Source organism: Bombina bombina, chromosome 12 (genome assembly GCF_027579735.1).
Source record: "Bombina bombina isolate aBomBom1 chromosome 12, aBomBom1.pri, whole genome shotgun sequence".
In the NCBI taxonomy this organism is placed as follows: domain Eukaryota; kingdom Metazoa; phylum Chordata; class Amphibia; order Anura; family Bombinatoridae; genus Bombina; species Bombina bombina.
In genome coordinates this window covers 103,232,618-103,376,796 of record NC_069510.1, presented here as the reverse complement: position 1 = coordinate 103,376,796, position 144,179 = coordinate 103,232,618, and the positions used below count along the sequence as shown (strand labels likewise).

The window sequence follows — 144,179 nt, the reverse complement described above, 5'->3', positions numbered from 1 at the left end:
GCGGCTATGCAGAAATGTAAACTAAACTGATAGCAGATACTGAGAGCCAATGCTGCTGTTTGAATGATTGTGCCAGTATGTAAACAAAATGGGTTCTGGGCTACAGCTGAATCCTGGCCCAGGCATGACCAAATAGGACAAGCTAATAAAACTTTGTATGCTGAAAACAATTTGCATTTCTGACTTCCAACATCTCAAATTACGTAGTTAACCCATCAGAGGGACACGGCTTGTAATATAATTAGAAGAAGCTATTACATGAAATAACTGTGCTCTCTAGTGGGGAAAAAGTGAAGTGAATACTAGGGAACTATATCAAACTGTTCTTTTCCCATGTACTATTATTTCTGTGCCAGCAGTTGCAGGGTTTGTATCTCAGTAGTACAGTGTCAATTATAGGACATTGTCAAATGCCAAAGTCACTGTACATAATAGAAAAAATAATTACATAATAATTAAAAAAAAAAAAAAAAAAAACTAATTTACGAAAGGATTAGGGACAGAAACATAAATATCCAAAACAAAGCTTCAATATATAAACCTCCTCAAAAAAACTGAAAGAGCTCTGTTTAAGTGAATGTATATATGAATAGACAAACCTATGGAAGAATTAAAACTAAATGTCATATCCATACTATTCATGAAAATGGGGATAAGCATATCTGACCTACATATACTAAATTAATATTCTGAACAAAATTGTGTCTGATAGAATAGTTGATCTTCCATAAACCGTTCTATTCTCTTTATTCCTACTGTAGAATATGTATCTCTAGATGAAATTTTTTTCCCCACACTTGAGAAATTACAAATATATAACGTACTCTGTTTATTCATCATAGGGATATCTAAACCACAAAGTATAGGACTTATGAGCGCACATATGGATGAATAAAGAATCTTGTGTAACACATGCCCCCATTGGATCTTTATACAAACCTAATAGATCCTAATACTTCGCTCCGCGCTAACTATTCCACAAATGTAAACAAAGTGTCATGATCATTTCTATACTAATGGAACACTTTCCCTCTCTACATGATTGCAACCATCCGATTATGAATGTTAAAATCTATGAATTGTATGCCACATAGATAAATAAATAACAGTGGACTAATGTTAAGACTCTCACACCCACATTGGGTTCCGTTATGAGATATTTACATTTGCCATTTTCTGACAGGGAGGCGTGTGCGCATACATAATCTGGCACACACGCCTCAAGCTGCAACACACCCTCTGCTATTAGCCTATCGCGAGTAGGCATAACGTGATTGGATGACGGAACAAAAGGCGTCACATGCCTTGTGAGAACCTGATTGGCCGTTTGGCCTTTAAAAGGAAGCCACCTGGAAGGCGCGAGCTGCCTTTGATAAAGCAGATGCGAAACGCGCGTCAGGCGTATGCACTGCTTGTCCTCCGTTTTATTGTAAAATAATAGTTAATAATATAAATAGAATTTAGCGGTCTAATTGTTGGCCTATTTGGCAATAAGGTTTTATAACTTTAAACTCACCCTTCTGTTTAAAAATAAGTAATCATTGTGGGGCTTACTATCTCCCCTATGGGAGATCGCTTTGAATAGATTGATTTAAAATACAGTGGGTTAATTGAGTGTCTATCTGACCGCTATACACCAAATGCTACATACTACTCTCTAAGTAATTTATTTCTAACTACTTCATAACTGTAACGCATGTCGCTACGGACTTAATAGGGAACATAAGATGAGTATTAACTTATGAGCGCACTGTTTTGCTACAAACTTATATGCTGTGGACAAACGATATTACTAAGATTATATAGATAGCAATTCACAGGTGTGCCTATACCTATATACCCTTATTTTTTAAGCTTATTACTATTGCGTTACAGTCCTTACCATAGATATATAGCACTGATCCTTACTGATCGTGAGGGCAAGAATATATCTTACTTAGGGGTATTATATACTGTATGTACACATTTTCCTTCAATTTACTATTTGACAAACAATACTTTGTTTTGCCTTTGGAGGATTAGCAGTGCTCATCATTGATAACGTTTTTAACTTACACTAACACGCATTCTACATACACAGGTTTTATTGGTGGCATGGTCCACAATATCTCTTTTTTAACGTATATTGAATAAAAGCTATATTTTAATTACATTTTTTGGTCTATTTTGGTAATAATAAATAATAAAAATATATCAACCTTCCATTTACATTCACTAGGTATTATAACCTTCAAGTGTGCCACTATAATGCTTCTTTCCCCTATCTACAATATAAACAAAGTCACTGTACAGTAGCAGAACATCAGTTCTGTTCCTCATGGAGATGTTTGGAGAACTAAACTGAGCAAAGTGTCTTTGAGGCCGACGGTGTAGAGTGGAAAACCCATAAAGCTGCCAAACAAAATAGAAGAGAACTCTCTGATAAAGGGCTAGATAACCAGTGGCGCACTAACTGTTGCGTGTGGGCAAATAGGGGGTTTATCGCCACTCTTTGGGTGCGTTGGAAGTAGGACACATACTACAAGTTAAAAGTAAATGCGTTTGCTTGAGCACAATTGAATTTAAAGGGACATTCAACACTGCCCACAACATTAATCTATGTTTCAAAACTAAATAAAAGGATAAAGCTGCAAGGTGCCCCCTTTCTCTTACTTACCACCTTCACTGTTGAATCGTCTTTCGCATCTTCCAAATTGTTGTCCTAATATGTCTTCCTAACTCCCCCCACCGTGACGTCTTCGCCTTCTTTCTCAAACTAGCAGCCAATGAGACCCCATTCCCCGGACTGAAATCCAAGCGCGTTCACGGCCGTTAGCGCATGCGCAATATACTAGGAACTCTAAAAGCGGAACCAAAATAATAGAAGTTGTTTCCGTTACGCTGATATTACTTGCAGTACTCTATTACGTTATTGGGTTATTATGGTTCTGCTTTTAAGATTCCTATTGTATCGCGCATGCGCTAACGCCCGTGAACGCGCTGGGATTGAAGTAGGAGAAATGGGACAGAACTGCCGGCTAGTTTGAAGAAGACGAGCTGTACGTCACAGTGGGGGGAGTTAAGCAGCCATATTAGGAGACAAATTTTGACGATATCGATGAGGATTGAACAGTGAAGGCAGTAAGTAAGAGAAAGGGGGAACGTTGAAGCTTGCTCTTTAGACTTAGTTTAGAAACATAGATTAATGTTGTGGGCAGTGTTGAATGTCCCTTTAACGCGTGTCGGGATATCACAACTTCAGAGCTCCGGTTAACTGCTACGCTCAACAAAAAAGTTGCACAAAAGACATTAAAAAATACATATCAAATTACAGTTATACTCATAATAACACTGTCTAAAAAAAAATATTTAAAAAAATTGCCTAAAAAAGTTATAAGGGTTCAAAGATATAAGGTCTCAGGTGATAGAAAAAGGCAGGCAAGGATGTATATGTATGTATGTATATATATTTTTATATTAGGGCAGTACGATTAACAGCATATGCGGTTTTAAACCACGATTAACCGCCGCAATTTAAAAACCGTGAGTATGCGATTTTAAAGCCCCGCCCAGAAGTGATATCACTCACCCCATGTGAACAGGGTTTGGATTGCAACACATGCAGCGGCGACTGAAGAGAAGCAGATTTCTACATCACAGCTGGGAGCCTGAGCCGCCTCCATTGAGATCCGACACAGAGGGAGCGGTAGAGAATCTGGCGATATGGGAGTGCGACATGTATTAGGTGTTGGGGCCGGTCGCGTACACATCTGGTAGTTAGTTTACCCACCAGCTAGCACGTTTGCCTATAAGGTTTAGCAGCCCTACTTCAGGCTAGAAGAGGCCACAGGCTGGGGCGGCATAGGGATTATTACTATCGTAGAGGACTGTGAATGTTAAACGTTGGATCAGATAGAGTCATGTCTATCTGTGATATAACTGTTACTTGCCCAGTTAGGTGCAAGGCCTACTTAGAGTGATTTCTCCTTCTGAAGTCATTTGCTAAACTCTTGTATCTTCATTTAGGCTTAATATATTTTTATTTTGAATCACCATAGAACTGGGTTGCTTTCAAATTAACACTCATTTTTCTTTTTGTGGCAGTTCCATTATTTTTAATATTGTTATTGCTTATTTACTTTTCTGATCCCTCACATATAGGCTGTCATAAGTATATTAAATTATTGATCTATATACACTTTTATTTAGGTAATTTGAATATATATATATAATTTCTTGCACTTATATTTTATTTAAACTAGTTTTGTTGTGTGTATTGTAATGCTCTTAGCCTGTATTGGTCAATGAAAAACATGTACATTAAGATTCTGTAGTGTTAAATAAATGTTTTAATGAAAAATTAAGGTGTTATAGTAATTTATAAGAAAATCGCGATAAAATCGCGTTTTTTTTTTTAAATTGTGACTTCCCCCCCATATCGCCCAGCCTTATTTTATATATGTATATGTATTTACAGCCATATATACATAAATACATATGTATGCATATATATATATATATATACACTGTATGTGTGTGTGTGTATTGGAGCTGCTCTGCTCCCCCCCTATATCTCAGAACTTGTCTCCAGATACTCTCCTTCCCGTCCCCTTCGCTCTGCTCATGACCTCCTACTCTCCTCCTCTCTGGTTAGCTCATCGCACTCCCGTTTACAGGACTTCTCCAGACTGGCTCCAATCTTGTGGAACTCTCTGCCTCGCTCCACAAGACTCTCCCCTAGTTTTTAAAGCTTCAAGCGCTCCCTAAAGACTCTACTGTTCAGGGATGCTTACAAGCTACACTAACCTTTCTTTATACCAGTTCTTCTCCTCCATTGCTATCCCCTGAACCCCCTTAGCATGTAAGCCTAAGAGTCCAGCTGTTTGTAGATCACCTTCTTAAGAGCTGACTACAACAGTGCAACTCTTGGCAGGGCCCTCTACCCATTTGATCCCTATATTTGTTTTGTTGTACTCCGCCTTTGTTAATAGCGCTGCGGAATCTGTTGGCGCTCTACAAATAACCGATAATAATAATAATAATTGGAGCCCTTTGCAGTTGAGTAGATGTGAACATGAAAAAATCATATTTATGCAATAATAAAGTGTTTAACTGTGTTTGTACTGTATATATTTCACATAGGGGAATATGTTCTATGTATTTAGAAATAGATATTCCTGTATAAATCTATACCTATACACAATTATATATATATGATATACAATTATATATATATATATATATATATATATATATATATATATATATATATATATATATATATATATATATAAAATATATATAGGTATAACTATATATTTTACCAAACAAAAACATATATATATATATATATAGAAATATATATTTATGAATAAATAGAACATATTCTTCTATGTGAAGAACATTGGAATGTATAATATTCATATTTCATTTCAGGTTAGCGCACTTGAGTAAACGTGATAAGGTTTGCATGCAAGTAAGGGTGTTTTTTCCACACTTTTCGCACTTCATTGAAGTCTATGGGGGAATACGTTAATGATTTAGCGATATTCAAAGTTCGGATTTTTGGGTGCGTTGGTTAAGCATATGAACAAAAAAATTATTTACTTCCAACTTGTAATACCCACACTACTTGAGGTGTGTAAAAAGCCTTTTTGTCTAGCGAAGTTAAAGCTCGAGCGGGAACTCAAACTACCGCTCCACTCGTAATCTTGCCCATAAAAGGATCATCCTGTCTGCTGGAAGGTGCAGAAAATAAGTGTTAAAATTATTCACCTATTAGTTTCAAACTTAATCGAACAATAAACAGAATTTCCTGGGAAACATGTCACAAAACCCTCTGCATATCTTCTGGATAAGAATGACTGAAAAATGAGTATAGAGCTAGGAAAGGGATGGGGAACCTTATCCCTCCAGATGTTTTAGAATTACATTTCCCATGATGCTCAACTGGACTTCAGAGTCCTTAAGCATCATGGGTAATGTTGTTCTGAAACATCAGGAGTGCAAAGGTTCCCCATCCCTGAGCTAGAATTAGCTCAGTAAAATAAAGATACCAAAATAACCCTACATTTATTATAGATGAAGAAAATACTATCATATTTTAAAGAAAGCTCTTGATAAATTAGGTAGGTTTGGATGAAGTTGGTTCTCAGCTGTAAGTAATGCAAATTCTTCAAATACTTGTAGAACTATTGATACATGCCAAGGGACAATTAAAGGGATATGAAACACAATTTCTTGTATGATTCACATAGAGCATGCAATTTTAAAGTGATGGCAAATTCAGCCCAACTGCTCCACTTATTTTGAAAGCTCTTATCCTAACTAGCATATCAATATGCTTTTTTATTAATAAAAACATCAGTACACTGAATAACTTCAGTTTTAGTCCTGCTACGTTATTCTTTTCAATTCAGCCTCTCTCCTACTATTAAGCAACAATATTTTTCTAATCTCATCTCTACTCTTTCCTCTAACCCTAAACGTCTGTTCAACACGTTCAACACTCTTCTCCGCCCACCCCCACCTCCTAACACCTCTCTCTCAGCTCAAGATTTTGCAAGCCACTTCAACAACAAAATTGACTCCATCAGAAGTGAAATCAGCTCTCAACATACTTCCAATCTCCCACCCCCTCAAAAACTCACAATCACCCAAAACCCAAATATCCAAAAATGCAGCTCTTTTGCCCCTGTTAATGAGGATGAAGTTTCTGCCCTTATACTGTCCTCCCACCTCACTACCTGTCCCCTCGACCCCATCCCCTCACAGCTACTCCCCTCCCTCTCTTCTACCCTCACCCCCATACTCACACACATTTTCAACCTCTCCCTCAGCACTGGTATATTTCCCTCATCTCTAAAACATGCACTGGTCACACCTATCCTCAAAAAACCTTCCCTTGATCCAACCTCCCCTTCCAATTACCGCCCTATTTCCCTACTCCCTCTTGCCTCAAAGCTCCTCGAAAAGCTAGTTTACGCACGTCTATCCCATTTCCTTACACTAAACTCTCTTCTTGACCCACTGCAATCTGGATTTCATCCCATCACTCTACAGAGACAGCAATTGTCAAGGTTACCAATGACCTACTTACAGCAAAATCCAAAGGCCACTTCTCTCTGCTTATCCTCCTTGACCTGTCTGCAGCCTTTGACACTGTTGACCACCCTCTTCTGCTCCAAACCCTCCAATCCTTCGGCATCTGTGACACAGCTCTCTCGTGGTTCTCTTCCTATCTGACTAACCGTACATTTAGTGTAGCCTTCTCCGGAGCATCCTCTGCCCCGTTACCACTTTCTGTTGGGGTACCTCAAGGCTCTGTCCTTGGTCCCCTTCTCTATCTACACGTTGTCACTAGGTTCCTTAATAAAGTCCCATGGGTTTCAATACCATTTGTATGCCGATGACACCCAAATCTACCTCTCTGCACCAGACCTACCTCCTTCCTTACTAACCCGTGTCACTAACTGTCTTTCTCACATCTCATCTTGGATGTCCTCTCACTACCTTAAGCTAAATCTCTCCAAAACTGAACTCCTTATTTTTCCCCCTTCTTCCAATGTCTCCACCCCCAAAATTTCTATAACTGTTGATAATTCCATCATTACTCCTACCCCGCTCGCCCGATGTCTTGGGGTCACACTTGACTCAGATCTTTCCTTCACTCCTCACATCCAGTCCTTGGCTAAAGCCTGCCGCTTCCACCTTAAAAACATTGCTAAAATTAGACATTTCCTTACACAAGATACAACCAAGATTTTAATCCACTCTCTCATCCTTTCCCGCCTCGACTACTGCAATTCCGTCCTCTCTGGTCTACCTAGCTGCCGCATAGCTCCTTTACAATCCATTATGAATGCCTCTGCCAGGCTCATCTTCCTTACTCGTCGCTCTTAATCTGCTGCACCTCTCTGCCAATTCCTTCACTGGCTTCCTCTTGCCTCTAGGATTAAACATAAAATGCAGCAAATGAAACTGCCAAATGCACATCCCTAATCATTATGAACGGCCCAAAAAGTGTCCACTGATCTGATAGAATGAGCAGTAATCCTTTTAGGGGGAGACTTTCCCACAACAATATAAGCCTTTCTAATTGTATTATGAAGGTTTTGACTTTACTGTCTCTTTGACATCAAGTATATTGCACACTTGCAAGGCAAATTTAAAGGGATACTGAACTAAATTATTTTGCAATTTTAAGCAACTTTCTAATTTACTGCTATTATCATTTTTTCTTCGTTCTCTTGGTACCTTTATTTGAAAAAGCAGGAATATAAGCTTAGGAGCCAGCCCATTTTTGGTTGGGGCCGGCTCATGAGCTTACATTCCTGCTTTTTAAAATAAAGGTACCAAGAGAACAAAGAAAATTTGATAATAGATTAGTAGAAAGTTGTTTAAAATCGATGCCCTATCTGAATCATAAAAGACAAAAAACAAAATTTATGCTTACATGATAAATGTATTTATTTCTTGACACAGTGAGTCCACAGATCATCAATTACTGTTGGGAATATCACTCCTGGTCAGCAGGAGGAGGCAAAGAGCACCACAGCAAAGCTGTTAAGTATCACTTCCCTTCCCACAAACCCCAGTCATTCTCTTTGCCTTAAGTGCAAGGAGGAGGTGAAGTTTAGGTGTCTGTACAAGATTGTTCTATCAAGCTTTTATTATTTTGAAAGCCTGAGCAGGTTTGCTCTGACCTTCCCTATCAAGCTGAGTGTTTAAAATCGATGCCCTATCTGAATCATAAAAGACAAAAAACAAAATTTATGCTTACATGATAAATGTATTTATTTCTTGACACAGTGAGTCCACAGATCATCAATTACTGTTGGGAATATCACTCCTGGTCAGCAGGAGGAGGCAAAGAGCACCACAGCAAAGCTGTTAAGTATCACTTCCCTTCCCACAAACCCCAGTCATTCTCTTTGACTTAAGTGCAAGGAGGAGGTGAAGTTTAGGTGTCTGTACAAGATTCTTCTATCAAGCTTTTATTATTTTGAAAGCCTGAGCAGGTTTGCTCTGACCTTCCCTATCAAGCTGAGTGTAGCTGTATTCCACGTTAGTCTCTTTAGTAGGGCTGTGGTAGCTTTAAAGCAGTTAGGAACTTGTGGGGTGGGCCTCACTGCGTTTTCCTGACAATTTTTGCTTCCCTTCTACAGTATGCCAGAGTAGGCTTACTCTGTTCATCCTTTCATTCACAGGACTCTGTGAGGAGCGGCTTCCTCATTCCTGGTGCTGTCTCCCTGTCGGACAAGCAAGCCATTTTATTTCTTATACAGAAAACCCTGACACTTAAGAATTTATTTCTGCACCTCATACTCGGACAAGAATCTTCCTGAGATCAGGATTATTTAGACAGGCTGGCACTGTGTGGGATAGGACTTTAAGTCCTAGAGAGAGAGAGTGTTTGTTAGTGTAAAGCTTACATTTCAAACATATTTGGTGTCAAACTTTATTGGTGGCTCAGTCAGAAACACGCAGTTTTAGGGGTCTTCTGCTTATGTTACAGTCTAGATACCGGGCTCTATTCCGTTTTTCTCTAAAGACTTGAGATCGGCCCGTATTCACTGTGGTGACGTCATAGGGGGAGGGTTCCTTCTCCCCAGACGAAGCGCGCTTTGTCTTGGCGCTTTTTTCTCCAGAGAGTTACTACAACTGAGTCCTCTTCCTCGTTTGGCCTCTGCTTGTTCCGGAGTGGAATTCGCAGCTTAAGTGAGGTCAGGTAGGCACCGCAGCATAGCACTGTGGTGTAGGGGTTCCTAAGAGGTATAGTAAAATTATTATTTATAAATATTATCTTGCTTATTAAGGGGTTTGTTTTTTCATTGTTCATAATTGTCGGGCACTGTTTTTCTTATTAAACAGTTCCGTTTTTAACTGTTCTGTTTTTTAAAATTAAAAAAAAATTGATTTTTTTTGTGTGTATTTCATTCATTGCAAAATGGACTTAGCGCCTATATCTGTTGAGGAATTCAAACTTTGTTTGAATGCACAAGTTGAACCACTCTTGCCTTTTTGTAGTTCTTGTGTCAAAATAACTTTATTGTACAACCCACCTGTCGGAGTACCGCAAGGCTCTGTCCTCGGTCCCCTTCTCTTCTCAATCTACATGTCATCACTAGGTTCCCTAATAAAGTCCCATGGTTTACAATATCATTTGTATGCCGATGACACCCAAATCTACTTCTCTGCACCAGACCTTTCTCCTTCCTTGCTAACCCGTGTCACTGTCTTTCTCACATCTCCAACTGGATGTCCTCTCACTACCTCAAGCTAAATCTCTCCAAAACTGAGCTCCTTATTTTCCCCCTACTTCAAAACTCTCCACCCACAATCTCTCTATAACTGTCGACAACTCCATCATTACCCCTACCCTGCATGCCCGATGTCTCAGGGTCACATTTGACTCAGATCTTTCTTTCACTTCTCACATTCAGTCTTTGGCTAAAGCCTGCCGCTTCCACCTTAAAAACATCTCTAAAATTAGAAACTTCCTTACACAAGACACAACTAAGATTTTAATCCACTCTCTCATCCTCTCCCACCTTGATTACTGCAACTCTGTCCTCTCTGGTCTCCCCACCTACCGCCTAGCTCCTTTACAATCCTTAATGAATGCCTCTGCCAGACTCATCTTCCTTACAAGTCGCTCTTCATCTGCTGCACCTCTCTGCCAATCTCTTCACTGGCTTCCTCTTGCCTCTAGGATCAAACACAAAATTCTCACTCTGACATACAAAGCCCTCAACTGCACTGCTCCCCCCTATATCTCAGACCTTGTCTCCAGATACTCGCCCTCCGGTCCCCTTCGCTCTGCTCACAACCTCCTACTCTCCTCCTCTCTTGTCACCTTATCACACTCCCGTTTACAGGACTTCTCCAGACTGGCTCCCATCTTGTGGAACTCTCTGCCTCGCTCCACAAGACTCTCTTCTAGTTTTAAAAGCTTCAAGTGCTCCCTAAAGACTCTACTGTTCAGGGATGCATACAACCTACGCTAACCTTTCTTTATACCAGTTCCTCTCCTCCATTGCTATCCCCTGAACCCCCCTAGCATGTAAGCTTAAGAGTCCAGCTGTTTGTTGATCACCTTCTCAAGAGCTGACTACAACAGTGCAACTCTTGGCAGGGCCCTCTACCCATTTGATCCCTATAACTGTTTTTTTGTTGGCGCTCTACAAATAACCGATAATAATAATAAATACAAAGATAGATTGTTTTATCCTGAAACACCATTCTCTCAAGTGGATGATGTTCAGGCTATGCCACAGTTTTCTCCACAAGTGTCCCAAACTGTGCCATTGTCTCACGCAGTGCCCTGCGCTTCCTCACAAACTCCTGATGGAGTGTTTTTGAAAGCTGAAATTGCGGCCCAGGTTTCCTCAGTGGTATCTGAAGCGTTAGCGGCCATCCCTATGCTGCAAGGGAGGTGTAAGAGGAAGATTTTTGAATCAGACAGTGAGGTATCTGACCCGACTCAGGCTAACCAGGTTGCTCTTTCCCATAAGTCGAAAGAGGAGGATAGTTTGGTAGCCTCTGAGGGTGAAATCTCAGATTCGGATAGTGTAATTCCTTCTTCTGATGCTGAAGTTGTTTCCTACATTTTGGCAAACTTTATTTTAATGATTAATGCCTATATTTAGTATAATAGAAATTCTACAATTTAAACACTCTCTAGAATGTTACATTGTATTCGTTAAACTCTTTAATCATTTAAAAACATTTTTTGATGAAATGATAAATTTAATATGGAGAGATTAATCTAAATTTAGATGGGATATTTATTTTGTAATTACATATAACAAGTTATGCGCATGCGCAATATGACAACACAAACGAGAACACGCACAAAGGTACACGTAAGAGCGGGTGGGATCGATCTTACGTGTAATGTACAGAGATACGGAAATTGTTGGGTGGGAGGAATAACAACGGAATCAGGTATGCGATTTATGATATAAATAACTTTGAAATCAGCATTTTTATTTTTTATTTTAAACGTAGCGACTATTAATATCTCGTATAAGGCAATCCTTCACATTAATGCAGAGGCTGAAAATTTAATTTTCCTTTAAGTTAGGGGCCAAAATATTCGGCTTTGCAATCTTAGGGCGTAGAGCGTTATGGTTTAAATCTTGGTCTGCTGATGTTTCTTCTAAATCTAAACTTTGGCAATCCCTTACAAGGGAAAGACCTTGTTCGGACCGGCATTGGCAGAAATTATTTCCGATATCACGGGTGGTAAAGGATCCTTTCTGCCTCAAGTCAAGAACAAAATGAAGGGACGTAAGACTAATTTTCGTTCCTTTCATAACTTCAGAGGTAAGTCTTCCCCTGCCTCTTCCAAACAGGAACAATCCAAGCCCTCTTGGAAGCCTGGTCAGTCTTGGAACAAGGGGAAGCAATCCAAGATGCCCGCAGCTGAATCCAAGTCAGCAGGAAGGATTTGCCCCCGATCCGGGATTGGATCAAGTGGGGGGGCAGACTCTCTCAGTTTGCGCAGGCTTGGGAACGGGATGCTCCAGACCCATGGGCAGTGGACATAGTTTCCCAAAGGTACAAGTTAGAGTTGAAAACTCTTCCTCCCAGGGGCAGGTTCTACCTCTCAAGATTATCAGTAGACCAGATAAAAAGAGAGGCGTTCTTGAAATGTGTACAGGACCTTTCCCTCTTGGGAGGTATAGTTCCTTTTCCAAGTCTGGAACAGGGTCTCGGATATTACTTAAACCTGTTTGTGGTTCCCAAAAAAGAGGGAACTTTCAGGCCCATTCTAGATCGGCGATGTCGGGGGCGGCAGATTAGGGGTTAATAAGTGTAAGATTAGAGGTGTTGAGACTCGGGGTTCATGTTAGGTGTAAACATAAATTTTTGTTTCCCCATAGGAATCAATGGGGCTGCGTTACGGAGCTTTACGCTGCTTTTTGGCAGGTGTTAGACTTTTTATCAGCCGGCTCTCCCCATTGATGTCTATGGGGAAATCGTGCATGAGCACGCACAACCAGCTCACGCTGACTTAAGCAGCGCTGGTATTGGAGTGCGGTATGGAGCACAATTTTGCTCTACGCTCACTTCTTGCCTTTTAACGCAGGGTTTCTGAAAACCTGTAATACCAGCGCTGTAGGTGAGCGGTGACAATAACGTGCAAGTTAGTACCGCACCCCTCATAACGCAGAACTCGTAATCTAGGCGCATATTTGGTATCAAACTAATCACCATGATGTAAGAAAGAGATTGCCTTTGTATACATACCAGGGGATTGGCTATCTGTTTTTACATATTTTATATACATAACAAAAGTTACATGTTTTTCTATAATCCCAGCCAAGGATTCATATTTTTTATGACATACCATAAAAAGGGGGTAGTGGTTACTTTCCTGTTCACTCTGAAAAAGGTCTTTTAGAAATCTGACCTCAGAGAGAAATGTATTTAAAGGGATATTCCGGCCAAAATTGATATCCACATGGATACATTTCAGTTTTTAATAGAAGCATTTTTGTAATATACATGTATCAGCAAAAATACTTCTAATAAAAGCTATAGCTGTTTCAAAAGTGAATTTAAGTATGCACAGTGCACCAGTATTTTAAGCATAGCACTTGCTCAGAGAGCCTAAGGTGCTTCTACCATCTGGTAATGACTCAATTTAACCCCAAATGAGTTAAAACAAATGTTAAAAACAGTTGCAACGCATTTCTCAGCCAGACTGGCTGTTTCATCAGGTAGTTAAAACAAATGTTAAAAACAGTTGCAATGCGTTTCGCAGCCAGACTGGATGTTTCATCAGGTATTTGATGAAACAGCCAGTCTGGCTGATAAACGCGTTGCAACTGTTTTTAACATTTGTTTTAACTCATTTGGGGTGAAATTGTATACATCCCATGATTTTAACAAACAACTATTTTAATAAATTGTTGTACTATATGGAAGCCTGAGCCTTTATTGGTTTGGACATTCCGGACCCATCATTCCGGACCTGTTGCAGGATCAGTGTGGCTGGTATTTAAAGGGACAGTCAACACCCGGCAGAACTTAGATACTCAGAATAAGATGCGCCTGCACCACCTCCCATGTTAAATACCTCTAACGATATGGAGTAATCGTCCACAGCACATATGTTTTTCAGCTGTAGACATGCCTGCCAAACTCCACCCAACGTAACGTAATACGTTTCTTTTTAAAATAAGCAGCCAATCAGAATAGAATCCTCGGTCGGATTCTTTACCTGCAGTCACGGCGATTCCCAGCAGCCATTTAAATTTCTGCTTGCGAGCGGACAGGAATTTCTAATGCGCATTAGCAAGAACACCATAGGCCAGTGAGGTAGCTCAGTTGGTAAATACCCTGACTACAAAAAAGCCTGTTTGAAAGATTTACGGTCACATGTTCAAATCCCGGCAGGGCCGACTCAGCCCTTCATCCTTCCTAGGTCGATAAAATGAGTACCATTAAATTGGGTAATAATAACAACTATTACTATTCAGCTGCCGATTTGGTTAATTCTGAGAGCGAGCGCTGAAAAAGCGCTTTGAGTCCCACTGGGAGAAAGGCGCTATATAAATACTAGTTATTATTATATAACACGAACGAGCATTGAGTTCTATAGAGAAGGGGGATGAAGGAAGAGGGGGAGGAGTTTGGCAGCCATGTCTACAGCTGAAAAAGTATGTGCTGTGGACGATTACTCCATATCGTTAGAGGTATTTAACATGGGAGGTGGTCCAGGCGCATCTTATTCTGAGTATCTAAATGATGGTATTAAGTTTTGCCGGGTGTTGACTGTCCCTTTAAAATGCCGGTGCAATGAGAATATCTATCTAAGCTTCACATGCACGTGCAGAGAAAAATGTTAACACTAAAAAAGTAAACTTTTACTAGAAGCATTTTTGCCAATACATGTATATTGCAAATATGTTTATATTAAAAAATGTAATTAATCTATGTGCATTTAAATTCTGACCGGAATGTCCCTTTAACTGTGATTTCAACACAATAATTTTGTCATTCTACATGGGAAGTTGCTCATCTGGCCATTTTCCAATTCCGTTTTCCCTGGTTGCAGAAAACTATACTCTTCTGGTTATAGATTCTGTAAAATGTTCTCACTTTTATAAAACAGTTTGCCTTGTGTCATTTTATTTGTTAACTTTTTTATATATATATATATAAATATATATGCACTGTGACTATTTTGCTCATAATAAATGTGCTTTTATTAATTTTTGCCATTGTCTAATATTTGAACCATGTTACCGAAAGAGACTGGTGATAATAGTATTGCGTTTTTAAGATTCATTTTTGCTAAATTGTGTTTTGGATCTATAATCTGTTAGTCTGGGTCTTTTTTAAGATTCCCCATGTAATAATCTTAGGAGATGGCAACATAGAGATAATTTAGTGTGGGTGGCATTAAATTGAAGTTGTGGGCATTTTTCCAGGTCTAGAACAGACTAGAGAGTATTTGTTAACCCTTGCACCCACTAAAGTCACAGGTTGCCTAGAGTGCTAGACAAGCCTACCTAATTAACCCCTTCACTGCTGGGCATAATACAAGTGTGGTGCGCAGCAGCATTTAGCGGCCTTCTAATTACCAAAAAGCAATGCCAAAGCCATATATGTCTGCTATTTCTGAACAAAGGGAATCCCAGAGAAGCATTTACAACCATTTGCGCCATAATTGCACTAACTGTAAATAATTTTAGTGAGAAACCTAGAACAGACTAGAGAGTATTTGTTAACCCTTGCACCCACTAAAGTCACAGGTTGCCTGGAGTGCTAGACTGTGACAAATTGGTTAAGGTGTAGAGGGTCTGTTAACCCTTTCTGTGCAAAATAGGTGACTGGTGCACGGTTGGTTAACCCTGTACCTCACACTACTACATAAAGAAGTTTGGTATAGTCACTTCCCCAACTTTCAGTTCATCAGAATTTATGGCTCTTCAGAATCAAACCCATTCCAGTCCATTGAAAAACTCCTCAATAACCTACTTGTTACAATGTTGTATTGCATGGACACTTTACCCTGCATGGAGATAATCTAACTATCTAATTCCACTCCACCACATCCACTTGTCCAGACAAAAGAGGGAAGTTCAGAAAATGACCCCTCTCAGAAAGTCTATCCAAAGTTACCTGGCATGTTTTTCATAAACGTCCAGGCTAGTACAATTCCTATTGACCCGAATAAGTTGGCTTTTTGGGTATGAAATGTAAAGTTGAATGAATGAGTGCCCGGTTTTTAAAAATACTATTAAAAACAGGTGCAATTTCATTCATTAAACTTTACATTGCAGTTTTTTTTTTAAATACTTACCTTTTTCTTTAGGAAACCCGGACCGGCCATCCTCCGCCCGCAGGTCCGTTGTACTTAGCACTGCAATGACGAAACTGGCTTCCTCCAATCATGGCGTGCACCACAAAGGCGTCCAGCTCGTGAGACCATGCAACGATTGCAGGAAGACGGTTTTGTCATCAATATGCCAAGTACAGCATGAGAAGTGGGCGGAGGATCACCGGTCTGGGTTTTCTAAAGAAAAAGGATAGAATTTTTTTTTATATATCTATCTAGGTATAAAAAGAAAGTTACAAGTCCACTGAATGTTAAAGATAGGAAAAAAGTCAGATTTCTAAATCATGCGGGACCACTGGAAATTTCAAGAGAGACAGACATACATACATACATCTATATTAATATCAATGCTCTCCATAGGATCTAGTTAACGGCTACACTTCCGGCAAAATGTATGATATTATACTATACTAAAATCAGCTAACGATCGAAGGAAGCCAGTTTTGTCATCAATATGCTAAGTACATCAAGAGAAGCGGGGGGGGGGAATCAGGGAGGTTGGGGGCTAAGGGGGGGGACCCTACACTGCAGAATATACATAAAAATAATATATATATATATATATATATATATATATATATAAAAAACTTTTTGACTTTCTGCCAGTACTTAAGATGGCGGTGACAATTGTGAGGTGCAGGAGGGAAGAGAGCTGTTTGAGGGGGGTCAGGGAGTGGGATGTGTCAGGTGGGAGGCTGATCTCTACACTAAAGCTAAAATTAACCCTACAAGCTACCTAATTAACCCCTTCACTGCTGGGCATAATACAAGTGTGGTGCATAGCAGCATTTAGCGGCCTTCTAATTACCAAAAAGCAATGCCAAAGCCATATATGTCTGCTATTTCTGAACAAAGGGGATCCCAGAGAAGCATTTACAACCATTTGCACAATAATTGCACTAACTGTAAATAATTTTAGTGAGAAACCTAAAATAGTGAAAACGTTAACGATTTTTTTTTTTTTTGATCGCATTTGGCAGTGAAATGGTGGCATAAGAAATATACCAAAATGGGCCTAGATCAATACTTTGGGTTGTCTACTACACTAAAGCTAAAATTAACCCTACAAGCTACCTAATTAACCCCTTCACTGCTGGGCATAATACACGTGTTGTGCGCAGCGGAATTTAGCGGCCTTCTAATTACCAAAAAGCAATGCCAAAGCCATATATGTCTGCTATTTCTGAACATAGGGGATCCCAGAAAAGCATTTACAACCATTTGTGCCATAATTGCACAAGCTGTTTGTAAATAATTTCAGTGAGAAACCTAAAGTTTGTGAAAAAGTTTGTGAAAAAGTGAAAGTTTTTTTTTATTTGATCGCATTTGGCGGGGAAAAGGTGGTGCTACTTGTATTGTTTGCCCTATAACTTGCAAAAAAACCCCAATGAACATGTAAACATTGGGTATTTCTAAACTCAAGACAAAATTTAGAAACTATTTAGCATGGGTGTTTATTGGTGGTTGTAGATGTGTAACAGATTTTGGGGGTCAAAGTTAGAAAAGGTGTTTTTTTTTCCATTTTTTCATCATATTTTATAAATTTTTTATAGTAAATTATAAGATATGATGAAAATAATGGTATCTTTAGAAATTCCATCTAATGGCAAGAAAAACCGTATATAATATGTGTGGGTACAGTAAATGAGTAAGTGGAAAATTACAGCTAAACACAAACACTGCAGAAATGTAAAGATAGCCCTGGTCCTTAAAAGGTTTCATGTCCTTAAAGCATGCAATACTAAGTAACTTTCTAATTTACTGATATTAGCAAAAGAATGAAGAAAAATGTATATCTTTATTTGAAAATGCAGTGATGTAAGGTTATAAACTTGCCCATTTTTGGTTCAGCACCTGAAAAAGAAAATTTATGCTTACCTGATAAATGTATTTCTTTTTTGACACAATGAGTACACAGATCATCTTAATTACTAATGGGATATTCACCTCCTGGTCAGCAGGAGGCGGCAAAGAGCAGCACAGCAAAGCTGTTAAATAGCTCCTCCCTTCCCTCCCACTCCAGTCAATCGACCGAAGTTAAGGTGAGAAATGAAGAAACAAGGTGCAGAGGTGTCTGAAGTTTATAATAACCAACAACCTGTCTTACAAAAACAGCGCGGCCTGTGGACTTGTGTCAAAAAAGAAATACATTTATCAGGTAAGCATAAATTTTCTTTTCTTTTTTTTATGACCCGATGAGTCCACGGATCATCTTAATTATTAATGGGATTCAATACCCAAGCTAGAGTACACAGATAATACGGGAGGGACAAGACAGGGAACCTAAACGGAAGGCACCACTGCTTGAAGAACCTTTCTCCCAAAAGCAGCCTCAGCCAAGACAAAAGTGTCAAATTTGTAGAACTTTGAAAAAGTGTGAAGAGTGGACCAAGTTGCAGCCTTGCAAATCTGTTCTACAGAAGCCTCATTTTTGAATGCCCATGAAGAAGAAACAGCCCTCGAGGAATGAGCCGTAACTCTCTGGCGGCTGCTGTCCAGCAGTCTCATATGCCGAATGTATGAAACTCTTCAGCCAAATAGAAAGAGAAGTAGCCGAAGCTTTGTGTCCCTTATGTTTTCCCGAGAAAACTACAAACAAACCAGAAGTCTGACGAAAATCCTTAGTCGCCTACAGGTAAAACCTTAAAGCACATACCACATTCAAATTGTGCAGAAGCCGTTTCTTCTGAGAAGTAGGATTAGGACACAAGGAAGGAACAACAATCTCCTGATTAAAGTTTCGATCAGAAACAACCTTAGAAAGAAAACCTAATTTAATACGCAAAACCACCTTATCTGAATAAAAATTAAGGTAAGGAGACTCAAACCACAGAACTCTGATACTCTGCGTGCAGACGCAATAGCAACAAGAAATAAAACTTTCCAAGATAACTCAATATCCAAGGAATTCATAAGATCAAACGGAACCCCTTGAAGAGCCCTAAAAACCAAATTAAGACTCCATAGCAGAGTAACTGGTTTGAACACAGGTCTGATCCTGATCAAGGCCTGACAAAAGAATTGCACATCTGGAAAATCTGCCAGACGGTCGTGTAACCAAATAGATAAGGCAGAAATTTGACCCTTTAGGGAGCCTGTTGATAATACTTTCTCCAAACTTTCTCGGAGAAAAAACAAAATTCTATTAATCCTAACTCTACTCCATGAGTAGCCCTTGGATTCACCCCAATAGAGATATTTATGCCATATCTTATGGAAAACCTTCTAGTTACAGGATTACAAGTCTGAGTCAATGTCTCTATGAACGATTTTGAAAAGCCCCGCTTGGAAAAATTAAGCAATCAATCCCCAAGGAGTCAGCTCCAGAAAAACTAAATTTAGGAAAAAGGAAGGGTCCTTAATTAGAAGGTCCTTCCTCAACGGAAGTCTCCCAGGTGGCAGAGATGACATGTCCACCAGATCTGCATACCAAATCCTGCGAAGCCAAGCCGGTGCAATGAGGATCACCGAGGCCCTCTCCAGCTTGATTCGAGCAATAACCCGAGGAAGAAGAACAAACGGAGGAAATAGGTATGCTAGACTGAACGTCCAAGGTACCGCCAGGGCGTCTATCAGTACCGCCTGAGGGTCCCTATACCTCGACCCGTATCCACCTCTGGGATGTAGATCACTGGCAGACAACAAGAGTGGGTTTCCGTCCACTGGATTATCTTGGATATGTTGTCCAACTGGAACCTGATAAAGTGGACCGAGGCTAACTGGGGCTAGACCAGAAGAGCATTAAATATCGCTCTCAGCTCCAGAAAGTTTGTAGGAAGAGAAGTCTCAGACTGAGTCCAAACTCCCTGAGCCCCAGACTGCTCCCCAACCTAGAAGGCTGGCGACTGTTGTCACAATCACCCAAGATGATCTGTGAGAGCAGGTCCCCTGAGAGAGATGATCCCGAGACAACCCCCATTGAAGGGAATCCCTTGTCTCCTACTCCAGAATTATTCGAGGAGACACATCTGCATACTCTTTGCCAGAGCATGGTTAACTGCAGAATACTGAGATGGAACCGAGCAAACGGGATGATATCCATTGCCCGAATACCTCCATGCACTGAGTCATAGATGACCAATGAGAAGACTGAAGGGCTAGACAAATAACAAAATCTTTGATTTCCTGACTTCTGTCAGAAAAATCTTCATAGATAGGAAATCTATTATGGTTCCCAAAAAAGATACCCTGTATTTGGGACTAAGGGACTCTTTTTACAAATGTACCTTCCACCGGTGAGATCGCAGGAAGGATAACAACATTTCCGTATGTGGGATCTTGCTAGTTGTAAGGATGGCGCCTGGATCAGGATGTCATCCAGATAGGGCGCCACTGCAAAGCCCAGTAACCAAAGCACCGCCAATAGCAATCCCAGAACCTTAGAGAAAATTCTGGGAGCTGTGGCAAGACCTTAGGAACTTGTAATGGTCCCTGTAAAATCACGAACAGATTGGAATAAAATCTCAGACCCTGTTCTTGAATCCGAACAGGAACTATCACTCCCAGGTCAGAGAGAGAGGTCTCTTACACAATGTAAGAACGCCTCTCCTTATATCTGGTCTATAGATAATCTTGAAAGCAGAAACCTGCCTCTGGGAGGAAAACCTGTTTTCCCTTACTCCAAGACTGATTGGGTCTACACGAAGGTTTAGACAAATCCTGCTTGGAGGCGGAAGAGAAAGAATTTCCCTCGAAATTTCGAAAGGAATGAAAATTACTCTGTCGTCCCTCTGGTTTGTTTCTCTTGTCCTGAGGGAGAAGATGACCCTTACCTCCCATAATATCAGAGATTATTTCCGTCAAGCCAGGTCCAAACAAGGTCTTCTCCTTGTAAGGAATCGCTGAAAGCTTAGACTTAGAGGATACATCCGCAGACCAAGGTTTTAACCGTAAGTCTCTGTGAGCTAGAACAGAGAAACCTGAAATCTTTGCTCCCAATGTTATAACTTGAAGGGAAGCATCCGTAATAAAGGAATTAGCCAATATAAGAGCTTTTATCCTATCCTGGATTTCATCCAGTGGAATTTCTTTTCCAATTGTATCAGACAACGCATCAAACTAATATGCCTAGTGACGGTAGCAAGGCACACAGCTGGCTGTCATTGTAAGCCCTATTGCACAGACCTCTTCTTGAGTAATCTCTTTTGTACATAGGAACTCGGAAAGTACAACTATCCTCTATGGGTATAGTAGTTCTCTTAGCTAAGGTGGAAACGGCTCCTTCCACCTTGGGGACTGTTTGGCAAGTCTCCTTAACCGAGTCGACTATGGGAAACATCCTTTTAAACACAGGAGGTGTAGAAAAAGGTATACCCGGTCTCTTCTACCGAAGAAGGAACCTCAAATATTTGTTCAGCTTACTGGACTTCTTAGGAACAACAACGACCGTGGAGTCGCTGCCGTCTAATGTAGCTAAAACCTCCTTAAATAACAGACGGAGGTGAACTAACTTAAACTGAAGGATATAACTTCAGAATCAGCAAGAGGAATTACACTGTCAGAATCTGAGAACCTTCAGATGCTACTACGTTACCCTCTTCCTCGGGCTCTGTGAGAGGACATTTGAATAGCAATAACTAATGTCTGAATTTCCATTTACGCTTTCTCTGTCATATTGGGACAACAGACAACGCATCTGAAACTGCAGAAGACATGAGAGAAGTGATGTCTTTGAAAGTAATTCCAGCAAGAGCTAGAGAGGAACCGCAGGGCACTGTATGTGAGGGCGGAAAATTTTTGGGACGCCTGAGGACAAAGCTGCGGTATATATTGAACAGCATTCTCATCAGAAAATATTGGCTCAGAAAAAAGTCTATTCCTGTAGCCTAACGTTCTCTCCATACATGAGGAACAGAAAGGGATTGGTGGTTCCACATTGGTATTAAAGCATAGTGATCAAGAGACCCTTTATAAAACTTCCTCGTTCATTCTAACATCCAACTAAACAGTTTGATTATCAAAGGGTTAATTTTTTTAATTAAAAATGCAAAAGCCTAAAAAAACATTACTGTCTCTTTAAATAATAAACAGTACATTTTTATTTTATTTTATGAATGTCTGAGCGATTTCAGAATCTATAGGAGTGTGATTACGGCGTTTTGTGCCGAAACATGTCAGTCTGCTTAACTTCAGGGGTGTTATATCCCCTCTCTCACTATTTTTTAATTTGACTCAATAAAGTTTTCTATTTTTAACTATACAAGGTGCCTGGTAATATTTCTTTTTCTGTTTGGATTAAACATTTGCCCACCTCAGCAACTTTCTGCTGAGGTGCTGAGCAGGAGTCGTGAGATAAGACTTTTGCACTGTAGATCAAGACTTTTGCATTGCCAGATATATACAGCTACGATATATTTGTAAAATATCTCTCCACCTCAGCAACCCTCTGCTGAGGTGCTGAGCAGGAGTCGCGAGATAAGACTTTTGCACTGTAGATTAAGACTTTTGCATTGCCAGATATATACAGCTACGATATATTTGTAAAATATCTCTCCACCTCAGCAACCCTCTGCTGAGGTACTGAGCAGGAGTCGTTGAAATTACGACGTTTGCACTGTAGAATAAAACTCTTGCATCGTCAGATATATGCAGCTACGATAAATTTGTAAAAACATCTCTCCACCTCAGCAACCCTCTGCTGAGGTGCTGAGCATGAGTCGTTGAAATTACAACGTTTGCACTGTAGAATAAAACTCTTGCATTGAAAGATATATGCAGCTACACTATATTTATAAAAACATCTCTCCACCTCAGCAACCCTCTGCTGAGGTGCTGAGCAGGAGTCGCTAGATAAGACTTTTGCACTGTAGATTAAGACTTTTGCATTGCCAGATATATACAGCTACGATATATTTGTAAAATATCTCTCCACCTCAGCAACCCTCTGCTGAGGTGCTGAGCAGGAGTCGCTAGATAAGACTTTTGCACTGTAGATTAAGACTTTTGCATTGCCAGATATATACAGCTACGATATATTTGTAAAATATCTCTCCCACCTCCGCAACCCTCTGCTGAGGTACTGAGCAGGAGTCGCGAGATAAGACTTTTGCACTGTAGATTAAGAATTTTGCATTGCCAGATATATACAGCTATGATATATTTGTAAAATATATCTCCCACCTCCGCAACCCTCTGCTGAGGTACTGAGCAGGAGTCGCGAGATAAGACTTTTGCACTGTAGATTAAGAATTTTGCATTGCCAAATATATACAGCTACGATATATTTGTAAAATATCTCTCCACCTCAGCAACCCTCTGCTGAGGTGCTGAGCAGGAGTCGCGAGATAAGACTTTTGCACTGTAGATTAAGAATTTTGCATTGCCAAATATATACAGCTACGATAAACTTGTAAAAACATCTCTCCACCTCAGCAACCATCTGCTGAGGTGCTCAGCAGGAGTCGCTAGATAAGACTTTTGCACTGTAGATTAAGACTTTTGCATTGCCAGATATATACAGCTACGATATATTTTTAAAATATCTCTCCACCTCAGCAACCCTCTGCTGAGGTGCTGAGCAGGAGTCGCTAGATAAGACTTTTGCACTGTAGATTAAGACTTTTGCATTGCCAGATATATACAGCTACGATATATTTGTAAAATATCTCTCCCACCTCCGCAACCCTCTGCTGAGGTACTGAGCAGGAGTCGCGAGATAAGACTTTTGCACTGTAGATTAAGAATTTTGCATTGCCAGATATATACAGCTACGATATATTTGTAAAATATCTCTCCCACCTCCGCAACCCTCTGCTGAGGTACTGAGCAGTGAGCAGGAGTCGCAAGATAAGACTTTTGCACTGTAGATTAAGAATTTTGCATTGCCAAATATATACAGCTACGATATATTTGTAAAATATCTCTCCACCTCAGCAACCCTCTGCTGAGGTGCTGAGCAGGAGTCGCGAGATAAGACTTTTGCACTGTAGATTAAGAATTTTGCATTGCCAAATATATACAGCTACGATATATTTGTAAAATATCTCTCCCACCTCCGCAACCCTCTGCTGAGGTACTGAGCAGGAGTCGCGAGATAAGACTTTTGCACTGTAGATTAAGAATTTTGCATTGCCAAATATATACAGCTACGATATATTTGTAAAATATCTCTACACCTCAGCAACCCTCTGCTGAGCTGCTGAGCAGGAGTCGTGATTAAGACTTTTTCCCTGTCAGTTTTACTGTCGGTCATACGCAGCTATGATATATTCAAGCGTAGCGCTCTCTACGCAGCTATGATAATGTTATGATGGAGCGGAGTAAACGTAAAAAATGGCGCGCAATTAGTCTACGCTACCAACGGTACCTCCCATCGTGGCCGTGACCAAACAACTCTCCCGGTCGGTTATTAGTTCATAAACCCGCCGTGAGATGTGGAACCACCATAAAGTAAAATCAGCCCCAGTGTCTGCTTCAATGCTGCCTAAATGTCCCCTATGCTGTAGGGGAGACTATGTAGAGTAATAATGAGGAATGCAATAAATAAATAAAGTGCCCTCCTTTATTTCTGAGATTAACCTTCCCCCAGAAAAAAAGTTAGCACTTACCTCATATGCTGCCCGACAGCAAGGCTGTTCTCAGGTTTGAGAGGTCCTCTCCCTCCCATGGACCTGTTGAATGAAAAGAAAATCCTGAGTAAGAATCCCTCAGGTTTTCATGGTTAGGGCAGCATCAATATATGGGAGGCGCAGTGAGAATTATGTCCCACAAGTTCTCATTGCTCTAAAGCCACCAATGCTCTACTGAAGAGACTGATATGGACTACGGCTACACCCTAGAACAAAGCAGCACAATCTTGCACTACTTTAAAAATAATAAACTCTTGATTGAAAAATATTTTCTAACACCTAACTTTACCACATCCTAGGACTAACGTAGGCAAAGAGAATGACAGGAGTGGGAGGGAATGGAGGAGCTATTTAACAGCTTTGCTGTGGTGCTCTTTGCCGCCTTCTGCTGACCAGGAGGTGAATATCCCATTAGTAATTAAGATGATCCGTGGACTCATTGTGTCATAAAAAAGAAAAGAGCTTGCTGATTGGTTTGCTACATTTAGCCACCAATCAGCAAGTGCTACCCAGGTTCTGGACCAAAAATGGGCCGTCTCTTAAACTTACAGTCCTGCTTTTTCAAATCAGGATAGAATGAGAACAGAAGAATTGATCATAGGAGTAAATTAGAAAGTTGCTTAAAATTGCATCCTCTATATGAATCATGAAAGAAAAAAATGTGGGTTTAGTATCCCTTTAAGGGTAAGACAATTGAAAAATGGTCTGGTCCTTAAGGGGTTGAGTGAAATGTAAAAAATAGTGGCAGCTATTATTTTCATTCATTATTTTGTGATTTTACCTATTATTTAATTTAATATAAATGTTTTGAAATGCTACTACCAAAGGCTAGTCTAATAACCCATCCATTAGTTTTGAGTGTGTTTTGTGAGGTAATTAAAGTGCCCCCTTTCCCCTTAGATATGACCCTAATAATATTTATTTATAAAATATTTTAGCAAAACATGTCAAAACCAGCTTACATGTGACCTATGCTAAAAAAATTTTTTCATTATTTTATATTTAGTATATTTTACATTTTAACAAGAATAGATGGAGTTACATACACATCTGATTTATAAACTAACATTTTGGCGGGGAAATTAAACACACAATTGTCAGAAGTAAATACATTGAAAATATAATCAGCTGGGTATTCATTATTAGTATATTCATTGGTATTTACTGCGCATTATTTATCAATAAACTATCACACACAGTGACAAACCGCCAGCCTACGCCTCAGACATAACCCAGAATTTCAAGCGCGCAGCTGGTATCAGATAATCAGAGCGAAGCAGAACTACAAGCCCCAGCATGCTTGAACATTTCCCAGAGGATGTGCTAACCCCTTCACCAGAAGTACGCGCTGAACTACAAGTCTCAACATGCTTGGCAAAGAACTCCATCTCCCGGCAGGCAGTGCGCGGGGGTTTGGGAGTTATGGCTGCTGCTGGCTCCTCACAGGGCCCTATCTCCTTCAGTTTCACCCGCAGTTCCCGGCAGAAGCTCACTGCGTCCGTTGTAGACAATGAAGCTCGGCAGGGCGAAGACCGGGAATACCTGGTGGGAGCGGAGGGCAAGGAGCTGCTCAGGTGAGACATAAACACCCGTTGTGTGTACACTAACCAGACGTATTATATGTATATCTATACGTGTGTCATACATATGTATGTGTTACAGTGTGCATTGTATATGTAACAAAGTACCTATGTATTTCTCCTAAATTAGTCATTATTGTACTATAGCTTGCATGTTACTCTGGCAAATGTTTTAAACACATAGTTAAAGTTAGCTCCATGGGAAACAGTGCACTACAAAAGCACATCTGGTTGGCCAATGATGGGGCATATACGTGCAGCTACTAATTAGTAGCTAGTTTCCTGTTGCTTGTAATCCTACTTAGGTTTGCTTTCCAACAAAGGATACTATAAGAGACTGAAGTAAACCAAAAGTCTTAAAGCTGCATTCACAATCTGATCAATGAAAGTTTTTAATTTTTACTTTCCTGTATGTTGTCAGCTGTGTGGCTTTTTGAAATAGCCCGGTGAAGGCAGTGTGAAACTTTACAATATATTTTATACGTTATACTTATGCTACACAAAGCACAGATTCACTGCATAAATAACATTGATTTAAAGGGCCATGATACCCACATTTTTTCTTTCATGATTTAGAAAGAGAATGCATTTTTAAACATCTTTCTAATTTACTTCTATTATCTAATTTGTTTTATTCTCTTGATATTATTTGCTGAAAAGCATATCTAGATATGCTCAGTAGCTGCTGATTGGTTGCTGCACATAGAAGTCTCCTGTGATTGGCTCACCCATGTGCATTGCTTTTTCTTCAAATAAGGATATCTCAAAAATGAAGCAAAATAAATAATAGAAGTAAATTGTAATGTTGTTTAAATTTGTATGTTCTATCTGAATCATGAAAGAAAGATTTTGGGTTTAGTGGCCCTTTAAAGATCTTTTGTGCAACAAACATTTAAAAAAAAAATAAAATGTAATATTAGCTAATTTTAGTATAGTATAATATTGGCATACATTTTGCCGGAAGTGTAGCCGTTAACTAGATCCTATGGAGAGCACTGATATTGAGATAGATGTATGTCTGTCTCTCTTGAAATTTCCAGTGGTCCCACATGATTTAGAAATCTGACTTTTTTCCTATCTTTAACATTCAGTGGACTTGTAACTTTCTTTTTATACCTAGATAGATATATAATTTTTTTTTTCTATCCTTTTTCTTTAGAAAACCCAGACCGGTGATCCTCCGCCCACTTCTCATGCTGTACTTGGCATATTGATGACAAAACCGTCTTCCTGCAATCGTTGCATGGACTCACGAGCTGGACGCCTTTGTGGTGCACGCCATGATTGGAGGAAGCCGGTTTCTTCATTGCAGTGCTAAGTACAAAGGAACGGTGGGCAGAGGATGGCCAGTCCGGGTTTCCTAAAGAAAAAGGTAAGTATTTAAAAAAAAAAAAATCTGCAATGTAAAGTTTAATGAATTAAATTGCTCCTGTTTTTAATAGTATTTTTAAAATTCATTCAACTTTACATTCGATACTAAAAAAGCCAACTTATTCGGGTCAATAGGAATTGTACTAGCCCGTACATTTATGAAAAACATGCCAGGTTAATTTGGATAGACTTTCTGAGAGGGGTTATGATACATTTTTGTTAGAGAAAACCAAGAGGGAGGTAGACCAAATTCCAATATATGTAAAGGCACTTTTCAGTTTTTTTTTTTTTTTGTTACAATTTATTTATTTTCACAAAGGGTCCTCACACCTTATTTTGGGGCCAATTGTGGGACTTTTTTTTAAAATTACCAGAGGTCTGACCTCTGGTTAATTTTCGGAGCGCTAATTTCTACTGCAAGATTGTGTTTGCATTAACCAGCCACTTGTAATAGCTGGTTATCGTGCGCCCATAAACGGGCAAATTTGCCTGTTTATGGGCATGCAATAAATTTGCGCTCCACTTGTAATCTAGCCCTTTATATGAAACATCATTTTTCTTCCATTTTTATCGTCTGTTGAAGAGTAAACTAGGTAGGCTCATAGCACCTCAGGCACTGCTGCTGTCGAGTGCTATAGATAAGTGCACACTCCTTAGCTCCTATGAGACTACCCAGTTTACTCTTTAACAAAGGATACAACTTGAACAAAGCAAATTTGATATTAATTGGGTGTTCTTTAAAAGTTGTATGTTCTATCTAACGCATGAAAGTTTTACACCTACAGTAAAGAAGAATAGAGTACAGATTTGTTGACTGTGTTGTCATCTGCTCAGCCTAATGGGTCGTAATTTGCTTTATTCCTCATTTTTAGGTATAGTGCTGTACAGTTAAAAGGACACTGAACCCAAATTTTTTTTCTTTCGTGATTCAGATAGAGCCTGCAATTTTAAGCAACTATTCTAATTTACTCCTATTATCAATTTTTCTTCGTTCTGTTGCTATCTTTATATGAAAAAGGCATCTAAGCTTTTTTTTTTGGTTCATGACTCTGGACAGCACTTTTTTATTGGTGGATGATCCACCAATCAGCAAAGACAACCCAGGTTGTTCACCAAATATGGGCCGGCATCTAAACTTACATTCTTGCATTTCAAAAAATGGGTTCAGTGTCCCTTTAAAGGAAGAGGGGGAAAAAAAAAGTAATGTACCTGGTAATCCATTTTTGTCTCGCATCTAAATATGCAACTTTACATTTTCCGTAAAGAAACATGAAGTCTAATATTGTTACATGTTATCTTGCCAAACATGCAAATTGTGACATCTTCATCAGGTCTTGCTTTCTCCTTTTTTGTTTGGGACGGTGATGGCTTCTGCTCCTTATTGAATGAAATATTTGCATTGTTTTGCAGTCCCTGTGCATAACCCTAGAAGAGCCTTTTAAATACTTTTATCTCCTCTGAGGCCAATGTAGGCTCAGATATAAATTAGCTTCTCTAGTGTTTATAACAGACATCATCAAACTTGGCCCTCCAGAGGTTTTGGAACTACATTTCCCATGATGCTCAGCCAGCTGATATGCCAAGTTTGAGGATGTCTGGTTTATAATTCACTTCCTGTTCTTGCAGGAGTTGGAAACTCCACAATTTATGGAGTTAAATTACAGTACAGATGAGGGTTATTGATGGGCCAGAACAGCAGCCTCCTCTGGCATCAGTTTTTTTTTTTTTTAGCATTTGCCCTCTCACCCACCCAAAGCAATGCCCCCTACAACTTTAATGAGGTCACAATATGGCTAAGGCAACAGGAAATTAAAGTTAATCGTATGTGGCTCTAAGGATTCAGATACAATGTTACCTTCTGAGTTTTAGTGATTATATACATGCATATCATTTTTTTTTTTTTTTTTTTTTTTTTCTTTTTCTTTTATGTTTTTTCAGTGTCAACCCAGCCCCAGTCTCCAAGCCACTGGTGATTCCGCTAATACGCACAAACAAATGGTCACGACCCGACAAGCCTCAGGAAACTGGCGGAAGCGTTGTCCCTCAGACTGAAGAGGACTCTGTGCTGTCTCAAGCTGTGAAGGAGCTGATTGAAGGTAGGTACACACTGAAGAAACAGAGCGAGACGCCCATGTTTTTATAAACTGGATCCTTTATTGGGTATTGTTTTGTTCTGTAGAGTCCCGGAGGTCACAGGAAGATGACTCCACGGTGGACCAAACTCTCAGCATCCCGCTGCTTATGCAGAACAAGGTCCCTGACGGCTTAGAAGATGGCGACAAAGTGGATGTCTCTTTGCGGCCTGAATCCGTAAGTACTGTCCCTCTAACCTCTTTCCTCTAAGTTAAAGGGGTAAAAAAAAAAAACACTTTTTTCTTTTTCTTTAATGATTCAGATAGAGCATGCAACTTTCTAATTTACTCCTATTATCATTTTTTTGTTTTCTTTGTTCTTGTGCTATTTTTATTTTAAAAAAGCAGAAATGTAAGGTTAGGAGCCGGCCCATTTTTGGTTCAGCACATGGGTAGCGCTTGCTGATTGGTGGAAACATTAAAGGGATAGGAAAGTCAAAATTAAACTTGTATGATTCAGATAGAGCATGCAATTTTAAGGCAGTTTAAAATGAACTTCTATTTGATAATGTGCTTTGTTCTCTTGTTATCCCTTGTTGAAAAAGAATATGCACATATCCTACAGTAGTGGGAGCTAGCTGCTGATTGGTGCTTGCACGCATTTGTCTCGTGATTGGCTAACTAGATGTGTTCAGCTAGCTGCCAGTAGTGCAATGCTGTTCATTCAGCAAATGATAACAAGAGAACAAAGCAAATTTTGATAATAGAAATAAAGTGGAAAGTTGTTTAAAATTTGTTCTATCCAAATCATGAAATAAAATGTTGGGCTTTCCTGTCCCTTTTTTAAGGCAACCAATCAGCAGGCGCTATCCAGGTGCTGAACTAAAAATGGGCCGGCTCTTAAAGGGACAGTCTAGTCAAAATTAAACTTTCATGATTCAGATAGGGCATGCAATTGTAAGCAACTTTCCTATTGACTTTAATCATTATATTTGCTTTGTTCCCTTGGTGGTATTTTTGAAAAGCTAAACCTAGGTAGGCTCAAACGGATTTCCTTTAACTGTTGAAAAACGCCTCTTAGCTCAGAGCATTTTGAAAGTTTTTCACAGTTAGACAGTACTAGTTCATGTGTTTCATATAGATAACATTGTGTTCACTCCCATGGAGTTATTTAGGAGTCTGCACTGATTGGCTAAACTGCATGTCTGTCAAAAGCACTGAGATAAGGGGCAGTCTGCAGAGGCTTAGATACAAGGTAATCACAGAGGTAATATATGTATTAATATAACTGTGTTGTTTATGCAAAACTGGAGAATGGGTAATAAAGGGATTATCTATCTTTTTAAACAATACACATTCTGGTGTAGACTGTCTCTTTAAGCTTAGATGCCTTCTTTTTCAAATAAAGATAGCAAGAGAAGGAAGAAAAATTGATAATAGGAGTAAATTAGAAAGTTGCCTAAAATTGTGTGTTCTATCTGAATCACGAAAGAAAGAGGGGAAAAAAAATTGGGTTTAATGTCCCTTTAAGACATGTCTGTATAAAAATAATACATTATACTGAACATGTAAAGCAGCCATAAAGTGTGACATTCTTTCAGCTCCCAAATTCTTAATCATTTTTCTTGTCTCACTAGACCAGGGGTCAGCAACCTTCGGCTCCCAGATGTTTTGGAACTACATTTCCCACGATGCTGAGACACTCTTTAGGCTATCTGAGCATCATGGGAAATGTAGTTACAAAACATCTGGGAGCCGAAGGTTGCTGACCCCTGCACTAGACTATGGCTGAACCATCATGTCTGACATTCAACTCAAAATGTAATTCCCCATATAGTGGTTAATTATACATAGAGATGGAAACTAATATGCTTTCATTATTTTACCTATGTAACTCTGAAAATTGTAGTTTTTCAATGTCCCAGAGAAGATGTAGGGAATCCATCAGGATGCAGAACCTGCAACATTATTGATCGGTGCAGGAGCTCATGTATCTAAAGAAAGTACAGTAAGCCGCCCAAGTCTTTTCAAGGGATATGTCTCTGGACTGCAAAACCATACACATTTTGATAACAAAATACAGTTTAAATATTTGTAAATAATTTTATTATGTATGTAGACCCTTGCAGCTCTCAATAGCTGCTATATAGTCTGCCTATACAAAACATTTATTATAATAATATTCATGTTGTTATTGGCGTTATTTAAGAGTACGTAAAGTCGGGGGGGGCGGAGCGAGATGGCCGCACTTTCATGACTCTCTGTATAAAGTCTTACAAATATCAGGACACAACGTTAGAATGAGGCTTCTATATTGCTCAAAGTGAGACTATACATTAAGGGGAGCAGCCAGGATATACATATCCATGTAGGCGATTTATGGGAAAGTGGTGAAACACAGTTCTAGGGAGTGACGCACTAAGATGGCCCGCCATGACATCGTGGAGTCTTTCTTAACTGAGGTCCCATTTGACACTGCAGAAGAGTCTTAAATGATTCATGCCAGCGGAATACAAACCTACAGAGGAAATACAGAGCCGATCAGCGCTGAAGTGCTTCTGGAGTGTCTGGTTCATTTGATTACCTAATAAGGTTGCCGAAACTACAGAGCTCTAAGCCAAGCTCCAGAATTTCAAAATGGCCACAGCTGATACAGCAATGGAAGCAGCGCTTGATGCCTCCGACCGCTCCTTTGCGGATCTCAAGCACAGCCTATCGCAATTATACAGACTAGTCTGTAAGGAGCCTCTGATTTTTGAGGGAGCGGATGGAGGTCGAACAGACCGGCACATTAAGTTAGTGGATACCCAGAGGCACATTGTACCGACGCAGCTGATAACTACAGGAGGACCGCTGTCATTACAGATAACACGATCCACGCACAAGCCTAAGGTAGGCAAGGTCTTGATAAGAGGCCCCCTCTTGCATGACGCCCATCCTTATCGGATGCTGACCAAACTGAGGAGGGTGTTCGCCACGGCCCGGGGAAGGCGCCCTCCGGATGCGGAGCGGACATTCTTTAAAATCAAAAAACCACCTCGCAAGGCAGTGAGCTCTTTGGAACTGTGTGACAGAGCTAGGAGCCCTTATCTTTTTTTCTGTCTGATCCCCTCACGAGAGGTGCTCAATCTCAGTGACTGTAATTTACCTAATCAGGCAGCCGATATTGACAGTTACAGCACAGAATGGATTTTATCGGAGCCTGTCAGAAGTGCACTTCGCAAGGCATTATTTGACATGGAAGGAGTCCGATGGGATGCAGGACTTGAATATATATTTAAAGCCTTGGCTTGTGGCATAGGGTAAACGAGCAATATAACCGCTCACAATTGTGATGATTCAATCTCACAGCACTGTTGTTCCTTTAATGGTTTATTTTAATATGTTATGCAAAGACCTTTAGGTTTTTTTTTTTTTTCGTTTTTTTTTATCTTAACGCTTTATCTTAGCAAGTTGGGATCTTTACAATTTAGTAGTGCTTAGAATTTGTTATTGCAGGATTTAAAGATTAAGACACCTTAATGAGAATGGTTCTGTTTGCTAATGGTGTCCATTCTACTATACTTGCTATTTCTGTGTCACACATTTGTTTAATTTAGCGTATGTTGCACTCTCTGATGTTAGCTACCCCTAATACAGCTCACCCACTTTCAGCCTGTGTATTTTGGACGATATGTCTACTTACATACATGTTGCCTAGGCTGGTCTTATTTTCAACTTACCACACATGAGGTTGAGAAGATAGTGAAAGTGTAGGCAACCTCCCTACCCTATTATCCTTGTGATAGAACTGGAATGCTAGAACCAAACATATGCCCATGGGTTCTGTGTACTCCTAGGTACAGTATTAATTGATATACACATTATGTTGTTCAGCTCTTGTCCACATTTACAGCCATGGTGGGGTATGTATAATATATACAGTTTAATTTGCTAATAGAAGTTGGACTGGCAATATAGCTTACTGTTTTACATTTAAAAGTTCGATTATAATGCACTTCGTATAGCCTATGTGGTCACAAATCAGATATTCTTGCATACTCTTCCCTTTCCGGTAAAATCGGAGGCATTCCTAGTCACAAGAGTTAGTCATTGCTAACCCAAAAACTACCTCATATGAAAACACACATTGTCTTCCCATTTTAGTTTCATTTCTAAGCTATCTCTAATCATGACTCATCTTATAAGTGTTACTAGGCCCCTTGGAACGGGGAGTGTATTGAGACACTGCTGATAGTCATGATGATCGCTGCCCAATGACTTTTCCTAAGTCATATTCCTATAGATCTTAGGCACATCAGAATCAGTTAGCTAAGTTACCTGGAGAGAATCCTTTGCAACCCGTATGATAATTATAAATTTACTTAATTACACTCCCTGAGAGGAAATTATTATTTGGACAAAATACTAGTCCTCATTGAGTCCCTCTCCTCCCTTTCCCGCCGGTACTTGTTGCCTGCGGGTCATACCCATATACCTTTTACCTACATCGCCTAGAGGTGGCACTTCCCCAGGAGAGGGGCTCATATAGTAGTCCCTTACATTCTATATATATTAATCCTCTCCCTTGTACATGATCTTATTTGGGATTATCCTTATTTATCACATCCCTTATAATATCCCTTACATATATGGAAATTTACAGTAGTTTACTCATTTAGATGCAGTTCATGATATCTCTTTATTGCACCAGCCTGATATCCAGGGTTCTTGAGTAATTGCACCCCTTAATTGGTACATACTTTGTCATCTCACCGCTCCCTCCATCGTACATTCGTAGGATATATGCCAGTTTTCCCTCAGCCCCCATATGGCCCTCCGCTATGAACTATACAAAGTATCAGCTAATTCAACTCACAATTTAGTAATACAGACATTACCTTTGCGCATGTGTACTCAGTATACTATTGAGAAGATACCCTAAACCATATACATCACCATTTTAAACCCTAATATTTTCAGTAACTTGTACATACTATATAGCTATCTTAGAAGGCAACCCATTGCTCCCTACTCAGGCCTCCCGGCAGCAGGAGTTGGATAAAGAACTCCACCGTTTATTCAGGCCTCCATTATGATACATACAGTAGAGGCCATGCAGGCTAATTTAAAAGTTCATAGTGGTTTATAGGTTGAATTAATCTCATACCCTGTTTGATTGTTCAGAGTTGTATTGTTTGTAATGTCGATAGGGTGCTACATCATAGGCAATCTGCATATGACTAAATATTCTAAGTTTTGCATGTTTTCTGCGTTTAAAGTGGCTATATACTTTGCGAACTAGGCTATTATCTTCTATCCAATATAGTGGGGACATTACTAACTGTTGCTTCATACTACTGTTAAACCGCAGTGTTGTTGTGGGCCAAGGCTTTAATATGTACAGGGGATAGTATAGATGTTTAGACATTGTTGAAAGCCTTTCTATAATTTGCACCCCCCCCTCATTATACAGGTTAGCTATAAAAACTAATGGGTACTAGGCCATGTCTATAAACTATACTAACATTTCCATGTATATTTGATTGACAGCAACTAGCCTCTCATGCTACTATTGTAATGGGCGCGTTCAGTACTTCTCCCCCCTCTCACCTATATGTTAATTTAGATTCTATAAAATAACTTAGTATTGTGGTGTACTGGTCTTCCATACTGCTTACACATCCACATAAGAAAGTGTGAACTACTTCCAGCACATTTTTATGCTTTAAGCGCGAGATAATATTTTACAGTATGTGGCCTCATAATGTTTTATAACTATGTGTGCCTAGTACCTGCAGATTATAGCTCAGCAGCCAAGGTCACTATAAAAAACCTTCGAACTTAAATAATGTCTATGCTTTATCTGTGACCGCGATAGGTATATAGGCCCCATCTAACACACAACCCGCCCGTATCTCTCACCCTGACCACATACTACTGCCTTGACAAGGCAAGACAGATGCTCCCATTTATAATTTGCTTGTCAGTTATTGGGAAATTGACTTATGTCACCTACTTGCTGTTTATTATGGCATATCTATAATATTGTTATATCTCATGATTCACTTGTAAGCTCTACTTAAGCTACTAATGTGTTGTTTTTTTATATATTGCACTGTATTTAGAATACCTAACTGATGTTTATATGTCTTGTACTGTTTCTCATTGTAGCAGAGGGTAGATATAGAGTCTAGAGTGATTAAATATATTCTCATATTACACCATTTAAGTATGAAGTCAGCCCAACACACATAGATTACATCCTTTCACTCAGTATCCAGTCAAGGTTCAAGCTTATGCCATAAGTGACTATACCTTTTATTATCTAAGGTTAAACCTGTAATGGTTTTGCACTCCCAAGTTTAGAAGCCTAGGAGCGTTCATTGGTCTGGTATGCTGACTGGCTCCGCCCCCTCCTCCTCCCCCTACCCCTCATTTAGAGCGGCTCTTGCCCGCTGCATTTCCCTTCCCCAAATATTATGAAGCTCACCCCCCCTTTTGCCCAAATTCTTTATTTTACTGTGTCAAACAGATAAACTAATATATATCTTCTGCATTGAGGGGCTCAATGTTACTCCTTATTTAATACAAAATAGAGGTTATTTTGAGTTTGTTGTTTTTCTCTTACACAGGAATCCTACAGGCATTCTAGTTTACTTTATTCAAGATCATTCTTACCACTGGCTAGTCCTATGTTATCAGGGGCTTTCATAATGGAAACGCAGAGTTTATATCAATTTATGTCTTCAGTATGTTTAAAAATTCAGAATGTCTGTCTTATCGCTATGCTATTTATGTCTATTGGTGATTCTTGTCTGTAACTTGTTTTGCTCTTTATGACCTCAATAAAAAAATAATTAAAAAAAAAAAAAAAAAAAAAAAAAAAAGAGTACGTAAAGTCACTTCTTATGGGATACTTTTCATTTCCAGGCAGAAGCTGCAGACTATGAATCGGTGCCTGTGGAGCAGTACGGCATGGCAATGCTTAGAGGAATGGGGTGGAAGGAAGGCGAGGGCATCGGCCGAACATTCAAACAGTGAGCGTATAAATATTTAATATTGTATTGCACAGTCTATAGTAAGCTGCAAATCAATAACTGGCACATGAGTGTTACTGTTGCATAATTTGTTTCCTTAGGTTAAGCAAAACTTCTAAGCTCTAAATAACTGGGGCACCACACACACACAAAATATGTGTGTGTGTGTATATATATATATATATTGAGTGTATGTGTTGTGCACAATTATTTCTTTACTGGTACACTGTTGCCATGGGAACCACATTGGAAGTTCTTCTCGATTGGGGGGGGGGGGGCGCAACTTAATCTGCATTGGTTGTCACTATATGTTTGGTCTGAGGAAGGGGACTGCGTTTCCGAAATCTTACCATTGTGTATAAATATATCATCACTTGAAACCCAGCGAATGCGGTTACTTTGCATATTTTTGAAACGCACACCCCACAATAGGGTCAACAACCAGAGTGTCTAGGTTTCAAAGTAACAAAGTGTCCGCACTCACTGGGTTTTAAGTAATGATGAATTTAATCACAATGGTAACGTTTCAGGAACGCAGTCCCCTTCTTCAGACCAAATTGTGACAACCAAGGGGAATTAAAATGCACCAAACTCTACCCCCCCCAACAACTGCCAATGTGGTTCCCATGGCAACAGTGTTAGAGAAAACAAATAATCATGCACCACATATGTGCATTTGTGTTTTTTCATTCTCAAACGAATACAGGAGTAAGCTGTCAAAAGCCACAATTGGCTCTTTTTGCAATTATTCTTGTGAAAGTGCAACACACTGAGGTCTGTGCGACTCCAGATCTCGTTATGTTGCACTTTCACAAGAATAATTGTGGCTTCGAAAAGAGACGATTGCGTCTTTCAGCAGCTTACTAACTCATTCGTTAGAGATAGGAAAAAAACAAAACAACAAATGAACATATCTGATGTGCAATAGTCCTATAATCCCAAATGTTAACATGGAATACAGCAGGAACATAAGCAAAAACGTACCTATAAGAATGTATTTACAATGTTCCGTATCTTCATACCTCACTGAAGATTACATATCAAGCAATATAGCCCAGAATAAGGCGTGTAAGTAAGCAGTACAACATTTTTGCCATCAGCCAATAGGGCAAAGTGGCGGGGCCAAACAATGGTGTTGTGTAGAACATTGGTTACCGATTACTTGGGGGCAGTGTATCGAGCGACATATAACCAATCAATACATGTAAACAATGTTATTAGTGTGTATACAATCCACACAGCATCTGGCCAAAATAGCACAAATTGTTATACAAAGTAATTCATATGTATGAGTGCTGTCATGTTTCAAAGTAGCACAGAAGTAACAAATCAGCATCACTTATGGGGTAAAGATTAGTGAAGACATAGGGGCCGATTTATCAAGGGCCGAATAGTCCCGGAAACGGCAGTTAAGAAGCAGCTGTCTTTAAGACCGCTGCTACTTAACTTGTCTGCTGCCTCTGAAGCTGCCCGATTGAATACGATCGGGTTGATTGACACCCCCTGCTAGCAGCCTTTTGGCGGTGAATCTGCAGGGCGCTGCATTGCACAAGCAGTTCACCAGAACTGCTTGTGCAATGTTAAATTCAGCAATGTCTGTCGGACATGATCCGCCGATCGGATTATGTTGGACAGACGCTTAGTAAATCGTCCCTATAGTGTCCTTGTGTAAATGGTAACGGTATTATTAGCTAACAAGGGTAATGACCTTGTAAAGCTAAGTAAACATATGGTCACAATGAAGTACATAACAGATGGCAAAAAAGGAAATGGAGTATGACCCCTGAATATTGGAGACAATGTGCAAATAGTTATGATTATAGATGCAATAGGAACCAGCAGTGGATACAATATGTTTACATGGACTAAGGCAACTGCCTCTGATGACCAGAATCCATAAAGCTCCCGTGCCCAAATGATTTAACAATTGCGATGTATTTGCTGCATCACAAATGTATACTGGCCCATTAGTAAGGGAAGTCATAGTTCTGACCCTCACATCCCAAGCAGCCAGGTATTGCTGATAGAGCCATAGGAGAAGCCAAACAGTGTGCTGTAAATCTTTAAAGAAAGCAGTGCCAGTCCAGATTTGTGTTGAGTCCATTAGTATGGAGCGTATTCAGCCTAAGTCCATCTGGTTTCACACTGCAACTTGTTGTTTTTTTGCCCAATTACCCCCTCTTTGTAGAGGTGGAAGTTGATCAATTTAAATTAAACATATTTCTAAAAAAAATGAAACATGTCTGTTACATTGTGGGGCATCTCCATAAAATGTCTAGCCAACAGTTGCTTTTGCCAATTTTTTTTTTTTTTTTTTTTTTTTTATTGCCTGGCTGATCTGTGACTAGCCATCCTAGTCCTGGCATCATCACAGGTCTTACCAACATAAGAAAGACCACAAGGACAGTTATATAAATATACAACATTTTGTGATACAAGTCAGTTGGTGTCTAATTGTGTATTTTCGGTTAGTGTGAGGATGTCTGAAGACTTTTATCATACCATTGCAAGACGTACAAGATAGGCACCTATAGCATCTCAATCTCTTAGAGCTGAGCCAAGTTGTACTTTAATAACTTTGTGATAGATCAGTGCTCATTAAGAGGTCTCTAAGGTTGCTCCCCCTCCTTAAGGTTATTACTGGAGTGTCATTAATGTTAGAGCAGAATCAGTGGCCACAATGTTCCAATATTTATGCACAAACACTGTAAGTTTAGCTTTTCAGGAGATGATCCATTTATTTAGCCTATACAGTTTTTTTTTTTTTGTTTTTTTTTAATTTATAGGTTTTGCTTATTTTTAAATAACATTGTGCCGATTTTCATACTAACAAAGCCCCAAATATTTACTGATGTATGCCTACTCCAGCTTGCTCCTGTTTGTGTAAAGAGTCTTTTCATATGCAGGGGGAGGGAGTGTCTGCTTTTTTTTGCTATTGAACTACTTGCAGTGGGTGTTCCAGCTAACCTTTTTTTAACAGTGCTAAACTGGGAGCTTCTAAGTAAGTTTTTAAACTGTCTTATACAGGAATTTTAGATCAGTATCTGTGCATAGTCTTTATAGTAGTGTCTATTACATGCAGCAAAATAAAAATTGGTGTATACTGTCCCTTTAAGAGACATTGTACACTAGATTTTTCTTTGCATAAATGTTTTGTAGATGATTCATTTATATCGCCCATCTGGGTGTTTTTGTAAAAATGTATAGTTCAGTACATTGTGCTGATTTTCAGACTCCTAACCAAGCCCCAAAGTTTTAGCTGTATACTGATGTATACAGACTTCAGACTGCTTCTGTTTGTATAATGTGTCTTTTCATATGCAGCGGAGGGGAAGGATCTGCTATCAGCCCCTTTTAGTGAGTGTCCCAGGCTAACCTCATCAACAGTGCTAAATTGGGAGCTTCTAAGTAAGTTTTTTTTAAAAGGTTTTATACTGGATTTTTATATCCGTATGTGTGCATGTTATTCTTTATAGTAGTGCCTACTGTCCCTTTTAATGGTGTTTATCCAGATATTATCCAAAGACAACAGAGCTGTTCTTGATGCCTTTTTATACAATAGACACACAAAAGCAGGGAAATTAGAATGGCTACATGAAGTATCAAGGTATATGCAAGAGGTAATTACAGCTGCCAATAAACAAGCTGGAAGACTTTACTAATGAAAAGTGTATGAGAAAAAATGTGTGTGTATGTATATATGTGTATATATGTGTATATATATATATATATATATATATATATATATATATATATATATATATATATATATATATATATATATATATAGTGCAGAATTATTAGGCAAATGAGTATTTTGACCACATCATCCTCTTTATGCATGTTGTCTTACTCCAAGCTGTATAGGCTCGAAAGCCTACTACCAATTAAGCATATTAGGTGATGTGCATCTCTGTAATGAGAAGGGGTGTGGTCTAATGACATCAACACCCTATATCAGGTGTGCATAATTATTAGGCAACTTCCTTTCCTTTGGCAAAATGGGTCAAAAGAAGGACTTGACAGGCTCAGAAAAGTCAAAAATAGTGAGATATCTTGCAGAGGGATGCAGCACTCTTAAAATTGCAAAGCTTCTGAAGCGTGATCATCGAACAATCAAGCGTTTCATTCAAAATAGTCAACAGGGTCGCAAGAAGCGTGTGGAAAAACCAAGGCGCAAAATAACTGCCCATGAACTGAGAAAAGTCAAGCGTGCAGCTGCCAAGATGCCACTTGCCACCAGTTTGGCCATATTTCAGAGCTGCAACATCACTGGAGTGCCCAAAAGCACAAGGTGTGCAATACTCAGAGACATGGCCAAGGTAAGAAAGGCTGAAAGACGACCACCACTGAACAAGACACACAAGCTGAAACGTCAAGACTGGGCCAAGAAATATCTCAAGACTGATTTTTCTAAGGTTTTATAGACTGATGAAATGAGAGTGAGTCTTGATGGGCCAGATGGATGGGCCCGTGGCTGGATTGGTAAAGGGCAGAGAGCTCCAGTCCGACTCAGACGCCAGCAAGGTGGAGGTGGAGTACTGGTTTGGGCTGGTATCATCAAAGATGAGCTTGTGGGGCCTTTTCGGGTTGAGGATGGAGTCAAGCTCAACTCCCAGTCCTACTGCCAGTTTCTGGAAGACCCCTTCTTCAAGCAGTGGTACAGGAAGAAGTCTGCATCCTTCAAGAAAAACATGATTTTCATGCAGGACAATGCTCCATCACACGCGTCCAAGTACTCCACAGAGTGGCTGGCAAGAAAGGGTATAAAAGAAGAAAATCTAATGACATGGCCTCCTTGTTCACCTGATCTGAACCCCATTGAGAACCTGTGGTCCATCATCAAATGTGAGATTTACAAGGAGGGAAAACAGTACACCTCTCTGAACAGTGTCTGGGAGGCTGTGGTTGCTGCTGCACGCAATGTTGATGGTGAACAGATCAAAACACTGACAGAATCCATGGATGGCAGGCTTTTGAGTGTCCTTGCAAAGAAAGGTGGCTATATTGGTCACTGATTTGTTTTTGTTTTGTTTTTGAATGTCAGAAATGTATATTTGTGAATGTTGAGATGTTATATTGGTTTCACTGGTAAAAATAAATAATTGAAATGGGTATATATTTGTTTTTTGTTAAGTTGCCTAATAATTATGCACAGTAATAGTCACCTGCACACACAGATATCCCCCTAAAATAGCTATAACTAAAAACAAACTAAAAACTACTTCCAAAACTATTCAGCTTTGATATTAATGAGTTTTTTGGGTTCATTGAGAACATGGTTGTTGTTAAATAATAAAATTAATCCTCAAAAATACAACTTGCCTAATAATTCTGCACTCCCTGTATGTGTATGTGTGTATATATATGTATGTGTATATATATGTATGTGTGTATGTATGTGTGTGTGTATATATATATATATATATATATATATATATATATATATATATATATATATATATATATATATATATATATACATTTTATAATAATAATCTCTGCAGTGTTTACAGATGGTAATGTTTTGTGGAATGCAGTTGCCTTCTTCAAGCCAGACAGTGACAACCAGGGTGCATTAAATTGCCCCAAACTCTTACCCCCCCACCGAGCAGAACCTCCAATGTGGTTCCCATGGAAAAAGTGTAAACAATCTCACACAATTTATATATGTTTTAATAGTCCCATAAACCCAAATTAAATCCAGCAGGCACATAAGCAAAAACGTACCTATAGGGATGTATTTATATAATGTATTTACAATTTTCCGTATCTCCATACCTCACTGAAGATTACATATCAAGCAATGTCGCCCCAAAATAAGGTGTGTAAGTAAGCGGTACAAAGTTTGTCATCAGCCAATACTAAAAGCATTCGAACATTTACGAGAATGTTGGACTTGGAAATCACAAACCACCTTAGTGATTTTCCAGCCAAAAATGGAATGCACATGAATGCATTTCAGTTTTGAATAGAAGCATTTTCTGCAATGTACATGTATTAGCAAAAAATGCTTCTAGTAAAAGCTATAGCTGTTTCAAGAGTATTTTGGTATGCATCGTGCACCAGCATTTTAAACAGCACTTACTCAGAGAGCCTAAAGGTGCCTGTACCATCTGGTAATGACTCAATTTGTTATTTTCTCACATCATACAAACCCTACATTAACAGAGGATACAATCCTAATGATTTAGAAGAATGTAGACAGCATGTTAAAATTAACAACTGGGGACTCTGTGGTATTCTCTACTGAGTATTCACCACAATACACAAGTATAGTTAACATCCTTAAAAAACATCTTCATTTATTAAAGGGTGACCCTATTTTAAAACCTCTGATTGATAACTGCAGATTTGTATCAAGAAAGCCAAAAACTCTAGCTAGGTCTCTATCCCCCAGTATGGTCACAACAAAAGATCATCAGAATCCCACGTGTTGGCTTTCAAAGAAAGGCAATTTCAAATGCGGTGGCAGACAATGTACCACTTGCACAAATCTAATAGTTGGAAACCGCTTTGTTTCATCTTATGATAATAAAACTTACCACATTGATTTTTATGCTAATTGTAGAACCACTTACGTGGTCTACTTATTAACCTGCAACCTTTGTAATAGCCAATACGTGGGAAAAACGTCATGTGAGGGAAAAACAAGATATAGTGAGCACACTAGAGATGTAAAAAGTTACTTTGTAGATTCTGCTGTAGCAAACCATTTCAATTATCAACATTTCAGCCATATTGCAGATATGTCAATACAAGTTGATAGTCATACTGTACTTCCCCCTAGAGGTGGGAACAAAAATAAAATCCTAGATAGAAAAGAACTTTACTGGATTTTAAAATTTCACACCAGAATACCACATGGCATGAATAAGGAATGCGATATTAACTTTTTTTTTATTGACACTTGGATATTTTTCACTTACAGGTGCATACTGTCTGATATTCACTATTTTGGTTCAGCATTACTTTGACTAATACTAAAATAAGATTAATATATATATATATATATATATATACTCCCTTTTTTTTCTTTCTTTTTCATTATCCTACCTTTTGCCCATAACTTAATTGGCGATTTGTCTGGAATTTTTTAGATATTACTAAGTGAGGTAATTTTTTCAAAACTGGCCATGATTAACACTTAATTTATATATTAGTCCAGATTTTTTGATTACATTATGAGGTGGTTTTATATGTTTCCTTTTGTTTATTTCATGTCACAGTTTCAAATGCATTAGAATCTATATAAGTTTTTTATTATTTTGTTATGTTGGTGAGGATGGGGTTAATCCCCTTGTGTGTGTATATAAGGGTTGTCTTGTCTTCTCCAAATCAGCCTATGATTAAGCGCCACTAGGGGGCGCGAAACGCGTCAGGCTGTCTGTCCCTCTGTGTCATTCCATCTGCTGTATTGCTGTTGGTATTTCTGAACCTATTTTTCTTTTGTTTGGCTTATGTTTATCAATAAATCTTTTTGTTTTTTTTAACCCCCGAGTAGTGCCTGCCTTTTCTACTGTTCATATTCAATTTGGGCTTGATCCCCCTGGCTACGGCACTCCGGAGTATCTGTTCTATCATTGGATAACCCCGTGGTGTATCTGCAGTTCCGGGTCAGTGCAGCCGCACGTCGTACCTCTCTTCCTAAACCCTACTGGCACTCTAAGCAGCTGCAGTATTTAAAATGCTGGTGCTATAAGAATATCTAGCTATGCTTCACATGCATGTGGAGAGAAAAAACATAATTTATGTAAGAACTTACCTGATAAATTCATTTCTTTCATATTAACAAGAGTCCATGAGCTAGTGACGTATGGGATATACATTCCTACCAGGAGGGGCAAAGTTTCCCAAACCTTAAAATGCCTATAAATACACCCCTCACCACACCCACAAATCAGTTTAACGAATAGCCAAGAAGTGGGGTGATAAGAAAAAAAGTGCGAAGCATATAAAATAAGGAATTGGAATAATTGTGCTTTATACAAAAAAATCATAACCACCACAAAAAAGGGTGGGCCTCATGGACTCTTGTTAATATGAAAGAAATGAATTTATCAGGTAAGTTCTTACATAAATTATGTTTTCTTTCATGTAATTAACAAGAGTCCATGAGCTAGTGACGTATGGGATAATGACTACCCAAGATGTGGATCTTTCCACACAAGAGTCACTAGAGAGGGAGGGATAAAATAAAGACAGCCAATTCCTGCTGAAAATAATCCACACCCAAAATAAAGTTTAACAAAAAACATAAGCAGAAGATTCAAACTGAAACCGCTGCCTGAAGAACTTTTCTACCAAAAACTGCTTCAGAAGAAGAAAATACATCAAAATGGTAGAATTTAGTAAAAGTATGCAAAGAGGACCAAGTTGCTGCTTTGCAGATCTGGTCAACCGAAGCTTCATTCCTAAACGCCCAGGAAGTAGAAACTGACCTAGTAGAATGAGCTGTAATTCTTTGAGGCGGAATTTTACCCGACTCAACATAGGCAAGATGAATTAAAGATTTCAACCAAGATGCCAAAGAAATGGCAGAAGCTTTCTGGCCTTTCCTAGAACCGGAAAAGATAACAAATAGACTAGAAGTCTTACGGAAAGATTTCGTAGCTTCAACATAATATTTCAAAGCTCTAACAACATCCAAAGAATGCAATGATTTCTCCTTAGAATTCTTAGGATTAGGACATAATGAAGGAACCACAATTTCTCTACTAATGTTGTTGGAATTCACAACTTTAGGTAAAAATTCAAAAGAAGTTCGCAACACCGCCTTATCCTGATGAAAAATCAGAAAAGGAGACTCACACGAAAGAGCAGATAATTCAGAAACTCTTCTAGCAGAAGAGATGGCCAAAAGGAACAAAACTTTCCAAGAAAGTAATTTAATGTCCAATGAATGCATAGGTTCAAACGGAGGAGCTTGAAGAGCTCCCAAAACCAAATTCAAACTCCATGGAGGAGAAATTGACTTAATGACAGGTTTTATACGAACCAAAGCTTGTACAAAACAATGAATATCAGGAAGAATAGCAATCTTTCTGTGAAAAAGAACAGAAAGAGCGGAGATTTGTCCTTTCAAAGAACTCGCGGACAAACCCTTATCTAAACCATCCTGAAGAAACTGTAAAATTCTCGGTATTCTAAAAGAATGCCAAGAAAAATGATGAGAAAGACACCAAGAAATATAAGTCTTCCAGACTCTATAATATATCTCTCGAGATACAGATTTACGAGCCTGTAACATAGTATTAATCACGGAGTCAGAGAAACCTCTATGACCAAGAATCAAGCGTTCAATCTCCATACCTTTAAATTTAAGGATTTCAGATCCGGATGGAAAAAAGGACCTTGAGACAGAAGGTCTGGTCTTAACGGAAGAGTCCATGGTTGGCAAGATGCCATCCGGACAAGATCCGCATACCAAAACCTGTGAGGCCATGCCGGAGCTATTAGCAGAACAAACGAGCATTCCCTCAGAATCTTGGAGATTACTCTTGGAAGAAGAACTAGAGGCGGAAAGATATAGGCAGGATGATACTTCCAAGGAAGTGATAATGCATCCACTGCCTCCGCCTGAGGATCCCGGGATCTGGACAGATACCTGGGAAGTTTCTTGTTTAGATGAGAGGCCATCAGATCTATCTCTGGGAGCCCCCACATTTGAACAATCTGAAGAAATACCTCTGGGTGAAGAGACCATTCGCCCGGATGCAACGTTTGGCGACTGAGATAATCCGCTTCCCAATTGTCTACACCTGGGATATGAACCGCAGAGATTAGACAGGAGCTGGATTCCGCCCAAACCAAAATTCGAGATACTTCTTTCATAGCCAGAGGACTGTGAGTCCCTCCTTGATGATTGATGTATGCCACAGTTGTGACATTGTCTGTCTGAAAACAAATGAACGATTCTCTCTTCAGAAGAGGCCAAAACTGAAGAGCTCTGAAAACTGCACGGAGTTCCAAGATATTGATCGGTAATCTCACCTCCTGAGATTCCCAAACTCCTTGTGCCGTCAGAGATCCCCACACAGCTCCCCAACCTGTGAGACTTGCATCTGTTGAAATTACAGTCCAGGTCGGAAGAACAAAAGAAGCCCCCTGAATTAAACGATGGTGATCTGTCCACCACGTCAGAGAGTGCCGAACAATCGGTTTTAAAGATATTAATTGATATATCTTCGTGTAATCCCTGCACCATTGGTTCAGCATACAGAGCTGAAGAGGTCGCATGTGAAAACGAGCAAAGGGGATCGCGTCCGATGCAGCAGTCATAAGACCTAGAATTTCCATGCATAAGGCTACCGAAGGGAATGATTGAGACTGAAGGTTTCGACAGGCTGTAATCAATTTTAGACGTCTCTTGTCTGTTAAAGACAAAGTCATGGACACTGAATCTATCTGGAAACCCAGAAAGGTTACCCTTGTTTGAGGAATCAAAGAACTTTTTGGTAAATTGATCCTCCAACCATGATCTTGAAGAAACAACACAAGTCGATTCGTATGAGACTCTGCTAAATGTAAAGACGGAGCAAGTACCAAGATATCGTCCAAATAAGGAAATACCACAATACCCTGTTCTCTGATTACAGACAGAAGGGCACCGAGAATCTTTGTGAAAATTCTTGGAGCTGTAGCAAGGCCAAACGGTAGAGCCACAAATTGGTAATGCTTGTCTAGAAAAGAGAATCTCAGGAACTGATAATGATCTGGATGAATCGGAATATGCAGATATGCATCCTGTAAATCTATTGTGTACATATAATTCCCTTGCTGAACAAAAGGCAATATAGTCCTTACAGTTACCATCTTGAACGTTGGTATCCTTACATAACGATTCAATAATTTTAGATCCAGAACTGGTCTGAAGGAATTCTCCTTCTTTGGTACAATGAAGAGATTTGAATAAAACCCCATCCCCTGTTCCGGAACTGGAACTGGCATAATTACTCCAGCCAACTCTAGATCTGAAACACAATTCAGAAATGCTTGAGCTTTCACTGGATTTACTGGGACATGGGAAAGAAAAAATCTCTTTGCAGGAGGTCTCATCTTGAAACCAATTCTGTACCCTTCTGAAACAATGTTCTGAATCCAAAGATTGTGAACAGAACTGATCCAAATTTCTTTGAAAAAACGTAACCTGCCCCCTACCAGCTGAACTGGAATGAGGGCCGTACCTTCATGTGAACTTAGAAGCAGGCTTTGCCTTTCTAGCAGGCTTGGATTTATTCCAGACTGGGGATGGTTTCCAAACTGAAACTGCTCCTGAGGACGAAGGATCAGGCTTTTGTTCTTTGTTGAAACGAAAGGAACGAAAACGATTGTTAGCCCTGTTTTTACCTTTAGACTTTTTATCCTGTGGTAAAAAAGTTCCTTTCCCACCAGTAACAGTTGAAATAATAGAATCCAACTGAGAACCAAATAATTTGTTTCCCTGGAAAGAAATGGAAAGTAGAGTTGATTTAGAAGCCATATCAGCATTCCAAGTCTTAAGCCATAAAGCTCTTCTGGCTAAGATAGCCAGAGACATAAATCTAACATCAACTCTAATAATATCAAAAATGGCATCACAGATGAAATTATTAGCATGCTGGAGAAGAATAATAATATCATGAGAATCACGATTTGTTACTTGTTGCGCTAGAGTTTCCAACCAAAAAGTTGAAGCTGCAGCAACATCAGCCAATGATATAGCAGGTCTAAGAAGATTACCTGAACATAGATAAGCTTTTCTTAGAAAATATTCAATTTTTCTATCTAAAGGATCCTTAAACGAGGTACCATCCGATGTAGGAATGGTAGTACGTTTAGCAAGGGTAGAAATAGCCCCATCAACTTTAGGGATTTTGTCCCAAAATTCTAATCTGTCAGGCGGAACAGGATATAATTGCTTAAAACGTTTAGAAGGAGTAAATGAATTACCCAATCTATCCCATTCCTTAGCAATTACTGCAGAAATAGCATTAGGAACAGGAAAGACTTCTGGAATAACCGCAGGAGCTTTAAAAACCTTATCCAAACGAATAGAATTAGTATCAAGAGGACTAGAATCCTCTATTTCTAAAGCAATTAGTACTTCTTTAAGTAAAGAGCGAATAAATTCCATCTTAAATAAATATGAAGATTTATCAGCATCAATCTCTGAGACAGAATCCTCTGAACCAGAAGAGTCCAAAGAATCAGAATGATGGTGTTCATTTAAAAATTCATCTGTAGAGAGAGAAGATTTAAAAGACTTTTTACGTTTACTAGAAGGAGAAATAACAGACAAAGCCTTCTTTATGGATTCAGAAACAAAATCTCTTATGTTATCAGGAACATTCTGCACCTTAGATGTTGAGGGAACTGCAACAGGCAATGGTACATCACTAAAGGAAATATTATCTGCATTAACAAGTTTGTCATGACATTTAATACAAACAACAGCTGGAGGAATAGCTACCAAAAGTTTACAGCAGATACACTTAGCTTTGGTAGATCCAGCAGGCAGAGGTTTTCCTGTAGTATCTTCTGGCTCAGATGCAACGTGAGACATCTTGCAATATGTAAGAGAAAAAACAACATATAAAGCAAAATAGATCAAATTCCTTATAAGACAGTTTCAGGAATGGGAAAAAAATGCCAAACATCAAGCTTCTAGCAACCAGAAGCAAATGAAAAATGAGACTGAAATAATGTGGAGACAAAAGCGACGCCCATATTTTTTTGGCGCCAAATAAGACGCCCACATTATTTGGCGCCTAAATGCTTTTGGCGCCAAAAATGACGCCACATCCGGAACGCCGACATTTTTGGCGCAAAATAACGTCAAAAAAATGACGCAACTTCCGGCGACACGTATGACGCCGGAAACGGAAATGAATTTTTGCGCCAAAAAAGTCCGCGCCAAGAATGACGCAATAAAATGAAGCATTTTCAGCCCCCGCGAGCCTAACAGCCCACAGGGAAAAAAGTCAAATTTTTTGAGGTAAGAAAAATATGATAATTAAAGCATAATCCCAAATATGAAACTGACTGTCTGGAAATAAGGAAAGTTGAACATTCTGAGTCAAGGCAAATAAATGTTTGAATACATATATTTAGAACTTTATAAACAAAGTGCCCAACCATAGCTTAGAGTGTCACAGAAAATAAGATTTACTTACCCCAGGACACTCATCTACATGTTTGTAGAAAGCCAAACCAGTACTGAAACGAGAATCAGTAGAGGAAATGGTAAATATAAGAGTATATCGTCGATCTGAAAAGGGAGGTAAGAGATGAATCTCTACGACCGATAACAGAGAACCTATGAAATAGACCCCTTAGAAGGAGATCACTGCATTCAATAGGCAATACTCTCCTCACATCCCTCTGACATTCACTGCACGCTGAGAGGAAAACCGGGCTCCAACTTGCTGCGGAGCGCATATCAACGTAGAATCTAGCACAAACTTACTTCACCACCTCCATCGGAGGCAAAGTTTGTAAAACTGATTTGTGGGTGTGGTGAGGGGTGTATTTATAGGCATTTTAAGGTTTGGGAAACTTTGCCCCTCCTGGTAGGAATGTATATCCCATACGTCACTAGCTCATGGACTCTTGTTAATTACATGAAAGAAATGCCAACAATAAAACAGTGATAACTAAATAGAAGCAAATTTGCTTGTATATGTGTATTGTAAATATGTTTCTATTCAACAATGTGAATCATCTGTGTAAAGTTCACTTTTGACAGGAATGTCTCTTTAAAAAAGGTACCAGTTAGACACAACCTAACACCTGGGGAACGTGAAGCCATCAGGACACTTGCTGACTATACCACAATTGGTTGGACCAGAACACTATTTGACTACACCTAACCTTATTAGTCCTATACTTTACACACGCCAAGATACTTAAGGGGTTGACTAATCCACCTGCCAGGCCAGTTGTGTTGGTGCGTGGTTCACTGCTACAACCCCTTGCCATATATGTTGACAGCCAACCACAACCTCGCAATGAACATGCAGTTGTACCCAAGAGACTCCAGTGATATTAACGTTTTAAACACACTGGATACAATTGAGAAATCTGATTGGCTGGTTACTCTTGATGTATCTATCCTTTACACAATTATCCCAAATGATGAGGGGATACTAGCAATTGAACAGATCCTTTGGTTATATCCGTATGTGGGCCCCCAGTTGAATTTGTGTTGAGGTTACTTGAGCTTTGTCTTAAACTCAATTACTTTTGCATTGAACAGACATTTTACCTACAAACATCTGGGACAGCCATGGATTTGAACATGGCACCCTTGTATGTCAATCTTTATATGGACACAGATAAAAAACATCTGGCACTGTGCATTTATTCTAAACCTAACATTCTATATAAACGTTACCTAGACGACCTACTGATTATTTGGCGAGGGTCCTTGACATTTGCACAACTGACACAGTGACTTGTTATTGGCAGCTGTAATTACCTCTTGCATATACCTTGATACTTCATGTAGCCATTCTAATTTCCCTGCTTTTGTGTGTCTATTGTATAGAAGGCATCAAGAACAGCTCTGTTGTCTTTGGATAATATCTGGATAAACACCATTAAAAGGGACAGTAGGCACTACTATAAAGAATAATATGCACACATACGGATATAAAAATCCAGTATAAAACCTTTAAAAAAAAACTTACTTAGAAGCTCCCAATTTAGCACTGTTGATGAGGTTAACCTGGTACACTCACTATAAGGGGCTGATAGCAGATCCTTCCCCTCCGCTGCATATGAAAAGACACATTATACAAACAGAAGCAGTCTGAAGTCTGTATACAGCTAAAACTTTGGGGCTTGGTTAGGAGTCTGAAAATCAACACAATGTACTGAACTATACATTTTTACAAAAACACCCAGATGGGCGATATAAATGAATCATCTACAAAACATTTATGCAAAGAAAAATCTAGTGTACAATGTCTCTTAAAGGGACAGTATACACCAATTTTTATTTTGCTGCATGTAATAGACACTACTATAAAGACTATGCACAGATACTGATCTAAAATTCCTGTATAAGACAGTTTAAAAACTTACTTAGAAGCTCCCAGTTTAGCACTGTTAAAAAGGTTAGCTGGAACACCCACTGCAAGTAGTTCTATAGCAAAAAAAGCAGACACTCCCTCCCCCTGCATATGAAAAGACTCTTTACACAAACAGGAGCAAGCTGGAGTAGGCATACATCAGTAAATATTTGGGGCTTTGTTAGTCTGAAAATCGGCGCAATGTTATTTAAAAATAAGCAAAACCTATAAATTAAAAAACAAAAAAAACTGTATAGGCTAAATAAATGGATCATCTACAAAACATTTATATAAAGAAAAATCTAGTGTATAATGTCTCTTTAAACTTTAACCAACTTGGGGAATTTTTTTTATTAAAGGGACAGTATACTCCAATTTTCATATTACTGCATGTAATAGACACTACTATAAAGAATAAGATGCACAGATACTGATCTAAAAATCCAGCATTAAACCTTTTAAAAACGACTTTTGATGAGGTTAGGCTGGGACACCCAGTGAAAGGGGCTGGGCAAACGAGAAGAGCAGACACTTTCTTCCCCCCCCCCCCCCTTCCATGCATATGAAAAGACAGATAACATAAACGAGTCTGCAGGAGTCTGTAAACGCGTGTATACATCTGACACTATGGGGCTTGGTTAGGACTCGGAAAATCAGCACAATGTTATTAAAAAAATAATCAATACTATACATTGTTACAAAATCACCCAGAGATGGTCATCAGCTACAAAACATTTATGCAAAGAAAAAAATCTAGTGTACAATGTCCCTTTTTTAAACTCTAGTAAATATTTAATGAGCCTTTACCAGAACTCAGTATTTTATATAAATCTGCTCTTTAGTGGCATTATAGTAATGGGGGGGGGGGGGGGGACATTTCTCCCAACTAAAATATTTTGGTATCTTGTTGTAAATAAAAGTAATGTTTGTACCCTACTTCCAAGTTTCAATTTCACACCTGCACTGGTGAGCTTACCTTACTCCAATTTCTTTGTTCATCTTGATCACTTTCTGAAGTTTTTAGTTGTGTAGTGGGGATATTGGACCCTGTCACTTTGTTTAAATCTTCCTTTCATTGGGTTCCTGTAGGGATGTGAAACCACTAGAGCAGAAGCTGCGTCCTAAGGGTCTGGGGTTGGGTGCTGACCGCACAGCGCTGAAGAATCTGGAGGATCAGAAACCTCGTAAACCGCCGAAACCAGGGGAGGTCCCAGAAGAAGAGTCAAAAGGCCTGGGCAAGGGCAGTGCGGTGGAAATACAAAGTGGTGCTCACAAAGACCTTTATGGAAAGGTGCGTGTAAACAAACTCGAACTTTTAATAATCTGTCCGAAGCATGAAAACATTCATTTTATTGTTTGTTCGTGCACACACACAACTTGTTATGATTGTCAGCCATCTAGAATAATCCCTAACAAATGAATTTAGGTGCGAAGCCTAGCAAATTTTGAATTTGTCAGCATGTTGTACCTTTCCCAAAGGTACATTTATAAAGTGAGTGTTCCTATTTCTTTAAATGATGTCATTCTTTAGGAAAAGTGTCCATGTGTTTGTTTTTTATATTTCAAAATCTGTATTCTACTCTGCATTTTTAGTTTAATCCTCACTCCATTCTTGTTGCAGGTAGAGGGTCTCGACCCAGACAATTCTCGTGCTATGGTCAAGCTTGCCATTAGTGGAAAGGTGGTCACTGTGTCACAGTTCGCTCTCCGCTTGGTCAGCAGTTCAGAATATAAAAAGAATGCAAAGGATTTAAGTGAGTACACACAGCAGGTCAACAAAAATACATAACATTAACTGAGAGATTACTAGGTGCGTACACACCAGTCAGTTATTTTACTGTATAATGACAACACATCATTGTCTGTGTGAAGGAATATTTGCCTTTTTTTTTTTTTTACCATTATATAGTAAATTTCCAAGAATGAGGGCACTCACAGGACTTGAATATGAAAGAACAAACTTTTATTTCTTGATTTCAACATGTATTTTGTCAGTCGATGTTTCAGCTATAGACTTGAGCCTGTATAACCGAAACGTCAACTGACAAAATACATGTTGAAATAAAAGTTTGTTCTTTCATATTCAAGTCCCTTGATTACTGATTCCCCGGTTTTGCATAACCAACAGGGTTATATTAATACACTTTTTACCTCTGTTATTACCTTGTATTTAAGCCTCTGCAGACTGCCCCCTTATTTCAGTTCTTTTCAGACTTGCATTTTAGCCAATCAGTGCTCACTCCTAGGTCACTTCACATGCATGAGCTCAATGTTATGTATATGAAGTACATGAACTAATGCCCTCTAGTGGTCAAAATGCATTTAGATTAGAGGCAGTCTTCAAGGTCTAAGAAATTAGCATATAAACCTCCTAGGTTTAGCTTTCAACTAAGAATACTAAGAGAACAAAGCAAAATTGGTGATAAAAGTAAATTGGAAAGTTGTTTAAAATTACATGCCCTATTTGAATCATGAAAGGTGTGTGTGTTTTTTTTTTTTTTTTTTTTTTTTTTTTTTTTTTTTTTTTACTTGACTGTCCCTTTTAATCCAGTTATCAGACCAACCCACCAGATGCCAGCTCCCTGGGTGCAAAAATATGGCTCAATATAGTAACAAACAATTGCACTCACAGTTCTTTCACAAACGAAAATAAGAATTTATTGGAACGTTTTGTTTCAGCTGATGAAGGGAATTATATTCTCAAATGTTCCAATAAATTCTTATTTTGTTTTGTGAAAGACCTGTGAGCGCAATTGTTTGTAAATCTCTCTCTTTTTCTCTTTCTCTCTCACACCAGCAGCAAGTTATTCACTCAGTGAAGGATAAAATTGTTTTTTTTATTTTTTTATTAAGGTATGTACATATAACATTTATATGCACTGGGAAATGAAATAGTGTCACTCACTTTATTGCTATATTCATTTTATTGCGTTGGTCTTGAATCGAACCTGCAATATCTCCGATGTACCTCACCCAGCATGGCAGATAGATATGTTCTAAATATATTGCTTGCTGTACTTTTTTAAGAAATGTATTGTACCTTAGCTTTGATTTCTGTCTCCTTTGGCAGCCAATAGGTTAATTCCAAGAAAAAACAGAAGGGGGAGGTAGGGCTTAATCTATTGCAGCCCTTCTTAAACTTTTTCCACTTGCGACCCCATTTCACACAATTTTTTTACGTAACCCCGGGTATATAAAATAGGTATACAAAGTGGATCATGCTGAGTGTTTCAAGAAAGAAATACGCGTTTCAGCTACTGCCTTACTCATAGACCGTGCTGTTACTGGCTACACAGCCTCCTTAAATCATGCTGATTAGACCTGACGTAACCTTTAGCATTCAAGATTAACTCTATCGATGCTAGTGCACTTGTAGGTAGCATAATAGGTAAGTATCCAGTAAATATTTAATTTACATAGCTTTTAGCTTAATCGTGGGTAAACACTAATAAAAGTGTCTCCCTATATCCTACACAACAGTTGCACTACTACATAATATCTGAGAGAGTTTTACAAACCTGAACTATAAGAATATAAGTGATCATAGACATGAGAATATCGTGTTACATACAAGGTAAAGCATATACTTCCAAACACTTATATATTTATATTCATAGCATCCTCAATAAATCTACTCAGATTGAAACTACGTGCCAACAGTCTAAATGGCCAATCCCTTGTAGCATACTTATGCCCGAGAAATACCAAGATTATATGTAAAATGACAAATATATCACTAATGTGCAGAAGTCCTGCGTAGGTTTAATGTTTTACCAATACATACAAGTCAACTATACATAATTGTGGGGACAATATCATGTTATACAATGAGAAAGTTAGCGCTTTCCTATGTCGTTATACATAACTGTCAGAAACATTACTAGTTGGATAATCCCAGTAAGTTACCCTTTAATAGTACATAGTATAGTGTGAATCCTATAGCTATACATTAAAACCAGTAGTTTATGTCTCTGTGGATTTATATGTACTTCCATTGTATCGGTAACATCCCAAATACATATCCTCAGATTGGAGCTGTGCGCCAATAGTGTCATACTAATGCTCGTGCTTAACTTATTCTTTCAAATATATCTATCAAAATGGCTAGTATAACCCTAATGTACAAAAGTCCCATGTTCTGAGTTTCACAAACACATTGAAAATATACACTTATCCCACACATAAATGTATGTACATGTCTGTCTTCTGAGAAAGTGTGTATGAGACATTTTAACAATACAGAACAATTGTTATTTGTTGACATATCTCCCAGTGGTAGCTAAGGGTTAAAATAAGGCCATAAAGTTTCACCTAAGAAGTTACAGGCAGAATTTATGGTCTGCAAAGCTCTGTGACCCTAATCGGCAGGATGGGGTCTTATCTAGTCGGGGAAAGAAGCAAGGAAGGCAGATAGTGTAAATTTACCAACATTAATTCACTGTCCTCACCTCTGTTACCTCTCTTCCTGTGACGGTTGCTGACAGGCTGTAAATAACGCACAGGAGAGAGATGCTATCCGGACCGGGATCAGGCAATCTATGAACCTCTGACTGCACTCTGTCAGCACAGTCAGTCACACTGACAGAGTGTGTACAGGCGTGGGAAAAAGGAAATGGCTTCCTCCCGCGCGAACTGCTTGTCTGCCTCCCAATTCAGTTAGAGCGCTTGCTTGCTCTGCGGGCACTAGTCACAGAAGTCAAGTGACTATTTCCTCCTCGTCTCGACCTCAGGCTCCGAGTCTGGCACTGCCTATAATTTTAGCGCTCTTGCAGCGCTACACTTATAATTTAAAAAAAAAAAATTAAATAAAGAATTTTTTTTTAAAAAAAAGCTTCCCACTGCTACCACGACCCCTACATTAGGTTTAAGAAGGGTTGATCTATTGAGTGTTACTTGCCCTGCAAAGACAGCAATATGTGCTAAGCCATTCCTGCAGGGCAAGGAACTGCATTACAGGAACTCTTAAAAGAAGTTACCTGACGGACTGCAGCATAAGTTTCTAGTAACTGCTTCTCCCACACACATCACCCCAGTAACATGATGTAGACTTCTGTTGTAGAAGAGTCCAGGTGCTGTCGCTGGCTCCACCAGCTGCAGATGAATTAGAGCCGTAGGGTTGCCATATTGGCGCTTTAAGGGAGGACACTTATGAAAAATACATGTGAGGGGCTGTTTAAAGAAATGTTTTGTATAATGTTCCATTATAAGAACCCTGACAGATGTATTTTTTTATATTTGTCCCCCTTTAAAGCGGCAATAATGGCAACCCTACTTGGAGGGTGCGCATTTGCTACTGCTTTCCCTCCCCCCATCCTCACTCCTCATGTACAGTGTGTGCTGCGTGCAGACTCATTTACCGCAGAGCGCCTGGGCCTTCTCTGAGTGATTGAGCAGCTGTAGAATAACTGACTTCACAACACATTTCCCCGGTGTCCTGGTAGGCCAGTCCGGACCTGGATGGATTGCAGGACCCAAAAGGGGTGTGAAACCTAAAGTAGTGTTAAAGTCAAGTTGTACACATCTCTGGCAGCTGGAGGATTAACGTGAATACTTGTAAATAATCAGGGTTTTGTTAAAGGGACATTAAACCCACATTTTTTTCTTTCATGATTCAGATTGAACAAGCAATTTTTTATTTTTTTATTTTGTACCAACAATGCCACAAATGTAATCATGGAACAGTCAAAACAGTTTTGTATAACAGCTACAAGAAATAAAGAAATTAATGTTGCAGTAAATGTGTCCAATCATCCTTATTTGTAAATACAAGCTTCATAAGAATGGGACTATCCACCATATACCGTTTATCATTTCAATTTACTTCCATTTTTTATGAAACACTGTTGGAGTTTTTAACTTAATATTTGAGAAAAAAAAACAAAAAAAAAAACGTTTCTCTCCCCCCTCCCCCACCCCCACCCGCGCCCGCCCCCCACTACCAGGCGCCCAATTGTACTATTTCAGAGCTTTGAAATGGAGTTATCATATATTCCACTTCTGCTAGAGAAAAACTTTTAATGAATTTAGACCATTTGCTAAAAAAAAACTGTAATTTCTTGCTCTGAGTTCAGATCTGTGGCCAGTTGTTCGATCCGATATTGTTTTTTAAGGTAGTTCTTTACTTCATTCGTCGTGGGTGTAAATCTAGTTTTCCATTTTTTAAAAATCAAGTTCCTTGCAGCTAAGATTACTAGGTTCACTAATTTGGCATCTCTGAAGTCTTCCTTATTTCTTGACAGAAAGATTATGGTTAGTAGGTTAAATTTAAACAAATCGGTTTTCACCCTTTTTAATAGCCAGAATTCTAATCTGTACCAAAATTGTTTGATTTTAGGGCATGACCATACCATATGTATTAAGTCTGCGGCTAACATACTACATTTTGGACATATATTGAATTCCTTATTGTTCCATCTATGAGCCTTGTCTGGTGTATAATATGTTTGATATAGAACCTTTATGTGGGACTCTCTCCAGGTTTCAGAAATAGTGGAATTATGGAGGAGTGTCAGGGATCTCATAATGTGTACTTCCTTATCTATGCTCGTAGGTAGTTGATCTGACCATTTCTGAGCTAGTTTCTCTACATTGCTACCACCTTCTTTCGAGTTAAGATAGGTATACCATGGGGAAATCGAACATTGACCTGCCTTAATCAGGGTTGGCCATGATTCCAGTTTCCCCCAGGTCCATTTCCAGTTGAATTGGGCTCGTAGCTGGCTAGTATAATGTCTGACTTGCAAGTAAGCAAAGAAGTCTTGGTTGTCAAGATTAAATTCCAGTTTCAGCTCATGGAAAGTTTTGATGATTCCTGAGTCTAAGTGGTAAAGCTGTGTGGTGCATTTAAGCCCTTGTTCCTGCCATCTCTTCAAATGGGGAGCTTGAGAGCCCTCTTGAAATTCTGGGTTCCCTAGAAAGGTTTGGTATCTGGGGATATTCGTGTTTATACCCATTAGTGCTCCAATCTTTTTCCATGCCTGTATTATTATGTATATAGTTTTATGGGTCTTCACCTGTTTGGGAATTAGATGAGCCGGTGTATGAAGTAATGATATTGGCTTCAGGGGGTAGATTATGCTGTTCTCTAATCTATTGTCCGTAAAATAGTCGGCTTCTGCTATCCAGTCTGCCGCAATTCGGCCTAGGAAAACTAGATTGTAAAGATATAAGTTAGGAAGGGCTAGTCCCGCGAATTGTTTTGCTAGATATAATCTCTGCAGCGAGATTCTAGGTTTCCTTGTCTGCCATATGAATTTGCGAAGCGCCTGATTGAATTTCTTGATATCTTGTGCTTTTATGAACAATGGGAGATTCTGCAGAATGTATGTTATCTTTGGTAGGATTACCATTTTATATAGAGCAGTACGACCCGAAAGGGAAAGAGGCAATTTCTGCCAGTCTCTCATTAATGTGATTGCATTTGTAATCATTGGGGTTATATTTAAAGAGTACCACTCTCGGGGATTGGATGAGACTATAATCCCTAGGTATCTAAATGAGTCTATGACTGTTTTAAATGGATTGTTTATTTGAGAGGTGTCAGTCTTTCTTAACCAGAGCAGTTCTGTCTTTTGTTTATTCATTCTATACCCTGCAAAATATCCGAAGTGTTCAATTATATTAAGTACTATTGGAATATTCTTAGCGGTGTTAGAGACATATACTAGCAGATCGTCCGCATATAGAGCCACTTTCAGTTCTTTATTGTGAATTTTGATTCCTTCAACATGTTTTCTGATTTTTATAGCTAGAGGTTCAATCGCCAAATCAAACAGAAGTGGCGAAAGCGGGCATCCCTGTCTCGTGCCTTGCCCTAGTCGAATGCTCTTAGATTCCTGCCCATGAATTACTAGTGTAGATGATGCCTGGGAGCAAAGATTATTTACTAAATTTAAGAATTTCTCTTGAAATCCATATTGTTTCAAGGTGTTTAAGATATGGTCATGGCTAACTCGGTCAAATGCCTTCTCAGCATCGATTGCTATTACCGCTGCGTCCTGATTCTGATCAGGCTTGCCTTCACTATTTTTAAAATAATCAATGGATAAGAGCAGTTGTCTAATTTTAGATGAGGAACTTCTTTTAAGAAGAAAACCTACTTGATCGCTATGAATCACCTCAGGTAAGCCTTTTTGCATTCTTTTGGCCAAAATTGAAGCAAAAATCTTATAGTCCGTGTTCAACAGTGCGATGGGTCTATAAGATTCTCTGCGTTGTGGATCTTTTCCTGCTTTGGGTATGAGGATCGTGTGTGATGCTAGGAAACTGGGGGGTATTTGGTTATTCTGTTGAAAGAGGTGGTTGTAAAGGATAGTTAAATGAGGAACAATTACTTTGTCCAAGCTTTTGTAGAATTCGTTTGGCAAAGCGTCAGGACCTGGCGCTTTTTCACCTTTCAGAGCTTGAATTGCCTGCATTACCTCTAGTTCTGTTATTGGGGCGTTTAGTGTCAAATTAAAATCAGGAGAGATTTTTGTAATATTAATGTCTTCCCAGAAACTGTCCCTTTTATTTATATTGACTGAGTCAGCCGTGTATATTGAATTATAATATTGAAAAAATGATTCAGTTATTTCCTCTGGTGAGGTAAGTAGTTTGCCGTTAATTTGTATTGCTTCAATTAATTTCGAAGATTTCGAGTTTTTTACTAATTTCGCCAACATTTTACCTGACTTATTACCAAATTTGTAAAGATTTGATTGGTATCTTAAGTTTGCTTGTGTAGCATTCAGGACTAAGAAAGTATCTCTATCCTCTTTGGCCTTAATGTACCTCTTCCAGTTCTCATCTGAGGGGAGGTTCAAGTATCTATTGTAGGCGTTAGTTACCGTAGCAATTATTTGTGTCTCTCTCAGGCGGGTTTCCCTTCTAATATTCGCTGTGTATGCAATTATGTCCCCCCTTAGTACCGCTTTTGCTGCTTCCCACAGAGTTACTGGGCTAGAGACTGAATTTTTGTTGTTTTGAAAATAGTCTTCCCATTTTCTTTTAAGCCAATCTCTAAACTTTGCAATTTTAATAAAGTGCTTGGGAAAAAAGAAGCTTTGTTTTTTAACAGAAATGTTTTTATCTGGAATATATAATGTGATTGGTGCGTGATCGGAGATCAGAATATCTGCGATTTGTGATTTAACCCCTCTTTGATATAAACTATCATTGATTAACATAAGGTCAATTCTAGATAGCGATTTAGTTGTTTTGGAGTAACGTGTACTTTTTGCTGTCAGGGTTTTGTGCCCTCCAGACATCTCTGACTGCTAGGTTCCGCATAAATGATTTAAATATTTTGCTTTCTAGCTTGTCTTTCTTATTTATTCTCTGTGCTACTCCAAATCTTAATCTGTCTAGGGGGGCTCGCGGGGACATATTAAAGTCCCCTGCGATGATTATATGCCCTTCCGCCATTTCCAAGATTTTTGATTGGAGAGAGTCCCAAAACCCATATTCAATTATGTTAGGTGCATACAGATTGCATAAAGTGTATGTTGAGTTTGATATCTTTAGTTTTAATATTATAAATCTACTAAGCGGGTCGATCCATGTGTCTAGTTTTTCATAATTTAATTTCTTCCCTAAGAGAATAGCCACTCCCTTTTTCCTTTTGATTGAGGGAGCAAAAATACATTCAGCCACCCAAGAAGATTTTAGCTTGGACGATTCTTCAGTGTTAAGATGTGTTTCTTGGATTAGAGCTATGTGGGTGTTTTATTTTCTGTAAATGTGCCAGTATTGTTTTTCGCTTAATTGGTGAGACAATCCCACCTATGTTCCAAGAGGTAATTTTAATATCTTTATTCATAGCTTGATTTTTATTCTATTTGTGGGAGAGTTAATTTTGTGCAATGGAGGGCAGACGCCGGAGGGGGGGGGGGGAGGGAAGAGAGAGAGAGAAAGAAAGAGAAAAAAAAAAAAAAAACACACATAAAGCATAAAGATTTGTCTCTAACAAAAATATGATAAGCATTCATAGGATCTCAATAGTAAACTAACTTCTATGGGGTAGACCTTTGACCCCATGTTCAGATATCTTTTTCTCGGCTTCCTCTGCTGAGTCAAAAAGAAACGTTTGACCTTCTAATGTAAGTTTGAGTGTGGCTGGGAAAATGACAGTTGCCTGCCAGCCCATTTTTAGCATTCTGCCACAGACCAGGGAGAGCTCCCTCCTCTTTAAGGAGGTCTCTATAGAGAAGTCCTGAAATAGCAGAATTTTATTTTCATTATGAAAGATAGGTTGTTTTTTGCGATAAGATTGAAGAAACCTAATCTTATCCTGAAAGTTCAAGAACTTTGTGATAATGGGTCTTGTCAGGAGCTCTCCCCAATCTGTGAACCCTCTCAATCAGTATGGGTGTTTGTGTTGGGGGAATTTTTAACAGTTGGGGCAAAAGATGTGTCATAAGCTCATCTTGTTTGAATGACTCTGGGAGGCCTATAATCCTCAAGTTATTCCTCCTTGATCTATTTTCTAAATCTTCAATTTTAGCTTGAAGTTTCAAGATTGTGAGCTGGTTATCTTCCGTTTTTGCCACATATGTATTTGTTGTATCCTCCAGATCTGAGATTCTCTGCTCTGCCTCTTGAATTCTTTGTGAGAATTGTCTGACCTCTAAGGTCAGTAGCGATATATCCTGTCTAATTTCATTTTTCAGTGAGTCAAATTTTGGGGCGATAGCCTCTAAAATACTAGCTACCAGGTTTTGTGTTTCGTGTGAGATTGATATATTTTGAAGTTTTGAGGGCGTTGTTTCTATAAGAGGCTCTACCAGTGTTCCTGTAAGGTTCTTGTTCCTGCGGTCCTTGTTTTTAGCTGCCGCTGCCATGCCTGGAATCGGTTTGCCAGTGAGTGATGGTGAAGTGATAAATTTATCCATAAACGTGAAAAAGAAAAAAAGAAGAAAAACCACCCTGTGTCAAGAATAAACGTTAACGTGCTATGTGAGAAAAAAAAAAAAAAAAAAGGGGGGGGAGACCCCGAAGGGAGGGAAGGGGGGGGTGGAGTGCGAGGAAAGTAAGGGAGAGAAGCGAGACAAGTGAAGTCGTCGCAGACCTCTCGTTCAGTGGTGCCTGATCTGTGCCAGAAATAAAAAAAACTGATTTAGGAGAAAACCCTCCATGCTTTGAGCCCCAATTCTACCCGCGTGCTTAGTGTGCTCAAGTGATAAAAATCAAGGACGCAGGTTTTTTGCGGACTATACAGCCTTTAAAATTATTTTTGTTACCTGTATTTCTCTCTGTTTGAGTTTTCAATCAAGGTATATTATCTTAGTGTGTCTATTCCTCTTTTAATATGTTCCCTAGGTGATCTTTTAATCCCTTCGGATCAGTATTTAGTGCGACCCGTAAACAAATGTGATTTATTTATCTCTAACAGATATATGTATGCTCACAAATTCTATATTCGTGAAAATTTTTTTATTTCCTTCTTTTACCCCTAACTCAGCATTGAAGCGTTGCAATAGGCCTGCCTTTATCTTTAAAACCCTTAATGTACCTTTTTAGGGCCCTTTCTACCCTTGCTCTACCTACTTCTTGTACTATGCACAAGGGCTGTTTTAAATTATCTGGTGTGTCAAGCTAGATGGTCCCCCATCAATTCTGACTTACCCACTCTTTTTCCTGTTCCCACCTTTCTCTCTTTATGTATATAGCTTTTTCAGCCTGCTAATCTCAAGTTGCTTACTCTCTTTTAATACATCACCAGTTGCTTTTCATGTGGGGGATAAAGTGCAATACTTATGGGGTAAGAGTAGCCCTTTCCAGTGTCAGCTATTTTGAGCCCATACAAAATTAGATTTTTCGCTCAGATTAATATACTATATATCCCCTTGAGTTTTAAGCTAACCATTTTCCTGGAACCATTAGCTCGAAAAAATTTCAATACATTTCAAACATTATATGCAGATACAGATATCAATAGAAACAATCAGATGATCTTTTCATTTATAATCAGCTTAAAACCAGGTTCAGCCAGCTGGGCTTAGAGCTTTCCTTCTTTAAAACCCCTAGGTATTCTTTACAGTGTTTAAGCATAAGCTCTTCAAAGTTTAACTCAGATAGCACTTTTTCCAGGCGTTACCAAAGTTTGTGATTATTTGCCCCAAGCAAAAAATAATTAGCATGTGTTAATGTTATAGGGCATGTAATTTTCACTTTTATGTCCTCTCCCTCTTTGTCTTTTTTCCTCCTTTATCTTCTCTGATATTGAGGGCTACCAATGATAGTGAAAGTACCCAGGTGTCTGAGGTGTGTTTTGGGTGCCCTCTAGTGAGGGTATTCGTTCTAAGCAGCCATAGGTTTAGTTCCCTTAGTCTCTGTTCTCTTGCTAAGTTTTCCACAACCTAATACCTCTTGATAAGATCAATCACAAACCCCCGGTGTATGGAGCTTTTTGATAAGCCTTGCTGATAAATTTTATTACAGAGAAAGCTTGTATAGTCACTTACCCCCTCTCATGCCGCCTGTTTGAGATATACGTGCTGGCTCTCAGTTCCATCGAGATTTGGGCCACAGCACCACAACACTCTCTCCACACTGCCGTCCTGTGGGTCTCCCCGTCCTAGCGCTGCAGATTCCGGCAGTCTCACCTCCTCTCACGCAGCAACGGTGGGAGAGGAGGGAGAACAATTCGGTGAGACCTCTTCAACAGGTGTAATCCACTCTGTAATTCCGCTACTGCCAGCTCACTCTCACCACCTCCCGCGCAGCACCTGTGGGGGAGGGGGAGGCAACCGGAGCAGTCTGATGACGCGTCGAGTGTTGCGCTGAGTGTTGCTGTGGTCCCTGCCGGTGCGTTGGGAGATTCTCGGCAAGGCAAAACCAGTTGGTACGGCGGCGGTGAGAGGGGGGCAGGGGTGGGCCCCAAGCAAAAAGGCTATTTGCGGTTCTGCCCGGAGTGCAGGTAAAGAGGGCAATCGCCTTTGGGGTTGTGTGAGCAGGTCCTTATAGTTCCCTCGATCCTTACTGAGAGGTGTAAGGTGTTCTCCACTGCTGTATTTAGCCTTGAGTAGTCTCTTTAGTCAGCGAAAAAGATACTTATTTGGATGACCAAGTGCTGGAACAGTGGGATGAAGTTCCACTGTCCTTGGTTCCAGAGATGCTGTTTTTCTGCCCACTGTGTAGCCTCTTCTGTGGGTTAGGGCGCAGGATTTCCCCCGCCAAGAGCTAAAGGGCTGGAGAGCAGAGCTCAGGTGCGTGCACTTAGCTCCTCCTCCACCGGAACCTCACCTTCAGAGCATGCAATTTTCAGGGCATGTGAACAAGCAATTTTAAACAACTTTCTAATTGACTTCTATTATCTAATTTGCTTCATTCTCTTGATATCCTTTGCTGAAAAGCATATCTAGATAGGCTAAGTAGCTGCTGATTGGTAGCTGCACATAGATGCTTTGTGTGATTGGCTCACCTTTGTGCATTAATATTTCTTCAACAAAGGATATCTAAAGAATGAAGCAAATTAGATAATAGATGTAAATTGGAATGTTTAAAACTGCATTCTCTACTTGAATCATGAAAGACATTTTTGGGGTTTATTGTCCCTTTAAGTACAAGGTGCTGTTAGTGTGTAACATTGCTGCTTTTTATAATTAATGCTTTGGAACAAAGTCTGTCTGTTAACAAGACAATGGGAAAGTTTTGCTGATATCTCTCCAGGTCCACAATCCGTGAAGACTGGAGAGGTGATTGAGATTCAGTGAATTGGCTGCACAAACTAACATAAAGACTGAGACCCTTTTAATGAATTTAGCACACTGCATATACCTACAGTTCAGCCACTTGCAGACATTTGTAGGGATTTTGTTTTTAGGCTTTTTTTGTACTTTACAAGATAAGACTGGTGGCGAGGGGGTCACTAAGGCCCCGATTCTAAAAAGATCTCTGGGCTGGAAAGATTCTATAAGAATATACACCAGCCCTTCTATTTCCCTGGTGGAATGATCTACTTTTCTCTTGTTAAGTGTATCCAGTCCACGGATCATCCATTACTTATGGGATATTAACTCCTCCCCAACAGGAAGTGCAAGAGGATTCACCCAGCAGAGCTGCTATATAGCTCCTCCCCTAACTGCCATTACCAGTCATTCTCTTGCACCCAACGAATAGATAGGATGTGTGAGAGGACTGTGGTGATTATACTTAGTTTCATACCTTCAATCAAAAGTTTGTTATTTTATAATAGCACCGGAGTGTGTTATTCCTTCTCTGGTAGAATTTGAAGAAGAATCTACCTGAGTTTTTCTATGATTTTAGCCGGAGTAGTTAAGATCATATTGCTGTTTCTCGGCCATCTGAGGAGAGGTAAACTTCAGATCAGGGGACAGCGGGCAGATTAATCTGCAAAGAGGTATGTAGCAGCTTATTATTTTCTGACAATGGAATTGATGAGAAAATTCTGCCATACCGATATAATGTAAACTCAGCCTTAAATGCAGTAGCAGCAACTGGTATCAGGCTGTCATGTATGTATATTTTACACTTCAGTATTCTGGGGAATGGCACTTCACTGGAATTATACTGTATGCATAAAACTTTAGCCTAATTTGCAGGGACTAGCAACAGGCTTTTTAATAACACTCAATTTATTAATGTTAAACGTTTTTTGCTGGCATGTAAAATCGTTTAATTTTCTGAGGTACTGGGTGAAAAAATGTTTTGGGCACTATTTTTTTCCACTTGGCAGTTGTTTTATTTAATTTATGACAGTTTACTGATCTCTCTCACTGTTATGTGTGAGGGGGAGGGACCTTTTTTGGTGCTTTTGCTACGCATCAAAAAATTCAGTCAGAAGTTTATTGTCTTCCCTGTATGATCCGGTTCATCTCTACAGAACTCAGGGGTCTTCAAAACTTGTTTTGAGGGAGGTAATCACTCACAGCAGAGCTGTGAGATTGTAGTTGACTGTGATAAAAAAACGTTTATTTCTGGGAGCAATCCTTTGCTAAAATTGTGTTTTTTACAAAGATTTGATGCTATAACTTTTCAGTTTATTAATTTTCAACTGTCATAACTTTTTCTGTGCTTCTTATAGGCACAGTACGTTTTCATATTATAGTAAATTACTTGAAAAGTATTTCCAAGTTGCTAGTTTATTTGCTAGTGTGTTAAACATGTCTGATTCAGAGGAAGATATCTGTGCTATATGTGCTAAAGCCAAAGTGGAGCCCAATAGAAATTTATGTACTAACTGTATTGATGCTACTTTAAATAAAAGTCAATCTGTACAAATTGAACATATTTCACCAAACAACGAGGGGAGAGTTATGCCGACTAACTCGCCTCACGTGTCAGTACCTGCATCTCCCGCTCGGGAGGTGCGTGATATTGTAGCGCCGAGTAAATCTGGGCGGCCATTACAAATCACATTACAGGATATGGCTACTGTTATGACTGAAGTTTTGGCTAAATTACCAGAACTAAGAGGTAAGCGTGATCACTCTGGGGTGAGAACAGAGTGCGCTGATAATATTAGGGCCATGTCAGACACTGCGTCACAATTTGCAGAACATGAGGACGGAGAGCTTCATTCTGCGGGTGACGGTTCTGATCCAAACAAACTGGATTCAGATATTTCAAATTTTAAATTTAAGCTGGAAAACCTCCGTGTATTACTAGGGGAGGTGTTAGCGGCTCTGAATGATTGTAACACAGTTGCAATACCAGAGAAAATGTGTAGGTTGGATAAATATTTTGCGGTACCGGCGAGTACTGACGTTTTTCCTATACCTAAGAGACTTACTGAAATTGTTACTAAGGAGTGGGATAGACCCGGTGTGCCGTTCTCACCCCCTCCGATATTTAGAAAGATGTTTCCAATAGACGCCACCACACGGGACTTATGGCAAACGGTCCCTAAGGTGGAGGGAGCAGTTTCTACTTTAGCTAAGCGTACCACTATCCCGGTGGAGGATAGCTGTGCCTTTTCAGATCCAATGGATAAAAAGTTAGAGGGTTACCTTAAGAAAATGTTTGTTCAACAAGGTTTTATATTGCAACCTCTTGCATGCATTGCGCCTGTCACGGCTGCAGCAGCATTTTGGTTTGAGTCTCTGGAAGAGACACTTGAATCAGCTCCATTAGATGAGATTACACACAAGCTTAAAGCCCTTAAGTTAGCTAACTCATTTATTTCAGATGCTGTAGTACATTTAACTAAACTTACGGCTAAGAATTCCGGATTCGCCATTCAGGCACGCAGAGCACTGTGGCTAAAATCCTGGTCAGCTGACGTTACTTCTAAATCTAAATTGCTTAATATACCTTTCAAAGGGCAGACCTTATTCGGGCCCGGGTTGAAAGAAATTATCGCTGACATTACAGGAGGTAAAGGCCATGCCCTGCCTCAAGACAGAGCCAAACCTAAGGCTAGACAGTCTAATTTTCGTTCCTTTCGTAATTTCAAAGCAGGAGCAGCATCAACTTCCTCTGCACCAAAACAGGAAGGAGCTGTTGCTCGCTACAGACAAGGCTGGAGACCTAACCAGTCCTGGAACAAGGGCAAGCAGGCCAGGAAACCTGCTGCTGCCCCTAAGACAGCATGAATCGAGGGCCCCCGATCCGGGAACGGATCTAGTGGGGGGCAGACTTTCTCTCTTCGCCCAGGCTTGGGCAAGAGATGTCCAGGATCCCTGGGCGTTAGAGATCATATCTCAGGGATACCTTCTAGACTTCAAATTCTCTCCCCCAAGAGGGAGATTTCATCTGTCAAGGTTGTCAACAAACCAAATAAAGAAAGAGGCGTTTCTACGCTGCGTACAAGATCTTTTATTAATGGGAGTGATCCATCCGGTTCCGCGGTCGGAACAAGGACAAGGGTTTTACTCAAATCTGTTTGTGGTTCCCAAAAAAGAGGGAACTTTCAGGCCAATCTTGGATTTAAAGATCCTAAACAAATTCCTAAGAGTTCCATCGTTCAAAATGGAAACTATTCGGACAATTTTACCCATGATCCAAAAGGGTCAGTACATGACCACAGTGGATTTAAAGGATGCTTACCTTCACATACCGATTCACAAAGATCATTACCGGTATCTAAGGTTTGCCTTTCTAGACAGGCATTACCAGTTTGTAGCTCTTCCATTCGGATTGGCTACGGCTCCGAGAATCTTCACAAAGGTTCTGGGTGCTCTTCTGGCGGTACTAAGACCGCGAGGAATTGCGGTAGCTCCGTACCTAGACGACATTCTGATACAAGCTTCAAGCTTTCAAACTGCCAAGTCTCATACAGAGTTAGTACTGGCATTTCTAAGGTCGCATGGATGGAAGGTGAACGAAAAGAAGAGTTCTCTCTTTCCACTCACAAGAGTTCCCTTCTTGGGGACTCTTATAGATTCTGTAGAAATGAAGATTTACCTGACAGAAGACAGGTTAACAAAGCTTCAAAATGCATGCCGTGTCCTTCATTCCATTCAACACCCGTCAGTAGCTCAATGCATGGAGGTGATCGGCTTAATGGTAGCAGCAATGGACATAGTACCCTTTGCACGTCTACATCTCAGACCGCTGCAATTGTGCATGCTAAGTCAGTGGAATGGGGATTACTCAGACTTGTCCCCTACTCTGAATCTGGATCAAGAGACCAGAAATTCTCTTCTATGGTGGCTTTCTCGGCCACATCTGTCCAGGGGGATGCCATTCAGCAGGCCGGACTGGACAATTGTAACAACAGACGCCAGCCTACTAGGTTGGGGCGCTGTCTGGAATTCTCTGAAGGCTCAGGGACAATGGAATCAGGAGGAGAGTCTCCTACCAATAAACATTCTGGAATTGAGAGCAGTTCTCAATGCCCTTCTGGCTTGGCCCCAGTTAACAACTCGGGGGTTCATCAGGTTTCAGTCGGACAACATCACGACTGTAGCTTACATCAACCATCAGGGAGGGACAAGAAGCTCCCTAGCAATGATGGAAGTATCAAAGATAATTCGCTGGGCAGAGTCTCACTCTTGCCACCTGTCAGCAATCCACATCCCGGGAGTGGAGAACTGGGAGGCGGATTTCTTAAGTCGTCAGACTTTTCATCCGGGGGAGTGGGAACTTCATCCGGAGGTCTTTGCCCAAATACTTCGACGTTGGGGCAAACCAGAGATAGATCTCATGGCGTCTCGACAGAACGCCAAGCTTCCTCGTTACGGGTCCAGATCCAGGGATCCGGGAGCGGTTCTGATAGATGCTTTGACAGCACCTTGGACCTTCGGGATGGCTTATGTGTTTCCACCCTTCCCGATGCTTCCTCGATTGATTGCCAGAATCAAACAGGAGAGAGCATCAGTGATTCTAATAACGCCTGCATGGCCACGCAGGACTTGGTATGCAGATCTAGTGGACATGTCATCCTGTCCACCTTGGTCGCTACCTCTGAAACAGGACCTTCTGATCCAGGGTCCCTTCAAACATCAAAATCTAATTTCTCTGAAGCTGACTGCTTGGAAATTGAACGCTTGATTTTATCAAAACGTGGTTTTTCTGAGTCAGTTATTGATACCTTAATACAGGCTAGGAAGCCTGTTACCAGAAAGATTTACCATAAGATATGGCGCAAATACTTATATTGGTGCGAATACAAGAGTTACTCATGGAGTAAGGTTAGGATTCCAAGGATATTGTCTTTTCTACAAGAAGGTTTAGAAAAGGGTTTATCCGCTAGTTCCTTAAAGGGACAGATTTCAGCTCTGTCCATTCTTTTACACAAACGTCTGTCAGAAGTTCCGGACGTTCAAGCTTTTTGTCAAGCTTTAGCTAGGATCAAGCCTGTGTTTAAAACTGTTGCTCCACCATGGAGTTTGAACTTAGTTCTTAATGTTTTACAGGGGGTTCCGTTTGAACCCCTTCATTCCATTGATATCAAGTTGTTATCTTGGAAAGTTCTGTTTTTAATGGCGATTTCCTCGGCTCGAAGAGTCTCTGAGTTATCTGCCTTACATTGTGATTCTCCTTATCTGATTTTTCATTCAGACAAGGTAGTTCTGCGTACTAAACCTGGGTTCCTACCTAAGGTGGTCACTAACAGGAATATCAATCAAGAGATTGTGGTTACATCTTTGTGTCCTAATCCTTCTTCGAAAAAGGAACGTCTGCTACACAATCTAGATGTAGTCCGTGCCCTGAAATTTTATCTACAGGCAACTAAGGATTTTCGACAAACGTCTTCCCTGTTTGTCGTTTATTCTGGTCAGAGGAGAGGTCAAAAAGCTTCGGCTACCTCTCTCTCCTTTTGGCTTCGTAGCATAATACGGTTAGCCTATGAGACTGCTGGACAGCAGCCTCCTGAAAGAATTACAGCACATTCTACTAGAGCTGTGGCTTCCACTTGGGCCTTTAAGAATGAGGCTTCTGTTGAACAGATTTGCAAGGCTGCAACTTGGTCTTCTCTTCATACTTTTTCCAAATTTTACAAATTTGACACTTTTGCTTTTTCGGAGGCTGTTTTTGGGAGAAAGGTTCTTCAGGCAGTGGTTCCTTCCATATAAAGAGCCTGCCTGTCCCTCCCGTCATCCGTGTACTTTAGCTTTGGTATTGGTATCCCATAAGTAATGGATGATCCGTGGACTGGATACACTTAACAAGAGAAAACATAATTTATGCTTACCTGATAAATTTATTTCTCTTGTAGTGTATCCAGTCCACGGCCCGCCCTGTCACTTTAAGGCAGGTAATTTTTCCATTAAACTACAGTCACCACTGTACCCTATGGTTTTCCTTTCTCTGCATGTTTTCGGTCGAATGACTGGTAATGGCAGTTAGGGGAGGAGCTATATAGCAGCTCTGCTGGGTGAATCCTCTTGCACTTCCTGTTGGGGAGGAGTTAATATCCCATAAGTAATGGATGATCCGTGGACTGGATACACTACAAGAGAAATAAATTTATCAGGTAAGCATAAATTATGTTTTTGCTAAGGGGCGTATACTGCATTTTCGTATGGGAAGGAGATGAGTACATTACAAATGTGCACAATAAAATTTATAATCTTACAAAATGAATTGAATGATTCACACACACGGAGGAAAAAAAAATATATATATAATTTTTTTTAACGTGCATCAAAATTAGTAACAAAATTGTTTATCAAAAATCATATTTTAAACAAACCTTAAAATTTGCTTTGTTCTCTTGGTATTCTTTGTTCAAAACTAAACCTAGGTTGGCTTCTATGTTAATTTCTTAGCCCATAAAGGCTGCCTCTTAGTGCATTTGGACAGTTTCTCACAGCTAGACAGTTAGTTCATGTGTGCCTTATAGATACCATTGTGCTCACTCCCGTGTAGTTACCTAGGAGTCGGCACTGATTGGCTAAAATGCAAGTCTGTCAAAAGAACTGAAATAAGGGGACAGTTTGCAGAGGCTTAGATACAAGGTAGTCACAGAGGTAAAAGGTGTATTAATATAACCGTGTTGATTATGCAAAACTGGGGAATTGATAATAAAGGGATTATCCATCTTTTTAAACAATAAAAATGCTGCAGTAGACTGTCACCTTTTTAAAAGTACAAAATACAAAGCCTAATTGTTGTTTTTTTGTAAAATGGTATGAACATGGGCATTCTATTGGCGTATATGAAATTTTCTCTCAAATCCCAGCGTAATACTAAAAACATATTTCGCACTTATTTTTTTTTTTTATTGGCCAGTTTTCACCAAAATACTCAAAACACTAATTATTCTAAAAGTAAGCGTAATTTTGATTTATATTAAGCTTAATGTTCATTTTTTAAAAAAAAAAAAACCCACTCCAGTTCCTCCCTCTGTACTTCACAAACTTCTACCTAGCAGAGAGCTCTTTTTTTTTTTTTTTTTTTTTTTTTTTTTTTTTGGTATGGTAGACATCTCGCCACTCGCAGGGACAGCTCCCCCTTTTTTTTTTTTTTTTTTTTTTTTGGTATGGTAGACATCTCGCCACTCGCAGGGACAGCTCCCCCTTTTTTTTTTTTTTTTTTAAATCAAATTCCATGAGGGCTGTAACTGTTGGTGTGGAAAACCCATGTCTTGACCAGTGATTTTTTTTTTTTTTAATCGGGCCTAAGGCAACAGATTAAGACCTAGGCTAGAGCAGCAGGTGTAGGGGCAGTTATATGATTGCCAGGCAGCAGCCCATGGGGGAGGGGGTAATGCCTGCAGGGCTTATTTTGCTGTAATTATGGATGTAATGTCAGACCACTGCTAGCTGCACTAGTATTACAAACTGGGCAGTGGTTACCTTTACCAATAGTACAGTTATCTAACACTATATCTAGAATGTGTGTCGCTATCACAAATCACTAGACTGCAGCAGCATGTTGAGATGTCTATCACTACAGCCACACATGCTAGCTTACAATCAAACTGAGATACAAGCAAGGGTGACACAGGCTTGTGTACATTTTTTTTAGACCGATACAAAACACAGAAATTGACTGCACTCACTTGCCACTAGCACAACTCACAGCCCTGGGTGCTCACATGCACTCAGACAGCTGCATTTGCTTTCAGTGACTCAGGCAAGTAATGTGCAAAGCCCATAGGAAAAATGCGAACTAAACTCAGCACAACACATACAAAGTCTAGCACTCACTTGCAGACGCACAGCTTTATTAAACACATAATTGTAGAGCTACAGCATTTGGCTAGATGGTTATAGGCCCAAGGTTAGGAACCCAGGGAAGAAGAGACCTTGGCACAGTGCTGATTCATTATTAAATAGCTATCTCTCATTGCAGTTTATTCCATTACGCTCTTCACACTGGTGCCGCTTATCTGTTGACTGTTTACTCTTTGTAACATAAGCAATTTTATTTAAATAATTCTCCCTATTGTATCCTGAATTGTGGTTGCGTAGGGTTTATAGAAAATGTGTAATGCAGCAGTAACCAAATGATAATCGTGGACAAAAAACGAATAAAGATTTTCATTCATGATTACTCCCTGATGAAAGCTAAATCTGTAATCAATTCAAATAGCCCAAACCAGCTATTTATTTTTTCTTTGCATAAATGTTTTGTAGATCTATTTATATAGCCCATAAAGTTTTTTTTTTTCTTTTCTTTTAAAAATGTACAGTTTTGCTTATTTTTTAAATAACATTGCTCTGATTTTCAGACTCCTAACCAAGCCCGAAAGTTTTATGAGAATACTGTCAAATACCTACTCCAGCTTGCTCCTGTTTGTTTAAAGGGTCTTTTCATATGCAAAAGGGGGGAGTGGCTTATTTCCCACTTGCAGTGGGCTTTCCAGCAACCTTTTCAACAGAGCTAAACTGAGAGCTTCTAATTAAGTTTTTAAACAGTTTTATACTGGATTTTTATTAGTATCTGTGCATCTTATTCTTTATAGTAGTGTCTATTACATGCAGTTATATGAAAATGAGTGTATACTGTCCCTTTTAATATTGGGTATATTTTTTTTTTTATTTTTTTTTTTTAAAGCAGTTTCCATTTACTTTGCTCATTATGCACAATCCAAAGAACGTCCACAGCACTCCAAAGTCTCTTAGCACTTTATTGTGACAAGTAAAATAGGGACGTTTCGGGGTCACAGCCCCTTAGTCATGCTTGATGCATTATACACTTTTACAATACTTTTAAATCTTTTTTTTTTTTTTTTGGCCCCAAAGAGCCTCTGTCTATACACATACTCCATCTAGTGGTTATGTGAAATTACCTTGTTACTTACATATTACATTTGTATTCTCAAAATGATACATTTAAAGGGACATAATACTTATATGCTAAATCACTTGAAACTGATGCAGTATAACTGTAAAAAGCTGACCGGAAAATATCACCTAAACATCTTTATGTAAAAAAGGAAGATATTTTGCCTCACAATTTCCTCAGCTCAGCAGAGTAAGTTCTGTGTAAAAAGTTATACTTCAGCTGCAGGTAAAAAATAAATAAATGAAGAAATGAACAGCAGCCAATCAGCATCAACAGTGCTAAAGTCATGAACTTTTACTGTGATCTCATGAAACTTCATAGTAAAATTCCTTAAACTGAATAGGGAAATAAGATTAGTGCACAAAGCTCACTCCTTTGCCTGTCCCAGGACAGACATACTGATTTGCTGCTTAGAAGTCCTTTATAATGGGATGTGGCTACTGACGAATTTTTGAGGTAAAATATCTTTCTTTATTACATAGAGATGTTCAGGTGATATTTTCTAGTTGGCTTTTTACAGCTATGCTGCATCACTTTCAAGTGCTTCAACATTTCGGTATCATGGCCCTTTAATTACATATATCAGGGCTCGACAAACCCAGGAGCCTGGTAGCCACTGGCTCCTAGAATTTTACCCCTGGCTCCTAACTTTTTGGGTTATTCTCCACATGTCTATATACAAATTCAACGGTCTGGCTCCTAATTTTTAAACACATTTGTCAAGCACTGATATATGATACATTTATTATAGATGCCACATCTTATTCTAATATCATTGTAGTTTAACCACTGCATAAAACTGATAAGGATGTTAAAGGGACATTATACACTTTTTTTTCTTTGCATAAATGTTTTGTAGATGATCTATTTATATAGCCTATAAAGTTTTTTTGTTGTTTATTTTTAAAATAACATTGCTCTGATTTTCAGACTCCTAATCAAGCCCCAAAGTTTTATGAGAATTCCGTCAGCTACCTACTCCAGCTTGCTCTTGTTTGTGTATATACAAAAGAAGGGGGAGGGTCTTATTTCCCACTTGCAATGGGCTTTCCAGCTACCTTTTCAACAGAGCTAAACTGAGAGGTTCTAAGTAATTTTTTTAAACCGTTTTATACTGGATTTTTATATCCGTATCTGTGCATCTTATTCTTTATAGTAGTGTCTATTACATGCAATTCTATGAAAATCAGTGTATACTGTCCCTTTAAATATGGGAGTTGAATAAATACTTATTTACAAAATAACTGGACATACATATTAAAAGAAACAGGTGATATCATATTCTTTATTGGGGCCAGGGTCTAAAGTTTGTGTATCCACCACATTTCCTTTTGTTTCAGCAGTTTTTCCCTGTCCATACCATTCCTGGGAGGCTTTATGTGGTCAATGACCTGCCATCTTAATTGGCTTATACCATTTCCTTTTTCCAAGAAGTGTTTGGACAGGGGAGCCTCCAGGTTTTTGCATCTAACATTGGAGCGATGTTGGCTCATTGTATCTCTCACTTTGCGAGTAGTTTCCCCTAAATATACCATAGAGCATTTTATTAAGTAGACCACAAAGGAGGATTCACATGTATAGTGCCCATTGATGGTGTGTTTCTTCCCACTGTGTGGGTGATAAAAGTTCGGCCCTCTGATAATAGAGCTACAGCTCATACAATTTAGACATGGGAAACTGCCTGATCTATTGTTTCCTATAGTGGTCTGGATGTGCTCTTTTTTTGGGACCCACATCTGTTTTGATCAAATTGCCCCTTAAGCTTTTCACCCTCCTATGGGCCATAAGGGGGGGGTCTTGAAATGGGGCTATATCTTGATTATATTCCTTAAGAATATGCCAATTCTGTCTGATCAATCTTGATATCTTCTCACTCAAGCGGCTGTATTGGGATACAAAAACCATCCTATTATCATTAGATTTTCTTTAAATTTTTTGGGGCCTTTTCAATTCTACCACTGTATTCTGCACAAGGTTAGAGGGATATCCCCTATCTAGGGATTGTCTTGACATTTCCTGTATCATAACCTCGGTTTTTGTCTTCACTGACTATTCTGTTGACCCTAAGGAGCTGGCTCTTGGGTAGACTGTTAACCAACTGTCTGGGGTGAAAGCTATTGTATTGCAGTACAGTAAAGTGTTCTTGTCTGTGTCCTTCACATATAGGTCAAATTCTAAGTGGTTACCTGTCCTATAGACCCTTGTATCTAAAAACGACAGACTCCTCACTGTATGTCACAGCGAATTCTAGACCTCTCACCATAGTATTCAGTTTAATCACAAACTTCAACAGGGATTAAATGTTGCCCCACCACACGACAAACACATCATCAATGTACCGCCACCATATGGCTCCATATTTCTTAGTTATTGTTATCATAGATGATGCTCTCCTCAAATTATACAGAGGGACAACTTGCTTTTAGGCATCATAAAACTTGTTGAAAGGCTTTATTGGTTTACAGCACTTGTGGTTAGTTTGCTCAGTTTTATATGGTCTGAGAAACTCATTGGTAGAGTAACACTTGCATTTAATTGATCTGATAGATTTACACTAATGAGCAAATTTATGAAAAACCCTGGCAGCCCTTTGTTCTTGGACTATAGTGTTCTAGGGCAGAGTAGCTGGGTGCGGCCAGTGTAATACTTTGCAATTTTATAACTCTCTGTAATTTATATATGTTGTTTAAGATATTCAAAGCACAAATGTAATTGTATAATTTAACATAAACCTGATTTTAATTATATTTTTAATGTTTGTAGCTCAAATTATTAGATTATCTTGTCTTAATATTGACTTAAATTTTAGCTTGCCAGTAAAATTGGCTGGATGGTATACTCGCTAAAAAGGCCCTTGGGAGAATACTGAAATATTTTGTATAGATGTTTTTCTTTATGCTAAGGGATATGGTAACCTAAATACGTACTATGTTATATGGGAACATAAATACATACCCCTGTTACTGAGGAAGAAGTTTCGGCACTTATACTGCACTCTCAACTCACTACCTGTCCCCTTGACCCTATCCCCTCACAGCTACTCCCCTCCCTCTCTGCTACCATTACCCCTATACTCGCACACATTTTCAACCTCTCCCTCAGCACCAGTATATTTCCCTCATCTCTGAAACATGCACTAGTCACACCTATCCTCAAAAAACCTTCGGAGTAGAGGAGACAAGGCCGCTGCAGAGCGTGACGTGGAGGGGAGAGTCCTATTGCCGCCCAGCTGTAGGGTAAGTTTTACACAGCCCCGTGAGGTGCAAGTCAGGTGCGGCCGAGTGCGAGCCGCAGTAATTCAAAATAGAAGGAAAAAGCAGCACTCGTGGGACACCAACTATGATAAATCCAAACTTTATTCCATAAGTTTAAAAAGTGAGGTAGGATCAGGGAATTACGCGTTTCGTACTCCAACTGAGTACTTAGTCATAGGGATCCCTATGACTAAGTACTCAGTTGGAGTACGAAACGCGTAAGGGGTTAATTCCCTGATCCTACCTCACTTTTTAAACTTATGGAATAAAGTTTGGATTTTTTATCATAGTTGGTGTCCCACGAGTGCTGCTTTTTCCTTCTACTCAAAAAACCTTCCCTTGATCCTACCTCCCCATCCAACTACCACCCTATTTCCCTCTTGCCTCAAAGCTTCTTGAAAAACTAGTATATGCACGCCTATCCCATTTCCTTACATCAAACTCCCTCCTTGACCCACTGCAATCTGGATTTCGTCCCCATCACTCCACAGAGACAGCAATCGTTAAGGTTACCAACTACCTACTTACAGCAAAATCAAAAGGCCACTTTTCTCTGCTTATCCTCCTTGATCTGTCTGCAGCCTTTGACACTGTTGACCACGCTCTTTTGCTCCAAACTCTCCAATTCTTCGGCATCTGTGACACAGCCCTCTTGTGGCTCTCTTCCTACCTTTCAAACCGTACCTTTTTAGTGTAGCCTTCTCTGGGGCCTCCTCTGCTCCGTCACCACTTTCTATTGGAGTACTGCAAGACTCTGTCCTCGGTCCCCTTCTCTTCTCAATCTACACGTCATCACTAGGTTTCCAATATCATTTGTGTGCCGACAACACCCAAATCTACTTCTCTGCACCAGACCTTTCTCCTTCCTTGCTAACCTGTGTCACCAACTGTCTTTCTCAAATCTCTTCCTGGTTGTCCTCTCACTACCTCAAGCTAAATCTCTCCAAAACTGAGCTCCTTATTTTCCCCCCTTCCAAAATCTCCACCCCAATCTCTCTAACTATTGACAACTGCATCATTACCCCCTACCCCGCATGCCCGATGTCTCTGGGTCACATTTGACTTAGATCTTTCTTTAACTCCTCACATTCAGTCCTTGGCTAAAGCCTGCCGCTTCCACCTTAAAAACATCTCTAAAATTAGACATTTCCTTACACAAGACACAACTAAGATTTTAATCCACTCTCTCATCCTTTCCCGTCTCGATTACTGCAATTCTGTCCTCTCTGGTCTCCCCACCTGCCGCCTAGCTCCTTTACAATCCATAATGAATGCCTCTGCCAGGCTCATCTTCCTTACACGTCGCTCTTTATCTGCTGCACCTCTCTGCCAATCCCTTCACTGGCTTCCTCTTGCCTCTAGGATCAAACACAAAATTCTCACTCTGACATACAAAGCCCTCAACTGCACTGCTCCCCCCTATATCTCAGACCTTGTCTCCAGATACTCTCCCTCCCGTCCCCTTCGCTCTGCTCGTGACCTCCTACTCTCCTCCTCTCTTGTTACCTCATCACACTCCCGTTTACAGGACTTCTCCAGACTGGCTCCAATCTTGTGGAACTCTCTGCCACGCTCCACAAGACTCTCCCCTAGTTTTTAAAGCTTCAAGCGCTCCCTACAGACTCTACTGTTCATGGATGCATACAACCTACACTAACCTTTCTTTATACCAGTTCTTCTCCTCCATTGCTATCCCCTGAACCCCCTTAGCATGTAAGCCTAAGAGTCCAGCTGTTTGTAGATCACCTTTTTAAGAGCTGACTACAACAGTGCAACTCTTGGCAGGGCCCTTTTACCCATTTGATCCATATAATTGTTTTGTTGTACTCTGCATTTGTTTATAGTGCTGCGGAATCTGTTGACGCTCTACAAATAACCGATATTACTATGTTATATGGGAACATAAATGCATACTATCTTATAATTCCTTCAGAAAAAAAGTGTTCTTAATCCAACAAATGTCAAAAATTAAAAGCAGAGTTGGATCCTCTTTTAACTTTCAGTACTGCATTGGAAGTTCCAAAGCAAATATAATCATGCGTTTGTTCTTTAATTAAATGCATGTTCATGGTTACTATGGTTTAAGTCGCGTTACAATAAATGTTTTCAGGGCCTTACCCTATTTGAAAGTTAATTTAAAGGGGTCGGTAGGGGAGCTTCCTGTGGGAGGAGCGTGAAGGTGGAGGTGCACGCTCAAGCTCACCTGTATGGACTGGTGTGAGCAACAACAGCTTTCTTTCTCCCAAGCCAGTGAGCCTTATTGCGAGGGTGTTTTGCAACAAGCCTCGCCGGAGGCAGAAACAGGGCTTTAGGAAACTCTCTGAGTCCCATAAGGCTGGTTGGGAATTTACATTGTTATAAGTCGCCATTCGTACTTTACCTCTTAAGACTGTTAAGACTGTGAAAAAATACTCTAAGTGTCATGGCTGGAAATATTGGACAGTCCCGTGAGGTCTACCTCACAGCCCTGCTCTGAGAGACGTGATACAGACAGGGGCAGCGAGACATTCAAGTTAGCCGGGCGATATAATCCCCTGACATTACAAGCAGGACCGGGAGCTCAAGAGCAGGAGTCGGTGCGAAGATAAACATACACCTACCATTCATCTTACTGCAGGCTGGAAGCGGCCGGTGGACACCGAGGATCAACTTTTCGAACACCGCTCTCCCCCCCTCCAGTAAGTCGGCGAGTTGCTCTGACGTCAGAGCGCGACGCCAGAAGCTGGTGTTGCCGGTGTGTTCGGCTAGTGCTGCAGGGTTGACAAACGCCTGGAGCTCGAGGAGAGAGCTCCCTGTGAAACCTAGCCACCAAGGTGCTGACACGACGTGCCGTGAAGCCGAGGGGGGGGTAAGTACATTAAAGGCTAAGTTATTATTCACCCTGGGATATTTCACAGTGGGTCTAAGCCAAAGGGTAAAAGTGGTCCTGGATGAGTTAACACGGACAGGGATGTGGGATGCTGGACTTATTGTTCACTCTGTCGATATCCTCTGAAGTGGGAACTGTTACAGCCTCTAGATAGAGTTAATCTGCACGGCTGGAGGAAGTTTGTTCCTGTTTTTTGTTGTATCAGTCTGCAGCATATCGCAAGGGGGATATTTGGAAATTACAGTCACTTATAACTGTGTCCGTGGAAACATAGAGGATAGAATACTACCAAGGTTACAGGTGTTATCCCCTGCTTGCTTGTATCAGCCAGAAAAACCCGCTATATTTTATATTTTAAGAGAAGCGCACCTGGAGTCCAGAGACAGCAGGCTGTACAAAGTAAACTAAATGGGTCAAACACTATACTGGGCCAGTTTGGTAAAGCCTATCTGCATAGCGTAAAATCTCTCTTTGTAGATCTGGTTAAAGGAGATATGAGAGGGTTAAATGCTTATATATCGATGCAGTGAAATTGTGTTATTCCTGAGAGATAGGAGCTGTTTTGCATATAAACTGAGCCATACAGTTTTTGACATCAGTAATTCTTCACAACTCAAGGGAGATATTTGGAAACTGGAATGGACTGCCATTTATAACTGTGCCCGTGAAAAAGAGAGGACAGAACACTACCAATCTCATTGGTGCCACCCTCTGCTTGCTAGTATCAGCCAGAGAATCACGTTATATTTAATGGTGTGGGCTCTTGCCCTTACGAGTCCATAGAACTTGCTGCTAAATAGAAACGTACCTGGATGCTAGAGATAGCAGGCTGTACAAAGTAAACTATATGGGCCATGTATTATATTGGCATAGTCTAGCAATTTTAATCTGCACAGTGTAAAATCTCTCTATGAATATGTGGGTAAGGGAGACTTAAGAGGGTCAAATGTTTATATTTTGATATCGTGAAATTGTGCTACGTATGAAAGAGAGGAGCTGTTTTGCATTTATATTTGTTGCATATAGGTTCTGATATCAGCAATCTAGGACAGTTAAATGTCATATTGTATCTGAAAAGTCGATAGGCTAAACTGAAAGGCTAATCTAGGCCCTGTTTTTGTCCCCTACAAAACTAATTTCGACTGTGTAACCTTACATATAAAAAATCTGTTTGGATTAAGTTGTATATAAGGGGTAGGCTGCAGACTAGGGAGGGTCCATTGCTGTATCTCAACAGGGGTCTAGTGGATCACCACAGTATAGGCCTTTTTCTGTCTTAGATTAGGGACCACTGAACCAGTTAAACTTCTCCTTACATCCATATAGGGGCTAATTAGGGAAGCTTGTTTTTGTATAAATGGAGAAATACATTACAAATCCCAAAAACAAATCCCCAGCCATGCCTCCGAGGAGGGATAAAAAACAAAAAAATCTACAGGAAACTTCACAAGAAGTTTCTTTTAGAAGCCCAGATTTGAATATAGAAAAACAACTCACCACGAACCAGTTGGCAGATTTAATACTGCCTCAATTTGAGATAATAAAGGGCGAGATCTCAGAGATCTCGAGCGAAATAAAACAATTTTCAAGTAGACTGGTAGAAGTAGAAAATCGAATTTCGAGTATTGAGGACAGACATTTCAAGCAGGAATCTGCTATTGACACACACTCAGATGAGATAAACACATTAAAAGCTAAGATTGAGGATCTAGAAGATAGGTCCAGGAGGAGTAATGTGCGTGTCATAGGATTACCAGAGTCCAGAGAATTTGAAGACCTCCTACTGTTCAGTTCCCAGACTTTACCTAAATTATTAGGTTTACAAGGCGCAGAAGGCGAACTCCAGGTAGAGAGAGCACACAGGGTAGGAGCGTCAAGACCGTTAAAAGATGGAAGTATGCGACCAAGAATGGTCATGATAAAATACTTAAATTTCCAAGACAAAGTTAAAATTATGCAGAAATACAGACAGACCCAGACGTTCACTATAGACAACAAACAGATTTTGTTATTCCAGGACTACTCAATAGAAACCTCGACAAAAAGACGCGCAATGGCACCATTCTGCTCAGGCCTAATAAAGGCAGGGTTGAAGGCAACTATGAAGTACCCAGCAAAAATCACGGTACTGGGCATGGATGGTGTCATTGCTTTAAACACAATTGAGGAGGCTAAGGAGTTCTGCAGAGACAATAACATAGAGGTATAAGCAGTTATCAAAGAACAGGGTAATTTATGGCCCTGGAGACCATATTGGTGACTTTGTTAGGATTTAAGGGTAGGGGGGGGAAGGATTGGGTTCTTTTTTTTTTTTTTTTTTTTTTTTTTTTTTTTTGCTTTCTCTTTTTTTTTTTTGCTTTGCTCCTTTTTTTTTTTTTTTTTTTCCTCTCTCTCTGAATTGATTCATACTAGGGTTTTTTTTATCTAGAATAAATGAGTAATTCATTAAACATAATCTCCTGGAATGTAGGGGGAATAACATCTCCAAGTAAACGTAAGAATGTTCTCAAGCTAGCAAAGAAACAACACCCAGATATTATTTTACTCCAAGAGTTACATCTTAAGAAAGTAGAAATAGGAAAATTGAAAACTAACTGGATTGCTGAAATAATTGCTACACCATGTGAAAAACGCAAAAAAGGCGTAGCAATTATGTTGGGCAGGGATTTAGCATATACGATAATGAAGCAGGAATTAGACCCAGGGGGGAGATACATAGTATTACAACTGAAGATAGACCAAAAGATTTGGACATTATGTAACATATATGCTCCGAACAGCTGGGACTTTCAGTTCTGGGAGAAATTGACAAAGGCTATAGTTCCATATATTGGGCAGAATTTGATAGTAGCAGGAGATTTTAACAATACCATGAGCCCTGAGCTAGATAGGCTTAGAATTAAGAGCAGAGCGGCCAATAACAGGGAAGCCAAATACCTGCAGAGTTTTGCACGCAGGCTAAAACTTCACGATGCCTGGCGAATCCAACATCCAGAAACTCGGGAATTCACCTGTGAATTAGGTGCCCATAAAAATTTCTCCCGAATTGATATGTTTCTGGTAGATGAGTATATTATGAGAAATAATATTGAGTCGCAGATTTCAGAAATTATTTTGTCAGATCATGCGATAATTGGCCTAAGAATTGTGTGGAGTACTCTCTCCAAAAAAACTGCGAATACCTTTCGTTTCCCTCAATATATGTATAGTAATGTTAAGTTTGTAAACTGGCTTCAGCAAAAATGGGGAGAATACTCCACACAAAATAGGGATTACATAAATAAAGTTGAGGTGTTCTGGGAAGCAGGGAAAGCGGTCATGCGGGGGGAAGTAAGAGCCTACATGATTAAAAGAAATAAAGAAAACAAAGCTAGAGAGCTACAATTATCAAACCAACTTAAAAATAAATACACAAAGTATCTCAGAACGCCCAATAAAGAGAATTGGGATTCATATAAAGCAGCAAGAACGGAAAGAGAATACTATCTAATAAAGATTGGGGCACATGAAGAACTGAGGAACAGGGCGACATTTCAGGGTAGTCAGGGAATTTCGGCTAAACATCTGGCCAGGCTGGTTAAATTTAGGAGAAAATCAAATCAGATATTCTCAATTAGGTCTGAAGGGAAACTCTTTAGTAATAAAGAGGAAATCAGCAAGATTTTTCTTGAGTACTATCGTAATCTCTATGCAAGGGTAGAAGTGAATGAGAAGCAAAAAGAGCAATTCTGGAATGGTTTAGAAGTCCCCCAAATATCACAAGAAGCCCTACAGTTAATTAATGCTCCTTTAACTGAAATAGAAATATTAGAAATAATAAAAAAGTCCAAACTCGGTAAAGCAGCAGGGCCGGACGGTCTTACTGCAGAGTTTTACAAAATCACGGCGGCTGAAATAGCGGGTACCCTTACTAAATTGTTCAATCAGTATTATCTGCAGAAAGACATGAAATCAATCTATTTCTCTGACTCCGTAGTTACCTTGATTCACAAGAAAGCGAAGGACCCAACTAATGTAGCGTCATATCGCCCGATTTCGCTACTGAACCAGGACTACAAAATATTAATGTCTCTTATCGCAGAAAGGTTAAAGAAATTTATTACAGAAATTATCCATCCTGACCAGGCAGGGTTTATCGCAGGAAGAAATGCAGTTAGGAACATGCGTAAAGTTCTTACTACAGTGGACTTTCTCCATCGGGTCGACCAGGACGCCGGGGAGAGAACTCAGGGAGAAGACGTAGCCTTACTCACCGTAGACGCCGAGAAGGCCTTTGATTCAATCATCTGGGACCATTTAACCAATTCACTGGAGAAGTTTGGTTTCTCCGGCGCCCTGGTTGATCTGATCGGGTTAGTATATAAAAAACCAAGGTCTCAACTCCTCATTAACGGTGAATTACTACAAAGCATCACTCTAGGCAAGGGGACACGTCAGGGATGCCCACTCTCGCCATTACTATTCGATATCGCACTAGAACCCCTTGCCATACATCTTAGGAAGACCCTCCCACCAATTCTGGTAGGTAATCAGAAGGTGTCGGTGACACTTTACGCAGATGATCTTTTGGTTTTTTTACAACATACAAAGCAATCCATACCTTGTTTTATGCAGATATTAAACACCTTCAGTTCCTTCTCGGGATATAAAATAAATATCGATAAATCAGAAATCCTCTGGATCAGGAAAAACAGAGATAGCTACTCTGACAATTTTAAAGAAGTTCAGAGTATTAATTATCTTGGCATTAAGATTAGTAAGAACCCAGCATCCTGGTATCAGCTTAATTTCAAAGAACCATTCCAGAATCTGCAACACGACCTTGCAAAATGGAATTTATACTATCTATCCATTTCTGCCCGCATTAATGTCATTAAGACTATCATCTTTCCTAAATTCCTATTCCTGCTACAAAATTTACCCCTTTTATTACACAAAAAAGACATTGATAATTATAATAAGGCCTGTGCTTTTTTTATTTGGGGGAAAAAGACCTCACGTATCGCTTTTAATAAATTGTCCCAGGAAAAACGGTTTGGAGGCTTTTCATGCCCGAATATAAAATATTACAACATGGTCTCTGTGGCTAAATTTGGGGTAGACTGGCTCAGCAAATCAGACCATGTTACTTATTCTGAACATGAAACAGAATTAATTAAACCCTTTAACTTACCGGCAATACTTCACTGCCCATACAGAAAACTCCCAAGTAATATAACTAGACTAGTAACAATTACAAATGTAGTGATTGCTTGGCAGAAATACTGTAAAACATTGGGGATAGAATTTCAGACGTCTAGACTTCTACCGATTATTGGTAACCCAGTTTTCCCACCAGGACATAGCAATAGTATATTTCAAATCTGGGAAACCAAAGCCCTGACATATCTATCTCAGCTGAAAGATCCACTCACTGGGCATATCAGAACATTTGAGAATCTGGCTCATGAATACAGTTTACCATCCCAGCACTTTTATGCATATCTTCAGGTACGTCACTTCATAAATGAATATGATAGAAGGTTCAGTATGCACTGGGCGCAACTAAAGATGGAGGCAGGGATATCCCTATACAAAGCTGGTTTCAGAGCCTTATCGATTTGGTACCAATATATAATGAATAAAGAAGGAGAGCTGCATATTAATCAATGTAAACAGAGATATGTACCTTTCTTTCCCGAACTTCAAGATGAGGATATAATGGATAGTCTCGAGAGAGCAAGAGAAGCTACAGGCAGAATTAATTTAAGAGAATCACAAGCCAAGGTAATAAATAATTTCTACCTAACCCCAGCCAGAATTGCCAAATGGTCTCAATCACAGGTTGTGTGCCCTAAATGCCAGAAAGTAAACGCGGACTTGTTGCACTATTTCTGGTTTTGCCCGAAAACTTCGCAATATTGGAGTAGAATCCAATATTGGATTAACAGGAAAGTCAGAGTCAAGCTAGAACTCGAGGCACAACATATATTCTTTTTGTATCCATCACAGAATATAGGAGACAGACTTCTCATAAACTTAGCAATTTTGATTGTAAGGAACCAGCTATGCAAAAGGTGGAAGCAAAAAGATGCTCCCTCAATTACTGAATTCATAAACGCCATGAGAAGTCAGATTTTGATAGAGATAATAGGATTAGACAAAGGAGCAGCCAAGCAGGTTCAGTTATTCTTTAAGAAATGGAAAAAAGTATATTCAGGGAGAACCTATAATAGTCCAACAGTATATTCTCTCTTCATTCCAAGGCACTACACCTTTCTTAGAATTAATCCTAGACGGATCATTACCGTCAAGCTGGGCACACCGTCGTTAAGGTGGGGTCAGTAGACTGGTAAAATCAAACTGGAACTTACCGGCAGGTTTTTTTTTTTTTATTTTATTTTTTTTTCTTCTTTTCTTTTTTTGTTTCTTTTCCTCCCTCTCCCCCCCCCCCCTTTTTTCCCCTGAGTGGTAAGAGTATTTTATTTTTTATAATTTGCGAAAGAAAATCTTGAGGACAGGGCAGAGTAGATAGGAAAGGATCTGCACAGTAGGCAAAAAAGGCCACGACAGATTTAAGAATCAGACAAGTTAGATGAACTCAGGATTCAGGTTAAGGAACAGATCAAATTGGGACAAGGACTAGAGAGACCTTATATATCTGTTCCGGCATATTTAATAAGTGGTTTGACAATAAAGATTGGAGGGTACAGTTAAGCCATCCTGTTAAAAAGGAATGTTAATTGTTTATAATAGGTTGTTTGTAGACACACAGAAAGTTCAAGTGATCCAGAAATGTACCCTGTTAGTTAGGTATAAATGGTTAAGTTTTTGATGTGTCAAATATTTCACGGTCAATGTTTATTGTATTATTGAATTCTTGTTTATAATTTCTCCTCCAATAAAAAAAGAAAAGAGAAAAAAAAAAAAAGAAAAGAAAAAAAAAAAAAAAGGGGGGGGAAAAAAAGAAAGTTAATTTAAAGGGACACTCAAGTCAAAGTTAAACGTTCATGATTCAGATAGAGCAGCAATTTTAAACAACTTTCCAATTTACTTCCATTAACAAAATGTGCACAGTCTTTTTATATTTACACTTTTTGAGTCACCAGCTCCTACTGAGCATGTGCAAGAATGAACAGAATATATGCATTTGTGATTGGCTGATAGCTGTCACATGATACAGGAGGAGTGGAAATAGACATAACTTTGAAATTTGTCAGAAAAAAAAACTATTTCCAGCTCAGACTTAGTGCTATTACATTCTCTTTTTATCACGCACTTGTTGATTATGCAAATCTACTGTACTTACTGGTCTTTTAACTAGAGGGGCTTTGCATTAATGTCTGTATCTCCTTGTGATTTTCTAGGCCGGTTAAGTAAAGTAAACCAAGCAAAGAAAGAGAGAGAAGCCAAAGAGGCGCTCATGAACAACTCGCCAGAGAACAAACCACACAGGGAGAGTTCCCCAGAGAGCAGAAAACCCAAGGAGCGATCACCACAGCGGGAAAAGAGCAGGGCACATTCGCCGAAGAAAGAAAAGCGCAGGGAACGCACTCCAGAGAGAGAGCAGCACCGTGAGACGAGCAGCAATGGGCGCAGCAGGGAAAAACGACCCAGGAGCCCTGAACGTGAGAAAGAGAAGAAAAAAAATAGAGCTGAGCCCCAAGGGTGAGTTACAGAAAATCACCCAGGATTCTTTGTCGTAATTCTTAGCCATATTACTTTGTAGCGCCATTAAGCGATAAAATGAAATGCTCTACTTTATTACAGAATTTTCTATTTATTTTGAGCAGACGGTTTTAGCCCAATTTATGTTTTTGAGCAGAGTTCATAGAAAAAGGTCAAAATTAGTTGCTGGAGCACTTGTTCCTGGTTGGTCATAAGTCTACAGTATCTGGTTATACCTATGGCTCCCACCGTTCCAGAGGAATTAATTAATATGATTATCTTCTCCCACCTGGCATGATTCTTTTTAGTTACTTTTAAACATATATTTTTTTTTAACAGTTTACAAAAGCTCTTTGTGAGAGGTATAGATTGCTGAGACCTACGTATCACAAAGGGAACTAGGGAGCTAGTTTTGTTTAAGTAACCGATGATAGGTGCCATTTTGTGTTTTGGGTCGCACTTTCCCGGTAATAAACCTTTCTAAAACATCTGCCTATTGTTTCTTTCTCAGCTGGTTACATCGGGATTTGCGAGTTCGGTTTATTGACAAGCATTACAAAGGAGGCAAATACTACAACTCTAAGGTAACTCTGCGTGTTGTACTTAACCATGGTACTTGCGCAACACATCAACTCACATTAGAGAAAAATAACATTACCCAAGCTTACAGGCAGGAGATTCAAAAACTTAAAGATTTGTGATACACTTTTGGTTTTTACACAGGCATGCTGTGAAAGTGCATAATTAGAAAATTAGTTAGCCACCAATCAGCAAGCACTACTCAGGATGCTAGGTCCGGCTCCTAAGTTTTTTTATATTTCTGCTTTATCAAATAAAGATAGCAAGGGAACGAAGACAAATTTGATAATAGGAGTAAATAAGAAAGTTGCTTAAAATTGCATGCTCTATATGAATCATGAAAGATAACATTTGTTTTTCATATTCCTTAAAACTTAAAGGGACGGTCTACACCAGAATTGTTATTGTTTTAAAAGATAGATAATCCCTTTATTACCCATTCCCCAGTTTTGCATAACCAACACAGTTATATTAATATACTTTTAACCTATGTGATTATCTTGTATCTAAGCCTCTGCAAACTGCCCCTTTTTTCTGTTCTTTTGACAGACTTGCAGTCTAGCCAATCAGCGCCTGCTCCCAGATTACTTCACGTGCACGAGCACAGTAATATCTATATGAAATATGTGAACTAACACCCTCTAGTGGTGAAAAACTGTTAAAATGCATTCTGAAAAGAGGTGGCCTTCAAGGTCTAAGAAATTAGCATATGAACCTCCTAGGTTAAGCTTTCAACTAAGAATACCAAGAGAACAAAGCAAAATTGGTGATAAAAGTAAATTGGAAAATTGTTTAAAATGACATGCTCTATCTGAATCATGAAAGTTTATTTTGGCCTAGACTGTCCCTTTTTAATGTAAAATATGTGTAATACTAAAATGATTGGCACATAGTTGGTGATGTCAGAATAAATGAATGTATCTAAGAGATGACTTCTTGACAAATCCGGAGAACTACGGCACTTAGCATTCTGGTTAGTTCCTAAATTCCAGATACATTTGCCATCCCCTGCGGTGCACAGTCAGTAAAGCTGCCTGCAACATAGAGTGGGTGTTTTAGTATTCTATAATAACAAATGGCAACTGTTTAGCTTCCAGTTCAGAGTGCAGTGGGGGCTTCCTTTGTTTTCCCCATTTATTTTCACGATGCTGTGATAAATAAATAGTCCCCAGACTGAATGAATGGTACATTGTGTATAAACTCCAAATTAACTCGCAGGTTTCATTCTGAAGTCACAAAATCAAAACATGTTGCAGAGTGTTTAGCTTTTGTGCTGAAAGGAAAGTACTCATCAGGACACCGCTGAATTTGTCTGCACAAACTTACGATTTTGGTCTGTCAATAAAATAACCATAATGAATGTTCATTTATTCATATAAACGGCTTTAAAGTTAAAATACCCTTTTCTTTCCTATGACATGGAGAGTTTACAATGTCATTCCAATTACTAGTGGGATATTCAACTCCTGGCCAGCAGGAGGAGGCAAAGAGCACCCCAGCAAAGCTGTTAGGTGTAACTGCCTTACCCATAACCCCCAGTCATTCTCTTTGCCTCTGTTAATGGAGGTTGTGCAAAATTAGTGTCTGAAGAATTTAATCCTTTTATGGGTACTTTTCCCTGCAAGCAAGGATTGGGGTCTAGCTGTGTCCACGTCAATCTATTAAGTAAGAGTAGTGTTGGCTTTTAGCAGTTAAAAGGCGACGAGGAAGTCCTTTGCTTTACTTTTAACATTTTGCTACCCCTTTGCAGAAAGCCAGAGTTGGTTACTCTGTTCTTTCTTTTCCTACAGGTCTATGACAGCGACTAAGACGCCTGCCACACCTAAGGATCGGCATTCATCATGACTGGGGGGTTATGGGTAAGGCAGTTACACTTAACTTTGCTGGGGTGCTCTTTGCCGCCGCCTCCTGCTGGCCAGGAGTTGAATATCCCACTAGTAATTGAAGAGTCCATGACGCCATTCCATGTCCAGAAATAAATACATTTATCAGGTAAGCATAAATTTTGTTTTTAACCGTTTCACCGTCTTTCAAGAGCAGTAAAATTGTAAAAGCTGCTTGAATTTTTATTTCATTGATGGCTGATTGGTGCCTTACATGATTCAGAAAGAGCATTCAATTTTAAGAGACTTCTCAGTGTACTTTTCTCTTTGTATTCTTTGTTGACAGACATGGTTAGGTAGGCTCAGGAATAGAAAATGCACTACTGGGAGCTAGCTGGTGATTGGCGGATGTCTGAATACCCTTTATTTTTTTTTCAATTCTGTCCTACGCAGCTGACTTCACCTTTTATCTTTTCTGACTCTCAGATGTTAGTGGAAGATGTTTTGAGCCCCAGAAGTTGTGTGTGTCGAACGGAGAGCGGGCGTTTAATAGATGGTAAGAAGCTTTCTTTATAATTAAAGGGACATAAAACCCAAACTTCTTTTTTCATAATTCAGATAGAGCAATTACTTATTTACTTTATCTCATTTGGCTTCATTCTCTTGGTATCTTTTGTTGAAAAACATACCCTAGATAGGCTAAGGAGCAGCAATGCGTTACTGGGAGCTAGCTGCTAATTGGTGGGTGCACATGTGTGCCTCCTTTTCATTGGCTCACCTGATATGTTCAGTTAACTCTCAGTAGTGCATTGCTGATCCTTGAATGAAGCAACTTTTATAATAGAAGTAAATTGTATTCTCTATCTGAATTAAGAAAAAAATGTTTGTGGGTTTCTCTTTAATAATTCCACACAGTATCTGTGCGCTTGTTGTGCAGCAGCCTTGCCCTTTAAATAAGATACCACTGTTTCTCATTCAACAGACATAAAACAGGACATGCTGGAAACGGTGATACCCAAGGAGGAGGGGGACCATGTTATGGTGGTGATGGGACAGCATCGGGGGCAGGTGAGTGTAAAACAACTATTGTATGCAAAACTGAGCACTCAGTCCAAGTTTAAAACCCGAACTTACAACTGTGTGGTTTTTACTTTCTAAAATGCACTTTTGATAACTGTTCTCACTCCTGCAGAGTTATTTATGAGTCAGCACTGATTGGCTAAAATGCAAGTCTGTACATAGCACTAAGATTAGGGGGGCAATTTGCTAAAGCTTAGATACAAGATAATCACAGAGGTAAAAAGTCTATCAATATAACAGTGTTTATGAAAAACTGGTAAATAGGGAATAAAGGGATTTTACTTTTTTTTTAAAGAATAAAAATTGTGGAGTAGACTGTCCCCTTTAAGGACATTAAGCCTCAGGAGCAGGACGTGCATTTTTGGAAAGAACTGATGAATGACTTGTGACCGTCTACCTTTTACTGTGATCATATAAATGTGTCCTGTTTGCATATCATTTCTTCCACTGATTTCAGTTCTACATATGATTTTTGTCCTAGAATTGCTGCAGTTATCTGCAGAACTATAACAGCACTGTTAGGTTTCCTTTTGTCATAATCTTTGTTTAAAGGGATATCACTGTGTATGACACGGGCTGGAGTATAAATTGTTTGCTTTTAATATCACCCACATCTGTAAAGCAAATGATTTTCCTCACAGAAAAAATGTTCTGGGTTTCTTTGTAACCAACATAAACTACTGGGGTATACAGCAAGAATGTTTTTATAGTGTGAGGGGGGAGACGCATGGGGGGGGGGTACATTTAGAAGCTTTTTTTACTAAAAGGATTGTCTTTCTGGGGAGATAATAGACCTGCAGGGGAAGGTATCATGTCTCCCTCAAACTCCAGTTATATACCAATGTCCAGGTCCAGAAAAATTATAGAACACCGTTATATACCAACCGGGTCTATAGGAACTTATTTGTTTTTATGTTACCAGTTTTATAGTAGTTTTATGTTCAATAGACACCATCTGCTTTCTGTATTGTAGTGATGTGTTAACACACTGATTAGCCAATATGCTGTATAATTGTCAGCTGTAATAGCTGGTAGTGAACTTTTTGACAAAATGGTTAATCCTTTATCGATTCCTCTTTCTCGCAGGTGGGGCGGATCCTTCATCGCGATAAGCATAAGAGTAGTGCCCTGGTGCAGCTGCAGGGCGATCAGGATACAGCACTGAACTTCAGCTATGATGTCATCTGTCACTACACCGGCGCCTGCGACGATTAACCAAGCTGCATTTTATTGTCAGAATATGCACTATATGCATTTTTTTTTATTTAATTGCTTTTGTAAATAAAAACTGCATTTTTTTTACAAACTTTCTGCAGTGAGATTCTTTTAAGTAAATGGAAAAAAATAAAAAATACACAAATTTAGTTTGCATTCTGTACTGTAACCTTTATACAGTGGCCCAGATCAGCTGGTGTATAACTAGACAGTGATTGTGCTCATTATATAAGGGCTAGCACTGTGTATACGCTGGGCCATGTAGTTTGCATTCTGTACTGTAACCTTTATACAGTGGCCCAGATCAGCTGGTGTATAACTAGACGGTGATTGTGCTCATTATATAAGGGCTAGCACTGTGTATACGCTGGGCCATGTAGTTTGCATTCTGTATTGTAACCTTTATACAGTGGCCCAGATCAGCTGGTGTATAACTAGACAGTGATTGTGCTCATTATATAAGGGCTAGCACTGTGTATACGCTGGGCCATGTAGTTTGCATTCTGTACTGTAACCTTTATACAGTGGCCCAGATCAGCTGGTGTATAACTAGAGGTGATTGTGCTCATTATATAAGGGCTAGCACTGTGTATACGCTGGGCCATGTAGTTTGCATTCTGTATTGTAACCTTTATACAGTGGCCCAGATCAGCTGGTGTATAACTAGACGGTGATTGTGCTCATTATATAAGGGCTAGCACTGTGTGTACGCTGGGCCATGTAGTTTGCATTCTGTACTGTAACCTTTATACAGTGGCCCAGATCAGCTGGTGTATAACTAGAGGTGATTGTGCTCATTATATAAGGGCTAGCACTGTGTGTACGCTGGGCCATGTAGTTTGCATTCTGTACTGTAACCTTTATACAGTGGCCCAGATCAGCTGGTGTATAACTAGACGGTGATTGTGCTCATTATATAAGGGCTAGCACGGTGTGTACGCTGGGCCATGTAGTTTGCATTCTGTACTGTAACCTTTATACAGTGGCCCAGATCAGCTGGTGTATAACTAGACGGTGATTGTGCTCATTATATAAGGGCTAGCACTGTGTGTACGCTGGGCCATGTAGTTTGCATTCTGTACTGTAACCTTTATACAGTGGCCCAGATCAGCTGGTGTATAACTAGACGGTGATTGTGCTCATTATATAAGGGCTAGCACTGTGTGTACGCTGGGCCATGTAGTTTGCATTCTGTACTGTAACCTTTATACAGTGGCCCAGATCAGCTGGTGTATAACTAGACGGTGATTGTGCTCATTATATAAGGGCTAGCACTGTGTATACGCTGGGCCATGTAGTTTGCATTCTGTACTGTAACCTTTATACAGTGGCCCAGATCAGCTGGTGTATAACTAGAGGTGATTGTGCTCATTATATAAGGGCTAGCACTGTGTATACGCTGGGCCATGTAGTTTGCATTCTGTACTGTAACCTTTATACAGTGGCCCAGATCAGCTGGTGTATAACTAGAGGTGATTGTGCTCATTATATAAGGGCTAGCACTGTGTGTACGCTGGGCCATGTAGTTTGCATTCTGTACTGTAACCTTTATACAGTGGCCCAGATCAGCTGGTGTATAACTAGACGGTGATTGTGCTCATTATATAAGGGCTAGCACTGTGTGTACGCTGGGCCATGTAGTTTGCATTCTTTACTGTAACCTTTATACAGTGGCCCAGATCAGCTGGTGTATAACTAGAGGTGATTGTGCTCATTATATAAGGGCTAGCACTGTGTGTACGCTGGGCCATGTAGTTTGCATTCTGTACTGTAACCTTTATACAGTGGCCCAGATCAGCTGGTGTATAACTAGAGGTGATTGTGCTCATTATATAAGGGCTAGCACTGTGTATACGCTGGGCCATGTAGTTTGCATTCTGTACTGTAACCTTTATACAGTGGCCCAGATCAGCTGGTGTATAACTAGACAGTGATTGTGCTCATTATATAAGGGCTAGCACTGTGTGTACGCTGGGCCATGTAGTTTGCATTCTGTACTGTAACCTTTATACAGTGGCCCAGATCAGCTGGTGTATAACTAGACGGTGATTGTGCTCATTATATAAGGGCTAGCACTGTGTATACGCTGGGCCATGTAGTTTGCATTCTGTACTGTAACCTTTATACAGTGGCCCAGATCAGCTGGTGTATAACTAGACGGTGATTGTGCTCATTATATAAGGGCTAGCACTGTGTGTACGCTGGGCCATGTAGTTTGCATTCTGTACTGTAACCTTTATACAGTGGCCCAGATCAGCTGGTGTATAACTAGACGGTGATTGTGCTCATTATATAAGGGCTAGCACTGTGTATACGCTGGGCCATGTAGTTTGCATTCTGTACTGTAACCTTTATACAGTGGCCCAGATCAGCTGGTGTATAACTAGACGGTGATTGTGCTCATTATATAAGGGCTAGCACTGTGTATACGCTGGGCCATGTAGTTTGCATTCTGTACTGTAACCTTTATACAGTGGCCCAGATCAGCTGGTGTATAACTAGAGGTGATTGTGCTCATTATATAAGGGCTAGCACTGTGTATACGCTGGGCCATGTAGTTTGCATTCTGTATTGTAACCTTTATACAGTGGCCCAGATCAGCTGGTGTATAACTAGACGGTGATTGTGCTCATTATATAAGGGCTAGCACTGTGTGTACGCTGGGCCATGTAGTTTGCATTCTGTATTGTAACCTTTATACAGTGGCCCAGATCAGCTGGTGTATAACTAGAGGTGATTGTGCTCATTATATAAGGGCTAGCACTGTGTGTACGCTGGGCCATGTAGTTTGCATTCTGTACTGTAACCTTTATACAGTGGCCCAGATCAGCTGGTGTATAACTAGACAGTGATTGTGCTCATTATATAAGGGCTAGCACTGTGTGTACGCTGGGCCATGTAGTTTGCATTCTGTACTGTAACCTTTATACAGTGGCCCAGATCAGCTGGTGTATAACTAGACAGTGATTGTGCTCATTATATAAGGGCTAGCACTGTGTATACGCTGGGCCATGTAGTTTGCATTCTGTACTGTAACCTTTATACAGTGGCCCAGATCAGCTGGTGTATAACTAGAGGTGATTGTGCTCATTATATAAGGGCTAGCACTGTGTGTACGCTGGGCCATGTAGTTTGCATTCTGTACTGTAACCTTTATACAGTGGCCCAGATCAGCTGGTGTATAACTAGACGGTGATTGTGCTCATTATATAAGGGCTAGCACTGTGTGTACGCTGGGCCATGTAGTTTGCATTCTGTACTGTAACCTTTATACAGTGGCCCAGATCAGCTGGTGTATAACTAGACGGTGATTGTGCTCATTATATAAGGGCTAGCACTGTGTGTACGCTGGGCCATGTAGTTTGCATTCTGTACTGTAACCTTTATACAGTGGCCCAGATCAGCTGGTGTATAACTAGACGGTGATTGTGCTCATTATATAAGGGCTAGCACTGTGTATACGCTGGGCCATGTAGTTTGCATTCTGTACTGTAACCTTTATACAGTGGCCCAGATCAGCTGGTGTATAACTAGACAGTGATTGTGCTCATTATATAAGGGCTAGCACTGTGTGTACGCTGGGCCATGTAGTTTGCATTCTGTACTGTAACCTTTATACAGTGGCCCAGATCAGCTGGTGTATAACTAGACGGTGATTGTGCTCATTATATAAGGGCTAGCACTGTGTGTACGCTGGGCCATGTAGTTTGCATTCTGTACTGTAACCTTTATACAGTGGCCCAGATCAGCTGGTGTATAACTAGAGGTGATTGTGCTCATTATATAAGGGCTAGCACTGTGTGTACGCTGGGCCATGTAGTTTGCATTCTGTACTGTAACCTTTATACAGTGGCCCAGATCAGCTGGTGTATAACTAGACGGTGATTGTGCTCATTATATAAGGGCTAGCACTGTGTATACGCTGGGCCATGTAGTTTGCATTCTGTACTGTAACCTTTATACAGTGGCCCAGATCAGCTGGTGTATAACTAGACGGTGATTGTGCTCATTATATAAGGGCTAGCACTGTGTATACGCTGGGCCATGTAGGAATCAATGTCAGAGCTTCAGGACTGGAGCAGATCACCAGCGTGTGTATTTCATGTGTGAAAATGCATATTTTGTCACCATTGACACTGTCCTCTTAACTGTCACCCTAATGGCTGCAGCAGTGGCATCTGCAGAAATATCATAGTTGATGTCACAGACAGGGTTATGTTAATGCTCTGTGGTATTACATGGATTAACCCTAAACCCAGGGCCTAATTTTAGGTTGAGATAGGCAGCCATGATGAGCCTGTGCTGGGATGAAACAGCAAGATCTGAGCCCCTGATGTTATGACATTGCTGAATATAACTGACACCCACAGGCATTGCTTGTTTATTGGCTGATACAGTTCATATCACTTTCTATATCAAAAATCTTCTAGGTCATATATATTTTATAGGAACAGCACCTGAACTTATCAAAAAACAGTTTTTATATTACAAAGTCAAAATGAGTACACTGTAGTCCATATACATTGTAAGCAGGGTAGATACAGTCTATCAGCTGTGCCCTATGTGTAAAATGATGGTGCTGTATAGAAATTGAGAAAGATCAGGTCTAAAACGCCAGAAACATCTTCATATTATATGTGGCTCTAAAACCACTAAGTATAATGTCCACCCCTGTTAAAAATGTCCCTTATTGCTGTTGTTCTATCGAAAACTCCAATCTGAAAGGGTTGCCGGAAGTGACGTCAGATTGGAGTTTTCGAGGAATTGGGAGTTCTCGACAGAAAACCCTTAGTTCCCTTACTAAAGATGGCGCAGAATAAGCACACATATCTAGCTTCCGACATGTGACGTAATATCCGGAGTTTTCCATGTAAACACGGAAGTCACAGCGACAATAATAACAACGAGAAGCTGCTGTTACCGTCACCCGGGTAGCCAACCTCATAGTCGTTATACCCGCGACTGTCTGCAGGGGACGCCATGGCCCTGCACCGCGGTGTAAATGGCCTGCGGTTTAACCAGGACCAGAGTGAGTGCAGAGCTGGGATCCTAGGCCAGCACTGAGGGGCTTTAGCTGGGGAGACCCGTAATGACAGTACAGCATACGTGCTAAGGCCTATGGTATTCTGCAGACTATAGCATGTTGCTGGGTCAATTCTACATCACTATGGCAGACAAGTGTTATAGGTGCCAAAAACAAGAATACAAACCAGTTCTTATGAATTAATAACACATTGCCATATTGTGTATCACAGGGAATAGGTTGTTTTTTGCCCCTGCCCTTAAATCACTGTATCCAACAATAACCTTGTACTGACTCCCCTACTGTCAGCATCTGAACTTTCCATAACTTACATACAGTAGAATAGAATCATTAACATGCATAATAAAAAGACAATGAAACAACGATCTGAATTTAAAGTGAACATTAGATTATTTTTTACTGACACATTTCAAGGTTCCTATAATTGTTCTTCCCCTCCTGTAACATAACCTATAGTGACACAATTACTGATGCAATAAAATAACCAAATTGATACCAGAGAGTAAAGGGTCCCCCCCCCCCCCTTATAATTCCAAAGTTTTAGGAGTAAACAGTGACAAGAAATTTCAGTTCTATAGAGAGGAGGCAATGGAAGTTTATTTTGTTGGGATATTGTAATAAGGAACATTTATCTGGTTTATGGTGTCAGTGAACAGATACGTTTTCTAAGAGCGCTTGGAACTGTAGAATGGAAGATAGAGCCTGATGGGGCAAGACGGAAAGGTCCAGAGTGTAGATGAAATATTGGAGAAGTTTCCAGGTGTAGGAGAGGAATGAGACGTAGGTTATTGTCAGTTGTGGTGTCTGGGGTGCATATAGCACAAGTTTGTATTCATCCCACTCTAGTGACCTATGGTTAGGGTTGACACCTTTCTTGGAAGAAAATCTCGGCCATGCTCATTAACATAAATTTGAATAAATAATCAAACAGCATAATTAAAAAAACTACCAGCTTAGTGGCAACCCTACCTATGGCAAACTCAAATCTTCACCTGTTGAACAGATACTGATGGTTGTAGTTTTTTCCTCTTCCAGGCTGTTTCTGCTGTGCGATGGAGACTGGCGTGCGAATCTTTAATATTGAACCCCTGATGGAAAAAGGACACCTTGGTAAGTATTTAAAGGGCCACTGTAAGTAAATATTTTCTATGCCTGATACTAACTAACTACCCCAAATACGCTTTTTATCAATAGCATTTCATTAACATATCTCTACCGTATATCAGAAATCTTGTCTGCAAATTTAATTGTTTTCCAAACCCACTCCGTGGGTATCCTTTGCTCTGTTTTAGGTGAGAAGTAGAATCAGCGCTTATTTCTACCAGCCAAGTACAAAAATGGTCTCTCTCACAGAGACCAAAAGAAGTTAGAATATAGGGAGAGATAGTACTGGCGCTAACAGCTAGGTAGTGATTAAATAAATAATGTGAGTAATTCTCAAGGTAAGCAAGAGGGAGTGATTATACCCTAAATGCAAAAGTGACAATAGTCTATTAATAATGGATAATAATCAAGAGCAAATAGCAAATAAGACAAAAGGTCAAAAAATTAATAAAAAACTAGAATGTTTATTGCAAAAAATAATAAGAATATAACAATAAGCCTAAATAAAATTGCACATATGTGTCTGGTGTGTAGTGGAACAATTGAATAACCTAGCTCTAAAGATGAGCTCGAACAAGCAAATAACAATAGGTAAGTATATCAACTATCCTACACATTAATGTCTGGTTATAAAGATATCAATAGTAATCACAAAGTTACACTTAAGTTAAGAATGTTAAAAATACATACAACCAAATAAATACAAATATTGGCAGGCTGGACGTCCAGTAATAAAATACAATACAATAATAAAATAAGGCAAATTAGTTAAAAAGCACAATAGTAAAAAAGCTGAAGTAAAACTAATTAAGCAAATGGTAACTGCCAAAAAATGACAGAGTCTATCTAAGCAGACAGGTAATAAAGTGCGATTGACCGGTCATAAGTACAAGTGGTAATACGATCAAGTAAGGGCTTAATGCAGATTGTGAACAGTTCACTCTCATATGCTGTTGATCTTGCTCAGATGAGTATTGGATCACACTAGCATATGAGAGGGGTACCTGAGGTGGCCGGCGTTATGTCCGTTGGTGGGGGTGGCTGCCAGGAGCCGTGCACTCTTAGCAATACTTAAGTGCTGTGGGAAATCCCCTTGTTGAATCTTTAGTTTTCTGGGTCTTTGTCACCTATCGCAGGCTGATTTTCTTTACCGCTATCCTCTGTGAAAGCGGTGTGCGGTGCAGGCTGCTTAGGCTATTCCGGTTACCTTGGCTGTAACAGAGTGACGTCTCCGCTTACGTGTATTGAGGTTTGCGTGCGGTCGTCAACAGCTGTGCTCAGGTTTGGGCAACGATTCGAACAAGAGCCCAACAGACCTTGGTCTTCTTGTTGAGGCCTCCTCCTACTTGAGGGACAGGGACAGGAAGTAAAGGACACTTTTGTCGCCTGCGTAATGAAGCTTTTAGTCCGCGAGCAGCGCCTCCTTTCTAATATCAAACACAGAATTCACTTCCAGTCACTTCTCCGTTTGTCAAAGACTAAAAATCCGGCAGCGTACTTTATCCTCTGGGTTTGATGGATTCTTTCAAACACTAAAATCTGCTGCTTTCTCTGCCTTTCAGCTCTTACTCTGACCGAACTGTCTGTGCTGCCCGGCACGAGCCTCCATCTCGCGGACTAAAAGCTTCATTACGCAGGCGACAAAAGTGTCCTTTACTTCCTGTCCCTGTCCCTCAAGTAGGAGGAGGCCTCAACAAGAAGACCAAGGTCTGTTGGGCTCTTGTTCGAATCGTTGCCCAAACCTGAGCACAGCTGTTGACGACCGCACGCAAACCTCAATACACGTAAGCGGAGACGTCACTCTGTTACAGCCAAGGTAACCGGAATAGCCTAAGCAGCCTGCACCGCACACCGCTTTCACAGAGGATAGCGGTAAAGAAAATCAGCCTGCGATAGGTGACAAAGACCCAGAAAACTAAAGATTCAACAAGGGGATTTCCCACAGCACTTAAGTATTGCTAAGAGTGCACGGCTCCTGGCAGCCACCCCCACCAACGGACATAACGCCGGCCACCTCAGGTACCCCTCTCATATGCTAGTGTGATCCAATACTCATCTGAGCAAGATCAACAGCATATGAGAGTGAACTGTTCACAATCTGCATTAAGCCCTTACTTGATCGTATTACCACTTGTACTTATGACCGGTCAATCGCACTTTATTACCTGTCTGCTTAGATAGACTCTGTCATTTTTTGGCAGTTACCATTTGCTTAATTAGTTTTACTTCAGCTTTTTTACTATTGTGCTTTTTAACTAATTTGCCTTATTTTATTATTGTATTGTATTTTATTACTGGACGTCCAGCCTGCCAATATTTGTATTTATTTGGTTGTATGTATTTTTAACATTCTTAACTTAAGTGTAACTTTGTGATTACTATTGATATCTTTGCTATATTGTTCTTATTTAGGATTAACCAGACATTAATGTGTAGGATAGTTGATATACTTACCTATTGTTATTTGCTTGTTCGAGCTCATCTTTAGAGCTAGGTTATTCAATTGTTCCACTACACACCAGACACATATGTGCAATTTTATTTAGGCTTATTGTTATATTCTTATTATTTTTTGCAATAAACATTCTAGTTTTTTATTAATTTTTTGACCTTTTGTCTTATTTGCTATTTGCTCTTGATTATTATCCATTATTAATAGACTATTGTCACTTTTGCATTTAGGGTATAATCACTCCCTCTTGCTTACCTTGAGAATTACTCACATTATTTATTTAATCACTACCTAGCTGTTAGCGCCAGTACTATCTCTCCCTATATCCTTTGCTCTGTACCAATCCGTTTACAATACCTAGGTTTCAAAATGGCGCTTTAAAAACAAAGTTATTGGTTTAAGTATTTTGAACATGCAGTGCTGAAAATAGTGGGCAGGATAACGTGACATCATCGGCGAATAAAAGATATAACTTTTAGAACGTTATGAAACTTAGTTTTGGAGAAAATATAGGTCAGTAGGTTTTAATTAATGTTTATTAACTTTAATATGTTAGTTGTTTAGCTTAAAAATTATAACAGAATGTAATCCTTTAAACCCAAACATTTTATATCATGATTCAGATAGAGAATGCAATTTTAAACAACATTCCAATTTACTTCCATTATCTAATTTGCTTCATTCTTTTGATATCCTTTGTTTAAGAAATAGCAATGCACAAGGGTGAGCCAATCACACACAGCATCTATGTGCTGCCACCAATCAGCAGCTACCAATCAGCAGCTACTGAGCCTATCTGGATATGCTTTTTAGTAAAGGATATCAAGAGAATGAAGCAAATTAGATAAAATAAGTAAATTAGTTGTTTAAAATTGCATGCTCTTTGTAAATCCTGAAAGAAAAAATGTGGGTTTCATGTCCCTTTAAAGAAACCAAAGGAAGGGACTGAACCATAAGCCCTTGTTTCTGACTTTGTATTTTCTCTCTCAGATGTGGAACAAGTTGGCAGCGTGGGGCAGGTAGAAATGCTACAGAGGTGTAATCTACTGGCACTAGTGGGTGGTGGCAGTAACCCGAAATTCTCCGACATCTCCGGTATGGAACTCACATTCATTTATTCTCTTTACTTGCTCCACTTTCTTGTTCTTTACTGCTGTGCGTCTGACATCACTGGGAGTTCTGAGATGTCTGTTCTCTTTCTTCAGTGCTGATTTGGGATGATTCGCGCGACGGAAAGGATAAGCTAGTCCTGGAATTCACTTTTACTAAACCTGTGCTAAGTGTACGTCTGCGATCCGACAAGTGAGTTGAGTTCCTTTTTATAAAGTAAGAGGTTAATAGAATATGCTATGTGCACACTATACTATTTAGTTAGCACGTGGTAGCCTCATTATGTGTTGTACTTTAGTGACTGATGAGCAATCATAGAGTTCAACATTAGCCCAGGACTGATAACTGTTACCCCCCAGCACAGTTAGTTTAAAATAATTTGTTATATATGCATAATATATATATAATAAATTAAAGTGACATGAAACTCCAAATTATTCTTATAGGATTCAGATAAAGCATGGAATGTCAAACAACTTTATCAAATTTTCTTCATTCTCTTGGTATCTCTTGTTTAATGTCTAGAACACTATATAGCAGCAGTTATGCTAACAATGTTATCCCATTTGCAAGACCACTAGATAGTAGCTCTATTATCTGCCATTTAGTGCTCCAATCGCCTACCTACGTATCTCTTTAACAAAGAATACCATGAGAGTAAAGCAATTTTTGATATTAGAAGTAAATTGGAAACTTTTAATAAAATAATTTACTGTCTGAATCACAAAATAACATTTTTGGGTTTCATATTTCTAAGAAGTGAATTGTATAAGACCTACATCCACATTAATTGCTTTAAAAGTATTAAAAAAAATTGTCACTTTATTAATGATTTGCACAACTACCTTAAAACCCTGGTGTCTATCTTCTCTTCTTTAATTGTGGTTCAAAAGGGGTAGCTGTAATGGGTTTGTGCCCTTCTCTAAGTAATCACTGTGTAGTATGTAGCTGGTTGCAGCATTTTCAACGTTAAATAATTTGCTTTTTGGTTTCTTAGGCCACTATTTTCACACAAAGCAAGGGTTGTTTTGATGTCAATTTTTAACCCTTTATATTTAGCGGATGACAGACTCGCACCATTTGTATTGCTAAGTTCTGCTGTGTAGGACAGAGAACTATAAAGATTGTATTTTTCACTCTGTAAACTACAACTACAGTGAAATATTTTCTCTGTATATTTGTGCCAATAAAATGTCCCCCTTTTCATGATACAATCTAAAGAGCTGTAATATAATTTACACCCTTTACGCCCTCCTTCCTGCTTACCTTCAGAATGATGCTCAATGAAAAAGCCTGATATGCGTGTAAGTTTTGAGTACGGCAACAAGAAAGCATAAAGGTGCCAGCACATGCACAGTATGGAAATGCTAAAATCTTACATACTGGGTGCCTTTAACCCATGAGAGCGCCTTGATGCTCATTCACAGTGAGCAATGATGTAAGACTGAAGCTTTTAACCCCTTATACATTGTTCCTGCAGCTGATAACAAATGTCACACAGCCTCTGATTTGCTGCACAACACACTTGCAACAGCGATTTAACCCCTTTATTTCCAGAAACACGTGCACTATTGATTTAACACTTGATGGCCAAGAGCACACCCCCAGGCATTGAAAGCATTTTTTAACATCATTTGTAATCATGACTGAGTAATACACTTGGAACAGTGATTTTAACACCTTGATTGCCCAAACCACTCACAAAAGCAGCATTTTAACCCCTTGTTTGCTTTCACAGATCCTGGGGTTGGGTCACTTATGTAATACACTGTCTGTGTCAGCTCACCCTATATGAAGTATATGTGGCAGCCGGGGCAGTAGTGACACTAAGCTGTACCCAGTGCACACTGTGAAAGGGAGAGGTGAGGCCGTGAGCCCTGCTCCTCTCCCCAGAAAAAAAAGAGAAGAGCCAGAAGGGAGTTTTGACTGTGCTGCCCAGATTTGTTTACCTTTTTTGCAGTAAATCTTTTGTATGTTAAGTAAATATATCAGGGTAACTGTAAATTGCTCTCATATTTGGTTAGTGTCTTTTATAACAATTTAATATATTAGACATTGCAACTACTACAAAGGGTTAGCTATAATTGTAAGGATAAGATTTTCTGCATGCATTGTGAGAACCCTTAAAGGGAACCACAACACCCGCTTGACATATTCTAAACTAACCTGTCCTAATTGTGCAAAATAAACTAACTACGAATGCTGTATGCAGTGTTTTTATTTTACTGCATTCTGTTGTAGATAAAAGCTTTATAATTAAAACGTTGCTCTGCAGCATAGAACCTGCTATGTATGCTGCCATATTGTAAAGTAGGTTCCACAGCAGTGGGTCACGTGATGCACACGGCATCGGCTATTACTAAATCAGAGTGAGCCCTGTAGTGTCTGAGAAGAACGGCTTCAGTCACTGTTATGTTTTTAAATAGTACGAGCAGGAAAGGAAGTGGGGGGGGGGGGGGAGGGAGTCACAGGGGGAAGAAAGGCTCCAGAGATCATATGTAAGGTAGAGGAATGAAAATGTCTCTTGTTACAATTTTTTATGCAGCGTAAGTTTGCTTTCTCCCCGTGCCTCCCTCTCCTCCCCCCTCACACTTCCTTCCCTGCTCGTGCTATTTAAAAACATAAGCCGTTATTCTTAGACACTGCAGGTCTCACTCTGATTTAGTAATAGCTGGTGCCGTGTGCATCACGTGACCCACTTTTGTGGAACGTACGTTACAAGATGGCAGCATACATAGCACATCCAGTGCTGCAGATCAACGTTTAAATAGTAAAGCTTTTATATATAACAGAATGTGGTAAGATAAACACTGAATACAGAATTAATCAGTTTATTTTGGATAATCAGAAAAAGTTAGTTTAAAACATTTGAAGCAGGTGTTGTGGTTCCCTTTAATAGTTATTAGCTAAAACAAATTGTAGTATTTAGTTTAGTTACATCACGCTCCAGGTTCATAGCCTGCGTTACACACTTTTGTTTGATTACACTCTCTGATTATTCGCAATAAATAAAGCCCCCCCCTCCCCCAAACAAATAAATAAAAAGTCTAACACTTGTCATAACACAGGATTGTCATCGTACTGCGAAACCGGATCTATGTCTACTCTTTTCCTGACAATCCAACCAAACTGTTTGAGTTTGACACACGCGACAATCCAAAAGGTAAAATCCGATCTCTCCTATATAAACTGTTTATATATTAGTAAGTATTTGTATATTGTGTATAATTCCATATCTACCTTCTCAGGCCTGTGTGACCTGTGTCCCAGCCTGGAGAAACAGCTGCTGCTGTTCCCGGGACATAAGTGCGGCAGCCTGCAGCTGGTGGTGAGTATAATGTGGGTGGCGCAGTTGGCACTCACGCCCAGTGGGGTGGTACCTGAAGACCTATTTTGTGGTTGCAGGATCTGTGTAATGCAAAGCCGAGTAGCTCATCTGCTCCATTCACAATAAATGCCCATCAAAGTGAGCTCGGCTGCTTGACAGTCAATCAGCAGGGTACTCTGGTAGCATCTGCTTCACGCAAAGGGACGTTAATTCGGCTTTTTGATACCCAGACACGGGAGCAGCTTGTGGAGCTCAGGAGAGGTACGGACCCTGCAACATTGTACTGGTGAGTTTGGCAGATACAATCCTTTTTTTTTTTTCTTTTAATATGTCATTCTACACTAATACTTAAGCCATCTGAAATTCAAGTGATGTACAAAAGTGCTGTAAGCTTAAAGGGACACTAAACCCATTTTTTTTTCTTTCATGATTCAGATAGAGCAGGCAATTTTAAGCAACTTTCTAATTTACTCCTATTATCAATTTTTCTTCATTCTCTTACTATCTTTATTTAAAAAGCAGGAATGTGATGCATAGGAGCCGGCCCATTTTTGGTTGAGAACCTGGGTTATGCTTGCTTATTGGTGGATAAATGTCAGCCTCCAATAAGCAAGCGCTATCCATGGTGCTGAACCTAAAATGCCCTGGCTGCTAAGATTTACATTCCTGCTTTTAAAATAAAGATGGCAAGAGAACGAAGAAAAATTGATAATAAGAGGAAATTAGAAAGTTGCTTAAAATGTCATGCTCTATCTGAATTATGAAAGAAAAAAAATTGGGTTCAGTGTCCCTTTAAAGAACCATTAAACTTAAAATGTCAATGCATAAAATGTTTAATTATTGCATAGAAACATTGCAAAATACATTTATAATTTATTTTTCTGCCTTTTTGTTGTAAAATACATCTAAACGAATGTTTGTTTCACTTTCTCCCAGGGGGGCTTGAGTTAATACTTTAAGGCAATTTATGTGAGCTTTTGTTTACTTTTCCCTACCTCCCTAAGCTTCTATGGTGTCACATGCTTTTAAAAGGTGGATTATCAGTTTTGCATCAACAATCATGATGGGAAAATCATTCTTTGCAATAGTAACCAAGATAAATCAGTGCTAAACCACCTTAAGGAATATAATTGTGCAGGCTACCCCAGTCTGCACATGTGCAAACAGAGTTTGTGCTTTTTCCGAATATTAGTTTGTGATTGGTTAGCAGGGGTTCTTTTGTTCTGGAGGACAGGGAAAATAATAAACATAAAACAATATACTAATTTGACAAAATAAAGCTGCAGTTTTCATTGCAAAATTATCCTTTTATATAAAGGTTTATAATCATGTAGTTTACAATTTGTGTTGAGTGTCCCTTTAATGGAGCTGGATACAGATTTTCTTGGGTTTTTTATTTTACCTTTCAGCCTCAGTTAGCCAGTCGGTGTATAAAGACTGAATTATTTGTACAATATGCTACCACCCTACCTTCCCTGTTAGTATTGACAATTCAGAGCTGAGCTTTTATTTACAAGTTAGTTAAACAAATAATTTTTAGACTGTATATATTGTCTCCTAAGCAAAACAAATGCTTCCCGCTCACAATACATTTTAGATGAGAGATTTTAATGGAAAATAAATTGCTTCTAATTCTAGATAAAGCTGATTCGTGAGTTATTGCATAAGGTATTGGGTGATACGGAACCTGTTGTCTTGACTAGGGAAAGTGTTGTGTAATTGAGCACTGGTGATTAACGCACTTCCTATAACATATTAAGCACAGAATATCGTGGGATACTGCAGTACACACACATCGTTTCTGCTTATAAAAAAGAGAGAGCATCCGTATTCATTTCACATCAATAAAGTGCATTGGATAAATATTTAAAGGGACATGATACCCAAATGTTGAAGCACTTGAAAGTGATGCAACATTGCTGTAAAAAGCTGACTAGAAAATATCACCTGAACATCTCTATGTAAAAAGAAGATATTTTACCTCAAAATTTCTTCAGCAGCCACATCCCATTGTAAAGGGATACTATTTGCTCCTATTAACAAATTTTCTTTGTTCTCTTGTTGTCTTTATTTGAAATAGCAGTAATGTAAGGTTAGGAGCCGGCCCATTTTTGCTTCAGCACCTGGGTAGCGCTTGCTGATTGGTTTGTCTACATTTAGGTACCAATCAGCAAGCGCTACCCAGATTCTGAACCAAAAATGGGACGGCTCTTAAGCTTACAGTCTAGCTTTTTAAAATCAAGATAGCATGTGAACGAGGAAGTTGCTTAAAATTGCATGCTGTACCTGAATCATGAAAGACAAAATTTGGGTTTAGTATCCCTTTAAGCAGCCAATCAGGATGTTAGTCCCAGGACTTGCAAAGGAGCGTGCATCTGGCATGTGCAGTCACAGTCATGTTATTTCCCTTCTCAGTTAAAAAAAAGTTTACTTTGAAATCTCATGAGATTTCAGTGAAGTCTCATGAGATCACAGTAAAGCAATTTTTAAAGTAAAATATTACTTTTTACAGTTACACTGCATCACTTTCAAGTGATTTTGCATATGGGTATTATGTCCCTTTTAATTAGGAAAAATGTACACATCCTTTATTAACTTTATTGAAATCCATTATTGCCAGCGGGAAGGGACAGTTTATTTACACCAATACTTTAGTAGTTACTTGAAATCGTTGTTGCCTTACAATTTTGCAGATGCAGAAAGCCCCTGTCTGATCATTTTGACTATATCTAATATCTGAAGAATAATACATTGCATAGAAACGTTGTGACAGAGTAGCACAAACTGCTCCTATAAGAAGGCATTTATTGACCTTTTTTTTAATTTTCAGGATTCCTATTTTATGGTTACAATGAATTCATTTTTTTCTGTTGACCACAAAGCCAACGATTGAGCAGACAGAAGTCCTCGGTTAGGGTGACCCTTTTGTATTTACTCACCAATGGAAAAACAAAATAATTCAGTTGTTTATCCTCTTGTGTTGTCTTATTGATTATCTCATCAGGAACTGCTCCTGCTGTAGCTAAGGATACATGTCAATGAGATTCAGGCTGTCTCACCTTTAAGATTAAAGGGACACTGAACCAACATTTTTTCTTTCGTGATTCAGATAGAGCATGCAATTTTAAGAAACTTTCTAATTTACTTCTATTATCAATTTTTCTTCCTTCTCTTGCTATCTTTATTAAAATATCAGGCATCTAAGCTTTTTTTATTGGTTCAGCACTCTGGACAGCACTTTTTTTATTGGTGGATGAATTTATCCACCAATCCGCAAGAACAACCCAGGTTGTTCACCAAAAATGGGCCGGCATCTAAACTTACATTCTTGCATTTCAAATAAAGATACCAAGAGAATGAAGAAAATTTTGATAATAGGAGTAAATTAGAAAGTTGCTTAAAATGTCATGCTCTATCTGAATCGTGAAAGAAAACATTTGGGTTCAGTGTCCCTTTAAAGGGACAGTAAAGTCAAAATTAAAGTGTTATGATTCAGACAGAACATGCAGTTTTAAACAGCTTTCCAATTTACATCTATTATCAAATTGGCTTTGGTCTCTTGGTATCCTTTGTTGAAGAGAATACCTGGGTAGGCTCAGGAGCAGCAATGCATGACTAGGAGCGAGCTGGTGATTGGTGGCTGTTCATATATGCCTCTTATCATTGGTTTACTCAATGTGTTCTCTAGGTCCCAGTAGCGCATTGCTGCTCTTGAGCCTTCCCAAGTATTTTCTTGAGCTTATCTTGGTTTACTCTTCAACAAAGAAAAAGAAGAGAATGATGCAAATTTGTTAAGAAATAAATTGATTATTTTTTTTACAAATTGCGAAGCTCTGAATCAGGAAGTTGCATTTGGACTTTTCTTTCCCTTTAAGCTGAGTTATACTTGGATGTTAGTACTATTATTGTGATATCCAGCATTCTGTAGCCCAGTGTTTCTCAAGTACCCCCAACAAGTCAGGTTTTTATTATAGCTGAACTAGAGCACAGCAGACAGCGGTAGGTTGGTTTCCAGCTGTCACATTGTGTTTTTGGTTAAGACCAGTCCAAGGGAATGGCACTGGGACATCTGCTAAACAGATTTGTGACCACGTTCCCTTGATCATTAAGACTTTGTGTGTATGAGACCTACGTTGTGTGCGCTGTTGCAAGCTGTATATTCCAGCAGTTACTCTCTTTTTGTGTCTCAGTATCAGTTTCAGCCATGACAGCTCCTTCCTGTGCAGCTCCAGTGATAAAGGCACTGTGCATATCTTTGCATTGAAGGATACCAAGCTCAACCGCCGCTCAGCGTATGTACTGCATGTTTGTCTTATTTAATGAATACTCTATATCATTTGTTGATGGATCTGTTGATATTTTCTAATTACAAAGTAACCCTCTTATTTATTTTTTTAAATGTGCACAAATAGTTCAGGACAGGGTTTGACAAACCCCGATGCCAAGGAGCCACTGAAGCCTTACAAATAGGCCTTGGCACCCTGTATTAGAGTGCCAGGACATCCATGGGTTCCCCCTGCTGGCAGCCACCAGCTACACCTAAAATTTAGCTTGGTGAGGCTTTATCCTTTCTAGGCTACTAAATTTATGGGCTGACTCCTAGATTTTAAACACATTTGTAAAGCCCATGTTTCAGCATTTGTCTTCAAAACTTACTTTATATAACCCCGAGACTGCCAGCTGAGATATTGCCCTTATTCATGTCCATCACTGGTGGTCTGCAGTCTTTTCTGAGGTGTGATGGACCAAGAGAACTTGTTAATTTTCCACCAGCTATCTGGTTCATGTAGACTCCAATATGAATGAGACGGCCTGATGAAACTGAACTGCCATAATGGCCACTGCGTATGCAGAGGACCACTTGAGTTACCATATACATGTTCCCCCTCATACAAATTGTATCTGCCCCTAGAACCACAATTTCCCCAAGCCACTCATTACATATATCCCTTTTTTTACTAATTTCTTCACCATATACCTCTGCTGTCCACTCACAACAAACTTCTGTCTGTAGATTTCAACTTTTTCATTGTGAGTGAGTTTAATAATTGGGTAAAACATGGAGTAATTGTTTGACAATCACTTACCTAGATAGCAGTTATCCTATTGCCTTAGTAATGTATCTACCCTATTTGTTCTCTTCAGCTTGGCACGGGTTGGGAAGGTGGGCCCTATGATTGGACAGTATGTGGATTCTCAGTGGAGCTTAGCAAGCTTCACCGTGCCAGCAGAGTCTGCCTGTATCTGTGCGTTTGGCAAAAATACCTCAAAAAATGTCAACTCGGTGATAGGTAAGTAAAATGGTTCTGCCCACAAACCTCAACATTCTTTTGGAAATGCAACTTAATGATACATTTTTGGATTTCTCTTCTCAGCGGTCTGTGTGGATGGCACATTTCATAAATATGTGTTCAGCCCTGAAGGGAACTGTAACCGTGAAGCCTTTGACGTATACCTGGACATATGTGATGATGATGTATTCTGATCAGCCGCATAATGGCAATTGTGTGATTGTATTTGCTGATGTTCGGCTGAGGACACTGCTCTATGCAGAGGCTATCTCATATCGTACATGAAACTGAAGTTGTGGATGAAGAGAGGGAAAATGCAGTGCTTGCCTAAATTCCCTGGTTGTGTAAATAGTTTTCATCATGGACTACTCATATTAATAAAGACTTCATGATGCATTGGCATTTTTATAATAACTAGATGGACTGTACATCAAGCAAAATGTGCCTCCCACAATATCTCATTCAAATAAGTAATTGTCCAGCTTTTTCACATAAGGAAAATGGTTTTGCTTACAGTAAAGAAATCTAGAGACTTCATTCAGAAATGTTCATGGCTTCAATTTGTTTCTGGTAAGAAATCAGACTGTGTACTGTTTATGTTGCCCAGTGACCTGTGAGTGCAGACAAAGGTCCCCAAAGCTTTCTACCTTCTGTATTATGCAGCACAGAGAACTTGTATCGAAATCCAAATGTGATAAACTTTTATTTGTGACTATGAAATAAACTAAAAATTGTCTGTATTATAAATATATGCCCAAAAACTTCTTGGTCTTTCCAGCCGGTGGCAAGAAAATCAAAGCTTTGCTCACTTAGCAGGAGGTATTTTCCTTGTAGACTTTATTCAACCTTCGTGTTCCAAATCTTTGACCTATACGCATTTTGAGAGATGAAAATAAATGCCATACTCTGATATAGAAAAGCTTTAGACAAGAACTGTAAGACTACAGTAAAGTGTGAGTGTGTAGTAAAGCAAATAAGCAGTTTTCCTTCACCAGTGACCGACAAACAGCCTCACCAATCACATATTTATTATTCCAAATACTAATCCTGCTATACCTCATTGTTGCCTTTGCTACAGCATCTTCTGCCAACACATTTTTTCTTTCTTGATTCAGACAGAGCATACACTTTCAAACAACTGTCCAATTTACTTCCATTATCAAATGTACTTCATTCTCCTATACTTTGTTGAAGGAGTAGCAATGCAGTACTGGGAGCTAGATGAACATATCACATGAGCCAATAAAAAATATGTATACATGTGCATCCACCAATCAACAGCTAGCTCCCAGTACTACATTGCCGTCCCTGAGACTACTTAGGTATACTTTTCAGCAAAGGACACAAAGAGAAGGAAGCAAAATAGGTCATTAAAAGGAGAGTCAAGTCCAAAAAAAAACTTTCATGATTTAAATAGGGCATGTAATTTTAAACAACTTTCTTATTTACTTTTTTCACCAATTTAGCTTTGTTTTCTTGGTATTCTTAGTTGAAAGCTAAAACTAGGAGGTTTATATGCTATTTTCTTAGACCTTGAAGACTGCTTCTAATCTGAATGCATTTTGACCACTAGAGGGCATTAGTTCATGTGTTTCATATAGATAACATTGAGCTCATGCACGTGAAGTTACCCTGGAGTGAGCACTGATTGTCTAAAATGCAAGTCTGTCAAAACTACTAAAATAAGGGGGCAGTTTGCAGAGGCTTAGATACAAGGTAATCACAGAGGTAAAAAGTGTTCTATAACATTGTTAGTTATGCAAAACTGGGGAATGGGTAATAAAGGGATTAGCTTTATTTTTAAACAACAACAACAATTCTGGTGTTTAAAATAAATAGGAAAGGGTGCGTGTCTATGCAGCGATCCTGGATGGTCGCACACTCTAAGAGCTCTGGTTGAATCTCTTATGAACCGCTTATAATAGGAGAATTTCCACAGCACTAACCATTATCATGGATCACTACTGAGACCTGGCTCACGGTGATACTAAACAAAGTTTCATCAGGGCTGTATTTTTTAAACGGAAAGCCCTGGATTAGGCAGTAAAGACCTGGAGAAGCGGCTCGTAACAGGTGACATTACCCCCCTCGGGATGCCGAGGTTTTTGCCAAAGCCACCAACACAATAAAAAAATAAATAATTATACCGATCAACCAGAAGGGACATAAGATCATTTACGACATCTAAATCTTAGAAAAGAAAACCGCCAAAAAAAGTCATTTCTCAGCGCCCAAAATGGCTGCCGCAAGAAGACAAACCTTCAGGATAACTGGGACAACCACATTGCTAAATTTTACAAACTATGCCAACACTTGATGGCCACTGCAACTCATGGTGTCTTTTAGACGTTTCAGTAAATTATCCTATCAACACCAATAATCACTATGGGTCCAAGAGAAATCAGCCTTTCTTGTCTCACATTTTTCTGTTTTTTTCTCCAAGAGAAATCAGCCTTTCAGAAACAGATAACCGACAGGGGAATCTCCAACATCCAGAAGCACCACTCGTAATACCACACAAGCCGTCTAATAAAGAACCAGAGTCAACGACCTCATGCAACCACGGCATAGATTCACTCTACAGCAGCAATACACATTAAGAATTCCCTTGGAGCACAAGGAAGGTCATCACAGATCGGAGGATACACACCGGTATCCGGAGCTGACGGGGAGTATGTGGGGGGCTCCCGGAACGGTCTGTCAGGAAAGCAACCGCACCTCTCTCTCAACATCGCTTCTTCAGAGTGGGCAGCGAGATCACTCATCGTTACGATGCAATTTACATGACGCTGGAAGATTCAAAACCCTTTGGCATCCGTATCCTACTACCAGAGAATATCAATATAAACATGAGTGATCCTGAAACATCGTATTACCTCTTTCCAAGAGACTTTACACACTGCCTATAAGACTCTCCTCTTGCTACAAACAGGCGTTTAGCAGCAAGTATCTAAGATAGAGTTGTCAATGTCTTTATAACACTAGTTCAGAGGGTGACAACATTTATTTATCGCTCATAGTGTATTATTCTCTACATAATAAAATATATGTATCTTACACAATTCATTTAAATTATGCACTATGTACCTTTAACTATGTTAAATGTTGGCAAGCTATTTGCTTAGCTTTAGGTTAATTTCTTAAACTATATTTTTTGAGCTTAGGTTTCTATATTGTTTAGCTACAGTATTGGATTTACATAGCTTTATTTCTAGACCTTTTTCTTATACATTATTTACTTACAAGGAGTTTAATCTGATCCTCTGCCGTCGCTATTGTTAATATACATTCCTAAGGGGTTTGTGGGGGGCCCCTAAATCATTTAGTTAAACAAGGGCTGATGTAACAGAGGACACTGATCTATATTGAATGTACCATCATATAGATGTCTCTCTGGCGATCAGCGGCCGAGGCCGCGGGAGAGAGAAGATTTGAGTTGATAGGTTCTCCCAGGTAGTAGTTAACCTTGTAAAGTATGCTATACTTACAGAAAGAAAAAAATCTGGATTTACCTTTATTTTATTATGTTTATATTTGTGGTTTCTATTTGATACTGTAACTGTGTTTTCAAAATCCTAACATCAATGTCTATATTAACTGAGTTTTAAAGTTTGCAGAGAATAGTTAAACCCCTAACTTAAAAGGACACTGAACCTAATTTTTTTCTTTTGTGATTCAGATAGAGCGTGCAATTTTAAGTAACTTTCTAATTTACTCCTATTATCAATTTTTTTTCCATTCTCTTGCTATCTTTATTTGAAAAAGAAGGCAGCTAAGGGTTTTTTTTTTGGTTCAGAACTCTGGACAGCACTTTTTTATTGGTGGATTAATTTATCCACCAATCAGCAAGAACAACCCAGGTTGTTCAAAAATGGGCCGGCATCTAAATTTACATCCTTGCATTTCAAATAAAGATACCAAGAGAATGAAGAAAATTTGATAATAGGAGTAATTAGAAAGTTACTTAAAATTGCATGTCCCTTTAACTATGCAATTCTTATATTCTAAGTTTGGCTCCACACGTATGTCCCTTAGCGATCGCAGTTAGTAAGATAGGCTTTGGTCTCTAGTTAGTTTAACTAGAACTGTCTTACTTGGAAATAATCCCTATACTTCACTAAACATTTTTTCATGGATCCAAGAGTAGTCTATATTATTTATCGTAGGGATCAAAAAGAGGACAATTGAATATAATGCACGAAAGTATATAGCATGTACTGTATGCATATTTTTATGTAAGTTTTTCTAATGTATTTCCTTAATTAAAATATTAAAATAAATAGGAAAGTTGTATACAATTGTATGCTTTATCTGAAACATGAAAGAAACAGTTTGAATTTATTGTCCCCTTAAACCAGTGTTTTTCAACCGCGTTCCTCAAGTACCCCCAACAGGCCAGGTTTCCATTATAGCTGAACCTGTGCACAGGTGAAATAATCAGTTGATGGGTGAGATCAGGTTAGTAACCATGGTGTTACTGATCAGCTGATTATTTCACATGTGCACCGGTTCAGCTAAAATAAAAACCTGGCCTGTTGGGGATCCTTGAGGTCCACAATTAAGAAACACTGCCTTTAAGGACCCTTGAACACAGTAGAATTGCATAATTAACAAATTCATAATAAAAAAAAAAATGAATGCGGGTAACTTACTTGGAGCCCCAATATTGATTGTCAAGAAGCACAGGCGGCCTAAAGCGTGACTTGCTATACCCCCCCTGTCATCCGGGTAATCAACATCATACTGCAATAATCCACAAGCATTACCGTGACATTTTTCGAGGTATATCAGATCATAAGCGATACCTCTGATTTCACTATACAGAATCCGTCATGGAGCTCAGTCCCAGTGACTTACGTATCGCATTGACAGAACGGTTGGATCGCCAAACAGCGGCGCTCACGGAGGTAATCAGGCCCAACATTTTCTTGTACCCACCCCATGAAAGCTGAGAGAGTGCTTGCCCAGATTATCCGGCTTTGTGCGATCAACAGAGGCACTTACCTAGGGAAAATGTGACCTGGTATGCAATGAGCGAGTCCACTACAGAGCCTTATCCTCTGATAGAAACAAAAGCTTCCCATCTACGCTTCCATAAGACGGACACCGACGCGAGTCACTAGAAGTGCCTCACACTGAGTGGGAATCTCCTTCCTTCTAAAGCAAGCAACAAGCTCAAAAGATATCCCGAGGATAAGACAGGACATAGCTACTACCTAAATATTAACCTGCAGTGCAAGTGGGACTCTAAACAGCGCAACAACTCTAGCTCAATAGCAACAGATCATGAGCCTATATGGAAATGCTGGTGAGGGTATGGTTTTGGTTGTGGGACGCAGGTGGACCTTTCACCACATGTCCAATGTTTTACCACTCTGAAGGGGACTTCTACTCTCATGTTTAGTAGATTGCAGGAACCAGCTCTGTAAATCGGACGGTATCTGATTGAACTGTGGTACAAACTGCTACACCTATATGCGACATCTCATCACCCTTGTACAGCAACAGACTCTAGCTTAATTCTTGAGGTTAACTTCATTGATATACACTATTCTTATATAATCTGATAACACCCTACTTATACCAGGGTAGCTTGATATGAGGGGGAACAGTAGCTTGATATGAGGGGGAACAAGTTATAATCTGCTAACAGATGCATTAAAGAATTTATAGATATGTAGATACCTGTCTTTAGGCTACCCAAATGGGCTCTATATGACCTCTCTCTGTACAGGTTTAATCCATTCCTCAAGGGGTGCAAGCTACAGCAGATATTGGTCACTGTTTATTTCCAAGTTCAGTTATAAATGTATTGACCTTTGTTAACGTTATTTAGTTTGAGTCATAAAAATGTGGACAGGTCTAACACTCTTGTTGTCTTACTGAAACTTCCTTTTATATCACATCTTGCTGTGCAGCATGGCATTTATATATAGATAAAACAGGGAGGTATTTGAGGCTTGATATGTGACACAAGATCCACATTTTATGAAAATGACTCACATAGCAGAAATATACAAAAGACCCCCCCCCACTCCATGACCATACAACTACATTCTTATAAATCATGAGTTCAATCGCTATAAAAATGAGTAATGTCCCATCATAATATGATCACTAACCCATGTCTAGTACAGTTGAAAGACAACTTTCATTATCTTATACCAGTATAGTAAGTACTCAGATACCCCTGCATTTCTTACATTTATTTAATTTGGGATCATAAGGCCGAAAAGTAGTCCTATGCTACAGATACCCACCTACATTAAGTACCATTTTAAACAACACAGTAATGCTATCTCCTTTACCTAAAGCTTTTTCTCTTGTAAGATGTATCAAGTCCACGGATTCATCCTTACTTGTGGGATATTCTCCTCCCCTACAGGAAGTGGCAGAGAGAGCACCCACAGCACCCCCCCAGTCATTCTCTCTGCCTGCTTAACGGCTAGGAAGGGCAAAGAGGAGTGTGGTGACAAAAATGTTAGGTTTTTATTTTCTCAAGCAAAAGTTTGTTATTTTTAAATGGTACCGGTGTGTACTATTTACTCTCTGGCAGAAAAGGGATGAAGATTTCTGCAAGGAGGATGATGATCTTAGCATTTTTTAACTAAGATCCACTGCTGTTCTCACAAGGGCTGAAGAGTACAGGAAAACTTCAGTTGGGGGAACAGTTTGCAGGCTAAACTGCATTAAGGTATGTTCAGTCTATTTTTTTTCTAGACAGACTGTGTTATTTCTAGAAAAGGCTGGCAATATCCCCATGAGGGAAGGGTAAGCTGTATTCAGACACTTGTATAGGAATTTCAGCTTGCATGAAGGGCTCATTAGTTACTGGTGACACTGTTTGGTAAAAACGTTTTTGTTTATTCAGTGAATGATGCAATTATAACGTTTTTTTGAAGGGACTAAAGGGGTCATTGTAGCTTGTTTTTGAGTTTTCTAACCCACATGGTTAATTTAGAGACACTCTAGTGTTTGTCTGTTAGGCCTCAAAACATTGAGTGAGGTGGGAGGGGCCTATTTTCGTGCCTCAGTTGTGCAGTTTCTTTTCCTCTGAGACTTCTGCTTCTCCAGAGGTTCCTGCCGTGTTTGAGGGCTGTAAAAGAAGTTTTTTTTCCCCCACAAATTGATCTGAAGGGCAGGTAGGAGCCACAGCAGAACTGTGGCAAAGTGCTGAAAGTCTTTTTTACTGGTTTTGATGTTTTTTCAATCCGGTTTTGCCATTAAGGGGTTAATTGTTTATTTGCATAGCTGTGCAAAGTTACTAAGGCTATATGATACTACTGTAAAAATTTTGTTATGTTTACTGCTTTTTTTACACTGTTTTGCAGAATTTGTGCAGCTTTTTTTCTCTTAAAGGCACATTACTGTTTTATTTCTAAGTGTTATTAACTTTGATTACAGTGTTTTCCAAGCTTGCTTGTTACATTACTAGCCTGTTTAACATGTCTGACACCAAGGAAAATCCTTGTTCAATATGGTTGGAAGCCATTGTGGTGCCCCCTCTTAGAATGTGTCCCAATTGTACTGATATGTCCATAAACTATAAAGAACATATATTAGCACTTAAAAATAGAGCAATAGATGATTCTCAGTCAGAAGTAAATGAGGGTTTAGCATCTAGCTCTCCCCAAGTGTCACAACCAGTAACGCCCGCACAAGTGACGCCAAGTACCTCTAGTGCGTCAAATTCATTTATTTTACAAGACATGGCCACAGTTATGAATACAACCCTCACAGAGGTTTTATCCTGACTGCCTGGTTTTCAAGGAAAGCGGGACAGCTCTGGGTTAAGGAAAAATGCTGAGCAGTCTGACCCTTTAGTAGCCGTATCTGATATGCCCTCACAATGCTCTGAGGTAGGGGTGAGGGATTTGTTATCTGAGGGAGAAATTTCTGATTCAGGAAAGACGCTTCCTCAGACAGATTCTGATATGACGGCCTTTAAATTTAAGCTTGAACACCTCCGCTTATTGCTCAGGGAGGTATTAGCGGCTCTAGATGATTGTGACCCTATAGTGGTCCCAGAGAAATTGTGTAAGATGGATAAATACTTAGAGGTTCCTGTTTACACTGATGTTTTTTTTTCCAGTCCCTAAGAGGATTGTGAATATTATTGCTAAGGAGTGGGATAGACCAGGTATTCCGTTCATTCCCCCTCCTGTTTTTAAGAAAATGTTTCCCATATCTGACACCATGCGGGACTCGTGGCAGACAGTTCCTAAGGTGGAGGGAGCTATTTCTACTCTGTCTAAGCGTACAACTATACCTATTGAAGTCAGTTGTGCTTTCAAAGATCCTGTGGATAAAAAATTAGAGGGTCTCCTGAAGAAAATTTTTGTTCATCAAGGTTTTCTTCTTCAACCTATTGCGTGCATTGTTCCTGCAACTACTGCAGCTGCTTTCTGGTTTGAGGCTCTAGAAGAGGCTCTTCAGATGGAGACTCCATTAGAAGAAATTTTGGACAGAATTCAGGCCCTTAAATTGGCTAATTCTTTTAATACAGATGCCGCTTTTCAACTGGCTAAATTAGCGGCAAAGAATTCAGGTTTTGCCATTTTAGCACGCAGGGCGTTATGGCTTAAATCCTGGTCTGCTGATGTGTCATCTAAAACTAAACTTTTGAACATCCCTTTCAAAGGAAAGACCCTATTCGGGCCTGAACTGAAAGAGATTATTTCAGACATCACTGGAGGGAAAGGTCATGCCCTCCCTCAGGATAGATCAAATAAGATGAGGACCAAACAAAATAATTTTCGTTCCTTTTGGAATTTCAAGAGTGGTCCCGCTTCAGCTTCCTCTGCTGCAAAGCAAGAGGGGAATTTTTTCCCAATCCAAGTCAGTCTGGAGACCAAACCAGGCTTGGAACCAATGTTAATTTCGTCGACTAAAACTAGACTAAAATGAGTATAAAACTAAAGAAAATCTGATGACTAAAATACGACTAAAACTAAAATGGCATTTTAGTCAAAAGACTATGACTAAAACTAGATCAAAATGACATTTTAGTCAAAAGTCTATGACTAAAACTAAATCAAAATTTGCTGACAAAAACATTTTATGCAAAGTTTTGTAATCAATCCATATCAAATTACTGTTCTTTTGTCAAATTTATGAAACTTAATTTTAATACATTTTAAGATAAATCAAGACATGTTATATACCACAACAGTTAAATCTCTATTGCATGTTCAAACCTTAATACCATAAATAAAAAAAGGTTAATAAACCTTTACTCCAGGAGTATATAATGAGTTTGGAAGTTCTAGAGCAGTGCTAATATCATTGCCGAAAATGTTTAGAATTTGGGAACAATCAATTGATTCTTCCTATAGAAATAAGCATAACCCATGAGTATGGGTTTAAGTTATGCTGTGCCTGTGCTAGCTGAAGAAACTTTTTGTTGTGTTGAGTTACTTGATACTTGTTTTAATTAATAACAGAGAACTGTTAAAAGTTTTTATATTGGGCAATACAGTTTACAGTTTTGTTTTTTTATATTTTAAAGTTGCACTTCTGTTTGTTTATGAAACTTGGTTTTATTTAATTTTAAGTTTAATAAAGATGTTATATATCACAACGGCTAAATCTGTGTCTGTATTGCATGTTTAAACCTTAATACCATAAATAATAACAGGTGTTATGTTTACTCCTGGAGTATATAATCAGTTTGCAAATTATAGAGACATACTTAAATAATGCATTACACCATAACTAAACCACTTAGATTTTAGTCAACTAAAATCTATTGGAGATTTAGTCGACTAAAATCTACTGGAGATTCAGTCGACTAAAACTAGACTAAAACAATTCAGATGACTAAAATACGACTAAAACTAAGATGGCATTTTAGTCAAAAGACTAAAACTAAGACTAAATTGAAATTTGCCGTCAAAATTAACACTGCTTGGAACAAGGGTAAACAGGCCAAGAAGCCTGCAGCTGCCTCTAAGACAGCATGAAGGGGTAAGCCCCCGATCCAGGACCGGATCTAGTAGGGGGCAGACTCTCTCTCTTCGCTCAGGCTTGGGCAAGAGATGTTCACGATCCCTGGGTTTTAGAAATTGTGTCCTAGGGATATTTTCTGGAATTCAAAGGCTCTCTTCCAAGGGGGACTTTTCACTTTTCTCGATTGTCTGTAAACAGACAAAGAGAGAGGTGTTCTTACGCTGTGTAGAAGACCTACATACCATGGGGGTGATCCGCCCAGTCCCAAAAGAGGAACAGGGGCTAAGTTTTTACTCAAACCTGTTTGTGGTTTCCAAAAAAGAGGGAACTTTCAGATCAATCTTGGATCTCAACATTCTAAACAAGTTCCTCAACGTTCCATCATTCAAGATGGAGACTATTCGGTCTATTCTACCTCTGATCCAGGAGGGTCAATATATGACCACCGTGGACTTAAAGGATGCGTATCTACACATCCCTATTCACAGAATTTTCACAAGGGTGCTAGGGTCCTTTCTGGCGGTTCTACGACCACGGGGCATAGCAGTGGCGCCTTATCTAGATGACATCTTATTTCAGGCGTCAACTTTCCAGCTATCCAAGTCTCACACGGACATTGTGTTGGCTTTTCTGAGATCTCACGGGTGGACGGTGAACATAAAAAAGAGTTATCTCTTCCCTCCTATAAGAGTCCTTCCTAGGGACTCTGATAGACTCGGTAGAAATGAAAATATTGCTGATGGCGGTCAGAAAATCAAAGCTCTTAACCACTTGCTGAGCTATTCATTCCATTCCTCAGCCATCAGTGGCTCAGTATATGGAGGTAATCGGACTCATGGTAGCGGCAATGGACATAGTTCCTTTTGCCCGCCTACACCTCAGACCACTACATCTATGCATGCTCAAACAGTGGAATGGGGATTATGCAGATTTGTCTCCTCAACTGCATCTGGACCAGGAGACCAGAGATTCTCTTCTCTGGTGGTTGTCTCAGGACCACCTGTCTCAGGGAATGTGTTTCCGCAGGCCAGAGTGGCTCATTGTAACGACAGATACCAGCCTGCTAGGCTGGGATGCAGTCTGGAACTCCCTGAAAGCACAGGGCTTATGGTCTAGGGAATAATCTCTTCTCCCGATAAATATTCTAGAACTGAGAGCGATATTCAATGCGCTTCAGGCGTGGCCTCAGCTTGCTGCGGCCAAATTCATCAGGTTTCAGTCGGACAACATCACGACTGTAGCTTATATCAATCATCAAGGAGGAACAATGAGTTCTCTAGCGATGATGGAGGTAACCAAAATAATCCGATGGGCAGAGGATCACTCTTGCCATCTCTCAGCAATCCACATCCCAGGAGTAGAGAACTGGGAGGCGGATTTCCTAAGTCGTTAGACTTTTCATCTGGGGGAGTGGGAACTCCATCCGGAGGTATTTGCCCAGCTGATTCAGCTATGGGGCACACCAGAATTGGATCTGATAGCGTCCCGTCAGAATGCCAAACTTTCTCGTTACGGGTCCAGGTCCCGGGATCCCAAGGCGGTACTGATAGATGCTCTAGCAGTGCCTTGGTCCTTCAATCTGGCCTATGTATTTCTTCTTCTTCGTCTGGTTGCCAGAATAAAGCAGGAGAGAGCTTCGGTGATTCTGATAGCACCTGCGTGGCCACGCAGGACTTGGTATGCAGACCTAGTGGACATGTCCTCGGTTCTACCATGGACTCTGCCAATGAGGCAGGACCTTCTAATCTAAGGTCTGTTCACGCATCCAAATCTAATTTCTCTGCGTCTGACTGCTTGGAGATTGAACGCCTGATTCTATCAAAGTGTGGTTTCTCTGAGTCGGTCATTGATGCCCTGATTCAGGCTAGAAAGCCTGTCACCAGGAAGATCTATCATAAGATTTGGCGCAAATATCTTTATTGGTATGAATCCAAAGGTTACTCGTGGAGTAAGATTAGGATTCCTAGAATATTGTCTTTTCTCCAAGAAGGTTTGGAGAAGGGATTATCAGCTAGTTCCTTATAAGGACAAATATCTGCTTTGTCTATTCTTCTACACAAACGTCTGGCAGATGCCCCAGACGTTCGAACATTTAGTCAGGCTTTGGTCAGAATCAAGCCTGTATTTAAACCTGTTGCTCCGCCATGGAGCCTAAATTTAGTTCTTAAAGTTCTTCATGGGGTTCCATTTGAACCTATGCATTCCATGGATATTAAGCTTCTATCTTGGAAAGTTTTGTTTTTAGTAGCTATCTCTTCGGCTCGAAGAGTTTCTGAGCTATATGCTTTACAGTGTGATTCCCCTTATCTTATTTTCCATGCAGATAAGGTGGTTTTGCGTACCAAACCTGGGTTTCTTCCTAAGGTTGTTTCTTATAAGAGTATCAATCAAGAGATTGTTGTTCCTTCACTGTGTCCTAATCCTTCTTCAAAGAAGGAACGTCTGTTGCACAATCTGGATGTGGTTCATGCTTTAAAGTTCTACTTACAAGCAACTAAAGATTTCCTTCAAACATCTTCATTGTTTGTTGTTTATTCTGGTAAGCAGAGAGGTCAGAAGGCTACGGCTACCTCTCTTTCCTTTTGGCTGAAAAGCATCATCGGTTTGGCTTATGAGACTGCTGGCCAACAGTCTCCTGAAAGAATTACTGCTCATTCTACTAGAGCTGTGGCTTCCACATGGCTTTTAAAAATGAGGCTTCTGTTAAACAGATTTGTAATGCGGCAACTTGGTCTTCGTTTCATACTTTTTCCAAATTTTACAAATTTGATACTTTTGCTTCTTCGGAGGCTATTTTTGGGAGAAAGGTTCTACAAGCAGTGGTGCCTTCCGTTTAAGGTCCCTGTCTTGTCCCTCCCTTCATCCGTGTCCTAAAGCTTTGGTATTGGTATCCCACAAGTAAGGATGAATCCGTGGACTCGATACATCTTACAAGAGAAAACATAATTTCTGCTTACCTGATAAATTTATTTCTCTTGTGATGTATCGAGTCCACGGCCCGCCCTGTTTATTAAGACAGGCATATATATATCTATATATATATATATATATTTTTAAACTTTGTCACCACTGCACCCTATAGTTTCTCCTTTTTCTTCCTAGCCTTCGGTCGAATGACTGGGGGGTGGAGCTAAGGGGGGAGCTATATAGGCAGCTCTGCTGTGGGTGCTCTCTCTGCCACTTCCTGTAGGGGAGGAGAATATCCCACAAGTAAGGATGAATCCATGGACTTGATACATCACAAGAGAAATAAATTTATCAGGTAAGCATAAATTATGTTTTTTCGTTATATTGCAGTTCACTAGATGCATCGTAAACAAAGTAAACATTTATCTTTACCATACATGTTTAATATTGTCTGTAATATATCATAGTCCATAAGGCGCCGTACATATAATACATTTTTTTTTTTTTTTAAATTTCTCATTACCCCAAGCGGTGCTTAGCCGCTGATGCAAACTTTTATTTGGAGGCCAGTCCAATAGCTACGGTTAGAAGCTATTGTTTATTAACATAACGAGGTTTCAGAATAATACGGACAGGTTACAAATTGTATATTTAATTACTTGATGTGTGCAAACTTATTATACCTGAATATTGTCATTTCATGCTTGAATATTCTCTGTCTTTATGTTATTCTGTGTCATTTTGCAAAACCTCAATAAAAGATTATTCAAGTGAAAAAAAACAATGCAGTAAAACTTTTTTTTTTTTTAAACAAGTAGTGATGAATTTCAAAGTTTCCTTTTATGTTTGTTTTCTGGTTCTCTTAACCCCTTAATGACAACTGACGTACCAGGTACGTCATGCATTAACAAGCAGTTAATGACAATGGACGTACCTGGTACGTCAGTTGTCTAACAGAGTGCTGGAAGTGATCACAATCACTTCCAGCAGCTCTGAGGGTATTGCAGTGATGCCTCGATATGGAGGCATCCTGCAATACCCCTTTACAAGACTCCGATGCAGAGAGAGCCACTCTGTGGCCCTCTCTGCACCGGTAGTGATGGTGCCGATGGTGCCTCTGACCGGTGTGAGGAGGGAGCATGTGCGCGCGTGCACGATGCGCGCGCACGTGCACGGGTGTGCATGTGGGTGCACGTGCACATTAGCACATTAGCCACACTGACACCAATGAAAAAATAAGGGGAAAAAAAGTTATTTTATTTTTTTTATATTTAAAAGGATCTGTGAGGGGGAGGGGGTATTGTGGGGGGGCTGCTACACTACAGAAATAAATAAACACAAATAACAGTTATAAATACAATTAAAATAAGTTTGGTTTGTGGGGCCAAACTGGGTACTGGCAGACAGCTGCCAGTACCCAAGATGGCGGTAATTAGGTAGGGGAGAGGGTTAGAGAGCTGGAGGGGGGGATCAGGGAGGTTGGTGCTAAGGCAGGGGTCCATCACAACTAAAATATTTTATAATTTTTATTTAAAAAAAAAACAAAACTTTTATTTAGTACTGGCAGACTTTCTGCCAGTACTTAAGATGGCGGTAACAATTGTGGGGTGGGGGAGGGAAGAGAGCTATTTGGGAGGGATCAGGGGGTGGGATGTGTCAGGTGGGAGGCTGATCTCTAAAATTAACCCTGCAAGCTCCCTACAAGCTACCTAATTTAACCCCTTCACTGCTGGGCATAATTCACGTGTTGTGCGCAGCAGCATTTAGCGGCCTAATTACCAAAAAGCAACGCCAAAGCCATATAAATCTGCTATTTCTGAACAAAGGGGATCCCAGAGAAGCTTTTACAACAATTTTTGCCATAATTGCACAAGCTGTTTGTAAATAATTTCAGTGAGAAACCTAAAATTGTGAAAAATGTAAAGTTTTTTTTTTTATTTGCTCGCATTTGGCGGTGAAATGGTGGCATAAAATATACCAAAATGGGCCTAGATCAATACTTGGGGTTGTCTACTACACTAAAGCTAAAATTAACCCTACAAGCTCCCTAATTAACCCCTTCACTCCTGGGCATAAAACATGTGTGGTGCGCAGCGGCATTTAGCGGCCTTCTAATTACCAAAAAGCAACCACAAAGCCATATAAGTCTGTTATTTCTGAAAAAGGGGATCCCAGAGAAGCATTTACAACCATTTGTGCCATAATTGCAGAAGCTGTTTGTAAATAATTTCAGTGGGAAACCTAAAGTTTGTGACAAAATTTGTGAAAAAGTGAACTTTTTTTTTTTTTATCGCATTTGGCGGTGAAATGGTGGCATGAAATATACCAAAATGGGCCTAGATCAATACTTTGGGATGTCTTCTAAAACAAAATATATACATGTCAAGGGATATTCAGATATTCCTGACAGATATCAGGGTTCCAAAGTAACTAGCGCTAATTTTGAAAAAAAGTGGTTTGGAAATAGCAAAGTGCTACTTATATTTATTGTCCTATAACTTACAAAAAAAGCAAAGAACGTGTAAACATTGGGTATTTCTAAACTCAGGACAAAATTTATAAACTATTTAGCATTGGTGTTTTTTGGTGATTGTAGATGTGTAACAGATTTTGGGGGTCAAAGTTAGAAAAAGTGTGTTTTTTTCCATTTTTTCCTCATATTTTATCATTTTTTTTTAGTAAATTATAAGATATGATGAAAATAATGGTATCTTTAGAAAGTCCATTTAATGGCGAGAAAAACGGTATATAATATGTGTGGGTACAGTAAACAAGTAAGAGGAAAATTACAGCTAAACACAAACACTGCAGAAATGTAAAAATAGCCATTGTCATTAAGGGTAAGAAAATTGAAAAATGGTCCGGTCATTAAGGGGTTAAAGGGACAGTCTACTTGAAAATGGTTATTGTTTAAAATGAAACATAATCCCTTTATTACCCATTCCCCAGATTTGCATAACCAGCTTGGTTATACATAGTAGATGAGGTTGAAAAAAAACAGAATTTATGTTTACCTGATAAATTACTTTCTCCAACGGTGTGTCCGGTCCACGGCGTCATCCTTACTTGTGGGATATTCTCTTCCCCAACAGGAAATGGCAAAGAGCCCAGCAAAGCTGGTCACATGATCCCTCCTAGGCTCCGCCTACCCCAGTCATTCGACCGACGTTAAGGAGGAATATTTGCATAGGAGAAACCATATGATACCGTGGTGACTGTAGTTAAAGAAAATAAATTATCAGACCTGATTAAAAAACCAGGGCGGGCCGTGGCCCGGACACACCGTTGGAGAAAGTAATTTATCAGGTAAACATAAATTCTGTTTTCTCCAACATAGGTGTGTCCGGTCCACGGCGTCATCCTTACTTGTGGGAACCAATACCAAAGCTTTAGGACACGGATGAAGGGAGGGAGCAAATCAGGTCACCTAAATGGAAGGCACCACGGCTTGCAAAACCTTTCTCCCAAAAATAGCCTCAGAAGAAGCAAAAGTATCAAACTTGTAAAATTTGGTAAAAGTGTGCAGTGAAGACCAAGTCGCTGCCCTACATATCTGATCAACAGAAGCCTCGTTCTTGAAGGCCCATGTGAAAGCCACAGCCCTAGTGGAATGAGCTGTGATTCTTTCAGGAGGCTGCCGTCCGGCAGTCTCGTAAGCCAATCTGATGATGCTTTTAATCCAAAAAGAGAGAGAGGTAGAAGTTGCTTTTTGACCTCTCCTTTTACCAGAATAAACAACAAACAAGGAAGATGTTTGTCTAAAATCCTTTGTAGCATCTAAATAGAATTTTAGAGCGCGAACAACATCCAAATTGTGCAACAAACGTTCCTTCTTCGAAACTGGTTTCGGACACAGAGAAGGCACGACTATCTCCTGGTTAATGTTTTTGTTAGAAACAACTTTTGGAAGAAAACCAGGTTTAGTACGTAAAACCACCTTATCTGCATGGAACACCAGATAAGGAGGAGAACACTGCAGAGCAGATAATTCTGAAACTCTTCTAGCAGAAGAAATTGCAACCAAAAACAAAACTTTCCAAGATAATAACTTAATATCAACGGAATGTAAGGGTTCAAACGGAACCCCCTGAAGAACTGAAAGAACTAAGTTGAGACTCCAAGGAGGAGTCAAAGGTTTGTAAACAGGCTTGATTCTAACCAGAGCCTGAACAAAGGCTTGAACATCTGGCACAGCTGCCAGCTTTTTGTGAAGTAACACAGACAAGGCAGAAATCTGTCCCTTCAAGGAACTTGCAGATAATCCTTTTTCCAATCCTTCTTGAAGGAAGGATAGAATCTTAGGAATCTTAACCTTGTCCCAAGGGAATCCTTTAGATTCACACCAACAGATATATTTTTTCCAAATTTTGTGGTAAATTTTTCTAGTTACAGGCTTTCTGGCCTGAACAAGAGTATCAATAACAGAATCTGAGAACCCTCGCTTTGATAAGATCAAGCGTTCAATCTCCAAGCAGTCAGCTGGAGTGAGACCAGATTCGGATGTTCGAACGGACCTTGAACAAGAAGGTCTCATCTCAAAGGTAGCTTCCATGGTGGAGCCGATGACATATTCACCAGATCTGCATACCAAGTCCTGCGTGGCCACGCAGGAGCTATCAAGATCACCGACGCCCTCTCCTGATTGATCCTGGCTACCAGCCTGGGGATGAGAGGAAACGGCGGGAATACATAAGCTAGTTTGAAGGTCCAAGGTGCTACTAGTGCATCTACTAGAGTCGCCTTGGGATCCCTGGATCTGGACCCGTAGCAAGGAACCTTGAAGTTCTGACGAGAGGCCATCAGATCCATGTCTGGAATGCCCCACAGTTGAGTGATTTGGGCAAAGATTTCCGGATGGAGTTCCCACTCCCCCGGATGCAATGTCTGACGACTCAGAAAATCCGCTTCCCAATTTTCCACTCCTGGGATGTGGATTGCAGACAGGTGGCAGGAGCGAGTCTCCGCCCATTGAATGATTTTGGTCACTTCTTCCATCGCCAGGGAACTCCTTGTTCCCCCCTGATGGTTGATGTACGCAACAGTCGTCATGTTGTCTGATTGAAACCGTATGAACTTGGCCCTCGCTAGCTGAGGCCAAGCCTTGAGAGCATTGAATATCGCTCTCAGTTCCAGAATATTTATCGGTAGAAGAGATTCTTCCCGAGACCAAAGACCCTGAGCTTTCAGGGATCCCCAGACCGCGCCCCAGCCCATCAGACTGGCGTCGGTCGTGACAATGACCCACTCTGGTCTGCGGAAGGTCATCCCTTGTGACAGGTTGTCCAGGGACAGCCACCAACGGAGTGAGTCTCTGGTCCTCTGATTTACTTGTATCTTCGGAGACAAGTCTGTATAGTCCCCATTCCACTGACTGAGCATACACAGTTGTAATGGTCTTAGATGAATGCGCGCAAAAGGAACTATGTCCATTGCCGCTACCATCAAACCTATCACTTCCATGCACTGCGCTATGGAAGGAAGAGGGACGGAATGAAGTATCCGACAAGAGTTTAGAAGTTTTGTTTTTCTGGCCTCTGTCAGAAAAATCCTCATTTCTAAGGAGTCTATTATTGTTCCCAAGAAGGGAACTCTTGTCGACGGAGATAGAGAACTCTTTTCCACGTTCACTTTCCATCCGTGAGATCTGAGAAAGGCCAGGACTATGTCCGTGTGAGCCTTTGCTTGAGGAAGGGACGACGCTTGAATCAGAATGTCGTCCAAGTAAGGTACTACTGCAATGCCCCTTGGTCTTAGCACCGCTAGAAGGGACCCTAGTACCTTTGTGAAAATCCTTGGAGCAGTGGCTAATCCGAAAGGAAGCGCCACGAACTGGCAATGCTTGTCCAGGAATGCGAACCTTAGGAACCGATGATGTTCCTTGTGGATAGGAATATGTAGATACGCATCCTTTAAATCCACCGTGGTCATGAATTGACCTTCCTGGATGGAAGGAAGAATTGTTCGAATGGTTTCCATTTTGAACGATGGAACCTTGAGAAACTTGTTTAAGATCTTGAGATCTAAGATTGGTCTGAACGTTCCCTCTTTTTTGGGAACTATGAACAGATTGGAGTAGAACCCCATCCCTTGTTCTCCTAATGGAACAGGATGAATCACTCCCATTTTTAACAGGTCTTCTACACAATGTAAGAATGCCTGTCTTTTTATGTGGTCTGAAGACAACTGAGACCTGTGGAACCTCCCCCTTGGGGGAAGCCCCTTGAATTCCAGAAGATAACCTTGGGAGACTATTTCTAGTGCCCAAGGATCCAGAACATCTCTTGCCCAAGCCTGAGCGAAGAGGGAGAGTCTGCCCCCCACCAGATCCGGTCCCGGATCGGGGGCCAACATTTCATGCTGTCTTGGTAGCAGTGGCAGGTTTCTTGGCCTGCTTTCCCTTGTTCCAGCCTTGCATTGGTCTCCAAGCTGGCTTGGCTTGAGAAGTATTACCCTCTTGCTTAGAGGACGTAGCACTTTGGGCTGGTCCGTTTCTACGAAAGGGACGAAAATTAGGTTTATTTTTGGCCTTGAAAGACCGATCCTGAGGAAGGGCGTGGCCCTTACCCCCAGTGATATCAGAGATAATCTCTTTCAAGTCAGGGCCAAACAGCGTTTTCCCCTTGAAAGGAATGTTAAGTAGTTTGTTCTTGGAAGACGCATCAGATGACCAAGATTTCAACCAAAGCGCTCTGCGCGCCACAATAGCGAACCCAGAATTCTTAGCCGCTAACCTAGCCAATTGCAAAGTGGCGTCTAGGGTGAAAGAATTAGCCAATTTGAGAGCACGGATTCTGTCCATAATCTCCTCATAAGGAGGAGAATCACTATCGACCGCCTTTACTAGCTCATCGAACCAGAAACACGCGGCTGTAGTGACAGGGACAACGCATGAAATTGGTTGTAGAAGGTAACCTTGCTGAACAAACATCTTTTTAAGTAAACCTTCTAATTTTTTATCCATAGGATCTTTGAAAGCACAACTATCTTCTATGGGTATAGTGGTGCGTTTGTTTAAAGTGGAAACCGCTCCCTCGACCTTGGGGACTGTCTGCCATAAGTCCTTTCTGGGGTCGACCATAGGAAACAATTTTTTAAATATGGGGGGAGGGACGAAAGGTATACCGGGCCTTTCCCATTCTTTATTTACAATGTCCGCCACCCGCTTGGGTATAGGAAAAGCTTCTGGGAGCCCCGGGACCTCTAGGAACTTGTCCATTTTACATAGTTTCTCTGGGATGATCAAATTCTCACAATCATCCAGAGTGGATAATACCTCCTTAAGCAGAGCGCGGAGATGTTCCAACTTAAATTTAAATGTAATCACATCGGGTTCAGCTTGTTGAGAAATTTTCCCTGAATCTGAAATTTCTCCCTCAGACAAAACCTCCCTGGCCCCATCAGACTGGTGTAGGGGCATTTCAGAACCATTATCATCAGCGTCGTCATGCTCTTCAGTATCTAAAACAGAGCAGTCGCGCTTACGCTGATAAGTGGGCATTTTGGCTAAAATGTTTTTGATAGAATTATCCATTACAGCCGTTAATTGTTGCATAGTAAGGAGTATTGGCGCGCTAGATGTACTAGGGGCCTCCTGAGTGGGCAAGACTCGTGTAGACGAAGGAGGGAATGATGCAGTACCATGCTTACTCCCCTCACTTGAGGAATCATCTTGGGCATCATTTTCATTGTCACATAAATCACATTTATTTAAATGAGAAGGAACCCTGGCTTCCCCACATTCAGAACACAGTCTATCTGGTAGTTCAGACATGTTAAACAGGCATAAACTTGATAACAAAGTACAAAAAACGTTTTAAAATAAAACCGTTACTGTCACTTTAAATTTTAAACTGAACACACTTTATTACTGCAATTGCGAAAAAATATGAAGGAATTGTTCAAAATTCACCAAAATTTCACCACAGTGTCTTAAAGCCTTAAAAGTATTGCACACCAAATTTGGAAGCTTTAACCCTTAAAATAACGGAACCGGAGCCGTTTTTAACTTTAACCCCTTTACAGTCCCTGGTATCTGCTTTGCTGAGACCCAACCAAGCCCAAAGGGGAATACGATACCAAATGACGCCTTCAGAAAGTCTTTTCTATGTATCAGAGCTCCTCACACATGCGACTGCATGTCATGCCTCTCAAAAACAAGTGCGCAATACCGGCGCGAAAATGAGGCTCTGCCTATGATTAGGGAAAGCCCCTAAAGAATAAGGTGTCTAAAACAGTGCCTGCCGATATAATTTTACCAAAATACCCAGATTAAATGATTCCTCAAGGCTAAATATGTGTAATATATGAATCGATTTAGCCCAGAAAAAGTCTACAGTCTTAATAAGCCCTTGTGAAGCCCTTATTTACTATCTTAATAAACATGGCTTACCGGATCCCATAGGGAAAATGACAGCTTCCAGCATTACATCGTCTTGTTAGAATGTGTCATACCTCAAGCAGCAAGAGACTGCTCACTGTTCCCCCAACTGAAGTTAATTCCTCTCAACAGTCCTGTGTGGAACAGCCATGGATTTTAGTAACGGTTGCTAAAATCATTTTCCTCATACAAACAGAAATCTTCATCTCTTTTCTGTTTCAGAGTAAATAGTACATACCAGCACTATTTTAAAATAACAAACTCTTGATTGAATAATAAAAACTACAGTTAAACACTAAAAAACTCTAAGCCATCTCCGTGGAGATGTTGCCTGTACAACGGCAAAGAGAATGACTGGGGTAGGCGGAGCCTAGGAGGGATCATGTGACCAGCTTTGCTGGGCTCTTTGCCATTTCCTGTTGGGGAAGAGAATATCCCACAAGTAAGGATGACGCCGTGGACCGGACACACCTATGTTGGAGAAATTCAACCTATACAAATCTAATATACTTACAAAAAAAGCTCCAGTTGTGCTTAAATTAATACCATTAACCCCTTAACGACCGACGACGTACGCCATACGTCCTCAAAAAAATTACAGTTAACGACCGAGGACGTATGGCGTACGTCGTTGGTCTAGAAAGCAGCTGGAAGCGATCCTGATCACTTCCAGCTGCTTTCCGGTTACTGCAGAATGCCTCGATATCGAGGCATCCTGCAATAACAATTTTTACCCCTCCGGTGCAGAGAGAGACACTCTGTGGCCCTCTCTGCACCGGACAGCGATGACCGCATTCGTTGGTGGGTGGGAGCTGAAGTGGGAGGCGGGTGGGCGGCCATTGATGGCTTTGAAGTCAAAGAGGGGGGCGAGATCGCGCACAGAAGGCGGCGGGCAGGCGCGTGCATGGGGAGGGAGGGAGCAGGTGGGAACTGCTACACTACAGAATTTGGTCTTGGGGGGGGGAAGCTACACTACAGAAAAAACAAAAAACAATAAAAACATAATTTATGTAAGAACTTACCTGATAAATTCATTTCTTTCATATTAGCAAGAGTCCATGAGCTAGTGACGTATGGGATATACATTCCTTCCAGGAGGGGCAAAGTTTCCCAAACCTCAAAATGCCTATAAATACACCCCTCACCACACCCACAAATCAGTTTAACGAATAGCCAAGAAGTGGGGTGATAAGAAAAAAGTGCGAAAGCATAAAAAATAAGGAATTGGAATAATTGTGCTTTATACAAAAAAATCATAACCACCACAAAAAAGGGTGGGCCTCATGGACTCTTGCTAATATGAAAGAAATGAATTTATCAGGTAAGTTCTTACATAAATTATGTTTTCTTTCATGTAATTAGCAAGAGTCCATGAGCTAGTGACGTATGGGATAATGACTACCCAAGATGTGGATCTTCCACGCAAGAGTCACTAGAGAGGGAGGGATAAAATAAAGACAGCCAATTCCGCTGAAAATAATCCACACCCAAAATAAAGTTTAAATCTTATAATGAAAAAAAATGAAATTATAAGCAGAAGAATCAAACTGAAACAGCTGCCTGAAGTACTTTTCTACCAAAAACTGCTTCAGAAGAAGAAAACACATCAAAATGGTAGAATTTAGTAAAAGTATGCAAAGACCAAGTTGCTGCTTTGCAAATCTGATCAACCGAAGCTTCATTCCTAAACGCCCAGGAAGCAGAAACTGACCTAGTAGAATGAGCTGTAATCCTTTGAGGCGGAGTTTTACCCGACTCGACATAAGCATGATGAATTAAAGATTTCAACCAAGATGCCAAAGAAATGGCAGAGGCCTTCTGACCTTTCCTAGAACCGGAAAAGATAACAAATAGACTAGAAGTCTTTCGGAAATTTTTAGTAGCTTCAACATAATATTTCAAAGCTCTAACTACATCCAAAGAATGCAATGATCTCTCCTTAGAATTCTTAGGATTAGGACACAATGAAGGAACCACAATTTCTCTACTAATGTTAGAATTCACAACCTTAGGTAAAAATTTAAAAGAAGTTCGCAACACCGCCTTATCCAGATGAAAAATCAGAAAAGGAGACTCACAAGAAAGAGCAGATAATTCAGAAACTCTTCTAGCAGAAGAGATGGCCAAAAGAAACAAAACTTTCCAAGAAAGTAATTTAATGTCCAGTGAATGCATAGGTTCAAACGGAGGAGCTTGAAGAGCCCCCAGAACCAAATTCAAACTCCAAGGAGGAGAAATTGACTTAATAACAGGTTTTATACGAACCAAAGCTTGTACAAAACAATGAATATCAGGAAGATTAGCAATCTTTCTGTGAAAAAGAACAGAAAGAGCAGAGATTTGTCTTTTCAAGGAACTTGCAGACAAACCTTTATCCAAACCATCCTGAAGAAACTGTAAAATTCTCGGAATTCTAAAAGAATGCCAGGAGAAATGATGAGAAAGACACCAAGAAATGTAAGTCTTCCAGACTCCATAATATATCTTCCTAGATACAGATTTACGAGCCTGTAACATAGTATTAATCACAGAGTCAGAGAAACCTCTTTGACTAAAAATCAAGCGTTCAATCTCCATACCTTCAAATTTAAGGATTTGAGATCCTGATGGAAAAAAGGACCTTGCGACAGAAGGTCTGGTCTTAACGGAAGAGTCCACGGTTGGCAAGAGGCCATCCGGACAAGATCCGCATACCAAAACCTGTGAGGCCATGCTGGAGCCACCAGCAGAACAAACGAACGCTCCTTCAGAATCTTGGAGATTACTCTTGGAAGAAGAACTAGAGGCGGAAAGATATAGGCAGGATGATACTTCCAAGGAAGTGACAATGCATCCACTGCTTCCGCCTGAGGATCCCTGGATCTGGACAGATACCTGGGAAGTTTCTTGTTTAGATGAGAGGCCATCAGATCTATTTCTGGAAGTCCCCACATTTGAACAATCTGAAGAAATACTTCTGGGTGAAGAGACCATTTGCCCAGATGTAACGTTTGGCGACTGAGATAATCCGCTTACCAATTGTCTATACCTGGGATATGAACCGCAGAAATTAGACAGGAGCTGGATTCCGCCCAAACCAGAATTCGAGATACTTCTTTCATAGCCAGAGGACTGCGAGTCCCTCCTTGATGATTGATATATGCCACAGTTGTGACATTGTCTGTCTGAAAACAAATGAACGATTCTCTCTTTAGAAGAGGCCATGACTGAAGAGCTCTGAAAATTGCACGGAGTTCCAAAATATTGATTGGTAATCTCACCTCCTGAGATTCCCAAACCCCTTGTGCTGTCAGAGACCACCAAACAGCTCCCCAACCTGTCAGACTTGCATCTGTTGAAATCACAGTCCAGGTTGTAAGAACAAAAGAAGCCCCCCTGAACTAAACGATGGTGATCTGTCCACCACGTCAGAGAGTGTCGTACAATCGGTTTTAAAGATATCAATTGATATATCTTTGTGTAATCCCTGCACCACTGGTTCAGCATACAGAGCTGAAGAGGTCGCATGTGAAAACGAGCAAAGGGGATAAGGCTACCGAAGGGAATGATTGAGACTGAAGGTTTCGACAAGCTGAAACCAATTTTAGACGTCTCTTGTCTGTCAGAGACAGAGTCATGGACACTGAATCTATCTGGAAACCTAAAAAGGTTACCCTTGTCTGAGGAATCAATGAACTTTTCGGTAAATTGATCCTCCAACCATGATCTCGAAGAAACAATACGAGTCGATTCGTATGAGATTCTGCTAAATGTGAAGACTGAGCAAGTACCAAGATATCGTCCAAATAAGGAAATACCACAATACCCTGTTCTCTGATTACAGACAGAAGGGCACCGAGAACCTTTGTAAAAATCCTTGGAGCTGTTGCTAGGCCAAACGGTAGAGCCACAAATTGGTAATGCTTATCTAGGAAAGAGAATCTCAGAAACTGATAGTGATCTGGATGAATCGGAATATGCAGATATGCATCCTGTAAATCTATTGTGGACATATAATGCCCTTGCTGAACAAAAGGCAGAATAGTCCTTATAGTTACCATTTTGAATGTTGGTATCCTTACATAACGATTCAATATTTTTAGATCCAGAACTGGTCTGAAGGAATTCTCCTTCTTTGGTACAATGAAGAGATTTGAATAAAACCCCAGTCCCTGTTCCAGAACTGGAACTGGCATAATTACTGCAGCCAACTCTAGATCTGAAACACATTTCAGAAATGCTTGAGCCTTCGATGGATTTACTGGGACACGGGAAAGAAAAAATCTCTTTGTAGGAGGCCTTATCTTGAAGCCAATTCTGTACCTGTCTGAAACAATGTTCTGAATCCAAAGATTGTGAATTGAATTGATCCAAATTTCTTTGAAAAAACGTAATCTGCCCCCTACCAGCTGAGCTGGAATGAGGGCCGCACCTTCATGTGGACTTGGGAGCTGGCTTTGGTTTTCTAAAAGGCTTGGATTTATTCCAGACTGGAGATGGTTTCCAAACTGATACCGCTCCTGTGGATGAAGGATCAGGCTTTTGTTCCTTATTGTGACGAAAGGAACGAAAACGATTATTAGACCTAAATTTACCTTTAGATTTTTTATCCTGTGGTAAAAAAGTTCCTTTCCCTCCAGTAACAGTTGAAATAATAGAATCCAACTGAGAACCAAATAATTTATTACCCTGGAAAGAAAGGGAAAGCAAGGTTGACTTAGAAGACATATCAGCATTCCAAGTCTTAAGCCATAAAGCTCTTCTAGCTAAAATAGCTAGAGACATATACCTGACATCAACCCTAATGATATCAAAGATGGCATCACAAATAAAGTTATTAGCATGTTGAAGAAGATTAACAATGCTATGAGAATTATGATCTGTTACTTGTTGCGCTAAAGCTTCTAACCAAAAAGTTGAGGATGCAGCAACATCCGCTAAAGATATAGCAGGTCTAAGAAGATTACCTGAACATAAGTAAGCTTTTCTTAGAAAGGATTCAATCTTCCTATCTAAAGGATCCTTAAAGGAAGTACTATCTGCCGTAGGAATAGTAGTACGTTTAGCAAGAGTAGAGACAGCCCCATCAACCTTAGGGATTTTGTCCCAAAACTCTAATCTGTCAGATGGCACAGGATATAATTGCTTAAAACGTTTAGAAGGAGTAAATGAATTACCCAAATTATTCCATTCCCTGGAGATTACTTCAGAAATAGCATCAGGGACAGGAAAAACTTCTGGAATAACTACAGGAGATTTAAAAACCTTATTTAAACGTTTAGATTTAGTAAAGAACAAATAAATTCCATTTTAAATAAATATGAAGATTTATCAGCATCAACCTCTGAAACAGAATCCTCTGAACCAGAGGAATCATTATCAGAATCAGAATGATGATGTTCATTTAAAAATGTATCTGAAAAATGAGAAGTTTTAAAAGACCTTTTACGTTTACTAGAAGGAGGAATATCAGACATAGCCTTCTTAATGGATTTAGAAACAAAATCTCTTATGTTACCAGGAACACTCTGAGTATTAGATATTGATGGAACAACAACAGGTAATGTAACATTACTAAAGGAAATATTATCTGCATTAACAAGTTTGTCATGACATTCATTGCAAACAACAGCTGGAGGAACAGATACCACAAGTTTACAGCAGATACACTTAACTTTGGTAGATCCAGCACCAGGCAGCGATTTTCCAGAAGTATCTTCTGACTCAAGGTCAATCTGGGACATCTTGCAATATGTAATAGAAAAAACAACATATAAAGCAAAATTGATCAAATTCCTTAAATGACAGTTTCAGGAATGGGAAAAAAATGCCAGTGAATAAGCTTCTAGCAACCAGAAGCAATAAACAATGAGACTTAAATAATGTGGAGACAATAGTGACGCCCATATTTTTTAGCGCCAAAAAAGACGCCCACATTATTTGGCGCCTAAATGCTTTTGGCGCAAAAAATGACGCCACATCCGGAACGCCGACACTTTTGGCGCAAAAAAAGTAAAAAAATGACGCAACTTCCGGCGACACGTATGACGCCGGAAACAAGAAAAAAATTTTTGCGCCAAAAAAGTCTGCGCCAAGAATGACGCAATAAAATGAAGCATTTTCAGCCCCCGCGAGCCTAACAGCCCACAGGGAAAAAAAGTCAAATTTTAAGGTAAGTAAAAAATTGATTTATTCATATGCATTATCCCAAATATGAAACTGACTGTCTGAAATAAGGAACGTTGAACATCCTGAGTCAAGGCAAATAAATGTTTGAACACATATTTAGAACTTTATATAAAAGCGCCCAACCATAGCTTAGAGTGTCAAAGAAAATAAGACTTACTTACCCCAGGACACTCATCTACATGTAGTAGAAAGCCAAACCAGTACTGAAACGAGAATCAGTAGAGGTAATGGTATATATAAGAGTATATCGTCGATCTGAAAAGGGAGGTAAGAGATGAATCTCTACGACCGATAACAGAGAACTTATGAAATAGACCCCGTAGAAGGAGATCATTAAATTCAAATAGGCAATACTCTCCTCACATCCCTCTGACATTCACTGCACGCTGAGAGGAAAACCGGGCTCCAACCTGCTGCGGAGCGCATATCAACGTAGAATCTAGCACAAACTTACTTCACCACCTCCATAGGAGGCAAAGTTTGTAAAAACTGATTTGTGGGTGTGGTGAGGGGTGTATTTATAGGCATTTTGAGGTTTGGGAAACTTTGCCCCTCCTGGTAGGAATGTATATCCCATACGTCACTAGCTCATGGACTCTTGCTAATTACATGAAAGAAATAAAACCATTTTTTTTTGCAAACAGACAGCTGCCAGTACCCAAGATGGCCCCCAATAAGGCAGAGGGTTAGAGAGCTGTTGGGGGGGGGGGGGGGTCAGGGAGGTTGTGGGCTAAGGGGGGGGGATCCTACACAGCAGCATATGTAATATGCTAAAAAAAGATAAAAAAAAAAAAGATACCTTTTATTTTACTACTGGCAGACTTTCTGCCAGTACTTAAGATGGCGGGGACAATTGTGGGGTGGAGGAGGGAAGAGAGCTCTTTGGGAGGGATCAGGGGGTCTGGTGGGAAGCTGATCTCTACACTAAAGCTAAAATTAACCCTGCAAGCTACCTAATTAACCCCTTCACTGCTGGGCATAATTCACGTGTTGTGCGCAGTGGCATTTAGCGGCCTTCTAATTAACAAAAAGCAACACCAAAGCCATATATGTCTGCTATTTCTGAACAAAGGGGATCCCAGAGAAGCATTTACAACCATTTGTGCCATAATTGCACAAGCTGTTTGTAAATAATTTCAGTGAGAAACCTAAAGTTTGTGAAAAAGTTGAATATTTTTTTTTAATTTGATCGCATTTGGCGGTGAAATGGTGGCATGAAATATACCAAAATGGGCCTAGATCAAAATTAACCCTACAAGCTCCCTAATTAACCCCTGCACTGCTGAGCATAATACATGTGTGGTGCGCAGCGGCATTTAGCGGCCTTCTAATTGCCAAAAAGCAACGCCAAAGCCATATATGTCTGCTATTTCTGAACAAAGGGGATCCCAGAGAAGCATTTACAACCATTTGTGCCATAATTGCACAAAATGTTTGTAAATGATTTCAGTGAGAAACCTAAACTTTGGAAAAATGTAACTTTTTTTTTTTATTTGATCGCATTTGGCGGTGAAATGGTGGCATAAAATATACCAAAATGGGCCTAGATCAATACTTTGGGTTGTCTACTACACTACAGCTAAAATTACCCCAAAAATCTCCCTACATGCTCCCTAATTAACCCCTTCACTGCTGGGCATAATACACGTGTGGTGCGCAGTAGCATTTAGCGGCCTTCTAATTACCAAAAAGCAATGTCAAAGCCATATATGTCTGCTATTTCTGAACAAAGGGGGTCCCAGAGAAAAATTTACAACTATGTGTGCCATAATTGCACAAGCTGTTTGTAAATAATTTCAGTGAGAAACCTAAAATTTGTGAAAAAGTGAACAATTTTTTTTTAATTTAATCGCATTTGGCGGTGAAATGGTGGCATGAAATATACCAAAATGGGCCTAGATCAATACTTTGGGTTCTAAAAAAAAATATATACATGTCAAGGGATATTCAGGGATTCCTGAAAGATATCAGTGTTCTAATGTAACTAGCGCCAATTTTGAAAAAAAGTGGTTTGGAAATAGCAAAGTGCTACTTGTATTTATGGCCCTATAACTTGCAAAAAAAGCAAAGAACAAGTAAACATTGGGTATTTCTAAACTCAGGACAAAATTTACAAACTATTTAGCATGGGTGTTTTTGGTGGTTGTAGATGTGTAACAGATTTTGGGGGTCAAAGTTAAAAAAAACTAAATTTATGCTTACCTGATAAATTACTTTCTTTTACGATATGACGAGTCCACAGATTTCATCCTTACTTGTGGGATATTAACCTCCTGCTAACAGGAAGTGGCAAAGAGCACCACAGCAGAGCTGTATATATAGCCCCTCCCCTTACCCTCCACCCTCAGTCATTCGGCTGAAGGTTATAGGAAGAGAAAAGGAAAGGTTAAAAAGGTGCAGAGGTGACTGAAGTTTCCAAAAAATAAAATAAACCTGTCTTAAAATAACAGGGAGGGCCGTGGACTCATCATATCGTAAAAGAAAGTAATTTATCAGGTAAGCATAAATGTAGTTTTCTTTTACAAAGATATGACGAGTCCACGGATTTCATCCTTACTTGTGGGATACCAATACAAAAGCAAAAGGACACGGATGAAAGGGAGGGACAAGACAGGAACCTAAACGGAAGGCACCACTGCTTGAAGAACCTTTCTCCCAAAGATAGCCTCAGAAGAAGCAAAAGTATCAAATTTGTTAAATTTTGAAAAAGTGTGAAGGGACGACCAAGTCGCAGCCTTACAAATCTGTTCCACAGATGCATCGTTTTTAAAAGCCCATGTGGAAGCCACAGCCCTAGTAGAATGAGCCGTAATTCTTTCAGGAGGCTGATGTCCAGCAGTCTCATATGCCAGGCGGATGATACTTCTCAGCCAAAAAGAAAAAGGTAGCCGTAGCTTTCTGACCCCTACGCTTTCCAGAATAAACAATGAATAATGAAGATGATTGACAGAAATCCTTAGTTGCCTGTAAGTAAAACTTTAAGGCACGAACCACGTCCAAGTTATGTAACAGACGCTCCTTCTTAGGAGGAGGATTAGGACACAAGGAAGGAACAACTATTTCCTGATTAATATTTGTTACGGTACCAACAGGATACCAAGGTTAATACCAGAGAACAATGTCCTGCATAGACAATCAGCAATTCACAACCCCGATCAGTTTCCCCTCAAACATGAGACCAAGCTCCACATTTCAGGTTTAAAACAGAATGACATTTATTAAAAGGCTATGCCTAGTATTTATGCAGGTCTGACCCCCCCCCCAGATGGGGGTTGAAAGACTGTTGTACATTACATGGAGGGAACAAGCCCTTTGACATGATACAATAGAATTATATTACTTAAACACTTCAACCACAAGACACTCTTGGCTCTTCTTATCACTTAGGCGTTTTCTCTCTGAGGGTGATCAAACAATGGAATTCTTATCACTAACTAAATTATGGTTGGAGCCAGCAACTTGTGTTTAGAAAATAGTTTCTTAAAGCTAAACACAGTTAACTCCTTCAGTCCTGACAGAAGGGTCTGTCACAATATTCTTGTTCGAAACAACCTTAGGAAGGAACCCAGGTTTGGTATGTAAAACCACCTTATCAGAATGAAATATGAGATAAGGCGAATCACACTGTAATGCTGAAAGCTCAGAAACTCTTTGAGCAGAAGAAATAGCAACCAAAAACAGAACTTTCCAAGATAATAGTTTAATATCTATGGAATGCATAGGTTCAAACGGAAATTCAAACTCAAGGGAGGAGTAATCAGTCTTTTTGTCAGGCTCTATCTAGAATTAAGCCTGTATTTAGACCTAACATCTGATACATTTGCCAAACGTTTGTGAAACAGAATTGACAAAGCTGAAATTTGTCCCTTTAAGGAACTTGCTTATAACCCTTTCTCCAATCCTTCTTATAGAAAAGACAAAATCCTAACTTTACTCCATGAGTAACCCTTGGATTCACACCAATAAAGATATTTACGCCATATCTTATGATAGATCTTTCTAGTGACAGGCTTTCTAGCCTGTATCAAAGTATTGATAACAATCAGAGAATCCTCGTTTCGATAAAATCAAGCGTTCAATCTCCACGCAGTCAGTTGCAGAGAAATTAGATTTGGATGTTGGACCTTGAATGAGAAGGTCCTGTCTCAACGGAAGTTTCCACAGTGGCAGAGAGGACATGTCCACTAGATCCGCATACCAAGTCCTGCGTAGCCATGCAGGCGCTATCAGGATCACTGAAGCTCTCTCCTGTTTGATTCGAGCAATCACCAAAGAAGAGAGTTTCTGGTCTCTTGATCCAGAATTATCTTTGGAGATAAATCTGCATAATCCCCATTCCACTGACCGAGCATGCACAGTTGCAGTGGTCTGAGATGAAAGCAAGCAAACGGAACGATGTCCATTGCCGCTACCATTAATCTGATTACCTCCATACAATGAGCCACTGATGGCAGAGGAATGGACAGAAGTGCTCGGCAAGCATTCAAAATCTTTGATTTTCTGACCTCCGTCAGAAATACCTTCATGGCTACCGAGTCTATCAGAGTTCCCAAGAAAGGAACCCTTGTCTGTGGAACAAGTGAACTCTTCTCTATGTTCACCTTCCAGCCGTGAGTTCTCAGAAAAGACAACACTGTGTCCGTGTGAGATTTTGTCAGATGATATGTTGACGCCTGAATCAGAATATCGTCCAGATAAGGCGCCACCGCTATCCCTTGCGGTCTGAGAACCACCAAAAGAGACCCTAGAACCTTTGTGAAGATTCTGGGTGCTGTGGCCAACCCGAAAGGAAGAGCCACGAACTGATGTTTGTCCAAGAAGACAAACCTTAGAAACCGATGATGATCTTTGTGGATTGGAATATGAAGGTAAGCATCCTTCAAATCCACGGTAGTCATATATTGACCCTCCTGGATCATTGCCAAAATCGTTCGAATTGTCTCCATCTTGAATGATGGAACTCTTAGAAATTTGTTTAGACACTTGAGGTCCAAAATGGGTCTGAACGTTCCCTCTTTTCTGGGGACCACAAATAGGTTTGAGTAAAACCCCTGTCCCAATTTTGGAACAGGACAGATTACTCCCATAGTAAAAAGGTCTTTTACAAAGCGTAAGAACGCCTCTCTCTTTATCTGGTTTGCAGATAATTTTGAAAGATGAAATCTCCCTCTTGGGAGAAAATCCTTGAATTCCAATTGATAACCATGGGTCACTATTTCTAGTGCCCAGGAATCCTGAACATCTCTTGCCCAAGCCTGAGCAAAGAAAGAAAGTCTGCCCCCTACTAGATCTGATCCCAGGATCGGGGGCCACCCCTTCATGCTGCTTTGTGGAAGAAGAAGCGGGGGTCCTCCTTTAAACTTCC

General features: G+C 39.7%; 2 protein-coding genes across 2 annotated transcripts; both read left to right on the top strand.

Moving 5' to 3' along the window:
• The first annotated feature begins 26,286 nt into the window (after positions 1 to 26,286).
• GPKOW (G-patch domain and KOW motifs) lies at positions 26,287 to 93,176 on the top strand. Its single transcript, XM_053696215.1, has 11 exons — positions 26,287 to 26,477; positions 29,793 to 29,950; positions 30,034 to 30,164; positions 36,839 to 36,945; positions 53,088 to 53,289; positions 53,620 to 53,752; positions 88,088 to 88,388; positions 88,900 to 88,972; positions 91,277 to 91,346; positions 91,773 to 91,858; positions 92,957 to 93,176. Exons 1-11 carry the CDS (start codon positions 26,326 to 26,328, stop codon positions 93,083 to 93,085), a joined length of 1,542 nt encoding a protein of 513 aa, XP_053552190.1. The 5' UTR covers positions 26,287 to 26,325; the 3' UTR covers positions 93,086 to 93,176.
• A 3,900-nt stretch (positions 93,177 to 97,076) lies between these two features.
• On the top strand, positions 97,077 to 112,161 carry WDR45 (WD repeat domain 45). Its single transcript, XM_053695771.1, has 10 exons — positions 97,077 to 98,114; positions 99,165 to 99,239; positions 102,676 to 102,780; positions 102,891 to 102,987; positions 105,864 to 105,958; positions 106,044 to 106,123; positions 106,201 to 106,409; positions 110,314 to 110,415; positions 111,269 to 111,414; positions 111,499 to 112,161. The coding sequence occupies exons 1-10, from the start codon at positions 98,066 to 98,068 to the stop codon at positions 111,606 to 111,608; spliced, it is 1,068 nt and encodes a 355-aa protein (XP_053551746.1). The 5' UTR covers positions 97,077 to 98,065; the 3' UTR covers positions 111,609 to 112,161.
• Positions 112,162 to 144,179: the final 32,018 nt, after the last annotated feature.

Bases quoted from the DNA above. Each gene is read 5' to 3' on its own strand.
- GPKOW (XM_053696215.1), top strand. From the start codon at position 26,326: ATGGCTGCTGCTGGCTCCTCACAGGGCCCTATCTCCTTCAGTTTCACC. The intron at 53,753-88,087 runs GTGAGTACACAC...GTGATTTTCTAG, and splicing joins AAAGAATGCAAAGGATTTAA to GCCGGTTAAGTAAAGTAAAC. The intron at 91,347-91,772 runs GTAAGAAGCTTT...CTCATTCAACAG, and splicing joins GAGCGGGCGTTTAATAGATG to ACATAAAACAGGACATGCTG.
- WDR45 (XM_053695771.1), top strand. From the start codon at position 98,066: ATGGCCCTGCACCGCGGTGTAAATGGCCTGCGGTTTAACCAGGACCAG. The intron at 98,115-99,164 runs GTGAGTGCAGAG...TTCCTCTTCCAG, and splicing joins GCGGTTTAACCAGGACCAGA to GCTGTTTCTGCTGTGCGATG. The intron at 105,959-106,043 runs GTAAAATCCGAT...CTACCTTCTCAG, and splicing joins CACACGCGACAATCCAAAAG to GCCTGTGTGACCTGTGTCCC.